The 144,179-nt window shown below is 43.3% G+C and overlaps 1 protein-coding gene across 1 annotated transcript; it reads left to right on the forward strand.

Annotated features, from left to right (window-relative positions):
• The first annotated feature begins 15,965 nt into the window (after window positions 1-15,965).
• ADGRA3 (adhesion G protein-coupled receptor A3) lies at window positions 15,966-119,050 on the forward strand. Its single transcript, XM_084800087.1, has 19 exons — window positions 15,966-16,323; window positions 49,951-50,022; window positions 57,652-57,723; window positions 61,076-61,147; window positions 62,871-62,942; window positions 64,888-65,048; window positions 67,225-67,438; window positions 71,825-71,989; window positions 74,309-74,510; window positions 75,285-75,440; window positions 83,836-83,997; window positions 86,563-86,766; window positions 95,083-95,296; window positions 95,507-95,715; window positions 104,358-104,482; window positions 105,692-105,815; window positions 114,880-115,025; window positions 117,233-117,328; window positions 117,471-119,050. Exons 1-19 carry the CDS (start codon window positions 16,112-16,114, stop codon window positions 118,711-118,713), a joined length of 3,921 nt encoding a protein of 1,306 aa, XP_084656213.1. The 5' UTR covers window positions 15,966-16,111; the 3' UTR covers window positions 118,714-119,050.
• Window positions 119,051-144,179: the final 25,129 nt, after the last annotated feature.

Raw genomic sequence — 144,179 nt, forward strand, 5'->3', positions numbered from 1 at the left:
GTTAAAAAAAAAAAAGTTGCACTGGAATCAGGCTGACTAGATAATGTTAGTCCAAGGTCATTTCAGGCTAAGGGCTCCCGAATTTTCAATATGCAATTCAAAAATTCATATTGATTTTGCAGGCTGATACCAAAAGAAGAACTTCATGTGTTAAATTCCCACTCAAAATGGCTCTAAGTGCTTATAATTACATTTCAAACATCTGCTGCAACAATCACGGCTCTGTGCTAGTTTTTGCAACACAGATTGACTGACAGCATCTCTACTGACAACAATTCCGATTCAGCTTCAGCTTGAGTTGTGAGAATTTGTAGTTGGGAGCCTTATCTGAACTGTCACCATTATGTCTTATCGCCTGCAAGCAAATGGCCATTCCTGAATGGTACTCACCACAATGATTGCCTCAGGTTGGAAGGTTGGTGGGACCAGACTCCAATATTGACCAGGATTTTTGCCCCATAACGTTTAACTTTTTCATTTTGAACAATTGGAATTTAATTTTTTCAAATTAGTTACTGGGGTAGTCTAGCAGGTGGTGATGGCTCAGGTGAAATCCGGCCTTGATGGTCACCGTACTATCCATTTGTGCAGAACTCACTAATTCTGCAGTCTTTTACCCATTTACATGGTACTGGGTGTTCCTGGTTCATTGGGCTAAAACCCGTTCTCTTACAAACCTGAAGACTTGAGTTTCATCCCTCAATATCAAAGTAGAAGGAGAATACACACACACACACACACACACACACACACACACACACACACACACACACACACACACATGCATACATATGGGTTAGAGAATGGATACAATTTAAAGACAAAGCTGCAGTGCAGTTTAAGAGGCTTCAGAATCCCGTAGAGAAAAAGTCTGGGAAGGTTGAGAGCCACTGTTCTACCTAGTGTGCCTGAAAAATTCTTGGACTGTTTTCCCTGATGTGATTACAATATGCCCACGTACACCCCAAAATTTTGTTTGTTTGTTTGTTTTTCAAGACAGGGCTTCTCTGTGTAGCTTTGGCTGTCCTGGATTCATTTTGTAAACCAGGCTGGCCTCGAACTCACAGAGATCCACCTGCCTCAAAGTCTTCATTCAATCCAATAAGCTCATTAGGGTGGCTCCTGTTCAATGTCCAGGAATAAGCTGTTTATCAGACTGTGCTGGATAGGTGGTGCCTGACATGTGGTGAAGACTCTGGGCGCACCCACAGCCCAGTCATTCTTTTCTCTGGAAATGGAGCCCTAATCTGCTTGTCAGCATGCTCTCCTAGCAGTGCACAGTCTGAAAACCCACTCCGTTTTGCAGAACGCAGGAGTAACCCAGAGAAGAGAGCAGCCTGATCGCAACAGCCCCTTTGCAGTTTAAACTGGAGTTTGGCTCCTCCTAAAGGCACTCGAAGAATGGCTAATTTAAAACACATTTTTTTTTTGTTCCCGATAAACAAAAAGTATTTTTTAAAAAAATCTTATTTGTCTTTAAGGGATCTTTTTAATTCTGTAAAGTCAGCAAAAACTAGATGATTATAGGGATCAATCTCCTACTGTCACATAATCACTTGTGAAATGTGATATTTGGGCTTTATTTTACATTTTTCCTCCTCTCTTTGTGACCAAAAATCCTTCTCTGCTTCATCCTTCTCCTCTTCCAATAGTTCAGAGTCCAGGCTAGAAACAAGCACTCCATTTTGCTTTCTCTTTTAATTTTTCTGCTTAGAGATCTCGTCTATACCCGTGGCTTCAAATACAAATTTTGGACTCTGCTTCAAAAGAACCAACAATTATTCAGCTTGCGCTGAAAGCCTCAGACTGCTCATAATGCTGCCTAGCAAGTGTAGTCACTGACTTGACAATGAGTTTGAGGCTCAGCATGTCCCGACATGACCCTCCTATGACAACTGGTCTTCCTCTAGGGGTCTTTCCTCAGAGAATGGTGTCATCAGTCGCTCAGGGAAATCCAGACACTAAGGGTCTTTTTCTCCCTCATTCTCTCCACTCAACCCCCAAAAGGAGCCTTGTGGTTTTCTGAAATGCTACAGGGGTCAGCCCACTTTTTCTCATCACCCCCCACGCCCACATCCTACTTTATATCATCTAAATTTCTGATCTGCAGCTACAAGCTCCTAATCACTCCTAGAAGCCACTTTTGTACATTTCCCTTTCCCTCACTCCTGGGTCCAAAGAAGCATATACCATGTAACTTTTACTGCTTTACAGCCTTCAATGGTTTCCAAGTGTTATTAAGATATATGCATGCCTGTGGATGTGTAGTGTATGTGTGCATGTGTGTACACTGTACTTGTGTGTATGTATGAGCATGCATGTATTAATATGTACACATGTGCATGTGTATGTATAGTATATATGTATGTAAATGGTACATGTGTATACACAGTGTATTTCTGTGTGTTGTGTATATTCATATGTGCACATATATATGTGTGTAGTGTGTGGATCAAATATGTGCACAGGTGTTGGTGTAGGTGTCCATGAGTGTACATGGTACATGTGTGTATGTAGTATATTCATGTGCACATGTGTTTGTTGTATACTCATTTACATATGCACATGTGTGTTAATGTATGTGTGCATGTGCATATGTGTATATGTAGGGTATGTGTGTGCATTCCTATGTGCAGATGTGTGTATGTGTGTATGTGTGTGTGTGTTGGAAAAGGAATCCAAGGCTGTGTGCATGGCATTCTTTTTTTCAAAAACAGAATAATAATAGTAATTAGTAATAAAATAATAATAATAATAATAATAATAATAATAATAATTCCCAGTAACAATAAATAAATAAAATTAGTCACAATAATAATAAAAATAAAACAAACCAAGAGTACTGTCCCTGCAGGGTCTCACCTATGTCCACATCATGGATCTCTTAGATGGTTCTGTTTTCATGTTTGTTTCAGTGTTCTGGTCTTCTCTGGTGTTCTTGTGTGTTCTAGTTTCTTTTCAGCTTCAGGAACCTTCCCCTAGCTGTTTCTTCTTCTTGGGTTTCATTTAAAATGTCTTTTACTCCCAATAGAAGTAAACCTGATGCCTGAAGAAGTCCACTAGAGATATAAAGCCACTGAGGCCTCAGAGGGGTGTTGGCCTTCAGAGTGGCCCTTTACTTTTGAGAGTTTTCTATGAATTATGCAAACGTTTCTACCTGTAAAGGGATTAAACCAAAAACAAAACAATGACACGAAGCACTTATAGTCAACCTATTTAAACAAGGCTCCTGTAAGGCCATGGTTAAGTTTGTTGTTTGTTGTTGGTTATTTCTAACTCCTGCACATGAAGAGGCTCCAGCTTCCGGAACAGAACATACTCTGTGATCATTTGCTGTCACTGACGCCAGAAAGTTGAAAAATATACTCACAATTGTTTGTGCTTTGCCATTTTAAAATCAATATGCCTTCTGATTAAAAAGTAAAATCAATCTTTCTTTTAAAAAGTAAGAACATAGATTTTTAAGAGAATCAAATAATTTAATACAAGAGTGCGTAATACAATGTAAGTCATTCCCAGGTCTTTGACCTTTTTCCCAGACATAAAGGATTCATTATCAACATTGACTTCCTTCATGCACACACAGTACAAATACATACAGATGCACAGATGCTCACTTACAGCAATGGAACCAATTGCGAATACACAGATCCTCCAATTCTCCTTCCTTGGGTCTTCATTGCTCTCCACGTTTGCTCCATCAGAACGTATTAAACTCATTTTCTGGTTTTAATTATTAATGACTGTGGTGGTTGGAATGAGAATGGCTCCCACAGGATCATATGTTTGAATACTTACTCCACAGTTGGGAAGGATTAAGAGGTGTGGCCTTGCTGGAGGAGGTGTGTCACTGCGGGAGGTGGGCTTGGAGGGTTCAAAAGCCCACTCCATTTCCAGTCTCTCTGCCTTATAGTTATTGTCTCAACATGTAAGATCTCAGCTACTGCTCCAGCAACATGCCTACCTGCCCACTGCCGTGCTTCCACCATGATGGCCACTGAACACTACTCAGTGTCTGAAACTATAAGCAAGCCCCCCAGTTAATATCAGTTGCCTCGCTCATGGTGTCTCTTCATAGCAATAGAAAAGTAACTAAGATAATGATCATTGATACTCTTTCTTCTTTTTTTTTAATAATTTGTTTATATGTTTTTATTTTATGTACATTGGTATTTTGCCTGCATTTGTGAGAGAGTTGGATCCCATGGAACTGGGGTTATAGACAGTTGTGAGCTGCCACGTGGGCACTGGGAATTGAACGCAGGTCCTCTGGAAGAGCAGTCAGTGCTCTTAACCACTGAGCCATCTCTCCAGCCCCATGGATGCTCTTTCAAGATTTTATTATAACAACAACCAAAAAATGTACCAAATCAATGTTAATTTTTCCTCTGTCCACATATAGGTATTGTCCTGGAGGAAAAATCCTAGTAACAGCATTTCTATATCAAAGGTATTTTCTGTATCATTTTGGAAGAGCATACCAAATTATCCTAGAGAAATAGTTTCATTTCTTCGTGTGGTATCCAAGCACACAGGAGGATGTCTACTTCCTTACAACTGGAAACCATCAAGTATTGTATGGCCCACTTCTTTCCAGTTTTCTGGGTAAAACCTTTGTCTCAGTTTTTGATGGAGGGTTGACGTGCTTGTTTATAATCATTTATTTATTTAGTAGGGCTAAGAATTTTTCATATTATAAAACCTATTCCTTTCCTTTTTTTTTTATTTTTTATTTTTCTTTTCAAGGCAGGGTTTCTCTGTGTAGCGTTGGCTGTCCTAGACCTGCTTTGTAGACCAGGCTATCCCTGAACTCACAAAGATCCACCTGCCTCTACTTCTTGAGTGCTGGGATTACAGGCATATGCCATTGCACCCAGCATAAAACCAGTTTTTACTGCTCTCTGAGATGAATACTAATATTTCATGTTGTTCAATAGATAATAAGATAATTTCTTATTTAAAAAAGTGTTTTGTTTTCCCTTAATGTGTATGGGTGTTTTGCCTGCATGTGTATCTAGGCACCATCTGTGTGCCAGGTGCCTTCAGAGGCCAGAAGAGGGCATTGGACTCCATGGAGCTAGAATTCGAGACAGGTGTGAGCTGTGATGTGGGTGCTCAGACTTGAACCTGGGTCTTCTGGCAGAGCAGCCAGTGCTCTTAATCCCTAACCCATCTTTCTTACGTACTAGAAAACAACTATTGTGTATATTGAAAAATTTAAAATTCAATTTATCTTTTGATTGCCTATGGCTGATTTTAAAGTTTCAAACGCTGAAATTTATCAATTTGTGTCTTACTGTGGTATCATGTATACACGCACATAAATGTATATAATTATATAGTTATGTGTAGATGTGTTTAGCATGTTAAACCTAGAGTTTTACATTTTAAAAGTTTTGGTCTTCCTTTGAAGGAGAGGAACTGAGGCGGAAGATGTCATCAGTGATAACCGGTGACTTTTAGATGACTACAATCCACGGCTGAAGGACTTTACACCTTCACGGCAGCAGCTAAGGTAATGCTTCTCTATGCTGCCTGGTGACATCACATCACAAAGCAGCACCCGAGCTTTTAAATTTTTTTCCACTTAATTTCTTCTCCATACTCTGTTTTTCTGATGCTGAGGATTGAACTGAGGGCCTTGCACATGCTAGGCAAATGCTGTGCCCCTGAGCTATATGCCAGCCTTCTTAGCACTCTTTGAAAACATGATTTGCTCACGGTAGGCTCCAGTGAAAGAAATGATGTTAAACATAATACTTAAGACAATATTCATAGTTTACGTACATTTTAAAAAGCAAATGACCATTTTTTAAAAAACATAAACTAAAAGTCACCTCTATCTTTGCCAACCAGGCTTAAACATTTTGTTTTTGTTTTTGTTTTTTTTTTCCCCCTTTCTATTGTTTTGACTAGGTCAATTGCTAACAGGAGTGAGAGTAAGATGGCAGTCAGTATTGTTTTGGTTTTCTTTTACCATTAGTGATCTATCTGGAGAACTCCTTCTTCTTTTAGCCTGCCCCTGTTTCAGGACTTGTATATTCAACCCCATCTCCACCTCCTGTCCTCAGGTATGTATGTATGCCTCAAGCCAGATCAATCACAATTCTTATCAGAGTGCTGAAACGCGGCTTCACTGCTTTGTTTTTATTTCACCCTGGGAGGTGGCTTTACAATTGGGGACACTGTGTGGGGAAATGGTTGGCCCTTTACAGGTGAGTAATTCTTACTTGAGATCAAAGGCAACAGTGAACAAAGAAATAGAAGAAAGCATTGTTCAGGCTACTCTGCACTCAGCTGTGAAGCAACAGTCTGTTGACATGGACCAGTGTCTTCCTTTTCGAGTTTGAACTAGCGTGGGTTATGTTTGTGTTCCTTTTATTGAAGCCGCTTTGGTTCATACTGGAAGAGTTTTGGTAATCTCTGGAGTTGTTACTGCTGGGACTTTGACCTCACTTCTCTTCCTTTCAGGGTTCTGTTACAGTGGCGTAGGGAGAGTTTTGGATATGCAAAGAAAACAACTATAAAAATGCAGCAGTTATTCCTAATTGATTAAAGGAGCAGGCTAAGGTATAGATAGATGAGTCAGAGTGCTGGACATGGCCCTAGGCAGAGTCTTCTGCTCAGGACTTAACACATTGCCAGATGAGTTGCCAGAGAGGTTGTTTTTATTACATATTTCCATCAAAGTGGACTGAGCTTTATTTAATGAAGATTAGAGAAGTTAATTAAGTGGATTTAGAATTTAATATACAGGGCTTTTACTGCCAAACAGCTTTCAAATACATGAGTAATTTCCCTGATTGGGGCTGGCTATGGATTTAGACTACTGGGGATTTTATCATTTTATCTAATGGCAACAGCATCAGACACTCAAAGCATTTAAAAAGGTGTGACAAGTTTCAATGCACACTCAACCGAGCTTCGAGTCCAGTTCATTAAACAAAAGTTTTGTATAAATTATCTGCTAGGTATTTAATTGTGGCTATTTGGTAGTCATGAAATGACATGTTAATGAGTTGAGAAATATTATTCATTCTCTTGTTTATTCATTAATCTATTCATCATTCGGTAATTCTTTATGGACCACTGCTGTGGTTTGAGTGAGAAATGTCCCCCAGAGGCTCACGTGCTTGGATATTTACTGTCCAGTTGGTGGAGCTGTTTGCCAAGGTTATGGACGCTCAAGAAGACCAAGCCTTGTTGAGGGCAGTACATTATAGGGGGTGGGCTTTAAGAGCTTATAGTCGTCCTTCACCTCTTGTTTCCTTTTTCTGCTTCCCCTTTGTGGATGAAGATGTGATCAGCCTGTTCCTGCTACTGTCGCCATGCTTTCCCTGAACACTGCCATGGCTCTTCTACCAAGGTGGACTCTTTCTTTGTAACTGTGAATCAGAAAGCACTGACTTCTTCCATAGGTTGTTTTTGTCACGGTATTTTAGCACAGCAGCACAAAAATAATAAAACCATGTGTGGAAAGGCTGCCACCATTCAGACCCAATAATAAATTAACAAATGGCATAGACTTTTCCCCACATGCACTGTATATTCAAAGCCTCTCAGTTATAGGAAACCAAACTCAGAGTGAATGCATATTAATCCAATGTAGTGATGGCTATTTCCTTCAAAAGTGAGGACGGGAACCAAGCACTCATAGAACTATAAATGTGGAGAACAGGGGCTTGCTTTCTGTAAAATCTTCCTTTTGATTGCCTCAATTGTCTGCTTTGCTTTGTTAGTGAAAAAAAAAAAACAGTCTAATACTGTTTGGAGGTAATTATTTCATAGGAATTAAGAGAGTGAGTGATGAAAAGAGCTGATACGTGTAATTATAGTGTTATTAAAGATAAAATATTTTCATAATTTGTAATGATGAAATACTGTCGCTACATAAAAGTTTTTCCCAATGATTTCATGCATGTATTACTTAACCTTTCTAATGTGACCAGAAGGCGAGGTGTTATCACCATCCTTCAGTGTTGTAGACATTGAGCAAGCAAGCTTTGTAAGTCAGTGCTTGACCAGGCATATAAGAAAGTCTGGGGACTGGAGAGATGGCTCAGTGGTTAAGAGCACTGACTTCTCTTCCAGAGGTCCTGAGTTCAATTCCCAGCAACCACATGGTGGCTCACAACCATCTATAATGTGATCTGATCATACTGTATACATAATAAATAAAATCATTTTTTTAAAAAAAAAGTCTGATCATAGGTCTATAAGGGAAAGAAATCACACCTGCAAACTTTCCCCACATATTTGCTTCAGGCTTTTCAAGAATCATTTAATTTCTGTAGGCTTCAGCTTCTTCATCTGGAATATGAGGAAAGGGCCAGATTCCAACTCGTGTTTCTAGCCACCCACTGTGGACAAGTCATGTGCTGTGTACTTTCAATGTTAGATTAGCTTATATTTAAAACAACTCCCACGACATATGAAGAAAGTTGTTACTAATGTGCTTATGGTAACTCAGGTAAGGATGTAGTCAATGCAGTAATCTGAGTCCCAACTTCAAAGTCAATGCTCTGTGTACTTTTGCATTTCGTGTGTGTGTTAACGGTTCTTGACTTACATAAAAATACACATGCTTTTAAATGTATTAACATATAGGCTAGTAGAATATTAGTATATGGACTAAAGAAACTCAGGATATTAAAGATGCTTTGTGTCATATTTGAAATAATGTATCCAAATTTTAATGTTTTAAAGAGTTTCTAATTTACACATATTTTTTATGATATAGTAACATTGGTTTGAGGTCTCTAAGTGATAAAAGAACATGAGGAAAAAACAGGACATGGCTATAGCTTATTGATGAAGCACTTGTGTAGCATACACAAAGAAAGCCCTGGGTTTGATCTTTAGCTCAATAGCCAAACCAAAATTCAAATTTAACAACAAATTGTGGTGTATGTTTCAAAAAAAACAAGATGCTTAGTGGTTCCTAACTTGGATCAGAGGCCAAATCAAAGTAGCAATTACTTTGCTGAGAAAAAAAATACTTTCAAACATACTGTCTCATTCTGTTCAACTCAACAAATGGACTTGGATCATACCAACTGACCTGGAGAAAGCTACTATTGAAATAAAAGATTCAGTTGGACATCTCAGGATTGGTAAGTCTGCTCCTGAGCCTTTTATTATCAATTATTAGTCTGCTGATAGATGTCAAACATTAAGATATTGTGTGTAGGACCAAGGCAACATGTAGATAGACAGTCAGGACAGGACAGGTTGTGATAAATATGAGACACAGACACTCAGGAATTACTGTTGGAAGAGACATTACATTTCTGTATAGATTATAGTTCTACATTTCCCCCAAAGCTATTGCACTCTTTGTTATCTATTTTGAGTATTAGTTGAGGATATTTAACTATGTTCTAGAAAAGACAAATGTGAGAGAGATAAGAGAGTAAAACAACATTAAGTCTATGAGCAAAAAGATGTGAAACTTGGCAGACATGGGAAAGCAAAGAGAGTAGATGTAGTAAGCAGATAAGAAGATGGAATGCATGAGAAAAGTATTCATACACAAAAAAGAATGGAAAGGCCCAGGGGACACCCACTCTTCACTGGTTCACTGAACACAATGGGACATTTGAAGCATTCAGCACTTACTGGGCAGAGAATCAGCCTGACCAGTGAATTCTAACACGGCCACACATGTGCTGTGTCTAAAAAGCACATCCAGGGTCCATAGCCTTTCACCGGTTTGTTTGGCTGCTTAAACTATGGTCCACAATCACTGCTTCCATCGGTCCCATAGAACAAGTGGTCCCTAGTGTCTGTGATGTGTCACCCCACTTGCTCTCTAATCTCAGATCTCAGTCTTCAAACCACACCCATCAATGGGGGACACTGATGCCACCAAGTTCAGTGACAGAGGTGCGGACACAGAGTTAATCCACACAGTGCCTATGATATCATGAACCAGTATTGAGATGGAGTAATTCATTATCAATTTGTGTCATAGTTGTTCCCAATTATTTGTTTATTTAAATAAGTTTGTGTGTGTGTGTGTGTGTGTGTGTGTGTGTGTGTACACATGCATGTATATTGTGTATATATGCATGCGCTTTGTGCATGCAGATGCTTGCAGAATCCAGAAGAGGGCGTCACATCTTTTGGAGTAGCGTGCAGGAGGTCCTGCGCTGCCTGACACCAGTGTGCGCAACTTAACTCCAGTCCTTTGGAGGAGTAGCAGCAAGTGCTCTTACTGCTGAACTGTTTCTTCAGCACTGTCTCTCTGTGGTTTCATGTAATATGAGCATACACTGAGTCTTTTTGTTCCATGAGTCTGTGCTGACATCATAAAAACACCTAGTAGCTGCTGTTCTAGCAAGGCCGTTCAGCACAGGGCAGGGCTGGTTGGATTCTGGGTCATATTTCTACTTTGTATTTCTAACCGATAATAATTACACTGGGGCGGGAAAGGAAAATATCGTTTCGGAAAACTATTTGGTCACCTAAAGAGAGCATTTTGCTGCTACAAAGATACATTCCACTAATAGTCTGGCTGCTGTACATAAACAATGAATTCATGGTTCATCAGGACAAAGCTCACACTTTAAGCCCTGGGCCAGGTTAAGGTCTCATTTCAAAAGGTGAAGTACAGCGCCTTGTTGAAGGTCATTGTATCTCCTAGCTAGTGAGCCAGAGCAAGGGCCAAAGCTGCCCAGGAGGCTGGCGGGACATCTGAGATAGCACTGTTGATCCATCTGGGTTCTGGGTCATGACCCAGCCCACATTCTAGCACATGCTATGAACATGCTAAAAATACAAACCACAGCTGTCACAATTAATAGATTCACAGTCAAGGCCACAAAACCAAACTGAGAATGTCTGTTTATTAGTGGGGCTTACTAGACGTGTCACAGAGCCCTTTCAAGTGCTAGCAATTGCTGGTCTTTCCTGCTGTAAATTTAATCATGGCGTTACCCATTTCTATCTGATCCTAGTAGAAGGATGAACTTCAATCACTGCAAGTCAGTTGCCGCTAGCTGAGAATTTATACGCAGCCATCCAAAATGCTTAACTCAACAAAAACTTATTCTCTAGTCAACATGGCTGAGGGATAGCAGCAGATGTTTCAAACATAAAAAAGGAGTCCAATTTAAACGATGTGAATTAACAAATGCTTTTGAGTTCCTTCTGTGTGCCAGCAATGCCCTAGATGGTAGAAAGGTATAACAATGGTGATGCAAATGCAGGGGTACCCACCATTGAGGAAGAGAAGTCCACGGGCTTGATTGACAGTTCAACCACGGTCTCGGTCTCAGGAAGCTGAATGCTTTCTGTCCTTAAAAATCCTTCTAGGATTCTGGAGTTTTCCTTGAGTCTTTTTGCCATCTGATCACAAAGCACATGTTTGTCTGGGTGGAAAACAGAAGTAGTGGGAAAAAGGGATAGATTTTTATCCTCCTTTTCTTGACTTCCCTCCCCCCCCCCCCACTGCTTAACAGAAACACATAGTAGACGTTTTTTAGATCTCTTATTAGCCTTCTAAAGTTTTGTGTTTTCTTTTTAAGCGTTTGTTTCTTTGATTGTTTATTTATCTATCTATTTATTTATTATGTGTATGGGTGTTTGGCCTGCATCTATGTTTACATGCTTGCAGTGCCTGTGGGGGAGGCAGAAGAAGGTATTAAATCTCTTATGATTGGAATTACAGATGGTTGTGAGCCTCCATGTGGGTGATGGGAATTTAACCACAAACCTCTAGACCAGCAGCCAATGAATGCTCTAGTCCTCTGAGCCATCTCTCCAGACTCTAACCTATTTTATTTTTTGTTGTTTTTTCATGACCGGGTTCCTCAGTGTAGACTTGGCTGTCCTAGACTTGCTTTGCAGACCAGAGGCCTGCCTCTGCTCCCAGAGTTCTGGGATTACACCACCACATCCAGAGCTAACCTCTTTTTAAAACAGGTAACACGTAGCCATTTCTGGAACTACTGCAAAATCTGTGTTGTCAAAAATGATATCCATCAGATATAAACAGCTTGGAAGCACTAACCATAGTGACGAACAAATAGAATTTTTGGCTAAAACCTTACTAAACTTTTAGTTTAAATTTATACAAACTTAAATTTATATACTATGTTGAACAGCATAATTGGTGATTCCTTTTGGTAAGTCATATGCCACCAATAGCTGCAAGGATGGCTGGATAAGGAATTCTCCTAAGGAAAGTTTAAGAATGGCTTTCTGGCAGCAAACTACAGTAACAGCCACTGGAAGTAGCTAGGGAGCATCCTTGAGCCGAAGTTGTAGAAGGAGAGGGCTAACATATACAGATGTGATTTTAATACAAAAGGAAACTATGTTCTAAGTTTAGATACCGTCCAGTCTGGATCAAAACACTCTAGGTTCTAGAGGCACATAATTGAAGGAACAGAAATGGGAGAGAGCGATTTGAAAAGGGGATCAAAAAGAGCTTCTAGAAGCTCACAGTGTGTAGAGAAGGAGAGACAGATATGCAAAGGAAATTGTTAACAGTACATTAGGACAGATACATTCATTATCTGTGAACATATGTATTAAAACATATACTTTCACCATACATATTCATGCAGACATACACAATTAATATAGCCTTCTAAATCAAGAAAAAGAAGACATCTTTGATATCTCTTACAAAACTCTAGGCCAGCGGCCCTCAATGTTTCCTCATTTTGGGGGTCCTCACATCAGATATTTATAATTGAAATAGTAGGAAAAATACAGTTATGTTGGGGGTCACCACAACATGAGGAACTGTATTAAAGGTCACAGCATCAGGAAGGTTAAGATCCACTGTGCTAGATAAAGTGTTAGAATGTTGTCCTTACATCGACCTTAGAGCAACAGTTGATGTGATACTGGGCCGTGTGTATATGTGCATGGTTAACAAGTAATAGCTCAAGTTTCTATAGGGCTTTCTACAATGGGGCAGCCACAAACACAGTGAGAACTCTGGAAGGACCTATGACGAAGCCCTACAAATTCAAATGTTGCCATCTGCTTGAGGCCTGAGGGAGGATTAGCAGCCACTAACTAGACCTGTCCGGCAAGAAGGTGTCAAGGTGAGAGCAGCTTAATTCAAGCTTAGGTTTTGGTGTGACTGAGTGGCAGGAGACTGGGAAATTCAGACAGCATCATCGTGTGAGATCTACACAGCTATAGAGAATGGCTCTCAAGGCCTTGGTGTTTGTATAGGACCACAGAGCTCTGTACACTTTGAGGCCTCCTGGGCTATGAATTTCCAAAGACTATCCAGATGACTTCCTTGCAAGAAGGCTAAACTTGTCCTAGAAACCTACAAGAAGAACTTTATGATGGGTGGATCTGGGCCCAGAGGTCCTGCTCAAACTATGGCACCAACCAAGAATAATACGTACAGTAAACTTCAAACCCCTACCTGGATCTAGCCAATGGACAGGACATTTTCCACAGTTGAGTGGGAGAGGGGACTGACTTTCACACGAACTTTGGTACCCCATATTTGACCACGTCCCCTGGATAGGGAGGTCTGGTGGCACTCAGAGGAAGGATAGCAGGCTACCAAGAAGAGACTTGATACCCTATGAGCATATACAGGGGGAGGAGGTCCCCCCTCAGTCACAGTCATAGGGTAGGGGAGTAAGGGGTAAGGAGGAGGGAGGGAGGAATGGGAGGATACAAGGGAGGGGATAACAATTGAGACGTAATATGAATAAATTAATAAAATATATTTTAAAAAATTAAAAAAGAAGGGTAAACTTATCCACATGATTAAAAGCATTACCTCAATTAGTGTAAATTCTTGTCTTTGGGTTCATGGTCTCATGAGTGACCTCCCCTTTACTGGTTATTTCATACTTTAATGTTCTCAACTGTAGCGAAGTATGAAGATGACGCAAGAAACTTAAGGCTTATGTTAAGTATGTCCCAGGACAGTCAAATATGTTTACCTACATGATAGGTATCAAATGTTTCATACAGGCCAGTCTATGGCTGTATCAACAGCAAACGTGGTAATTAAAAGCTTTCAAAGTATTGTGGTAAGATTTTTATCTTTATGGGGAGAACAGGTGATGATGACATACATTGTTGATGCTATTTTTGTTAGGGAATAATCATCTTCAGATAAGTTCTACAGAAATGTTTTTTGTTTTTATTTTTTGAGACAGGGTTTCTCTGTGTGGCCTTGGCTGTCCTGGACTCATGTTGTAGACCAGGCTGGCCTCAAACTCAGAGATCCGCCTGCCTCTGCCTTCCAAGTGCTGGGATTAAAGGCGTGTGCCACCCAACCTCACTTTAACAGAAAATACCATGCAACGTTAGTTATAAATTTTGTTTGTTTGGTTGGTTGGTTTGTTGGTTTTTCGAGACATGGTCTCTCTGCGTCAGCTTTGGTTGTGCTGGACTCTGTAGTCCAGGCTGGCCTCGAACTTACAGCAATCCACCTGCCTCTGCCTCCCAAGTGCTGGGATTAAAGGTGTGCGCCACCATACCCGGCTTAGCTATAAATTTAAAACTTCTTAGTAGTGGCTATACGCTCCTACTTTTCCTAGCAATTGGAGGTGCATACTTGTGTTATTCAACACATATGCAGTAGCATTTAAAGTTGAATTTAATAAAAATGAAACAGTTTAAAAGCCTGTTTCCTACAGAACTGTAGATAAATTTCAAGCTCTATAGAGCCACACTTTGACTACCATTGGTATTATTGGTTCTGCGACCCTCTCTCCCTATCACATGCCAAATTCTGGATCCAGAATAATTCTTTCGCCATTGAGTGTATTAGTAGATGCTAGGAACCATTTGGCATAGATATTAGTTCAATCTCAAGAAGTGTCGAATGATGCACTATTCACATGTATCTAAGTTATGGTAAATAGACGTCACTTATTTACTATTGAGAAAGCTAAAAGAAATATATCCGGGACATGATCTTGGAAATTATTTTTGGGGGGAGCCTTTTAAAGTGCCACTCCAATTCTCTCAATGTAGGAAAAAGCGGCTGGATATGACAGCCTAAGAGTGGCTGCTGGAAGGGACAGATAGACTGAGCTGGACCAGGTGGCCTCACATGTGCCACGCCCCTCCTGTTGTTGAGTGGAGGTGGCACAGGAAGCAAAGTCAGCAGGGGATGGACAGCCCAGAGCATGCTCTGTTACCTGCTATGTTACAGGGTGGAACTCCAAAGTACGAGAGATTTCAGTACAGCAAGCTGCTCTTCCCGGTTGTTAAGGAAGTCTGTTTCTCAGGGAGACTACAACTCATTTTGTTGGCTTGTATAGCCTCTATAAAATTTAAACATAGGGTAGGTGAGCCCTGGTCTTGCAAATGTTAGGGTGGGGTCTGCGGTCTTAAGCATGAATAATGAATTCAGCTGGGGCTTCTAGGCTGCTTCATCGCTATTGCTCCAACTGGTCAACATCTGAGCTACCTGTGGACTCAGAAATTTCTGTCTAAAGGTTCCTATGCATCCTCAGCCACCCCATAACTGTTGCCCCTGCAGGCTAGGGACAGCTTCCGAGTTCAGTTTATTGGAAAGAAACCTGTTTCCTGCTCTGGCGGATAATGAGGCCGATGAAACTTTCCAACAACGTCTTTCTTCGGAATGATTGGTTTCAGGCTCTTTCTCCTCCTCAGGTTAGAGGAAGGAACTTCACCCTCTCGGGCCAGGGCTCTTAGGGGCGTGCAGGGAGGGCTTTGTCTGCGAGGTGGCGGCGCGCGCAAACGTGGAGCAGGGCCTCGGAGTTGGGACTAATCTAGAACTTTCCTCCGCCCCGTCCACGAGTAGCCGAGTTCCGGCCAAGGACCTGGGGGCGTGCCCGGGTCGGGGTCGGGTCGCTCGGCGGCCCAGGGGCGCGCGCGGGGCTGGTGTGGGAGGAGCAGTCGCGCGGGGAGGGGCCGGCGGGAGGAGGCGGTGCTCCCGCGGGCCGAGCTACAAGCTGCGACCCGGCGGCCCTGACCCCGGGGGGGCTCCGCCGAGGCCGAGCGCCGCCGCGGACAAAGGAGCATGTCGTTGCGAAGCAGGACCGATCCTCCGGCCGCCGAGAGGCTCGGGCCACCGCCGGATCCACCCCGCCCCGCCGCCGCCCGCTAGGCCGGTGCCGCCGCTCGGCCCGCAGGCCCGGCCAGCGGCATGGAGCCGCCGCTACTGCTGCCGCTGGCGCTGCTCGCCCTGCTGTGGGGAGGGGAGCGCGGGGCCGTGGCGCTGCCCGCGGGCTGCAAGCACGACGGTCGGGCCCGGGGTACCGGCAGGGCGACCGGCGCCGAGGGCAAGGTGGTATGCAGCAGCTTGGAGCTCGCGCAGGTCCTGCCTCCGGACACACTGCCCAACCGCACGGTCACCCTGTGAGTACACCCAGGACGCCCAGTCGCCCCTTTCTGGGATCCCCTGGCTCTTTCGGAGGCGCCTAATGGGCGCGGGGGTCTCCCGGGCATCCACGCTCCTTTGTGTGCGCGCAGAGGCGGGCAGGGGGTGGTGCTGTGGAAGCCCCAGGGCTTGGTGTAGGACCTGGGTGGCTGAAATGCCCTCTCGACCGCCTTTGCTCCTCTGCTAGTTTGTAAAGAAAAGTTTTCGGGGTTCCCAGGCGAGTCCCATGCCATCCCTGCTTTTGAGCGGCTCTGGCTGCCGAGTACCGCGTGAAAATGTTAATGAACCCTCCTCAGTCGATGCAGTTAAAGCTCATCTAGAAAACACCATGCGTGCTCAGAAGTGTTCGTCTCATCTGTGGAAATGAAGTTGTAACTGAGTTGTTTGCAGGACACCGAGCCTTTGGATGGCTCTGTGTGGTCTCCAAACCCATACAAAGCCATTGATATTTTCTGCCTTAGTTTTAGAGCTCTTTCAGAATAACTTTTAAAGTTGAGTTACTAGTGAGATAAAGTTGATCAAGTCCATTTCAGCCCCATTACTGAAGCCTACGAGCTCGCACTGGAAAGCGAGGAACTTTGGGATTGAAAGCTGGTTGTTGAGTGAGCCCTCCAGAAGCGGGAAGGACTTTGGGGTTTTGCGGTGGGTTTCCACCTGGAAGGGAAAGTTTGGTAACTGAACCGTGCTATAGGATCCAGGGTTCAGTCTTGAAAACATAGTTCTTTGTGCCAGCTGGACTGAACCGTTGGCCCAGCGACTTTGGATTCTGTTTTCTGTGAAAGATGAATTGGTTTGGAAAAGTTTAAGTCAGGGTATTTTTAATGGATATTTTGTCAGGTCAGGCTGAAATATAAGTCTCTGGGCTTTGAGTTCCTCTATGTTGTTTTGGTTGGTTTCTTAAAAGAGAATCAAGTCTGCCACTATCCACACTTAAAGCAAAGGCAAGTGTGACCTATGAAACCACTTAAAGTAGGATTTTAACTTAGCACAACTCCACAGAAGGATATATGGTTGGGTATAGAGTTGTTAGCATCTTTGTGGCCTCCCTCCCTCCCTCCCCCACCCTCCCTCCCTCCCTCCCTCCCTCCCTCCCTCCCTTCTCTACCTCCTTCCTTTCTTCCTTCTCTACCTCCTTCCTTCCTTCTTTCCTTTCTTCCTTCCTTCCCTCCCTCTCTCCCCCTCCCTCCTTCCTTCCTTCCTTTAGACATTTAACACAAGAAACTTGTGTTTCTGTTCACTCAGGTTGATGAAGATGGCTAACATAGTTTTTGTTTTGTTGGGCTGTTACTGGCACAACGTATTATTGCTGTCTTTGCCATTTGGTGGTGTCAGACATTGTATTTATTTAGTTTTTGGCCAGATGCTTTGAAGTGAAAAGTGTGGGTACCTTAATTACAGTCTGAGTCTGGTGGAGAAAGGCCCAGTGTTGGAGAGGACCCTTGTGATTGTAAAAAAATTAGTCACGCAAGTGGCTTGACTTGATTAAAACTCAGATAAATCCTGGCCCAGAGAGTGGTGCTTACCTTGATTCCTGTTTATGTTCAGTGTTTCTGAAATAGTCCAATTACATGTAAATTGCTGGAAAAAAAATGGTGACATTGTATACAATCACTTTTTGGCCTATTATCAATTATTGCACTAGATTCTGCATGAGTGTAGCCACTCATGAAAGGTCATTTTGATCCTCTTCTATGTCTGAAGGCTGTTTAGGTAAAAAATAAAAGTAATAGAATTAAGGGAGGAAGAAGAAGTAATTGATTTAATCATCAGTTAAGCTGCTGCTGAAGCATGGTGGGGTATTGCGGGCCTGCTAGAAGGGAGGCCTTCTCGGCTCCTTACTTTGTTTGCCAGGCAAGCTATCAAAAGAACTGTAAGTGGCAGATCCAAGTAGTCCCCATGGTGATTTGATGTCTGCCTCCCTGGTCCCAGAGTCTTTCCCCACCAGTGAGATGCTTCTCAGCTGACAGCCACATCTGCCTTCATCGTTGTTCAGTGCCCTTTGCTTTGAGAAGCTCCTGGGTGGAAGACGCTGCGTGGAATGTTGGACTACCCGTTAGTTCCCTAAGGCTGCTGTAGATTGCTGCACACTTGGCTATATTGAAATAATACATTTATTCCCCCCCCCCCCCCCCCCCCCCAGTTCAGGAGACCAGAGTCCAAAATCAAGATGTCGGCCTCACAGACTTTGGGATAGATTCCTTACTCAACTGTTTTGGCCTCTGATGCCCTTCATTCATGATTGGAGCGCTCTACGCCTGGGTTTATCTGGCTCTCTCTTCCCTTGTGTCTTTGCGCCTTAGGTGACCCTCCCTCCCTTCTTCCCTCCTTCCCTCCCTCGCTTTCAAAAGAGGAACAGTCAAGGATTGAATGTGGGTTCCATTCTAACATCAGGATCCTCTCATGTCAGGGTCACTTACCTCATGATACCCACAAAGATCTGTTTTTCAAATAAAATGACAAAGGTAGCAGTAGTTAATTATAGCATAGAAATAAAAACAAGATCCAGGGCAGAGTGTGTGTGTGTGTGTGTGTATAGAGTTCATTGCTTGACCATGATGGGCCTAGTCTGTACAGTGTTTTGAGTTCTTGAGGGATACACAGCTATTTGGAGAACAGTTTGTGAATAAATCTTAGAGCAGTACTGTAAATGTTTTATTATTGGGATGCACGTGGAGCAAAAAGGACCCAGAGGAAGGCGACAAGCCTAGGCACTTGGTGTGATCCAGGGTCTGAAAATCCTGAGCCAATTCTGGGAAAATGAAGACAACTAAAGAAAATAGTTGACACAGAGAGGCAAAGAGGGAGTTAAAGTTGGGGGTACTCCATCATGCCAAGACTCACAGAGGGCAGTACTCAGTTAGGATGCTGTTCAGCTGGTGGCATTGGAAAGTAAGGGACAAATGTCCGTGTCCTGCATACTCACAGAAGAGAAAGACATTTGAAGATGGCTGGCTCCCTGGTGTTAGTTTTTAGGCCTCAAGTGTGTGTTGCCAAGGGTTTTCAGTGAGCTGTCATATTGCTGCAGAGAGAACAGTGTAATTGGTTGGGGTTGTGAGGATGACGAGGACAGGGTACTTTTATGTCTGGTGAGGAAGTTGCCATTGCTGCAGCTGGACAGGGTGACACCTTTCAACTGTGAGAGTACACAGCTCTCACGTCCCGAGCTATGCTTATCTAAAGAGATTGAGCAGAAGTCTTTGGCCTGAATACTATTGTTCCCAGGTTTTCTTGTAGATTTTGTTAAGGAATTAAGTTGCGCTTATCGGGCCTGGAGAGATGGTTCAGCAGTTCAAAGCACTGTCTGTTCAATTCCCAGCAACCACATGGTGGCTCACAAGTATCTATACTGGGATCTGATGCCGCCTTCTATCATGCAGGTGTACATGAAAATAGAGCGCTCCTATACATTAAATAAATAAATAAATCTTTTTAAAAAGTTGCATGTATGAATTTTACATATAAATTGAACAAAAAAATAACCTACATTTAATAGTTTTGCAGGAAACATTATTTGTTACACTTCAGTGTTTTATATGAACTGTTACTCAGCATGTTGTTTTAAAAGTTTTGAGAACTTCATTAGTTGAAAGCTTTGCAGGTTTAGCCATGCTTTTCCACAGGTGTTGTCTTCACGGTGATTCTAGGAAGAGAAATAGATTGTGACTTGTTACTTAGGAGTTCAGTCTAGTTTTCCTTTAGACTGTTTGATAAATAAGAATAGTGTGAGAGTTTGGGTTTTTATTATATAAAAACGTTAAGTTTGTTTTTTTTGGCAATTAGTAACTTTTTAGACATCGCTGGTGTGGCCCAGTACTAGGTACAAGAAAAGGAACTCGTGTAGTATTCTGAAACTTAAACATTGTAGGACAGGCTAGTAGGATGGGCGACATTAAGGTACAATTAAAGATTGCCTATAATTATGTAATAAGTCCGGCACTGCAGACTTTTCCCATGTTGTTGGAAGTTTTTGGTTTTTGTTTTTTCTTTCCTAGAAGAAGTAAGGACTTGAATAGCTCCTCAAGAAAGGGGAAGATTGGATTGCAGGACAGAGAATATGCTAGGCATAAGGGGATGGACTGGTTGCCCGTCAGCTGGACTGGGATTTTGTGTTGGGCCACTAGTGTAGAGATAGCTTACAGACATTGACTTGGGCATAACTGGTATTTCACATACCTGCCTTGGTGAGGTAGTTGGGAAAGAGATGATAAGGAGGAGGCGTTCCCAGGAGACACCAGGGGATGGTGGAATGTAGAGAGAATATCTTGCATATTGTATGGATGCATTACCTGTCCATTAAAAAACCTATGGCATATAGGAAAGAATAGAAGGTGGGGGGAGGTAGACCAAGGAAGATGTGAGGGGGACAGGTGCGTGGTACCTAATCACAGGTAACCAGCCACATGGCGGAACAGAGATGAACATAAATGGGTGGTTTTAAGTTATGGGCAAGTCAGAGAAGAGCCTTGTTGACTCTGGTTTTTTTTTTTTTTTTTTTTTTTAACAATTAGACTTTATTGTACAATCTAACAATCCTATACAAGAAGGAAAAAGGGTTCAAGGGAAACGAGTAAACCTTCCGGTATCTGTTCCAGGGGACGGATCCCCAGGTGTCTCTGGCCTGCACTCTGGTCGGCCTTGTAAGCTGGTCTCTCCTCAAATCCATGTGCGCGGTGGTCCTGCTCCAAAAGATGCAGCTTTCTCCTCTCTCCTCCACCTGCATCTCTCTGGTCTCTCTCAGGCGAGCAATAGCCAGTCTGGGTCAGGATCCCTGCCCCAATGGATGTTCGATTAGAAACACAACAGCCCGGCTGGAGGGCCCCCCCCCCCCCATCAGCTTCCTGAATTTCAGACCCAGGTTAGCTCTATTCAGTCTATCCGTGGAGTTTCCAAGGGGTAAACCCCACCAAGACTGCTTTCACCTGGGACAAAGCTTACATTCCTTCCCACAGAGCCTAGCTATATGGCCTAGGTGTTTGTAAATATATTTTGAGCCTCACGAGTCATTCTGCTGGGAGCTTGGTGCCGGGGAGAACTAGAGGAGGCTGTAAAAGAGATCACTGTCCTGGAGGAGCCACTGAGGCTGATGAAGCAAAGACCCAAAGTTCATAGTTCAAGGTGGGAGAAGCTGCCTGGTGGTGAGGTGCCCAGAGATCATGCGCAGACACACCAGGACTGGTCTTTGAAAGCTAAAGGTTTGAAGGATCTTCTGGAGTAGTGTCCATACAACAAAAGGGAAAGAGACCAGGCTGGGTGGATTGAAGAGAGAAGGGGACTGGGGAAAGTAGACACAGAATATGGATGTGGCAGGAGTTTGAGGTGGAAGAAAGCGGGAGTGTGTGGTGTTCTTGCAGGACGTGGGTTTCCTGGGGAATATGGGAGTACATTAACTACAACTGGAGTCAGTTGCCAAGAGGAGGAGAAATGATGGTGGGAGGTGAGATAGAGCTGAGCATAAGTAGAGGGTGTGGCTTTTGTTGGCTGCGGGGACTCCCCCCCCCCACTCCCCAGGGTGTTAGGAGGCAAGGTGTAACCAGGCTTAAAGGAGCAAGAGGGCAGGTGGCTGTAGGTGCAGGGAGAGGGGCTTCTAAGTTCCCAACGAACACAGGTGAAAGAGGAAGGTTGAAGGAGGAGGGTGGGAAGAGGAGGGGAAAAGGATGTCCTTTTGGAGAGTGCAGGCGCTGGGAATTATATAATAGTCAGTGGGGTGGAGTCCTGTGATGGGACTCACATCCAGCCTGTACCTACAGCTTCCTGTGGGCAGCAGTTGCTCCCTAGCCAGGGAAGTATAGGAGAGGGAGGGAGGGAGAGAGAGAGAGAGAGAGAGAGAGAGAGAGAGAGAGAGAGAGAGAGAGAGAGAGAGAGAGAACGAGAACACACACGAACCAACAGTGATTTTTATGGAACACCCCCTCCCCCTTTAATTACCGTATGATGATCCCAGGTAGCCACTGGGTAAGGTTGCTATCTTTGAATTCAGGATCTTGCCTCTGTAGTAGCCTGATTGCCCTGTATTCCGCACAGGTTAGTTTTTCTTTCTGTTGGTGTCTTCTTGTAGTTCATGGTGCCTAGTGCTCGTGGCTCTGATCCACTAAGATGCACAGCTTTCCTACAGAGTCTGTCCCAATGTAAAGTCAGAGGGGTCAGCAGGCGGGAGCCCTATCCGGCCCCTCTCCACTTTCACTCTGTGCTTTCCATTTAGCCCACCGTGCCTCTCACTGTCCCTTGAATAGAGTTTGCACTTAGCTTTCTATAGCACGTGGAGTCTGTTCTCTAGCAAATTCTGCATCCTTCACTGTCTGGCTCACTGTCTGTGCATACCTCTCTGATGGTCCTCATGGTTTGGTCTTAGGTCAGGTTGCTTTTGCCCTCACCACCTATTTCCCTTTCTTTCTTCCTCCTCTCCTCTCTCTATCCCTAAGGTCTCCTGTGGGCTAACCCCACCCCAGGGCACCAAGAAACATTCTATCCTGTACCCCTGGGTCACTTTCCATGATACTAGATGGCCATGCATGTTGCCCCCAAGGGAAGGATTCGGAGACCTGTCTGATACAGCAAGGCATTCTTTATTGCAAGCGTATTGTCAACAAAGATTGAAGAGCAGATGGTGGAAAGTCAGAGTGTAGGGTGAAAGAAGGATGTGAATTCAGACTTTCAAACTGTTACAGCAAATGAGAGCATTTATTTATTTTACTCTGGTTCGGTAGTGCAGAGCTGTGGGATCGGTGATTCAGAAATGGATGTAGTTGGTGTAGCTATGGTTACATTTGACCTACTTGATCTTGTATAGCAACCTAAACTCTTACAAGGGGTGCTGCTCAGAAATAATGCAGAATGTGGGCATTTTTGGTCCTTGAATGCCTATCTCTTACCTTCAGTTTTTTTCTGATGTGATGGCAAGGTTTTGCATAACCCCACCCCCAAATCCTGTTGCTTCTTGCCTGCTTGGAGTTCTTTAGCTTCAGGAATACAAGAGAGCAGTTGGTAGGTTTGGCATTATGCCAGTTCAAGACACAAAGGACCCTTGGAAAATTTGGAGATGTTTGTTCCAATGCTGTCCCTGCTTCTGTCCCCAGGAGTCTATAAAGATGGGTTTAGAAAACAAATAAGAGATAGAAGAGGTGTACACACACACACACGCGCGCGCGCGCGCGCGCGCGCGCGCGAAAGTAATCAAAGTGACCTAGGATAGAGACTCTCTTTTTACTTATTTATTTGGTGTTCTTAGTGGCCTCTATTCCTGGCAGTCCTCCTGTCTCTGCCTTTCAATGCCCGGTGCTGAGCTTTGATGCCAGGCATTATGGGCTTGCAGCACCATGCATGGTAACTTAGTTTCTTATAGTGCCTTTGATTTAGCTGCTCCTTGGGCATGCTGCTTTCTGTTCTGCCTTGATTCTGGAAATCTTATGTCTAGAGACTACAACGAGTGCACTATTAACATTTTTTTCCTGTAAATAGGAATATTTCAGATATAGCGTACTGTGGGTTTAAGTGGTCTGTTAGCCTTCACCAAGATTAGAAAGTGGTAGATGCAAACTTGGTCTTTCAGGTTGTGACTGTTGGCTAGCAACTCGGTGTGATTGTAATGTCCTTTGTATGGTTCATCTTGCATGCATGTTTAAAGTTAGTTTAACACAGAAGAAGGCAAGAAGGTCCTCCCCAGGTTGGGTTTCCCCATCAATTTTTTGTGTGTCCAGTAAGGGAACTCCTGTGTGCCAGGTTGACCTGCATAGGCTCTCCTGGGTCTCCGGAGTCCTTAGCACAGAGGCGCTGTTGAGTAGAGAGCAGACATTGGCTTTGCTCTTGCACTCTGTTTTGTAAAGCATTTCTTGTCCTCTAGTTCTTCCTGTTTAGAGCCTGAGGGGGTCAAGTACACGGTCAGACCCCAGCCCATGCAGGACTTTCAAGCCACAGCCTCTTCCCCCACTTTTTGCTTGCGTGGAGTCTACAAGCCTGAGTTTTAATTCTTTTGCCTGTTAGATCAGATCTGCCCCGGTCTTACTTTGCCGTTCTGGAGCTCTGTGTCTTGCCTTCTAGGTGCGCAGTACCTCTCAGGCCTCTCTACTTGAGTGGCTATGACCGTCAGTCCAGCTCCTCAGCATGTAGTGGAACGCACGCTCTCCCACATTGTCCCCATTCTGCTGAGACAGAGCAGAGCAAGGAGGCTCTTTGTGGGCTTTTGATATGTTAGAGAGAGTAAGAGCGTCTAAGGGGAGGTTTGAAAAGCAGGCTTAGGCAGGATGTTGCCAAGGGGACCCAGTGATGAGTCCTCTCGTTCCACTGACCACAGTTGTGTTGTTTTCTCCCTCTGGTCCATCTCCTGGGCCGGAAGCCTCCCTGCAGCTCTGAGTGTTTACTACTTGCAGCACACAATCGACTCATTATTCATGGTAGGCTCTCCAAGATTTTCACGCCAGCGCATGACACACACAGACGGTGGTGAAGTAAGGCGATGAAGGATGCTCCAGGCCTGTGTCCAAAAGTAAGGTGATGAAGGATGGATGCTCCAAGCCTTTCTCTATCCCATCCCTAGGGTAGAAGGGACCAGCTAGCTCCACTTTCCTGAAGCTTGGCTTGGGAGTGTGCTGGTAGAGCATTAAATACTCCCAAACCAGACCTGTGTTCTGCTGCAATTGATCAGGCATGGGGGGGGGTCCCAGACATTAGTGATTTTCAGCGATTCCAATGTCACCTGGGATTATAAACTCATTGTAAGGCATCCTGGTAACCTTAAGGGTTAATTGTAGTTACCATCTGTCCTCTGCTGCAACAAAGGACTATGGCAGAAAGAGCCCAGAAACAAATTGAGGGCAGCTGACTCCGGCTGGGCGAAGGAGCTATTCTAAAGGCAGAAAAGAGAGATAAAATTGAAGAGACATTCTTGGGACAGTTAGCCAAGAGCTGTGGGCTGGAGCCTTGTTCACAGGAAACTAGAAGAGTAGCTCACAGAGCCAGGAGTGGTACCTAACGCTGGATTTAATGTTAGGTTGGTGGGTGGGGGCAGGCTGGTGGTAAAGATGTGCAGCAGAGATGAATGGATGAACTTGAAAGGGCCTGACAACTGCCACCATTTGTCCCGCTGGTATTTGAGAGCCTGCTGTGTGTTTGCTTTGGGATGGGCAACCACACTGAAAGAGTCCCCTGCTCAGGGTCCCTTTAATCCTCTCTCTCTTAGATTTAAAAACCAGTTGCCATGCATGAACTTCTCTGAGAGCAGAGGCCGTCACGTTGAGGTGGCGAAGTCACCAGAATCTTCTTCGTAAAACTACCAGTGTGAACAGCTTGCTGCTGAATGGATTTCAGCAGTTTCAAATCTAGGATCCCTACTGCGGAGAACAGTGCAGGAGAAGAATAGATGTCACACACCAGTTCTGAGGTGGGGTATGGACAGTCCTCACTGTGGGAAGAGACTGAGGCAGGTGGGCTTGCAGTTTGCAGCTTGCTGGCCGGTAGGAGAAGGAAAATGAAGGCGCTGAGGTTCTGCACGGGGGCTGAGGGCTGCTCTTGCGTTTTCTTCGGACTCTAAAAGAGAAACAAAGTTAAATGACTGGTCTGAAAAAAGAAAACAGAGAAATGATTTAGTTCTCACTGAGGGTAAATATAATTAATTTAATGTACGGAGGAGCCGTTTGTGTTTAAGCAGCTTCTCTGAACATTTTAAATTTCTAATAGGTTTTTGGTTGCTGTGGTTCCCATCGACACTTGAGGTTTCTGTGAGATAATTCACCATCCAATGTTTATTTCCTCATTTCCTTGCTGTTTGGGCTGCACCTGAAGGAGGCAGTGCTGCAGACTTCCTTGTGCTGTTGACTTCGCAGCTGGCTGGTGTGCTGGAAACGTGGCTCGTGAGCTTGGAGCACAGAACTCTCAGGTTTGCCAGACTGAGTCAACTTGGCTCTCAGGCGTGTGCCAGCAGCCTTCACTTGACTGGCCTTCTTCGCTCTTAATTTGAATAAAACACAACTCTTACATCTGTTGTCCTTTGTATTCGTCCGCATATTTTGCCTTCTTAAGTTTAAAACCCATAATATTGGTATATTTGTCATATTTTTCCAAAATGGCCTGCACGGGTGTGGGGGCAGGTCAAGGCAGGTGTGTAGAATTTTGTATTCTGCACAAAGAGGGCTGAGTTACTACCTTGGCACTGGTAAGAACTTTTATTGATCACATTTAGGATCTTGCCCAGTGACAATGTCACCATAGAAAGAGAAAACTCTTTATAAGGCTTGGTGGCTCTGTGTGTGAAAGTGCCTCCCCACCCACCTGTTGAAGGCTGTACTTGCAGACTCCTGGTTTTCCAAGGTGGCTAAGCCGGCTTCCTTCCAGGAGTGCAGGGAATGGAGGGCCCCTGGGCATAGTTCCTCTCTGGGGACAGCGCCTCCCTCCCCAAGGACATGTGTCGAACGGGACTGGTAAATATGAATCGCATCAGCGTCTGATATGGGAGGTGTGGTTCCGCTGTGTGACTGCCCCCATCTAAACTGCTGACCAGGGCTGGGCTGCTCTGTCTGTCAGGAAGCACAGAGTTTCTGCAGGGACTGACGCTTAACAGGGATTCCTGTGCTGGCTTTGCATCTCAGTTTAAATACCAGTGGATTTAATTGGAGGAAACTTTTAGCAGCCTTTCCGCGGAATGGCAATGAAGGTTCCTTAACACCCGGTGTTAATGTTTTCTTTCTTTAGGCCTGCTTGATTCTGAGTCTAATTAAATTGATTCCCTCCTCGTCAAGATAAGACTTAAGAAAGCCTTCTCGACTGTGCGGTTTTTCCTGACTTCTCATGAAAAAGATGAAGAGAGATTGCAGGGCAGTGTTTTAGATGTCCTTTCTGTTAGTCTTATCGGTTTTTTCCCCCCAATGATTTGTTATTAAGTATTAAAGAGAAAAATATAGTGATGCACATAGCAAATGCTGGCTCAGCCAGCTTGGGTGGCGTGCCCTTTGGGTTAGGAAACAGAGCTTTGAGGGCCTCCCAAGTCATCTGTTCTCCTTACACTGCCAGGTACCCTGAGTTTTCGATGCATCATGTTCTAGCTTTTCTTTATAACCTTGTCTTATATTTGCATTCTGAAACATTGTGCCACTGTTCTTGCACATTCCTTAGTGTGACTGACAGGATGATGCTCTTTATATCCTTAAAGATGATGCTCTTTATATTCTTAAACAATAGCCATAATGTATGAACATAATGTTCATTGTTAATGTTCATATGTCCCATAACTTATTTATGTTATTATATAAGATGATATATATCTATAAAATACATATGCATGTATTATTATGCAGCAGCCTCTTGCTAACATGTGTATAAGTGCATGTGAATGCAAAGCTATCTGTCTAGGTCTCTCTCTATATATTAAAATCTTTCAGTCAGGCGTATATAGGTTGTTTTCTTTTTTAACGTCGTTTTCTGTTTGTCATTCTCTAAGCCCAAGTGTAAACCCACCCTTCATGCCCAGCCTAAGAACTCTAATGTGGTTGCCATGGGAGCTGGGGTTCTGCATTGTACCCTGTTTGAGAAGGCTAGCTCATCTCGCCTGGTGTTTGCTTGTGGTTTTGTGGGGTCCCCACTGTGTGACCAGGCTGATGGTCACCTTGAGCTCTGTAGCTTTCAGTATTTCTCTGTTCGGGGAGGTCCCATTTCCCTGTTGTTCTCACGCTGGGCCAGGGAGGCACGTCTCCTTACTCTTCAATGAGATGGGATGGAGGTGTACAGCTCACCCGGCCTTAGAATACTCAAAGCAGACTAAGGAGAGAGTGAGTCCAACTCTACCTCCCACGCTCTTCGTCTGGTGGTGCAGTGCCTCTCTGTCTTAGCCACACCGTTCTCTTCCTTATGCCTGTGGAGAGCATGCCTTATCTTTGCTCTCAGAGCTTCTGACGTAGTTTGTGAAGGCGTCCTTGGCATCCTCTGGCATCCTCTTGCTCCTCCGTTCCAAGCTCCCCAAGTGTCCCGTGTAGCACCGTGCCGCATGCCCACTCCGTTCCGTAGCTGAGCTCCTTCCACTCCGGCAGCCCCACTGCATTTTTCTTCTTATTCTGTCCTTTCAGTTTGATGACTGCATTTGATACCACACTCCCAGGTTATTGAATTTCAGCAGCTGAATCCACCTTTTCATCTCATGTGGTTTGGTTGAAAGCTCCTGAAAACAGTCTGCACGGTTTCCCCTGCCTAGATGAATAGGCCCCGGAAGGACAAGGGCTCCAGGGGCAAAGGGTTAGGTGTCATACAGTGTGAACCTCAGAAATATAAAGTGTTTAAATCTTTTAAATTATTTCTTGCTTCAACAACTCTAGTTAACTTTCCTATTAGAGTTTATTTTTCAGGGCTCTTTGGAGGAAAATTTATTTGGCTTTCCCTCTCTTTTGTGGTAATGGAGTGTATTAATTCCATTGTTTTGTTGACAAAATACCTGACAAAGCAACATACTGGATGAAAGGTTTGTCTTGGCTCACAGTTTTCCAGGATAATCCATCCTAGCAGGGAAGGCGTGTCGGCAGCAGCTTGAGGCAGCTGGTCACACTGCATCCAGTCAGGAACCGGATGAACACGGGGCCCAGTTCACTTTCTCCTGTATTTTCAGTCTTGGACCTTACTCAGAGGTCCTTACTCAGAGGGTCTGCCCTCCTGCAGCGCGGCTCTTCACACCTCAGTTAATCCAGCCTATAAGCCCCCATATACACAAGCCCAGAGGTTTGTCCTGTAAGCAATTCTAGATTCTGCCAAGTTGTCAATCAGTATTCCTAACTCCACTGTGACTGAACTCAGGGCCTTGCAATAGGTATCTGAAATATGTAAAAAGCTTGCCCATTGGCTCACTCGTGGCTGTTAAGAACTTTAGTGCTTAAATTTATGCATTTAAAAAAATGTATGATTCTGGGTGGATCGGGGCCCAGGGGGTTGTGCTCAAACTATTGCACTAACCAAGGACAATACAATAGTAAGCATCGAACCCCTCCTTTGATCTACCCAATGGACAGGACATTCTCCACAGTTATGTGGAGAGTGAGGACTGACTTTGACCTGAACTCTGGTGCCCCATATTTGACCACCTCCTCTTGGTAGGTGGCGGCACTCAAAGAAAGAATAAGCAGGCTACCAAGATGAGACTTGATAGTCTATGACCATATAGAGAGGGAGGAGGTCCCCCTCAGTCATAGACCTAGGGGAGGGGAATAGGGTGAAAGCGGGAGGGAGGGAGGAATAGGAGGATACAAGTGATGGGATAACAAGTGAGTTGTAATCTGAATAAATTAATAAAATCAAAATTAAAAATTAAAAAAGTATGATTCTATTTCTCTGTGTTCACTTTTGCATCTGTTACCATTGTAGTGATTATAAAATCTTTTAGGCTGGCCCATTCTTCTGTTGATGTGTGCAGCAACTGTGGAAGAAGAAACAGGGAGATTTTCTATTCTCAGTTGTAGTACCTAGAGAGAGGGGGAGCAGGGGTGGCAGCTGAAGAGAGTGGGGGGCATCCGCAGGTCCTGTCCTAGGCTAAAAGGGGTTCCTCACTTCCTGGCTTGGAGACGGGATAACAAGGCTGGCTAGGAGGTTTGCATGCTCTGGCGGGTCCGGTTTACCCTGAGCGTGCGTGTTATGGAAGCCCTGCCCCCTCGGCTGACAACTATCTTGTTCACCAGCGCAGGTGTGACTTGTTCAAGAGGTCTGTTCACTGCTGGCTTTCGCTCAGAGAAAGCAGGCCTTGGGGAAAGGGTCCTGCCACTCTCACCTGAGATTTTGATAGCTTTGTCCTGCACCTCCCTGCTATTTGCATATTGTTCTGCCCTCTGCGTCCGGAGGTGCTACTGTGTGGTATATAGGGTGGGGAGTTAGATGAAGAGGTCATCATCTATCACGGGGTGTGACTTTTAGGTGGTATGGCTTTTTGGGGGTCACTTGTGCTTCTGTAAGTAACCCTTCAGTTATACTTTGTAAATAAGCCTGATACACTCATTGATCCCCCAAAGTGGACTCTGATGGACTAATACTTCGGTTTGTGCCCTATCAGCAGAGGGTAGACTTTGGTTTACAGTTCCCCAGAGAGTTTCTGCGACAGCATGTATGCCTTATTTTTGTGTTCTGTAATGCCACAGCTTATTTTCTGGTGGTGAGTTTTAGTTTTCGTTGAGATGTTGCAGGGAAGGACAGTAAAATGAAAGCTCCTGTCCTCACCATTTTTCCCCCCTTAGGGATAGGAATTCAGAAAACACCCTCTTAACCTTCTGATGAGTTCATTTTGAGATCTGTACCTTTTATTTTTGGAGTGCCCACAGCTGAGTTGCCACATCTGCGGGGGCATCCACAGGTGCATCCACAGGTGCACTACAGCTCTTTAGGGCGTTAGCAGCGATGGGATGAAGATGGAGGAAGGTAGGGAGAGGGGAGTGAGACTGATGGTGCAGGAACTGGCTCATTTGGTTGTAGGTCTAAGGAGTACCCGAGTGTGCAGCCTGGAGAAGCCGGAGACTCTTGTGATGTGGTTCGGTCCGGACTCAAGTCTCTCTAGAATCTGAGCATGACATAGTGCAGTGGGCAGTGATGGTGCAATCCCCAGCTTGGTTCTAAGAGTGTTGGGCATACGAAGTGATGTTTACCGCCTAGCTGGGCACCCTTACCCCTGTCAGGTGGACACAGAATACTCGTCACCTGAATGGGTTGAAAGTGTTTTTTTTTTTTCCTCCATCTTCTCAGACTAGTTTGGTAGTTTACCTTGAAGAGCCAGGGACTGGGGAGCAGAAGGTGTGTGTGGAGCTCGTCCTTGGCTTTAGAACCTCAGCACGCTTAGTTGATTGCCAGGTTCTAGAGACGGCAGACGTATTGATGCTAGCCACCTAGGGGCTGCTGTGTTAAGCACTCCACAAACTCCAAATTCCTGCCCCTGTCCCATGTACACGAGAGGTAGTGTCCGTGTTTTCACAGGTGCTTTAGCTGAAGCGCAGACTGTAAAGGCATCTTCTCCAGTTAACGTAGGTGGCGGGGTGCAGAGCTTGGCTTTTGGGCTGCCTAGGTGACCCCAGACCTGCAGTTCTCACTACAAAAGCACCCATTTGGCAGTAGGGTTGGGTGTAACCTTTTGTTAAGTAGTTGACCTGGGAGACTGGTGTAAGCTGAACAGCTGCCTTTGAGATGGCCGAGTGGTAGGGAAACAGGGAAACAGAAGTCACACTGAGCGCTTCGGTCCCAGTGGCTAGTTGGTGAAGGGAAGCCATTTATCATCCCACTTTGCTCTCATGCAGTAATTGTGGGAGTGAGCAGGCCAGTCCTGCTTGGGTTTGTAACATAGCCTTGGGTGTTAACTCGGTCTGCCTTGCTCATCTGCATTCTTGAGATTGACTGCTTCTTCCTGGAGTCACAGATGGCCTTACCGCGGACACAGCTACCCTGCCCACCTCGAAGGACTGAGACCAATGGCCTTACCTCTGACACGGCTGCCCGGAAGGACAGAGACCATGGTGGAGCGTGGAGGGCGGTAACTGCCTTATGTCTTCATCAGAAATGAAACCAGGTTTTGCCACTCTGCCTAACTTTTGGGGAAGGCTCAAGCTCCCTGTGGCTCTGTGCTCCAAGACCCCTGTTTAGTAATGACACGCAAAATGGCCCACTGGGTGGGGGTGGGGTGGGGCAGGGAGAGACGACACAGGAAATAGCAGCAGTGTGAGTGGGTTCAGGGACATGACACTGGCTTTGCCAAGTGTGCTCTTAACTCGTCACAGCTACTCTGGCCTGTGAGATTTTGAGCCAGCTTGGCCTTAAGGGCTCTTTAAAGGCCAGAATTCTATGAATTTACATAGCTCACCAAACCCAAATCAAACCTGACAAGATCACTAAGGTGTTTTTTTTTTTTTTAAGAGGCATAGATGTTAATGAAGCCCCAGTAGTTTTACTGCAGGGATCCATGGCGTCATTCTATGGCGTTTGCAGGGACTGTCTTGGCAGTGGCAGCCAAGGAGGGCTGGAGAAGGTGGGGGCTGCTCTGATTAGCATCTGGCCTGCCTCCTTTCCCAGTCTTTATTCACTGCTCTCAGCCGCCCTAATTGCCCCTTGCTTGCCAGTTGAGACCTGCCCATCTTCCCCAGGGCTAACCCCGACATTAGGATCTTGAGCTCTGCTTGTGTTAACCGGATTTCTTTCTTGTCTCACAGTTCCTGTCGTTAAGACTTGAGCAGTTGAGGAGCCCGGTTAGCGCGTGGGCCCTGATACATCCCCGTTTCTTCCTTCACCACAGGGATACAGATTTTTAAGTTCCAGCTCCATGAGTCGCCCAGGCTGCTTTTCTAAATTTCTGAACACTGAGTGAATGAAAGGGCGTCTGTCAATATAGGAACCACAGGCATTTTTGTTAGATAGTAAGAATTCCTCAATGGACAGGACACACACACACACACACACACACACATATACACACTCACACACACTCACACACATCACACGGATTAATTATGTTCCGCCACACCTCTCAGGCTTGACTTGCAAGTGAGCATTTTACCAACTGAGCTATCCCTCAAAACCCCTCAAAAGATGGGTTTTTCCTTCCTTCCCTTCCTTGCTTCCTTTCATTTTTGGTAATGACTTAGGTTCCACACAGCGTAATGAGCCTTGTCATTTTTCCCATGCTGAGCCCAGGCTGGGTGGTTCAGTTGGTGGCCTGCTTGCCCCGCATGCAGAGCATCCTTGGTACAGTCTCCAGTGGTTTGTCTGTGCACAGCCAGATGTGGCTGTGCCTGCCTGGAATCTCAGCACTTGGGAAGTAGAGACAAGAGATCATAAATTCAAGGTTATTCTCAGCTTCATGGTAGCACTGAGTTCTCTTCCAGCCCTGGATGCATGAAACCTTATCTCAAACAACAACAACAAAACAAAAGGCAAACCAAACCCCCAAAGCTCCCATGCCCCTCAAAACCCAAAACTCCAACCAGGTTGAATCAGTCATCTTTTCTCCTATATTCTCTCCTACGTACGTTCTGACAGGGAGTGGCTCCCATCAGCAACCACAGATCCTTGGGGACTGTGTTGGGGGAAACTAAATGAGAAAGAAAAGACCAAGAAGCTATTAAAAAAAAAAAAAGGTCAGTCATAACATAATTTTGTTGAATGTGCCAGGTCCTGAGGTACATGTGGGAGTGTTGGAGTTGCCTTCACAGTTCCCTAATGGGATCGTTATTATGATGAGCCTCAGTTCATGCTTGAGGAAGTACGAAAGAGAAAGCAGCCCATTAAGGCTCTAAGGTCACGGAGCCGCTCGCTAAGTGATGGAACCTGATTTGAGCCCAGGCAGTTGGCATCTAGAGCCTGTTTTACTAGTGGAAAGACAGACTACCAGTCAGCAGTCTAAGCTGAGATTCTAAGGTGACCCTTCAGCTCTCAGTCCGGCGTGAGTCTGGCAAGCGGTGATCTGTGTACCTCCACTGAGGAGCACATAATCGCTTGGATTTTATTTTAATGCTGGTTAGCGGTTTTTGGCCTTATCATCCAAGTTAATCATATGTTAGCACTTGGAAAATGCCTATAGCTTCTTTCATTTTATCATTCCTATGAAGTTCCTAGCTCATCTATATTTATGAAAGAAGCTTCTCCTTGATCAGTCAGTTGGTTCTTCTAAAATGTATCTTTATTATTTTTAATTGCATATACTGGCTTTGTGTCTGGAGTATGGGTTTGTGACCATGGAGGGTGTTGCATCCCCTGGAGCCAGGCTCAGGCTGTTGTGAGCTGAGTGGTGTGGGTACTAGGAACTGTACTTACTCTCTCCTCTCTAAGAACAGTAGGCATTCTTAACTGCTGAGCTGCCCTTCCTTCCTTGAAGGTACTTTATCCAGGACAAACAAGATGAATTATTTGTTTTTTTCCTTATATGTTTTAAAAAATAATGAATTGGCCCTATTTATAGTTTTTAATGTTTTAATCATATAAACGTCTTCTAGTTAATAATGAAAAATAATCCTTTAAGTTGAAACTGAAATTAGTATTTGCTTAGAATTAAGTATTTGATTATACAGCCTCTGTATGTACGTGTATGCGCATGCCGTGTGTGTATGTGTGTGTGATGTTTGTGTGTGTGAATGCAGGAGCTCATGGCATGGCATATATGTGGAGGTCATGGGCAGCCTTTGGGTCTTTGCTTTTCTTCTTGTTTGAGAGAGAATTTCTCTGTTGTTCACCCCTGCATGTGCCAGGCTAGCAAGAATGTGAGCTTCTGGGATTTCCCTGTCTCTTCCTTGCTATATGAGGGCTGGGGTTATAGATAGATTGCCACTATGCCTGGCTTTATGCAGAGATTGGGGACTTGACCTCAGGACCCCAGGCTTACATAGTAAGTACTTTACCTACCAAGTCTCTTCCCAGACTTGTCTTTAGTCTTCTAACAAAACAAGTCAAAGTAGGCATTGCTTAATGCTGGTGGTAATTCCTGGTAGCGTCATCGTCATTCAGTGCAGTATGTATAAGTAGTCTCTTTTGCAACAGGATGGAACACACGCTTTTTGACAAGTTCCCAGACTTGAGCACACATAAAAATCCCAGAGAGGCTCGGTCAACAGATTGAAAGTCTCTGCCTTTTCTTCTGATGCTTCTTCATCCCACTACTGAAGGACTCAAGGTACAAAAGGATCCGGGACCTTTATCTTTGATAGAGACAGTCTCAGTAAATCTGGATGTAGTATTTGGGACTGTCAAAACAGTACCACAGAGGACCTCCCATACTGTCTGTAGTGATGGTGATGATGGTGGCTGTAGAGCATGCCAGCCTGGAACCTACTGTGTACCTCAGGCTGACTTCACCATCCTATCATCTGAGCCATGAGCTGTCACTCCTTTATTCATTCATTCACTTATTTCTTGCTCATCAACTGGAATAAAGTTAGGTTGTGTTATGTTGCTAGTGACATACTCAAAATATAGGTGTGGTCTTAGATACTGGTTTAGACAAAGATCTGTAAAAGCTCTTTCTGAGATAACTTAAGAGATTTGATCATGGCCTGGATATGAAAATACACAGAACTGGAAAGTTTGAGTTGGTAGCTGAAAAACAAAAACAAACAAACAAACAAAAAACTGGCATCCCCGGTGCCTGTGATGGGATCTGTGTTTACAGAATCTAAGCCTGTCTATGTGTGTGGTTGACAGCGTCAGGAGTCTAGTTTTATGAAGAAGTGCACCTAGTTGTCTGTACATTAAGAACTGTAGTTCGTTTTCTTATTTTTATTCATGTTTAAGTACTCAGCCACTGCTACTGGAATAAACCCAGCCATCTTTTTTAGTGAGAATTGTCATTTCTCACTCTAGCTGTCCTCTTCACCTTCACTAGGCCTCAATATCTGTTTCTTATATTATTTTTCTCAATAGATTTTTTTTTTCAGCTGACACACTACACATTTTGCTGTTTTGGTTGTGTACCTCTGCCCACCAGTATATAAACTTTGTGAAGACTGGGAGTTTTATTTTGATCTGTTTCCCCCAACATCTCTAATGCTCTCAAGCATGTAGTCATCAGTCAATAAATCTTCATCTCCAAGTACCTGACTGAATAAAAATCGATGTGCATGTATATTGAGCTCTGTGAGGAACTGTGGCTTTCAGTCAGATTTAAAAACCATTGTATTAAACTATATTTTGTAACAAACCAAAAAGCCCTTGAGATGAATTAGCTTTAAAAAAAGTGTATTTCTATAAAGTTACTTATGTAAGGAAGTTTCTAGAACTGGATGGTCAGCACCAAGGGCTGAGAGTGATTTTAGTGCAGGCCGCTCTAGCATGTGTACAGTTTCCCTCTATAGCCAGTGGTGAGGAAATGACCACAGAAACCGCCCGCTTTGCTTATTGTGGCATCTGTCTTACGTGTTTGCAGCTTTCAGCCTCCTCATTGGTAGGCAGTGCATCTGCTATGATCGGCCATGCAGTTGCTTGGTCAGTGGTATAATTTTAAGTTTTGTTTTGTTTTGTTTTTTCAGATCAAGCAAGGTTCAATATATACCTGGGCTGTTTTGGACCAAACTTTAAGACTCCAGGAGAGAGATGGTGTAATTTAACATCTTTCCTGAAACTTCTGGCTGTGCTTAGGGATGTGCACCTGGCTCTGATTCTGTGGCTTAAATCTGCTTGTATCCTTTATTCACTCACATTAATTCCTTTGTCCCCACCTTCCACCTCTCCCCTACCTCTGCTCTCCCTCTTTTTCCTCTCTTTTTATTTTTGTTTGTTTTGTTTTAGTTTTTCAACACTGGGTTTCTCTGTGTAGCCCTGGCTGTCCTGGACTTGCTTTGTAGACCAGGCTGACCTCGAACTCACAGAGATCCGCCTGCCTGCCTCCGCCTCCCTGAGTGCTGGGGTTATAGGTGTGCACAACCATGCCTGGCTTCTCTCTCCCTTCCTCTTAATAGAACTAGGCTCAAGAAAAAGGGCTGTGGATGTATTTACCGTTTTCTTTCTAGTATGCCACTCCACGGGAAACTAAGTCTTTGTCCCTGTATTTTCTCCCCACATCCCAATCCTTTTCCTTAGGTACTATAAAACTGTGGCGTGGGACTTGCCTTGGAGGGAATTTGTGTAGTAAGGTTTCTTGGCAACTTTTATTTCCTGTAAGCTATGCATGCCCAAGAACAAGGGTAATCACACTCTTGTCCTGCCTGTTTTTATGTGGCCTGGGAGCTAAGAATGGGCTTTTGCATTTGAAATGGATTTGATGATCAGAACCCAGGAGATCTGTTCTCCTCCAGAAAGGAAGTGCTTCCTTTTCACTCACTGTGATGTTAAAGAAAAAGTGATTATGACCCTAGTTAAAACGAGAGAACGGCTTTATTCATGACCGTTTTGATGGATATTAGTTGGGCCGGAGACACTGGGCTCAACTCCAAATAGAATACAAGCACATGGAGGTGGATTGCCAAGGACGGTTGTGGCAGAGGTCATAGGATGGAAAATTACTAAGTGGAGACTTTAAGGTAGAGAGACCTTTGCAAACTTGACATGATGTCATTCTTGCTGAAGGCAGCGGTCAATCTGCTGTCCGAAGGGTTGTCAGCGAAGTGAGGAGTTTGATCAGTTATTAAGAGAGGATTTTTGCTTCTTCCCTAATTTAACAAAATCCTTTTTAAACTAGCCTCCATGCTACAAATGCAGAGGCCCAAGGTTGAAGCCTTCCAAAGCGGAGGGTCCTGGGTCACCTGACAGAAACCTGGTTGAGGAGAGCATGCGTGCAGGGGTATAATAGAAAATATTGCTCTGTTATTATATTTTGAGCTTTGCCATTCAAAACTTGTGAAACTAAAATATATATATATATATATTGTAAAAAATTGTTCTCTATCTTGTTAAAGAGCCTACCTTCCACCTTGCATCTTGTATCTTTGTTTATTAAACTTTAGGGACCTGAGCCATCTGACCATTGTTTGACGTCTGCTGTAGTTTCAGAACTGCTCTTGTGGGTCTGAACAGTGCCCCAGTGAACAGGAAGCGGAAGGTCGTGTGTGGCTCTTGTGCATTTGTGCTGAGAGTGGGGACTCTAGGCAAGTGCACTGATCTAGCCTCTGCAGCCGTTGCCTGAGGTACAGTTGCCTGTGCCACTTCAGTGCCCGCCCCCTTCCCTCCACCCTTGGTGTGAACCCAGAATCTTCTAGTTTTTGATGCCCCAGCCTTCCATGGCCAGTTCTACCTAGTCGAGAACCCATCCACTCTCTACCAGGACTTCTGACCTTCAGAGTTGAGAACTGTTTGTGGAACCCTTCGCAAGATTGCAAGGTGTCTGTCCCGAACTTCCTTCCCAATGGAGTTGGGGAGGGGGTGACCTGCTATAGTTCAGAAGTGTGTTCTCCTAATCAATTCATTTTCAGCCACTCTTAACGTCTGCATTCCCGTCGAATCAGCTATGCATTCTTCTCATAGCACTCAATAATACCTGGACTGTGTCTATATTAGTCCTTGAGGCCTACTTTTGTATTCTCGATGTCACTCCCAGCCCAGAATAACATTCTGAGATGTAGTCTAAGTCAATGAGTAATTGATATGTTATCAAAAATTCCAGCTGAAAAAAAATCAAAACTCTGAATCCTCAAGAACCTCACTGTAGTCCCAATAGAAAGAGTTTTGTTTGATTAAAATGCCAAATAAACTCGCTTTTATTGTATTCATAAATATTAAGTGTCCAACGTTCTCGTAGATGTTCCGACACCTTGAAGAATGGGCTTCTTTTTCTCAAGGAGCTAATGTGTTTGTATGACATGATGGAGTGTTGTTTCACAAACAGTTTTTTATTTTTAGACATTGTTGAAAGATATCTAGCGTGGTGTTAAAAACCTTTTAGATTTTCTTAATCATCTAAATGCTATTTAACTTTATGTAAACTCACTGTGTTTAATGTTTAGGCTGAAAAATAGGTTATTTACTTTTTATTTATGAAACTGCTAAGTAAAGCATTGAAAACAAATGAGGGAAAAATCAGGCCTTCATGTATTATTTTAAGTGTCAGATCTTTGAGAAAAATGCCTGGGAACTTGGGACGTTATTTAATGAGCCATTTGGAGAGTCAAGGTTGACTGTGTACCGAGGCAATGTTTGTTGCCTTCATGTGGTTATTAACAGCACCTTTTAATCTTAAGACTCTAATCATGTGTTACATGCCGATGCCTTTGACTTGCTGTCTCATTTTATGTGATGGTTCACTTTGTGGGGATTGAAGTTGGGCACTGTGTGCAGCTCTGAGAACATAGCTAAGTTGTGCAGGCTGAACCCTGTAGAAAAGATTTCTTGGATGAATAAATCTGAGATGTCAGACTAAAGAAATTCAGGCGTCTTCTGTTTTGGATGATAGTGTTTCCTGAGTGTGTTTGGTCAGAGAGCTCATTGGTAAGGCTGCTGATCTGAAGTGCTGTTCTAGGTCTGGCATCTTGTCAGTGACAGTGTACCTACCTTTTTGGGCCCGTGTGTGTAGCCCATCCCGTCATCCTTAGTTGTTGTAAGGTACCACTATTCTGTATAAGATGACTGTGCAATTGGGAAAGATGCACATGAACCTCCCAACAATGCAACAGCTGGTGAAGACTGGTGTGGCCGGCCGAGCAGGTGCTGCAGACCTCGTGGAAGGCAGCATGGTAGCCTTGTCCAGTTGGCAGTTACCAGTGGGCACTGCTGAATAGAACCTCCTCCTGCCAGGCTGGCTGTTGTCTAGCTGTTGTGATTTGCTTGGATCCTATGAAGTGGTACCAAAGGCCTGCTTCAAGAACCTCCTACTACCTCCTGCACATCTGCTTATATGTTCATTAACGACTTCCATTTTTTTCTTATAAGTACCTAGAATAATTTATATACGAGATGTTCAGTAACAGAGGTTAAGAACCTTGTGCAAAATGATGAAGCTAGATCTTGGTATTAAGGTCCGAACCCAGGTAGTCTGTGTGCCAGAGTCTACCCTCTGTCTTGGTGGTGTTACCTGCTTAGTAACTACTGGGGGAAGGCAGTGAGGGACTGGAAGAGTGACCCTGAACAACAGATTGTTTACCTAGTCAGGGAACAGTGCCACATCTTTCTCCTCAGCTGGTCATGTGACCCACTCTAGTGATGGAGTGACCCCCAGTAGCATGCCCATGGCGTAGAGCGAATGGATGCTTATGCTCAGGCACACCGTATTGTTATATATGGCGCCTGGACTTCAGCCTTGGTCCACAAGGCACTTCTTGTGATTAAAGTAACATTCTGTTAAGGAAAAGATGTTTGAAATCTTCCTCTCTCTTCCCCCCCATATTTCTCTCTCACTTTTGTCCTGTCTAGAATCATGTTGAAAATGATAGCAGAAAACCAAGCAGAGCTGAAAAATGAGAGAGGTGCTCCCGTGGCCCCGAAGCGCTAGGGACCCTGGAGTAAATACAGCAGATGGGGAAGATTGATGGCGAGACCCCACAGCAGGGGAACTTAGGACCCAAGAGAGACAGTGCCGACTCACTAGAAAAATGAAGTTTCTGAACAGCACCCTGGAAGAGCCCCCAAAACTCAAACAGTCGGGAATGGCAGCAGAAGTGGGTAATGAGAGTGCCCAGCCAGCAGCTAATGACCTTGGAACAGATGCTCTGTTCGGCTGAGCCGCTGGGCCGAGAGGAGGAGCTGGTGATCGGAGTTTGCCTCAGCTACAAAACCATTTTGCTCGGCTTCCGACTAACTAACTGGTGATCTGCGGGGGGCTGTATGGAGTGGGAGATAGTAGCAGGAAGCTGTTGGGACCCCCTCCCCCCGCCTAAGCTTTTGTATCTCCGTCCTCTAAGGTTGTAAGACTGCTCAGCCTTGGCCTAAAGGGTGTTTCCGCTGTATCTGTGCATCTTCGTTCTCACGTATACTAACGAAACCCTCTGCTGCCCCCTGCCCCACTCAATATTGATCAGTCCAGGGAACAACCAGAAAGGGTCATTAGACACTTGAGAAGAATTCAACACCGGGCGTCAGCAACGGAGCAGTGTTTTGGAAGCGTTGGCGGAATGCTAACACAGGAGAATTCTAGTCTGTGTTTCAGATCCGAAAGAGTAGCCGATCCATAGGGCGAGAGCAGTTCGTGGGAAAGGGCGAGGAGGGAGTTCTGAGGAGTTAGCGGTGGGATTGAGATGTGAAGGCGCCTGTCCCGGGGTCAGCGCTGGGCGGAAGGGCAGAAGGGGAGCGACTCGGGATGTAGGAAATTAGTGGTCTGGAAAATTGAGCAGGGGATTTATTTGTAAAGTCAAAGCAGAAGGATTAAGGTGGAAGTTGTGAGGCAGCATTAAGAACCATGGAGGGCCGGTGTTAGCTAAGGCGCAGGTAGAAGCTCAGATGCTCTTGGCGCTGGGGAGCTGATTTATTTCTCTCAGGAGCAGGCTTCTCTAAACACGGAGGTTTTGATCCCCACACCACAACAATGTGCCATGCCTTCCCTACCTCTGCCACCAGCCCCCTTCCAAGTCACTTAACCATTGAAGGTCTGCATAGGATCTGAGGGTCTGTGAACAGGATGTCTTGCTAGCTGGGATTTGAAAATAACTTAGATGAAGTTAAGGAGCTCAGATTGTGGGTGGAAACTACTTAAAAATTTGAATCCAGCATTGCCTGGCCTTTTTATTATTCACATTTTACTATTTTTATGTTTTCTTACTTTTTTAATAAGTGCCTGATACTTTAATTATTGTAGCATGTGGTGCACATGAGGAGCTTAAAGTCACAGTTTGCTTTGCTTTTTGAGTGTGCTTGTGGATATGCAGTGGTGTATACTGGCGTACCATGGTTGAATTGTGGAGGTCAGAAGAAAACCACTTTTCTCCTGTGTGTGTGTGTGTGTGTGTGTGTGTGTGTGTGTGTAAGCTCGTGTATGTGCATGTGTGTGCCATGGACTTGTGAGACTTGGTAGCAAAATGATTTTGGAGAAAAAAATCTTTAGTCATGAAAATATAATTAGGTTAGCTCTGAAGCATTTTTTAAAAAAACTTGTTTAATTTACCAAATCTCCTTCTTATTCCTCCTCCTCCTCCTCAGTTGATTATTGTTTTCAGATGCTTCAGTCTGTCTTTTATAGATGGATTATATAACAGCTTAGGAGAGATGTGTCGCCACAGTTTTCTGTGGCATTAAAATGCATTCACCCAGCCTCTCTGAAATGTTAAATTCAGAGAATGGTATCAGTGTTCTTATTCACATCGACTGTCCTGTCTTCTGTTTGCAGCTTTTCATTTCAGTTTTGCATCATAGTGAAGCCTTGAAGTATAAACATTGAACCATAATTAAAGATTCAGACTTAAAATCCAGCCACAGATTGCATGTGGGCCAACAACAGATTACTGGTCCAGCAGTGGTTTCCTCCTTCCCTGGTGGCTGGAGGTCTCTTTCCACATCAGTTTTGATGGTCCTGCCGTTAGAAGGGCAGAAGCGTGGGCACACGTCTTAGGAGTCTGGAATAGCAGAAGAAAGACGGCAGCTAAATAATATCTGGTAGTTTTTCAGAAAGCTCCCTGGAGCCTCAGAGAGGAAGGAGCCAGTGGGCAAGATTTATACTTCTCGGTACCACTAGAGGCCAGTAAATTACCTACTCTGTTTTCTGCGGTCCTCAGGGAAGGATCCTTGAACAGAGAAGCTTAAACCCAGCCATATTTTTATTCCATTCATTTATTCATTGAACAGATGTTGTGAGCACCTTGTCATGAAGGGCCTCTGGAGACCAGGGCAGGATGGAGGTTGAAGTACAAGATAATTGACTGGGGAAAAAAACGAAGGGAGGCAGGAGGTGGGAATGGTCCAGGTTGAGTGTCTGTGAACGCTGAGGACAGAAGGACATGGGGTAAGAGAGACCTTTGTCTTCCCTGTAGCTATGAGGGAGGACTAGCCTGGACTGGCCCAGCAGGAAATGGCAGGGTGGACACTGCCCAAAGGGCAGTCTGTGTTGGGTAGACAGCAGGAATCTATACTGTGGTTCTCAGCCCACTGCCTGGGCACTGCTTAGAGTCAGCACCTTCAGAAAAGTAAAGGCAGAAAGATTCTCTCCACAGCTGCAGCTGGAGCCTTTCAGTCAGTCAGCTGTTGTCCTGCTGCACGGCTTTGGGGAAAGAGACCTGTGCCACCACAGCGGCTGCAGACGACACAATTCTGTACTGGTGGTGTTAGAATCTGAACTCTGCTAGTGAGTGTGACTGTCAACCTGATCTAACTAATGATGCTGTTGGAAGATGTGGTATGCCCGTTGTCCTGAGGGTCTCGAGCAGAGTGAGGAAGTCCACTGGAGGAGGAGAGGCTGCACAGCACGTCTTTCGGAAATTCTCCAGCATGGTTGTCTTTCTGTCTGTGAGATCCATCAATGCTCAAACAAGAAACAATATGTGCACTTTATAGATCTTACCGTGTCTGCACTTTTTGAGTTGGGTGTTAAGTGAGTGGAGTAATGGCACAACAGTTTGATCCTTGCAAACTAAAGCGTACCACCCTGAATGCCTTTGTGCAAAAAGTGAATGAATGGATTCATCTAATCAAGAGTGCAGCCGTTGATGAGCAAAGGGCTGCTGGATATTATGGGCCGCTGTAGTGGAAGATTTGGTGTCTATAAAAACTCAGTTATGTTATGGGAACAGGTTTTTGTTTTAATCCCAGGCGTGTGGGATATGGGGCTGCTCCAGACTGTCCACAGCAGCGGCTGCCCCCCTCTTCCTTGGAGCCCCCTGTTTCTCCCCTGGCTATGGATTTTTTTCCCCTCGCTCAGAGTCCCCAGAATTAAGCTATCCACTGCTGGAAAAGATCATGCCCCTCTCAGAGCCTGCACGAACAAATAGTCTGCTGCTGTTGACAGTCTGGAGCAGCCCCATATCCCACACCTGGGATTAAAACAAAAACATGTTTATATAAGATAACTGAGTTTTTATAGACACCAAAGCTTCCACTATAATGGCCATGCACTAGACCATTGAGCACTGCTTGGCATATGGTTCCATTTGCAGAAGAACAAAAACCAAACCAAATAACAACAATGGAAACCCAGAGCACGACCATTCATTTCTATAGAGTTCTATTCCTGACTTTAGCTGAGGGCAAGTGGCTGTAAGGGTTTAGGGTGTATGCCAAGAGAGGCTAATGATTCACCTGGCTCTAACCCTGGGCTGCTTTTCTGCTTTTACACTACTCTGCTCAATAAACCGAACGTGTATCAATTTGTACTGCAGCTTGTATTACAAGAGTAAGCTATAGACTAGACCTGTCAACACTTGGAAACATTGTGTGAATATATGCCTCATTCTTTTTTCCTTTTTCTTTACTCCCCCCCCCCCTCCTTGTTTTGAGACTAGGTCACATGTAGCCGCCTGCTGTCTTGAAACTCTGTATAGCTTCAGGTGGCCATGCATGTATGCTCCTTTTGTCTGTACCTCCCCAGTGCTTGGATTACAGGCATGCACCGCCATATCTAGTTTATGTGGTAGCAGGTGAACTTAGAGCTTTGTGAATGGCAGTAATGCTCTCTGTCAGGCAAACTGCATTCTAGATGCTGGACCTTGACCCACGTGACTCTGCAGTACTTGTTTGCTTAATATTCATTTGGTAGACAGGGGGAAAAAGTTATTAACCCAGAGTAATAGTCGTTAGCTTCTGCTAGCTGCATGAAAATGATATTGTATTCATATACTTACATGATGTGTAGCATGTAATATGGTTTATCTAAGTGCAGGTATGTATCTGTGCTGGGTGGCTTTTCAAAGATGCAATCAAAGTGTTTTCCTGCTACAGTGGTTGTGTTGATTCATGGTAAAAATGTGAGTGGTTGTTTCCCCATATGGATTCTATTTCCCAGTGTGGTAAGCGCCTTACAGTGTCTCGTCTGTACTTACGTCTACATTCCCTTCTGATTGGGGATGCACATTCATCCATTATCATGATCCTTTGTTGCTTTCTTATTTATTTTTAAGGAGGAAAGTAAATAAAGGGACACGGTTGTCACTTTGTCCTTGAGCTCCTGGCCTCAAATGATCCAATATCCTGTCTCAGGTGCCCTCATGCCCTGGGCTACAGGCCCTGTTGTATTACGTTCAGCCTTGCTGTTACATGTATTCAGGTATCACTCCAGTCTTTGCCAGTTTTTCTGTTAGGGGTTCTCAGTGTTGCCCTCTGATCTCATCTTCCTGTGGCCTTCTCTGAATTTTCTTGTCTAATGACACCTCTCACTAGACTTGACCTGTTGTAACCCAGAATGACTTTATGTCTAGATCCTTAATTATATCTGTATAAATCTACTAGTAGCCTGGTCCTAGGTGGGATTCCTTCGGGCTACTGGGTAGACATTGTCTGTCCATTCCACCTGTCCTAGTTTCATTTCTGGTACTGTGATGACACACCCTGGGAAAAAGCAACTTGTCAGAGAAAGGGGCTTACTGTAGTGTGCACTTTGAGGGTACATTACATCATTAGAGGGAAGGCAAGGCAGGAACTTCAAACAACTAGCCCTAGCACATCCATAGCCAAGAACAGAGAAACGTGTATACATGCTTGCCTGTGTTCAGCTTGATCTATCCACTCACTCAGGTAAGGATGCTCAGCCTAGGGAATTGGTACAGCCCACAGTGGGCTGCGTTTTTTCACATCAGTCAACTAAGACACACCCCTCCAGACATGGGACAGACCAACCTAACTGTAGATGATCTCTGTGGTGGTTTGAAAGAAAAATGCAGGCTTATAGGGAGTGCCACTCTCAGGAGGTGAGGTATTGGTGGAGTAGGTGTGGCCTTATCGGAGGAAGTATGTTTCACTTTACTCCTGCTATCTGCCTGACTGAGTGAAGAACTCTCAGCTCCTTCTCCAGCACCATGTCTGCCTGCACACTGCCATGCTTCCCACCATGACAAAAAGGGACTAGCCTTTGACACTGTAAGCTAGCCCCAGTGACTGTTTTCCTGTTACACGGTGTCTCTTCACAACAATAGAAACCCTAACTAGGACCCTCACTGAGGCTCTCTCAGGTGATTGTAGGCTGGGTCAAGTGACAGTTGAAACCAAGCATCACAACCCCCACACAGTGTGCTTCCCTAACCTCATTGGATTGCTCACGTCGATTCCTCCTCCAGCAGTCAGCACCCGAAATTACATTCCTGAGGCTGAGCCGAGTACACAGTGCTCTCCAAGTATATGTTCAAGTCCTTTCAGAAAGGAAGCCGCTGAGGGGGGAGTGCTTTCTGTTGTCAGCTCTTGGCTTCTGAGCCATTCGGTAGCAAGCAGCTGAGGACATCCAATCCACATCAGTCCATTTGCTCCGGATTTTTAAAAACCTGTCTGCGTTTTAGCCTTGTTCTTTTTTTATACTTGAGTGTAGATGATACATCACACTAACTTGGTCCTGGGTGAAATGATAGTATGTTATCAGGCTCTTCCAATTGAAGAGGTGGGAGCCCAAAATAGCGTTCTACGAGTTGCCTATAGATCCTGTCCTGTTCAGATCATTAGTACAGGACAGAAATGGGTCTACACAAGCTCGATAACTCTGGCCAAGTTTGAAATTTCAAAGGTGTCAGCAAAAATATTGATTATGAATGGGTTTTAGGTTCATCATGATATATGATGTTAAGTACCTGCTGGTTCCACAGCCCCCTGTTTCAAAATTGAGCATAAAAGCTGTCTGTGGAATAGATTTATTCTTTCCGATCCTGTTTTCCTGCACAAAAATCTTTAAACACATCCAGTAATGTGTAGACGGAATATATTAACTTGAGGTTGTAAACTATATTTTAAGGTTACAGTTATAACTTTTTAAGTGTGATGGAATGTCTTCCTTTTTACTTTCCTCAATAAAACCTATCATTTATTGCAGTAAAGCCTTTATGACTGAGGAAATGACAGTCCCATTGCTGAAGCTATACCAAAATCACAGGCAGAGCCGTTCAGTCAGTGCCCACCAGTTGTGCGCGAGTTTCTTCCATATCTGAGTTTCATTCTTCACTCAGAAATGGCATGTTAAATCACTGAGCTGGGGAGGGTGTGTATTACCCCCCCCCTGCCCCCCCCCCCCCCCCGATTTCTGGTTTAATGCTTTCATGTTCTTAGCCATTGTCAAACTTAGCAACTTTGCCTATTAGAACATGAATCAGTGTGGAAAATTAAAACTGGGAGGGGTCTTGGGAATCATTCTGATATGAATATGCTTCCTTTTAGACTTAAGGATGCCAAAGGCTATTCTATGAAGTGACTGACAGAGCCCTGGTAATACCTGGGCTCTAAACATGTCTGTTCTCTCTACTTCTTTTGGTGCATGTTAAAAGTGACATGAGTCGCTGTATGAGCATTCTTTCATCTAAACTAACTGGGCTCTGGAATCCCACATCAGTAAGCATTTTTAGCTTTTACCTCTGCCTGTATACATGTACTCAAAGTTAACTGAATTTAAAGCAAAAAAAAAAAAATCTTAAGATTCACATGTTTCCTACCAGGGGCACCCCAAAAGTAAGATGTTTTAGGACTTACAACCTGAGTTATAAATAGTCAGAGAAGGGAACGCCATCACCAAGGTAAACATTCATGCCTTCCAGGACTGCCGTTTTTTTGTCCGTTGTTTTTCTGTGTACAGATTCTTTTCTGTCTGTGGTAGTGATTTTGTAGTTTGCTCTTTAATTGATGTGATCATATCCTTTCCCCGCAGGGAGCAGCTTTACTCTACATGTAAACTTGCATTTGTTGGCTTGTGTTTGTGCTCAGATCTTGGCCCTTTGGTGTTGCCGAGCATTTGTCCGCTAAGCATCGAGTTGAGATCATGGTGTCAGGATCAGGACTCACTTTGTATGGTGTTGTGTTTGGTGAGTGTGAGCTCAGGACCTGGCTGTTCAGGGTGATGAGGCCCGGGCTCTTGCTCTGTACTTCCTGGCTGCTGGAGAAGCTGCTGGGCCGGATGCATGATCAGTTTCCCTGTGCCTGAACCAAATACCTTTCTTTTTAAGAGCGTTGTCATTTTCATCGAAGAAAACACTATTGTGTTTTAATCAGAATTGTTTTGCACCTTGTCTTCTCCTTCCTGTTGTTTTGGGCTTTACCTTTGCTTCAGCGATACCTTGGAGCAGGACAGAATTCTACCTACTGAGATACTTTGATTGCAAGGTACACTTTGGCTGCACAGATACTGAACCGAGGGAGGACGTTTCCTTCAGAATCTGGAAAACAAATCCTGTATCTTAATGGCTGCTCCCTGGGTGTGACATGCCTTTTAAAATTTCCTGTTTGTGTTTATGAGGCGGTTCTTATTCTTCACATCTTATGAGTAAGGGAAGTCTTGCAGGAGTTGGCCTGACTTGGAGATCAGAGTAACTTAAAAGTGGCTGAGCTGGGGCCTGAGGGGGCCAGGGTTGACTCTTAAGCACATCGTAGTAGCTACTCTGCTAGATTTAGCAAGAGGGGGTGTCTCCTTTCTCTCTCCCTACCCCCTTCCTTCCTTCTCTTCTTTCCTTTCTTTTACAAATCTGACTTATACCAAATGACAGCGGGATGGCAGCTGGCTTTTTTTTTTTTTTACTTGTTTTATTAAGAAGTTATGTTACACACACAGGTGTGCACCTACAATCTTGCCTTGCAGTGTTGCCCTGTTATTCTTTGTGTCTCCGTGTAATGACCGTTTAGCCTGTTGCAAAGGCTGCTCCCAAGAGGCAACATCAGGTGTGATGCAGTTTTCTGTCCTAAATGGCGGTTGCGTGGCTCTTGATTAACTTGATTGCATGTTGAGGAATGAGGGTGGAGCAGACATCCTCTGGGTTCCAAATCTGGCTGACGGAGCTGATCTCTGGCTCCACAGTTCGGAGGGCCTGGGCTTGGTTCCCAGCACCAGCGTGGCTTACATGTGCCTGTAAACTCCGTGATAGCTGAGTCCCTCTGCTGACCTCTGAGGGCCCCTGCACATATATGGTGCATACCCATAGACACAGAAAAACAAGCAAAAATGAAGTCTTCAAAATCTGGCTGCTGTTTGCTCATGTTACCTGGCTGTTCGCTTTGCTCTTGCCTCAGATTTCTGATTTTCCGTCCCCTTGATGTTCCCATGCTCATGAGTCAGGTCCTTTAGCATTTTCTCCTTGTTTCTGGAAACTGTTGACATTCAGGTGTTTAACACCATGGAAAATTTTAGTCTGTAGCAAGGAAGGAACATAAAACACATGCAGTCTCTGTGTGTGTGTGTGTGTGTGTGTGTGTGTGTGTGTGTGTGTGTGTATGTGTGTAGGGTGGAGTTCTGTCTGGGGGCACCATCCCACCTATGGCTCTTGGAAAGCAGATTTTTGGTTTTGGTTTGTTCTTTAGTGAACATTCTCCTTACATGAGATAGACCATGATCACGGACGGAGCCACAGTGCCTGTTGGTGAATGCTACAGGCAATCAGGCATGCACACACACACACAGTATATATTTGCATATTGTTAAACTGCAGGTAAGGTCCAGCATTGTCAACTGTGCCTGTCGGTGAGTGCTAAGGCAGAGCAGGCATACACACACACACACACACACACACACACACACACACACACACACATACACACACACACACACACACACACACACACACACACACACACAGAGTACATTTGCATATTGTTAAACTTAGGTAAGGTCCAGCATTATCAACGTGGTATCTATAATGTGTTTCTTCATTGGGTCATTAGGTTTTTGATTCAGATGTCATGTCTTCTATTAAGTTTCTAGTTGTCACGTGAGTATTTAAGTTTCTAAGTTGGCTGAGTGAATTCACATGGTGACCAATTTTACCCTATATTACCCTATCAATAGCTCTGATGTGTTTGTTTTTGTTTTCATTTTTCTTTTGAGGTAGGGTTTCTCTTGTAGCCTTGCCTGTCCTAGACTTGTTTTGTAGGGTCACGCTGGCCTTGAACTCAAAGTGATCCACTTGCCTATGCCTCCCTGAGTGCTGAGATTAAAAGTGTGTGCCACCACACCCAGCTTTTTCTCATTTGTTTTTTACATTTTCATTTAAATATGACAAAAATGATTTAAGATAGGACAAGATGTGGTCGCTATTTTGGGAAAGAAACTACACTATTCTAAACTGCCTAAAAATTCTGGGTTATGATTTCTGAGAATCCCTCTTACTTTGATACTGATGGTGTATGCTAGACAAGTTATATATAATTTTTTTTCTTGTTGTTTTTAGGATTCTGAGCAACAACAAGATATCGGAGCTAAAGAATGGTTCATTTTCTGGGCTAAGTCTCCTCGAAAGATTGTGAGTATTCTCTCATTTGTTTCCTTATTTTATATAATGAAAGTAAACCTGACAGTGGACCTCCCAAAAAAAAAACAAAAAAAAACTCCCCCCCAACATTGTATTATGCAAAAGTTCAGGAAGTGCCCTTTGAAAGAGAAGCTGATATGTAATCAGAGGTCAGACTCCTTTCTGGGAAGAGTCAGGTAGTTATCCCAGCTCAACCTTGTGGGTTTCACGTGTGGTCACATGACCGTGCTCTGTGTGAATCGCTCAGGAAGCTAGATGGTAAGGAGCCAGTGTGTACTGATGATTTGTACATCATGGCGGCCCAATGGTAATGAAGGAATTCGTGCGCATCACCTACAAAAAAAGTTCTTTACTAAACAAGCCATGGACCACAGTCTGCTGACCACTCACTGGCTTAATGTAGATGATGGTTTGAAGATGTGTGTTCTAAAATGATATGTTTTATAAGTAAAACAGAATGTAACTATATGCGGGGGGGGGGGGCTGCTTAGGTAAACTGGTGCTTTCTTGGAGTATAGTCATATGTTTTACTTGGAGTTTTCTCACGAGCTGATGTATTACAGACATTAATTTTGGCTGGATATTAGGGAATGAATAGGCCATTTACTCATGTTCTGAATGCTGTGTCAATGTTCCTGTTTAAAATTGACCTGGTATATGTACATTTACAGTAGAACTTCAAAGTCTTAAGGGATCCACATCATATATGCACAGTTCTGTGAAGTACAATCTAACCTGAGTTTTCTTGGTTTTCTTTTCTCCTCTTGGCGTCTGACCTTCTCCACGCAGCTTCTCCCTTCAGCATCCATCCAGGGGCTTCTGTGGTCACACTTCCTCAGCACTTGATAGCCTAGGGTTCTGGAGTGTTGCTTAAGCGTATACCGCCTGAGTTCTGTGTCTTTGTACATTTAACTGCATGCCTTTAAGTTAGGTTATATGTATATATACTTTTGATATCCACATACTATATAACAGTGCATTTATATAAGTGAAGGCATGCTTTCTGCATACATGTACAAAGCATGTGAATATTCAGGAACACACTACACAGAAACATATGATGCATAAAGGCCTTCTTGGCACTTCAGGACTTAGTATGTACGTTTTTTTCTTTCTTTCTGTTTCTAATGACATATTACTGCCATAGTCCTCACAGTCTGAGTCTAGAGGACGCTGCTTACATCCTCAACCCCATGCCTGTCTGTGCTGAAACTACTGTTTCAGGAATGGGTATTTGGATCAGTTTGGTTGAGTAGAGACGTGCCTGCCACTTAAGCGAAGGAATTCCTCCTCACTGTCAGGAGGAAGGAAGTAACCTGTCCTGCTGAGTGGGACCAGGTCACCAGAGAATGGGATTAGGAGTGACTCTAAACTGTAGAGAGACACTGTTAAACCCACAGCACTGGGTATTAGGACGGAGAAGGGAACATCTTCCCATCAGGCATTCTTCTTTGCAAAACAGTGTTATTGGCCGATACCCTGGCCTGCAGCACCGTGCTGGGCATCTAGTATATGCTGAGCAGGTAACTGAAGTGATGCATGCAGTCAGAGGAAAGGATGCAGGCACTGTGCTTTATCAGTGGTGTCTGTTGTATAGAGATGCTAGGCTTCATGTGATTGCTTATGTCCACCATAAACAATGTGGCCAGAGTGGCTGATACTCTGTGCTGTGCTGTGAGTTATCCTTTCATCCATGTAGTTTTTAACTTGCCTTTTCTTTGCTCATATTTCATGCCTTTTGTTGATAGTAAATCCCTATACATAGTTGAAATAAATTAAGTTGCCACTGTGGGCGATGTTAAGATACGCTAAATGTTTTTGGCCTTTTATACCTGAATTCCAAAATGCCACCAGGCTTTTGTGAGGAAAAAAAAAAAAGGCTTATTCACAAGATAGACGCTTGGGTTTCCTGCTGACCGGTGTGCTTCTCCTCCAGTTGTTAAATCAGCCTCCTGTGCTGTGCTGGGTCCACTCGGGTAACTACCTCGGCATCTCTTTTCAGCTGATGACAGAGTCTCTTCGGCTCCTAACAGATGAAGACCTTTGGAGAAAGAGTTCTTAGTTTCTAAGGAGAGATACAAAAGCATAGTATCTTATCCTTTGCTCTTCTTCTCTTGGTTGCGCCCAGAGGGATTTGGGCACCTGGGATACCGCATCATGGGTGAGGACTGTGTTACTTCCATTGCAGAGAATGGTAGCTCTGAGAGGTGTGTGGAGCCAGCCACATCTGTTCTGCTTCTCCATTTCTTTTAATGTGAGATGCTGGTTATTTATTTATTTACTATTTTATTATTACTATGCCTGTTACTATGTTGGCTGTTATTTGAGACAGCGACTCAGTATGTAGTCCTGGCCTTGAACTTAAAAAGAACCTCTTGCCTCCTGAGTGCTGGGATGACAGGTGAGCACTGCCACACCCAGCTGAGGTGACAGTTGTGATGCTTGCATGTAAAGACATCTCATCCCTTTCCTAAAGAAGTCAGTGCTTTCCCCAAGCACACTGGTAACTTTTCTGTTGCCGCGATAAAACACTATGACCACGGCCACCTACAGAAGAGCTTATTTAGGTTTATGCTTCCCTATGGATAAGAGTCCATCATGGCTGAGAATCTTGGCAGCAAGAAGCAGGTTTAGCAGCTGAAGCAGGAAACTGAAGCTCCCATCTGCAACCATGAGCATGAAACAGAGAAAACAATCTGGCAGGCGGTGGGGCTTTCGCTCTCAAAGCACTCCTTTGGTGTCATGCTTCCTCAGCAAGGCCGTACCGCCTAGACCTTCCCAAATAATACTACCTCCTGGCGAGCGAGTGTTCAAATGCCCAGGACTGAGTCACACCACCACAGTGACTTTTCTGGTGCTTCCTGGAAGATGATGGGGAGGTTTGTTTTTGATTACAGTTCCAGGGGATAGAGTTCACTAAGGCAGGGCAGTCATGGAAGCCTGGGCAGGCTGGGAGTCTGGAGCAGCTGCTGGGATCTCTGTGAGCCCATCCTTGGTTGGTCACATGGTGATGACGACAGGAAGTGGAGTGTTCCCACCTGAAGTAGGCTGGCTATAACTTTAAAAGGCCAGCCCTAAATAACACATCTTTCCCAGCCATGCCTCCCACCCTAGGGGTTCTATAACCTCCCAGAACAGTGCCACTAGCTGGAAACCAAGTGTCCGAGGTGAGGACGTTCCACGTTAAGACCAGGCTCTGAAAACAGGCCTTCAGTTTTGTGTTAACAGGTCCTGTGCTGCTTTTCAGGTAGATTTTTATGACATAATGCGTTCTGATTTAGCACTACATCCTAAAGTTGGATGGCTGTGTACTAGACATGCTTTGCATTGTTGGGGAGAGAAATATTAAACGAGGGAGTCTGACTATAAATATCCTATGGCAGTATCTGATTAATATGGCTATTATTAAATACTATATAATATGTCAAGAATTCTTTATTATTAAAGAAAACATGTATCTTTAAATCAGATTACAGTGCTCAGTTATTCATGAGAGGTATTTTGTAGAAACACACACAGTTTATCACTGACCACAGATTTATGAACTGCTATAGTGAAATCAGTTTCTCTTGTTGAAGCTGTTTAGAATCTGAGAGAGGAAGCTTATGCTTAAAAAAAAAATAGGGCTGACATGATATATTTCTATTTGCAGAGTTTTTTGCTTTGTTTTTTAGTTTATTCAAAATAAATGAAAAACAGCACTTGTTTACTCTCAAACTTTTTGAGGCAGACATTGGTGGTCATTTAGAGAGTGAGGTGACAGGCTCTAGAAAGTTAAGGCTGCTGACTTAGGTACCTCCTGTTAGGAAAGTTAGGACAAACATCACTTAATTCTGAAAGCTTGCATATCCTGAAAAATCAGGAGGACCATGCTATCTCCTGTCAACAGTTTACTCACCTTCAGCAGTCTCATAACGATTAACAGTTGAGTACCTCTCCATGGTGGAATATGCCTGTGCATCGTGTATGCATTGGAAATGCCACTTGGTTGTCAGTGACAGACATCACGACACTGTTGTCGCTGAGAAGTATTAATAGCATTATGTGAGATGCTGTGTTCTTTAAACTGTCTGGCTTGCTGAAGGACTGGGTGGTTTTGTGGCTTCCCACAGTTGACTGATACTGCTGCAATGAAAGGTGATTAATGCAGCTTTGTCTCTCAGCTTTGGTCCATTGTCCCATCCACGTGTCTGCGTGTGCACCTACCCTCTGTAGATGGAGAATGTCATTTCCCTACAGCTCAGTAGACCATGCTCTTACGGGACTTGATTTTGAGGATAGAAACCAGTGGCTTTCTGCCACTGACGACATGCCAAGCATGAAAATGGTCCTTTCTAGACACAGCACAAGATATGACCGCAGTAAATGAGGATGGCGGAGGACTTGAATGTGGGAAAGTGAAGGAAGTGGTCATGGGAAAGGTCAACCAGGCCAGGAGTCCTTGCGGTTTCTTTTAAGACTTCTTTCTCTCTCTCTCTCTCTCTCTCTCTCTCTCTCTCTCTCTCTCTCTCTCTCTCTCTCTCGCTCTCTCTCTCTCTCTCTCTCTCTCTTGCTCTCTCTCTCTCTCGCTCTCTCTCTCTCTCTCTCTCTTGCTCTCTCGCTCTCTTGCTCTCTCGCTCTCTCGCTCTCGCTCTCTCTCACTGTTGGGAACTTTTGGAGGTTTTAACAGAGCCATGATCAAGATTCCGCTCAGGAAGATCACTTGCAGTAGGGAATAGCTGAAGAGATAGGGCACATGTGCAAACTGTGTTAAAGTCTGCTCGGAAATAACACCGTGGCCTTGAACAAGACCTGGGTGACCCGAGACATCATTACCATATACAATAATTTATTTTTCAACTTCATTTTCAAACATCCAGTCAGGTTGAAAGAATATTACCTCCAGCACCTTGATTTAATGATGACCAGCTTCATGGCATGTTCGGTTAGCAATATTTCAATTGCTCTAGGTGGAAATTTATTTAGTTCTTTTAATAAATTCCTACTGCACGGAAACATGTGCTTAAATGCTGACGTCAAGAGCTGGACCACATTTTCTCCGTCTTTGTGCATGAGGGCTTACGAAGAGGAAAGACTGACTTTGCCCCCTTTTCAGTCCAAGTGAAAGTTGGGTGGGTATACAGAAGCAGCCTACATCATGGCACATGGGAAGCAGAGGAGGAGGAAGAGGAGGAGGAGGAAGGGCTGGTGTTGAGCTATTCACAGTCGAAAGACCCTTTCCTAGTGAGCTACTTCCACCAGTGAGCCTTCACTTCCCAGAGTTTTTACCACCCCTCAAAAGTAGCACTACCAACTAGATACAAAGAGGTTGATACATGAGCCTGTTGGGGGCGGGGGCAGGGGGAGAAGGGGAGGGACATGTCATTTTCAAACCATAACACTCAAGGAAGTGTGCCAAAACTCAGAGGAGACCATGGCGCAGACAGGATTCATAACAGTGAAGCTGGAATGGTCGGGGGGTGTTTCTGGTTCATCTTATTAGCTGCATGGGCAGAGTGGGAGGAAGTCACACTGACAGGGACACATCAGGAATGTTGGCTCGCAGTTAAGTGAATGACTTCTGCCGCAGGTAAGTGGAGACCCCGCCTCACCAGAACGTGAGTTTGCATTTTCCCAGGAAACCTTTCCAGAAAGCCACCCCTGTAGTGTATCTTCGCTGAGCTGGTGTTAGAATAAGCTTTTAGAGGGAAAATTAGGAAGATTGAAAAGCATGCATGAGTCAGACTGTGCCGCAGTTAGGTTTCATTAGCTGGGATGGCAGTCTCGTCTCAGATGGGATGGGAGATAACCCCAGACTCTGCTCAGCTCTGTGAGACTCGTTCTTTGGAGTCTCTTTTGAAGGAAAGTAGACGGGGATTGCTGTGATTTCTGAGCTGCATCGGGTTTGAGAAGGCTGCCGGGGGACTGTGTCTAAGCCTTAAAGATAGAGTTCATGAGAATGGGGTCGACTGTCCTTGGTAGAGCCACAGTTCTTCGGTACCCATGATGCAGGCCACCTCCCTGTTGTAGGAACAGGTATTGTCAAAGGCCAGGATCTGCTTCCAGGATAGCCTTTCAAATCCCAGCTGGACTGCTGGGTTACCTGACGTTCCGGCTTGGTGAGCATTCCCCTGCCTGTCTACATTGTTTGGCCTTTGGAACATAATATTGCCAAGCTGTGTGTGAAGAGGAGAAATGGCACGGGAGACCAAAGAGTGACTGTGTAGGGACAAGATCGCCACCATTAGAGACAGACTTGGAGAGGAGAAGCTTAAAGGTTTCAGTTTGTTTGTTGGCATCTGTCCAGCGTGCAGAGGGCATTGGCTCAGTGGACAAGGCTTAGAGGACAGTGGCTCAGTGGACAAGGCTTAGAGGACAGTGGCTCAGTGGACAAGGCTTAGAGGACACTGGCTCAGTGGACAAGGCTTTGAGGTTGGTCCTGACACACGTGCTTGCTTAGAGCATCTGGCTGGGCCACCTCCTGGAAGGAATGTACTACTAGGAGATTGAAGGAAGAGCCGGTCTTTCTGCAGAAGTCTAGTTCGCACTTGAATGGGCTGTCTTCAGAGGCCTGACCCTCTCGTGGGTAGCGGGAAGTGATTGTGACCCTCACTGCTGTCCTGCTGTGCTTGAACACTGGTTCGGAAATGTCTGAGTGCTTGAGAAGGAGAATAACCTGACAGGAGATCCAGGCCTCCTGTGCTGTTGCTCTGGGCTACGTGTTGTGATTTATGGCGTGTTTATTTATAGCCTCACTTTATGGAGAACATCATTATAGAATCCTGGGGAGGGAAAATATATATAAAAAAACAAATCACATGAATTTCAGAGTACATATTTTGAAGATACTTTTTTTTTTGAAGAATTCAATTTAATATTTGTTTATGGTAAGCACAACCACTAGTATTCTTAAGAACCAAAGTATAAGATGATAAGGAAGAAATTAATAGACATAATGGGTGTGTGTTCCTGGAAAGCTGGATACTGGCTAAAGTGCTAGCTTTGCCAGAGTGAGGACCAGAGTGTGCATCACCTAGAACACAGTCCATATAAATGCCTGGTAGACATGGCAACGTGCCTGTCATTCCAGTCTGGGGAGGCTGAGACAGGAGATCCCCATAGTAAGCCGACTAGCAAGACCATCAGCAAGCTCCGGGTTTGATTGAGAGAGCCTTCCTTAATGAGTAAAGGGGAAGTGTTATTGAGGATGCTTCCTGACACCAACCTTGAGCTCATACATGCATGCACACATGCACTTGCACAGGCAACAACATGCACATGTACCCTCTGTATGCAAACATGCTTATAAACAATGCATACCACAAATACATAAAAATGGCAAAAGGAGAGAATAAAAGAAATGATACAGCTGTTTGGAATTGGCTGAACTTTGAGTACTATTCGGATCTTGTATCGTTCATGATACCTGCTTTTGTATATGAAGCAAAAAGTTTTGAGGTCAGGTTTCTGAAATTTGAATTCACACTTTGTCACTCACTGCTGGGGAGCTCTTGACCTAGCCTTCTTTGGTGTGGTTTTTCTCTCATACTGGTGGTTCTGCCTGTGGTAGGTAAGTGTAGTATGCTGAAGTATTTGATGAAGCAGTAACCATTTAACTAACTCTTACTTTACCTTTCACAGGGACCTCCGGAACAACCTTATCAGCAGGATAGCCCCAGGTGCCTTTTGGGGACTGTCTTCGCTGAAGAGACTGTGAGTTTTGAATTGCTTGCTTGTGTGTCTGAACCATTCCTTTTGTAGATAACCAGTGAATTCCAACTTGATTAAAGAGGCCCATTTGGCCAGGTCCCTGACAGAACAGACAGAGTCAAGTGCTCCATCAGTATGCTTGGGGTGCCTCTCTTACACTAACAAACTTCATTATCATGTCAGCTCCGTAGCCATAACTACTGTGGAGATAATCCGCAAGCCAGGACGCCAGTCAAACTGTACTTCTTTTGAATTACAGGAATTCATGCTTTCTATTAATGATGTAACGGCCTGCCATTTCCTTGTGTGTTTTTACTTCAAAGCCTAAAGAATTGGCTTTATTACCGCGAACACTAATCTCCCGCCACAGTTTCTCACATTTGAAAAGTGACTGAACTGAAACCCCGTAGACAGCCCCACACACTGGCCTTTGTAAAAGCATTTGCTGAGTGCTTGCTCCTTACTCACTCCTGGTTCTCCAGACTCATTGCCGTGTGCGCGAGGGTGTAAAGGGGGCAGACAGGCCTCCCAGTTTCTTGGTCTGGACTTACATGGAAAAAGACAGACCGTCAAGAGAATATTAAATCTCTTCCTACGCATGTGCTATCCAGTGGGCAAAGAGTCAGGAGCGAATGGCTGTCAGACAGTGACTTGGGACGCTGGCTTACTGAGCCTCTTCAGGAGGGAGGGACAATATTTGGAGAGAAGCAGCGGGAAGCAGGGGGACTGAGTCTTCGCACAGTGAGGGAAATGAAGAATTAATGATATAGCCCCGCCGTGCCAGAAACTCAGGGGCTGGGGCCAAGTTGGTTTTAATGGTCCCTCGCAGTAAGTGATGCTTACGTTCCGTGCTTTGCTCTCCAACTTCTTCCTCCTACTGTCATCACAAGATATCTGTCCCCTCTGTGGGCCGCCGCTGTCTGTCTTCACAGCTGCTTGGGTAGGCGAGACGTTAATAACACCTCCACGCTGAGAGCATCTTAACTGTCGGGCAAGACAGTTTCCTGACAGTGTTTTGAAGGCGCCTCAGAAAACTTTAGGTTTTTTGCTTTAGTTCCTTATCCTAAATAATGTCTCAAGTACTGTCGTCTAAAAGTTTAATAATCCTGTTCAGTAGTGTTTAACTTAATTACTGGTAATTGGGCTAGGCTGTGCCTTAGCCTGTTTGCATTGCATTGCGCTGCACAGTAAGTGCTCTTCTGATGCTCCCGCCTTGGAAGGTAATTGCCATTTACAGTGTTCTTCCTGCCAGAAAATACATTCTTAATTCCAAACAGCTGACTTGTAATTGAGCTTATGGCGTACAGCTTGCAAGCTGAAGGGTTCCTACATGGAGACTCAGTGGGATGGAAAGATAGCCGCTTAGTCAGTAGTTAATGCTTGCTCGTTTTTATAGACCCGGACTCGATTTCCTGCAAGGCTTTAAGCCATTCATCTCAAAGGCCACACAAAGTGTTTTGTCAGTGTCCACGGTTTTGTCTGTAGTTATAGATAATTGGAGTCGGGAAGATTAAGTAGCTTTTGAAAGATAAACTACTAGGAGTAGTTGAAACTCAAACCCATTCACTTTCTTTTTTGCTTTATCAACGAGTTTAAGCTGATTCTCAATCCAAATGAAAACTCATTATCAATACCTAAGTCCCATTTAAGTAGGTATAGCTATAATGAAGTTCTTTCCCAAAGAGTCAGTGGTAATTACATCACCGAAAGCTCAGAAGTGAGGTAGGATAATGAATAGGAGCAAGGCACACTTGTTCAAGCAACAGCCCACAAGATGATACCTCATTTTCTTAAACAGTAAAACCTAGAAATAAAAGGAAAATCGACTTTTAAAAAAAATCTCACACGATTAAATGCTTGGCTTTAATATTCTAAGGAGCTTGAGTAATACAAGCGCAAGAGCAAGCTTTGTGTGGCTTAAGGTTACTTTAGCCGTAACAGAGGGAAACCAGAGCTGAAACATCCTGTTCTGCCCAGATAACTCAGGGTGGCTTTTGAAATACATAAGGGGAAAAACTCACTGAGGAGGTGCCCAGGTCAAATGCTCTGTTCTTAGAACTTACAGTCTGCGTATGTGTTTTCTGCTGGGACCAGGCACACAGTTTGGGATTCAGCAGCTTCCATTTGGTAATGGGCACTGTAAGTCCCCTCCTCCCAGTCTGCAGTGTACCTCCAAGTGTGACAAAGGTCTGCTTCTCTCTGTCAGAAGTAATGTGGACATTGACAGAAATGCAGAAGTAATTTTAAGATTTTAGTTTAGAGATGTTTATGCAAAGTGACATAAATAAATATATTAAAAAAATTCTCCACTAATATTCAACCTAACAACTGATAAAAAAGAATGTCTCATGGTAGGGTATCCTGTCAATCCCCTGTCCCCCTCTACTACCCCCCCCCCCCCCCCCGCCTCTCCCAGTTAGTCAATTCCACTGAATAACAAAGATGAAAGACATGCCATTCCAGGTGAAGGTTTGAGGTTGCCTTCCTACGTAGTCTGGTTAAAAGTAAGCCTTAGTGCATCCCTTGTTCCAAGGTTGAAGTAAGGGAGGAAGGAGGCCATAATGTACCAGCTAGAATTCCACCAGTGAGAGGCCTCCACAGGCAAAAGCACCTGTCTCTCAAGCCTTATTGACCTCAGTGACTGGAACACAGGGTGGAAGGAGAGAACTGACTCTGAAAAGCTGCTTGTCAGCCTTCACGTGCGTGCCGTGACACTTGAGCTCATGCGTATTCCCATCCAATAATAATAATTAATAGTAATAGTTAATATTTATGCATAAATAAAAAGGACATCACTTTATAGATCAATGAGAAGAAAATATTTAGGAGGTGGCAGGGGCTAGGAGTTGTTAGACATTAAGGTGGACTGGCAGAATAATTGGGCTGTTACTCAGATGTTGCTAAATGTCATTTGACTTGAGAGGAAAGGACAGACTTGTAAAGAAAAAGCTAATTTAGTGTTTCCCCCTCTTTATTATAGTCAGTACACCTGAGTCTCTAAAGGACAGAGTTACAAGAGTCATGTTGCTAATGGGATTTGATGATTGGGCTGAGTTCTCCAGCCCCCCACCTTGACTGACTGCAGGGCGTCTCAGAAGTTCTAGCTCCTAGTAAGATAGAACAAGTCTTGTTTTACTACTCTGGTTTGATCTTGAATAGTTTCGTCGAGTAAATGGTTGAAATATAATTAGGTAGCATCTTGTCTCTGTGTGCCAGAAGTAAGGTAAAGCAAGAACCATGTCCTGGAGCGCTGTTTGTATGTCACTTGAGGGAGGATGCAGAAAGGAAGGGGCTTAATGTGCTTGACTACTGAGTCTGTCAGACCAAATAAAAAGATTCCACCTCTTTCCCTTAGGGACCTGACAAACAACCGAATAGGATGCCTGAATGCAGACATATTTCGAGGACTCACCAATCTGGTTCGGCTGTAAGTACCTTTTCTACCCCCATTAAAATGTAAGATATTTGAACCAGTAGGTACCAAAGAGTTTCTGAATGTCAGTGGCATATTTAATAGTGAAGTAGTAACTGTAGGCCTTGCAGAGGCCACGGGGACAGGAAGCCTCCAAGTGGGTCATGAGATGTAGCGTCCTCAGAATAGAATCTCTTCCTACACATGCTTAGGGCCAGAGTGTGTCAGACTGGAGGAGATCTCATATGTCCAAGGAGGTACTTAGCAAGTGCGACCCAAATGTAAATGTGAAATCCTTTTTTTCATTCATAGTCACCCCGTACTCAGAGCCTGGAGAGAATCTGACAACATTTTAAACCCTCTGTTTCATGAAACACAAGTCTCACGGTACACAATTTTCAATGCTCTAGTCATGGTATCTCAGAGCATTCTGGATTTCAGATTTTTCACGCCAGTCCTCTGCTCTCACTGGGGGTCATTGTGAGTGTGTGATAGCAGGAACCCCTTGCTGCAGGTGTGGCAGGAGCTGACCCCGCCCCCCGCCATCCTCTCTCTACAGTTGGCATTCCCTCCCACACTGAAGGGTTCAGCCCATACCTCAGAGGAGAGCTAGGCCCATTCACAACCCTCAGGCCTGTGTCTTTCTGTGTTCTGGTCTGCCTCCCCTTCTTGGAGGTCCTTGCTGGGCAGAACAGATCTTGGTGGTGATTGAGGTCCTGAAACCTCTATACTAGTTAATGTTAGAAACCCTCTGAGGGTGAGCTGTCTCTCCTGAACACTTCACCGCCATTATATACTGAGTACCTATTTTCTTTTTTTCTTCTTTAATAATGATAAAATGATATTTAATGTTGTCGATTACAGCACTACAAGTCAATGCCATATTGTGCTTTTTATCTGTGTGCTATATCCTTAACTTGTCAAAACTTTAAATAAGATCTTTTTCTGTGTATGGCAATGCTCACACACAGAGACACACACACATATATATGTGTATGTATAACAAAGGTTAAACAAACATTTTCTACCCCTACCCCTTTACCTGCCAGAAGTACTCCTCCAGACAAGGCGCATCCCCTCTTCATTCTAGCTCCTGAGCGTGTGATAAGGCATGGAAGATGCTTTAGTCCAGTCCTCCTGCTGTATCACCTGGCCCACTTGACACAACAGCACTGTTGAGTTTAACCATACAACATGCTGAAGGGCTTACGCAGTATTGCGCTCGGATGGGGGTGGGGCAAGAGAGGTTACAGAACTTGTCGGAGGCCAGAGTTACCTTGTTGGCCCTGAGCCCTCCCACTTGCAGGGCTTATTACTGCGCACATTTTCACTCCACTTTGCTAGGTGATTTGTTGTTGTTGTTGTTGTTTTCCTGAAAGATCCCAAGTGAACATGTGAGCAGCCATTCTAATGGGTCAATCCACGAGGAATCTCTTAGGTTTTCCCAATACGGCTGGAGACTCTTACCTCGCACTAAGGTGTTTTAAGCCTTTTGCCTAGTGCATTGTGTAAGATGGAGATTGCTGCTCTCTCGGCTCATGGAGGTATTTGCACATCCCTCTTTACACACCCCCTCTTTAAGAATTCAAGCAGCTTTCGTTAATTCTTTTGTTACATTTTTTTTGTTACGTACATTTTGTTACGTCGATCTTAAGACGTTTGGAATGGTATCAGATAATTAAAGTGATGTGGAGCTAAGTATTTTTAAAAAGTGACCCTGTCTCCTATTTCCCCCTAGAAACCTTTCAGGGAATCTGTTTACTTCGCTGTCTCAAGGAACGTTTGATTATCTTGGCTCATTGAGGTCTTTGTAAGTAAGAATTCTTCTTTTGTATTTAATTTATATTTGAAAATTGGAAGACAAGCACACAGTGGCTATGGAGAGTAAAAGAGTTCATGAGAAATGTGTTGCAAATATGCAAAAATCAGGCTTTTCCAGGAGCCAGTGTCTGGCCTGAAGCTCACGAGGGAACTCTAAGGGAGACGTTTCGGACTGAGATGGCCGTCTCCTCAGAATGTGTTTCTCCCGATTGTAGTCAGAGTGAAGAAATCAGTGGCAGTTGTTTCTCATGGCTTCATTTTCAGATCCAGAAATTTTTGCTGCTGCCTAATTAAATGCCCATAGTATAGCCCAATACTCCTTTTGGGAAATTCATTCTAAAACTACTTTATACTTTAAGGATTTAATTCTGTCCCATGATTTCTGCTCGACATTAAATTCCAAGCTTGTTCCTGGTAGTGCTCATGGTGTTTATTGAGAAGTCCTCAGCGTGAGGTCATGTTCACACAGTTCTCTGTAGTATATGGGTTACTTTGCTCCTCATGAGCATAGGTTGCAAAGGAGTCGTGTTTGAAACAATATTCCCAGATAATCATCACTCTTTTTCAACCTAGAAGCACAGTTAAATTGTCCATCACATCTTCATTGTGTGTAGCATCCTGGGTTGTGCCATTTTCTAGGGAGCACTTCTTTACCAGATGCCTCTGTTCAGTGTATGTTGACCGCCCCCGCCCATGCTGGGAATTAGGCCTAGGCCCTTGCATGTGCCAGGCGAGTGCTCGGCACCAAGCCCCACCCCCACCCAGCCTTTCCTTGACTTGGAATAAGATGGCAAAGGATAAGCTGACCTTGGAACCGCAGTTGGAGGAATCTGAGAAAGAATTTCATCAAGGAAATGGAAGATACTGGCAGTGTTTTTACTTATGAATTAGAAATACATAGAATCATGCTTTTGATAATGTTTTAAACTTTATTATCTTCTTTGCTGTATTTTATCTTTCCTCTCTCCTACTTTTGTTTTTATTTTTGCCTAAAACTATGAGATGACCCCATGTGCTAACAAATTGAATTAGAAGCATGTGTATCTATGTTTTTTGTTGATATATTTTGAGGCTTATGTTCCATAGTGTTCAGTTAATACTGATGCTTTTTCACTTCAGTTAGATATGCCATGCTGGTAGGGGCAGTTTCCCCAGTTAGTTTTATGAGGTAGACTTATCATACTGTGCATCCCAGGGACAGTCACTGCTTAGTGAGAGGAGTGATCACATTAATGGGCTGATAACCCAGTCTTTCTTTTTTATAAGAATACAGGCAAAATTAAAGTTTTCTGTTAATTCACAGCCTCTGTTCTTGCTCATATTGACTCTAAAGTATTTTTATTCTTACGTTCTGTTTAGAGTCACCCATTGCATAGAAGAGTGTCACAAAATGGTCCCCACCTTGGAAGAGTTACAATCTGGCGAAGTGTCCAGAATATAAACACAGAGTAGTCCTATGTTCCTTTATGTTGCTATTTTATTGCCAAAATCAACAGTAGAAGTGGCAGCATTTAGGCCAAGAACATAGCAGTAACGCTGTAAAATCTGGGAAGGCGTCAAGATTCCAAATCATTATCATGTGCTTCATAGTAAAAGGTAAAGGCTTGCCAGGGTGGCGTACGTCTTCCAGGGCCCCAGGGTCTGGAGGTTTGCACAGAAGAGGGAGACGAAAGATACCCGCCAAACCGTGTTTCATTTTGTTACTTTCATGTCAGCTTTGATCAGAAGCTGATCAGCCCCAGGATGATGGGAGGCATTGGTGGGATCCAGCACTGTGACAGACAGGGCACCACAAAGAGGCTGTAACCGACCGGTTCACCATCTGCACCTTGTGCTTTACAACATAAAGGTCCACTGTTAGATCAGAGAGGACCCAGTACAGAGCCCGTGGCTCCAGGGTTCCGTTCACTGCCGTCCTAACCTGTGTGTTGCAGAGAATTTCAGACCGAGTACCTTCTGTGTGACTGTAACATACTGTGGATGCACCGCTGGGTAAAGGAGAGGAACGTCACTGTGCGGGACACCAGGTGTGTTTATCCTAAGTCCCTGCAGGCCCAGCCAGTCACGGGGGTGAAGCAGGAGCTCTTGACTTGCGGTAAGGGCAACACGGGACTGACAAGTATTTCCCGTGGTTTGAGTTGCTACCATGTTTTCCTTGACAGACTCTAAAGTTCTTTTGACAGAATCTCTGCAACACAATTCGTCTTGAAGAATTCAGTAATACTCTATGTAAACCATTGGTTAGGCTAGCCAAATTAGAAAACAGTTCTTCCTTTGGCCTCTAGGGTTGCTGCTTGCTGGATCTGAGCAGCTTGCTTCATGAAAAACAGTTCAGAGCCCTGCAGTGTCCCTGTGGTCTTCAGTAGGCAGATGGGGAACTCACTGAGAATAGAACAGTCTCAAGATGCTCTCACACTGTTTACTGATAGGAGTGAACTACATTAATAGCCTTTGGTTGCTGGTTGTAGTCTATGTTTTGCTGTGTTGGGCATCGAGCTCAGCCTTCCACAAGCTAGGCAAGTGTCCCGCCACTAAGTCACTCACTCTCCTGGCGGCGCACTGTGGACTGTGAACTATACTTCAGCAGTATGTGTCAGTACATAAAAGGCTGATACAGTTATATCTACGTATTCTATAGCTTAGAGTCCATTCAGGAGAATTGATCACTTTATGTATAAACACATGCTGAAGCTCGTAATTATAGGCAAATAGTTTAATGACTTTCGGCATTTCCATTCACTAATGTAGCATGCAGATGTTGAAAATCATGACTTTTTGGAAGTTCCTGCAGACGTGAGGGAAATAGTATGATTGCCGTGTACAGAGTGACAAACGCGCACCACAGAGACTGAAAGTGACACATGGTGAACATGAAATGAATGATCTTGCCTTTCTCCCTTTCTCTTTATTACTAGTAATATTGTTGCTTTACAAGCCAGCTATGTTCTCGGAATGGAAATTAAGACTTTGACTAAGAAGAAAAAACTCAAAGAGAACAAACTGCATGCATGCTTGCTCCATGTTACTCAGGGACTGAGAGTGTTGAGAGCCTAATGCTTAACTTCTGCACTTTTTCCTGTATTCTGTTTTGAAAAAATGCCATCATGTTCCTAAAGATAACTTTCTGAAAGTTGACCTAATGCAAGCTTACTTCTCTGTGTAACATAGAGCCCGCTGGTGCATCGTGTAGCTGTGGCTGTAATGTAACAGTTTTCTTCTTGCTGCATTCTTAGCTTGTTAATAATTTCTCACTCCATAAATAGCAGTAACTAATTTTCTTATATATATATATATATTTGCATATATTTGATTTTGATTTCTATATACTATTGCTGACAACAGAATTGTTGTGTTAGATAAATGAAGTAAATATTTTAAGGTATTTAATGAACCAGTGGTATTGGTATATACTTTTTTGCATGTATATGTTTTACTTTCCTGACACAGGAAGGAATTATAATCATTTAAACAGTGATTGAAATGAAGGGACTTATTTTTTAAAATAACCCTTTTCTTTAAATGTTTTAAAATTTCTACAATATGCATGCTTTTGTCACTAGAAGAAAGCATTTTAATCCAAGGAAATACAATCTTCAAAATGTATCTTAAAAGAATACCCACCAGCATTTACTCTTCCGCAGCTCCAGTCTCTAGATCTCAGCACTTTATGATTTGGCCTCTGGCTTTGCTTCTGTTTTTTGTCTGATGCATCCCTGCAAAGGACAGGCTCTGAATATCAGGAATGAACGTCAGGTGATTTCATTTCCAACTTAGTTAAAAATCTGTGACCTATTTGTTTTACTCTGCTTCTGCTAAAACAAAATATGCAAAGCTGAGTAACACTAGATATAAAAGAGATATATTTAGTAGTTCACAGTTTTGATTTTGTCTTAAGATCATGCTTCTATGTTATTTTGGCCTCTGATGAAGGCCTTGTGGCAATGGCACCGCGTTACGAGTGTGTGTGGAAGTAGAAGATGACATTTCAAGACAGGAAGCCACATGCTAGGAGTGAGGCTGTGGCTGCTGTACCAACTCACACTCATAGGCTGGAAACACCAAGTTTCCAGGACACGACCCTGAGAAATTGGGAGCACATAGCTACAAGTTGACTCAGCAGCCACATTGGCACTGGCGTTGGAATGCCGGTTACTGAGGCCTGCCCGGATGTTCTGTTTTCCTCAGTTTCCACAGAATACCATCGCTTCTAAGTGTCGTGCATGACGTGCTTTGGCTTCTGTTCACTCCGCCCTGTGTTTTTCTGTGTCTAGATCCTCCCCTTGAACTGCCATCCTTCTACATGACGCCATCTCATCGCCAGGTCGTGTTTGAAGGGGACAGCCTTCCCTTCCAGTGCATGGCTTCCTATATAGACCAGGACATGCAAGTGCTGTGGTATCAGGATGGGCGCATCGTTGAGACCGATGAGTCTCAAGGGATCTTTGTGGAGAAAAACATGATTCACAACTGCTCCTTGATTGCGAGGTACAGTGTCCCTGGGTTTTGCTGTCCTGTGGGAGTGGCAGTGCTTAGCTGGAATTTGTTGGTAGTTTCATTTTCCCCATTTAAAAAATGCCCTAAAGGACTAGAGAGATGGCTCTTTGATTAAGAGCACTGTCCACTCTTCTGGAGGTCCTGAGTTCAGTTCCTGGCAACCATCTATAACGTGATCTGATGCCTTCTTCTGGCCTGCAGGTGTACATGCAGATAGAGTACTCATATACATAAAATAACTAAATCTTAAAAAAAAAATGCCCTAAATAAGACATTCCTTTCTTCTGATTATTATTATCATCCTTTTAAATTACTATCTATCTCCTCATCCAGTTTTGGAAGAAAAAGCTGAATATAAAAGGGGGACGCTTAAAGTTAAAATCTTTTTCTTTAAAGTTTTAAGAGGAAAATGTTAACTTTTAGTGCCAAACTTAATTGCTAACCATCTCTGCTACTAAACTTTTATTTCTCTTTCAGGAATCACCACACTTTCACTTTTTTGTCTTCTGATTAATGCTATGTTTTTAAGATAGTTTTATCTCCCCACCTACTTGCTGCTGGTGAACTGTGTAACACTACGCCATCAACCCCATGGCTGGTTAGTCTGAAAGAACACTCTAAAGTATAAAAACAGCTTAAACTATGTGTGCTGTCGCTCGGGATATTGGTGTCTATCGAGTCTCCTCTTTGTTCTCTCTCCTCACCTTGTTCACTGCCCACTCGCCTGCCTAGAGCTTGGCTGCAATTTTGCTAGAGTAAAGCGGCAGCTTCCACATTGCCAAGGCAGGATGCTGTGAGAACGTCAGGACTTTTCGAGCTGAAACCAACTCTAGGAACTTTAGGATTGAATTCTCTATTTTATGGTTTCTTTCTTAAAAATCCTTAAGTCTTTGCTAGAAGCGTACTTTCCTTGTGTGTCTTCTGATGTTTAGGATAGATGCATTGAAACCCTTGGTCCAAGTCCAGCACACCTGACTACTTTAGAATATGATTTTTAAAAATTTTGGATTAAATCCCTGACTTTATTATAAATGTACAAAGAAGCACTCAAATGGTGGGCAAACTCTGGCCCACTGAGTACTGACATTTTTAAGCAGTCAAATTCCAAGTGGTTATATAAGCATTCACGCAATAGCTTTCATGTTTGTGTTGCTGCTTAGCTTGCAGAATCTAAAATATTTACAGTCTTGCCATGGAAAATACTTTATAACTCCATTCTTTTGGGTTCTGTGTTCCTCTTAGGAGAACTAAGTTTTCTTTGACAGGGCAGTTAGCTCAGCTAACCTCCCACTCATAGCTCTGTGTGGTAAGTAGGTGGCAGCTGAAATACATCTGTATTTAGTGAGGGCATCACTGGAGTTTAAATACATGACTTCACACATGCTAGGGATATGCTCTGCACTGAGCTACATCCATAGCCCCTGAATGGATGCCTTGTGTTAGATGTCTGAGCTTTTACTTTGCTACCCCCATGTCTGCTAACTTTTCAGATTGTATATTTCTGGTGTTCCAGGAGCCTTGGGTCAAAGTCATTTAAAAGTGTCCAACTTAATTCCCAGTGCCAATCACTTCTTCCTACATCAGGTCCTTTTTCATTTGTGTCTGTTTTATGTACGCCAGTCTCTACATACTTACACTTAATTAATGTGCTCAGTGCTGCTGACTGGTCTCTGCAGGGAGGATGGTTTGGTGGCCATGGTCTCTGCAGCCGAGCTCCTTATTACGGTTGATGGTAATTGTAAGAAATGATGTATTCATTGTTACACTATCTTTACAGTGGTGAAAATTACATAGGCATATACATATGTCAAAGCTCATCAAATTATTCACTCTTAAGGAGTTTATGGTATAAATAGGCAATAATTGACATGATACAGCAACAAACTTTAAAAATAACAGACTCTTCTATCTACAAAGAACTTTGGTTAATTAAAGAAATCTAAGTTGTTTGACTAAAGTGGATTTACTTTACAAATTTGTCTCTGAAGTCATGCTTAAAATATACTCAATTTTTTACAGCAGCACAAAAAAAAAACCCACTTAATTCTAGGGAAAAAAAAAACTTGGCCTAACATTTTTCTTGGTAGAAACACTGGACTGACATGACAGTCTTTAATATGAAGATGGAGTGTCCTTTACCTAAGTTCACCTCAGAATGTGTAGAGAAAGGAAGCAAATGGCTGCTGAAGTGGGCAAGGCTGGAGCTTATTGATAGCTGATAGGTCTCCTGATGCCTTCCATCTCCATATGTAAGAGTCTGTGCTTGGAGTTTGCTTAGAAGATGAAACTCAGGCTGCTTCTTTCTTCTTGAGTTTCCTTAAGTCCTGACCTGCCGTCTGCAAGATTCCATGGACTGCCATCCCAGTGGATGCTTTTAGACCACAGAAATGTTGGCACAGTGTATGTGGAGCCAAGGTTCCCAGAAGGTGCCATCTGTACTGGGGCCCAGATAGAATCCCCACAACCACTGGCATTGGTCAGGCACCACATGGCTGCTGGCGACTAGTACTGTACAGTGTCCCCATCAAAATATGCCACATCTCTTTTGATGGCACCATACTTGGAGATGTGGGACTTTTGGCAGTTGTGGTGGTCCAAATGGGTACTGTATCAAAGTATTATGGAAGAAGAAAGGGTCATTTGTCTGAATTGATTCTGAGCTGTGATTACTATGAGGCAGTCACATCCCATGTGGAATCATTGTGTTTATTTAAATGTAAGGTTAACATTTTATTGTTTTGTAATTTTTAATTATATTTTTTAACTGTATCTTTCCAATGGCTAGGCTAGTGATTTATTAGAATATAGACACAGGTTATTTTTGCTTTTATTTTTTGAGTTTAGGCTGGCCTTGCTCTTCCTGCCTCAGCCTCCTCCATGCTGGGATTACAGGTGTGTACCACTACTATGGTTGGCTAGATTCTCTGTTTTGACCTCTGTCTTACTAGTTGGAACTAGCATAGACATTTTTCTTTTTGAGGATTAGGCACATATGAAGGCGTTACATAGTAAAGGCTCTTGAGCTGAGCGTGCAACCTAGACTATGTGACGTTTTCATCACCACAATTTCTGGGTATTTTGTCCTAGCTCAGTATAGCCATGCAGCAGGAAATCTTTAGATTTTAATGGTTATTGAATAAAGAATCTTGCTTTTTATGTCATTCATCATTAAAATATTTATTACAGCTGTTGGCTTCTTTCTTAACTTAGGAAAGCTAATATTCATTTTCTTTGATGATTCAAACTGTGACAGTGCCTCAGAGTCTTTATTAGGATGCTAGCCCTTGGTGATTTAGGAGAGCAGACAACTGTGTATTCACTTGGAGACATAATTTGATAAGTTAATTAAGATGATACATGCTTTATGTCTAATTATTTCTTATCATTTGTGTCTACATAACAATAGAGCATGGTGGATCATATAGAGGGATAGAGGTTAATTGAAGGTTTTGACACTTGCTCTTTAATTAATAGATTTTATATTAAAGCCTCATGGTTTCATTTTGAGAATGAGATTTATTGACTGTTAAGTAGAGATACAGGTTTAAGGGGAAACATAGTTTCACATAGAAACTTCTTTAGGCATCATTAACTGGCCCTTTACTAATCTTTTTCGAGATTTACTTTTATTTAGTGTGTGCATGTATATTTGTGCATGCATGCCACACTGTGCTGGGGGAGGTCACAGGGCTTTGCAGCAATTGGTTCTCTCTTGCCAAGTGTGGGTTCTGGAAATCAAGCTAAAGTCATCCAGCATGGCGGCAAGCGTCTTTATCTACTGACTACCCACCCAGTACCCGGCATGGCGGCAAGTGTCTTTACCTACTGACTGCCCACCCAGCACCCAGCATGGCAGCAAGCACCTTGACCCACTGACTCCCCACCAGTGTTGCTAGTATAACTTTTCTCCACACATATCTCCCTGTAAGGAATTTATTTATTTTTACCTATGTAAGTGCTTTGCTTACCTGTGTGTATGCGCCTCATGTGCATGTAGTACTCTTGGTGGCCAGAAGAGGTTACTAGATCCCCTGAAACCAGGAGGTACAGATGGTTCGCGAACTCTTTCGAGGGCAGCTGAGAGCAAGTGCTCTTCACACTGAGCCATTTCTCCAGCCTTGTCTCCTTAAATGTATAATGTCATAATTGCCCTTTCTTCATGAATATTTTGTTCAGAATCTTTGAAAAGGTTTTGCTTGCAAAATTGTTTCCCACCTCTGGGTTGGCTGATCTGTGTTTTACCATGCTTCCGAAATTCCTGTGTGTTATTTGTTCTATTGTGTATCTTCAGGATCCTAATCATGTTTCTCTCTTTGTAAATTAATTTTTCTTTCTTTCTTTCTCTCTTTCCTTTCTTTTCTTTTTTCTTTTTTTCAGCGCCCTAACCATTTCCAATATTCAGGCTGGATCCACTGGGAATTGGGGCTGTCATGTTCAGACCAAACGTGGGAATAATACAAGAACCGTTGATATTGTGGTATTAGAAAGCTCCGCCCAGTACTGTCCACCAGAGAGGGTTGTGAACAACAAAGGTGATTTCAGGTCAGTGACATGAAAAGGACTGGAAAAGGCTCTGTTGTCCCAAAGCTTTGCATTCTCAAAGACATGTGCTTGGTCTCTCATCCTCAGGAACAAAACGTGAGGGTGTGTGTGTGTGTGTGTGTGTGTGTGTGTGTGTGTGTGTGTGTGTGTACACGCGCGCTCGCGTGGATAGCCTTTGGCTGTCCTAGAATATACTGTACTCACTATATAGACCAGGCTGGCCTTGAACTTACAAAGATCTGCCAGCCTCTGCTTCTGGCCAGTGCACGGCCACCACCTGGGTAGGTTTTCTAGTCTTAAAAGTCACTTAGCTATAGAGATCATTGAGAAGAGAGACACAGGCCTACTTTTGTCTCCCCGTTAAGTAGTTCTCTAAATTGAGCCAGAAGGAGTTTGTGAAAGGAACATCATTTCCTAGGCTGAAACAGCTTTTGGGATCCGGTGGGTTCCAGGGCACTTGTAGCAGCTGCTGAGTCAGCTGTGATCCTTTTGGAAGGATTAGGACCTGTGAGAGTTGACAATGTTCCCTTAGACTTTCTTTACTTTGAAAGTTGCCGTAACACATCTTTCCTTTGTGTTTAGAGGCTTTTAATAATGAATTCTTAGTATAAACAAAAGAAGTACATTGCTTTTAAAATTTAGTACAAGATTATTTAGTAGTAGGATTGTATTGTTTCTGATGGGGGCTGGGGTATTGCTACCTCTTGGCTGTAGTCCCTGCAGTTACAGAGTAAGAAAGACTTTTAGTGTTTATCTTCCCAGTCTATGGCATACTGTAGCAGTGACATCTTTCAGTCACTGTGTTCTGCATTTCTGTTTTTACTGCTGTTTTAAAACAATTTGTGTGTGTGTAATTCAGCATTCCTCATTGCCGCTGGGTCTTTCATGTGCATTGAACACCGTGCTTATATGAGTACTTAAAAGTGTAATGTGCAACATTTGTTAATTTTGTGACATTCAGCATCTTTAATGGAGTAATCATAATATGTTTTCCATTTATGTTTGATTTTTGTCTTTTGTTCAGTTTTTGAGTGGCTTGTGTGTCTAATTGGTTAATGAATTATTTATCTTCTGACACTCCTTAAGGTATCAAAACATTAAAGCCCTGCTACATTAGTGACGTTCGTATTGTGTTGCTTGATTTGTTTATGCAGTTTTTGATTATGGTTCCTGTTTTGATATGATTGATCTGTCTCAGCAGCTCCACTGCTGTGCATCGGGTATAATTTGTATTAAGGATGCACAGCTTCATTTTCGATTTTAGAAAATAGAGTTCAAATACCAAAGGGTTCTCTCAGCTCTGAGTGGGGACGTGCAGCAGCAGCAGCATGTTTGAGCGGCTCAGGGTAGAACAACTTCTCCTGGAGAAATTCTGTGGACACCGATGAGGTGTTCAGGGATTCCCTGCACGGTCTCCCCTGTGAGGCTTCGTATAGACATAGCCGGATCTTAAAGGCAAATGACGCAGGCAGGTTCTAGAAGAATCCCTGGGTGAGCTTCACATAAGTGTTTCTGCCAAGGAACACTCTATGGGGACTAAGCACTCAGGGCTGCTCTTGCGGCCTAGCCTTTTAGGTTCTCCCTGTTTAGCACAGCCCAAACCTTGCAGACTACAGGGGGAAGCAGCTCTTTAGCTAAGCCTGCAGTGTAGGCACAGCCAGTTACAGTCGCAGGAACCAACCCCACCCCCACCCCACCCCCAGTTCCCACCCAGCCACTGGGCGGGTCAGTTGTGCAAACAGGGTTTTCTCAGGATGGCACTAAAAGACCTGCCGTGGCATCTTTACACTTCATGGTTCCTGGCCCTACTTGTAAAAAGGCCAAATTCTGCTTTTATCGAGCAAGAATCTTCTCTCATGTTATATTTGTTATTTAATGCCAAAAAGATAAAATAACACTTATTAAACAAACGTAAGCTGAAAGTGCCAATTTCAATATTTTGGGGCTTTGATATAATTAATTTCCTTGAACATTTGTAGCATTTAGATTTTAGATTTTCATTTTAGAAAAATTATCTTGTTGTCTTATGCTGTCAGAATATTCTCAGATAATAGACTGGATAAATGCATCCATAGTAACTTTTAAAACAGTATTGTGATCTCTACTCTCCGTGTGTGTGTGTGTGTGTGTGTGTGTGTGTGTGTGTGTGTGTGTGTGTGTGTGTGTGTGTGTGTATGTATGTGTGTGTGTGTGTGTGAGAGAGAGAGGGGGGGTTTCTTTGTTACCGTATTAACCCTTGCTTTTTTCTGTTCCATCACTGTGTTTATTAGCCTCGGCCATTCTAGGTTTTTTTAGACTGTCTTGTTTCTACCTGTGTAGATGGCCCAGGACTCTGGCGGGCATCACAGCGTATCTTCAGTGTACCCGGAACACGCACGGCAGTGGGATCTACCCTGGAAACTCACAGGACGAAAGGAAGGCTTGGCGCAGATGTGACAGAGGTGGCTTTTGGGCAGATGATGATTATTCTCGCTGCCAGTATGCAAATGATGTCACTAGAGTTCTGTATATGTTTAACCAGGTAACTATAGGACATTCTCATTCACCTGGGTTATGAATGAAATAGGGCATTTTAAATGTCAGACAAAGGGTAAGTAGTGTTGGGTGTAAATTCTTTCATATTTTTGGGACCAGGTGCTCCTGATCCCATCTTTTCCCAGTACGGCTTGACCAGCCAGAGTCCCAGACTTCCTAGGATTCTGATTCTATATTTCCATAATCCTTTAGTCAGAAAGGATCCCTGAGAGTTCTCGACTGACTCTCACTGTTGCTGTTTCGTCATTAACCATGTCTCACCAGATGTGGGATCTGCGTTAGGTGTTTTTCTGCTCCCCAGTACCATCTTAGTTCAATGCAGCAGTCGTTGCTGTCAGTGTCAGGTTAGCAAGTGCAAAACACCCCTGGCAGTGCATGGTCACAGAGATATATAGGAGGTGTGTCCACCGCTCCCGGCTGCAGAGCTGGGAGCCCCTTTCCTGAGCAAGTGGGAGACAGGTTTATGTAGAATCTGGACAGAGAGTAGATAGAGCCATGTTTTCACCCATAATGTCTTTAGATATTACTTTATTTCTTTCTGAGATTAATTTATCTCCCCCCCCCTCCAATAGAGGTTTTTTTTTTTTTTTTTTTTTTTTTTTTTTGTTTTGTTTTGTTTTGTTTTTTTTAATCAAAGTCCAACTTTCTTGAGTTTGAAAAACCATTTGATAAGTTTTGATTCCTCGGTAAATTTTGAAGGCAGTTAACGATGTCAGTGTCCTTAGTCCTTTTGTAAAGCGCTGTTTGCCTTTTTCCATAGATGCCCCTCAATCTCACAAATGCCGTCGCTACAGCCCGTCAGCTTCTGGCTTACACTGTGGAGGCAGCCAACTTTTCTGACAAAATGGATGTTATATTTGTGGCTGAAATGATAGAAAAGTTTGGAAGATTTACCAAAGAGGAAAAATCCAAAGAGGTAACGTTCGTTCAGACTTGCAAAACTTGCGGCATAAATTTCAGCCAACGGTAACCCCTAGTGGGATAGAGCAGAGTGCTTATATTTAAAGCTGATTTCTGTGAACTCCATGCACCTTGTGATTTCTAAACTTACCACTGAGAAACTTGTGCTCCAGTAGTGATGGAAGCCTTTGTATCTGGGAGATGGAGGTGAGCGCTTAGTTCTTGAACCCCTGGACGCCATGAGTAGCAGAGGTAGGTGCAGTGAGAAAGCAGCCTCTGCCATCTTGTGTGTGAGCCATCTGCTTCCTGTAGCCTCTGGGATACTCATTGTCTACACAGACAGGTGCTGCTCTTGTTTTAGTCACCTGCACCTTGTTGCAAACTGCCCCGTTACTTTCAGTATATAACGGAAATGAGAGGCTTCTGCAGAGCTTTGTATACATACATGAAACGCCACAGCACCTCTATGCACAACTTACATGTGTCAGTTAAAGAAGTTAGTGATTGTTGAGGTGTGTATTTAAGTAGGGCGTGTTAAAACTATGCTATATTTGCCAACATGGTATTCCTTAAGTGGCAAAAAACCACCGACAACCCCAGGTTTCATAGCAGCAAATAAAAGAAAATTATTTAAGTCTTGAGGCAAAGGCAACGTGTGCTTAAGCTGTGGTTTTGGGCTCTTTAAGAACTTTGTATACTGTTTCTAATGCGATGTAACCACTTGACTGAGATGGATTTAAAGATGAGCAGAAAGATCTTAGGTCAAGTGTGAACTGACGCCTGTTAAGTGAAGTGACATATCAGTGTACATAGTTAGGCTAGGGTTGAGCTGAACACAGGCAGTGGGTGTCCTCACAAAGGACTGTATTCTGCAGTGCCACAGTCACTTTCAGCCTTGTTCTAGTTTGGACAACAGGGAACCTTCTAGCTACACGGCGTCAGTATATTTCTTTGTGTGGGACATCACAGATTCATCGCTGGTAGTGTTTTAGGTAACTAATATACCCTCTTTCTCTACATCATTTAACCGAGGATTTTCTTTCCATTTTTAGACTATTCCAGTCTTGCATGTTGCTAGTAAGTTAGTAACTACAGCCCTTTTGGCGTTTACTTGATAGGGAGTAGTTAATGAGGGAGGGAAAATGGTTTGTGTATATAAATGGAACTCGGGTAATGGGCGACTTCACTGGGGAGCGAGACTGATTCAGCGCTGTTGTGTGAACTCATGGACCCTGGCTTGCAGACAAACCGCCCTATGCTTTTGACAACAGCCACTTCCCCGGGGGCAGTTTTGTTAGCCCTGGCAGAAGCTGCTTGGACTCTGACTGGCGCTGTTCCCCTCCGCTGTTGCTGATAATGACAGGGTAGCTGCCCGCAGCATTGCTATTGCATTCTGAAAGTGGAGTGCTTCAAGTCAGCAGAATAATTACAGTGACATTTGGAATGTGAGCTCCGAAACATTATAGCATGTGTATTCCTCCTGTGCTGGAGTGGAATGGGAGAACTGCTTTTCAGTTCTCAACTTGTAAAGAGCAGCTTGGAGGTCAGTGGATGGCTCAACAGGTTAAAATGCTTGCAGTGCAAGCCTGGCTGATAACAGGAACCTCTGTAAAGGTAGAAGGAGAGAGAAACAGTGTCCTCTGCGCGCGCGCGCGCGCGCGCGTACACACACACACACACACACACACACACACACACACACACACACACGGGCATGCATGCACCTATACTCACACATAGTGTACACAAACAACAACAGTAACAAATATAACCTTTATTCTTTTAAATAAGAGCAGTGTGGAACTGTTGCCTAGTGCTTGTGATACCTCCGTGTCTTGGCATCTTGTTGGCTTACTACTTAGTGGTTACCATGGGCTCTTTTCATTTCTAAAATTAGGATGATATTAGTCTTGTTTTAGCTTACTGAGTTTCTATACACAAGTAAAATTTTCAGGGAATTGATGTTCCATAGTAGTTTTGAAGCCTGGGTCTGCGTTTATGGGTTATGAAATTCTCTCATCTCCGAAGGTATTTATTTACTGTACAGTATTGTGGGTCTGTCCCATGGCCTTGTGTGTTGTACCTCTGCGATCCATCTCGGTCTAAGGAGGCCCTTTACAAACACTTGAAGGAGTGTCAGCTGCTTCTCTGAACATTAGTTGGAGGATATTATTTGTTACTTTCTGCTTAATACAGTAAAGTTTACAGCTTTCATCAAAAAGACGTGATGCCAACTTATTAAAAATCAAAAGAAAAACAGGCTTTATGCTTGAATCCTGAAAGTACAAATGTACTCCCTCTGATGCGGTGACTGTCATCCTGTGTGATCCTTTGGGAACAGCAGGCTTTGCTTTTTACTGGTTATTAGTGTAATAAATAGAAATCGTGGGGTTTAAGGACTGTATTTTAAGTTAATCACCACTGCATTAGATTATGCTAACATATCCTGAGATGCACATCCAGAAGATAGACAAGTAGTTTAATGAATTTCTCAATTATGCTTAGCAAGGTCTTCGCAGTGGGTGTGCCACGGGCTTCTGTGCATGGCTAGCATAGTCTGAGGCGATTGCTTTTTAAACCATGGTTGATTTCAGCCAGTGCAAGCCAGGAGCATTGTGCCAGGATAGCTACTGAAAGACGCTGCCCTAACAGACCTAAATGGTATATTTAGTGCCAAAGAGAGGCAGCTAAAGGTGTCCGTCTGGGTGTAACTGTGTACTCTGTATTTACTAGAGGAATCTTTTCTTAAGAAGCCAATACTTAATGTGTGTTTGGTGATGAGAAGGCTCATGAAGAGCAGGTTTGCTTTTGCCTCAGAGTCCTCTTGCTATGCTCCAGTGGCCTGTGTATGAGCAGAAAGCTCCCGTGAGTACACTCAGCACATTTGTATTTACACATTTATATTTGTGCCCATACACTTGTGTTAGTGTGATCACCTCCATTCTGTTTGTTTCAAATCTTCTCCACTTTTTTTTCCCCTTAGTTTTACCTGCCAGACTTTGTTCATGAAGGTTTTCAAAGACCCAGTGCCGGGTAGTGTGAGCCTCCTGGAGAAGTCACCTGCTGGGTTTGCCAGCACAGATTGCTCTCCTTGTCGCTGCCCTGGCCTAGGGTGGGTTCTGGGAATCTGCTGCAAGACTTCTTCTTCAGCAGAGCCTCTGAGAACTGTCGCCGAGTTTTCATCTTTTATATTATTACTGTTCATTTGAATATTTTCCCTTTGGGATTAGGCTCCTGTGAACATTTTATTAGAAAATTTCAGGAGTGTTGAGAATATTACCGTTAAGTCCTGTCTTATCTTCTCAGCTAACTGGGACAGTTTTCTTTCATCCATCTTATTTATATATCCTGTGAATCTAGTTTTCTCTCCCACTTCTTTCTTCCTAGCCTCCTCCCCTCCCTCAGTGATGGAATATTTCAAAGCTGACTTTACTTGTTTTGTTTACACATCATTTTTCTGAAGTAAAAAGAACTTTAGGACTGTTTTAGTGGGTGATGGAACCATGGTAGCATGGTCATTCCCTCCCCCCCCCCATTAAGAATAAACTGTAATGAAAATAAAAGAACTTTAAAGTGAGTATTAAAGCGCTGGGGATGTCACTCAGTCAGAAAGATGCTTGCCGTCGTAAGCACGAGGACCTGACTTCTGTCCCTAGAAACCATGGTCTCTTTTGGTTTGGTTTTTGTTTTTTAGCCTAATGGGTGCTTATAATCCTAGTATTTTGGAGGCTGAGGCACATGAGGTCCCTGGGGTTTGCTTGTTGGTCGACCTTAGCCTGCTTGGTTAGAGATCCTGTCTCTAAACGACAGCAACAGGATTGATAAGCAACAGAAAAGTTGGTCAGCTGTTCCTAAGGGACAGCACCTGTGGCTGAGCCCTGGCTTCCATCTCTGGTGTGCGCATGCACACACACACACACACACACACACACACACACACGCATGCACGTGTGTGTGTGTACACACACACACAGTGTCACCAGAGAGTCCTCACTGCCACCAGACATGTGGTCTATGTTCTGTCATGCATGTGCCTGGTTGGTTCAGGTATGTGTGTGTGTGTGTGTGTGTGTGTGTGTGTGTGTGTGTGTGTCTGTCTGTCTGTCTGTCTGTCTGTCTGAACAGGACCTGATTCTTCTGACCCTTTCATGACTGGAGCGGCCTACAGGGAAGGAGGCCAAGGAGAAACTATGCTTCTTAAACACAGGCTGTAGTTTTGTTTGGCTTTTTGTTTTTTGCTACCTGCATGTGAGATTTCAGGAATACTTCCTGATCTACTGTAACTTTCCCTACCACTATGACAGATTGTGACTTCTTTCCATAACTGAGTGGCAGAAGCATGTGACACTCTGTGATTATCTGCTGTAGGGACCATTTGGACCCCCCCTTTTTTTTTTCTTTTTTCTTTTTCTTTTTTTTTTTTTGAGTTCTTAGCCATTTGGTATAGAATAATGAGAACAGTGGCTCGTTCTCCACTAAAGCTGTCACTCTCTCCTTGTAGGGAACTCTCTCTTTTACAGTGCTTAGCGTGGGTTCTTTATGATCCTGGCGTTATCTGGAGGGCCAGAGCAGTTTGCTCACTTCATAATCACAGGTTTCAGAAGGAGTAACAAGTCTGTTAGGCTTCATGGTCAGATCTTCACAAAGTTCATGTGTTTAATTCTGCGAAAAATACAAAACACATTACGTTGTAACCGTGCTATTCTGTAGTGGCTCATGTTTGTGCATTAGCCTTCCATGCAATCAGTGCTTCTCCGTGTCATCTCTGAAGTTTTCATAACCAAAAGCAGTTCAGTTCTGGTGGGCACTGAGCGTGTCTGAGAACTTGATCACACTGCCTGTTACGTCTTTGTATACAGTCCTGAAGTGACAGCAAGCCCGAGTAGGAGACTAATCAAAAGCATCGTTCCAGATATTTGGAATCTGCATTTAAGTTCATTAGTCCATCCGTGTAAAAGTCTGATTTGATCTGATTGGCACATGCAGAATACGGTGTAGCCAGAGTCAGGAGCCATCTTCATATACTGGGAAGTAAGGGTCCTCTCCATCACAGCACCTGTTGTCAGAAGGGAAGGGGAGGGTGTGGGTATATTCTCCTGTTGCACATGAAATCAAATGAGTGAAATTCTACAGATTCACGGTGGCTGCCGTTGCTCCTTCTCCTGTCCCTTATTTTCCTCCTCCCTTCCTCCTTTTCTTCTTTCTCCTGCTTCCCTCCCCCTCCTTCCTTGTTTCCTGTTCCTCATCTCCCTCTTGTTCTTATTCCTCTTCCTCTTGTTCCCCCCCTCCTCCCTCCTTCTCCTCTTCCCTCCGCCACGTCCCCCCGTCCTTACTCTTCATTTTCATTTTGACATGCAGTCTCACCCTCTTCCCAGGTTGGTCTTCCCACCTCTCAGACGCAAGAGTCCTCCACCTCAGCCTTCCACGTGCTTGTCAGCTTGGAGCTGTACACCGCCATGCCTGCCTAGTTCCTCCTAATTATTCTGTCAGTTGATCCTGCTACTGCCTCGTGTTTGGGAGAACTAGTCCCCGAGGACGTGGGAGTCCGGCGAAATGGAATGTTTTGATTGTATTTCATTACTCTCTGTCACATTTTTACTCTGCGTAGTCCGTCATTGTAGTGATCTCAATGGGAATCACATTTTAAGATGAGAATTGCATGCTTGTTTTCTGTCTGTGCTATAAGCTTGGAAATAGAGCGTGTGTACTTCTTCTAGTGCTCAGGGCAGTGAGTCATGGTCAGTCAATGTTTATTCAGTGATACTGTAAGTGGACATCACTGATGGACATTGAACCATGGAGTAAAGGACCACTAATGGCCATTGGCAGGTCTACTGAGTCTTGCCTGGGTCCTAAGGTATGTATGTGAGCTACACACATTGCAGTGCCCTGACTGCAGGGAATTAAAGCTGAGATGCAGCTCTGATGTCCTGTAGTACGTGTAGGTCAGAGCTAGGGAATTTTTAATCATTAGAGCAAGGTGTATAGTTGAGGCACTAAGTCTTTCGGTCTGAAGTAGATACACAAAGCTCATCCAACCTTCTTTTTTATCAGTTGAAGAAAAGCATTTGTTGTGCATGAGGAGACACTCATGCAAAAGGCACACAGAGAAAAAGAAGGGGACTCAGAGGCTGAAGACTCCAGTCTCTTCTGGAGGGCTAAGAGTTTTATGGCCTCTGAGGAGTTTTCTCCCCTAATTTAGGATTGGTCAGTTCGAAGAAAGGTGAGATGGTTGATTGGCCCAGAACTGTTTTATGACATAACCTGAGTAGTCCTCGAATTTGTTGAGCCAGTCCTTCAGCAGGGGGCTCTTGGTGGGAGGCAGAAGCATACGAAGACAGCTCTTCTCTGAATTCAGGAGGGTGAGGAAGAAGCTGGCCATCTTGGAAGCTTGCCCCCTCTGTTACCTAGCCATGGCCCCTCTCCCTATCTGTCTGCCTAACGGGGAGTCTGTCTAGCTCCTTGTCTCTCATTCTCCCCTCTCAGAGATCACCCTAACTGGTGCTCAGGCCTTGGGGCTGGAGGTGGGTGGGTGAAGATAGCTCTTAGCTGCTTCAAGCTGGCAAAGGGTCAAAGATGGATGGGCAGCGGTCAAGTGCCTCAGAGGAGGATCTGTTAAAGGGGTCATGGTAAAACTTCACCAGTGTCGATGGTCCAGAGTGCATGGCAGCCATTGCTGATGGAGTGGGTCTGTAGGGAACTTGTTGTGTAAGTCAAGAAGTATCTTACTGAGTTGGTGCTTCCCCAAAAGCAATCTGAGATGAGCCCCCACACTGACTCAGCCCAGGGGTCTTGATTGGGTTTGTTTTCTCTTCCAGTTAAAGATTAAAAGGCAGGAAAAATCTGAAGTGCAAAGTCCCCTCTTTGGGCCCCATCTAGTACAAAGATTTCTGTTTTAGAAAACAGGTCTACCCTAGGGATTGAAATGGTTATTAAGTTTCCCATTTATTTATTTATTTATTTATTTATTTATTTATTTTTAAGGACCAGTAAAATAATGGAAGAAGCCAGCATGGTTTGTGTGCTTGTCATAGGCCAGGATTGGTTTCAAGAGCCTGGTATTTGTTATGTGCTAATCACCGACAAGGCACAGGGCTGTACTTGCCTCATTTCCAATAAAAGGAACTCAGGGTCAGAGAGGCGCCTGTCTGAGCTAGGCATTGAGAGTGCTGTGGTCACCTGTGCACTTCCGGAGATTGCTTTGCCCCTTGGTTATAGAGCGGCTGTCTGGTAGATTTCCATTGACCTATTTTCTTTGTCAAATGGACCATGGTAGGGTGGGCTGGACTTTTTCCTAAACCTCTACAGCCTTCTTATTTACACTTCTTGTGCAGAGTATTGGATGCAGAGCAGGGTTGAGGGCCTTAGCTGGGATCTTCTGGGATGATCAAAAGCCATCTGCTAAAACAGCCCTGGCTTTCTGGCTTGGCATTGCAGCTTAACGCCTTTGATGCTTGCTTTGTGGTATGAGGACCAGCCGGCTTGCAAAGCCCTGCTCCAGTTTCTGGAATGTGGAATGTTTTTGTTTTTGTTTTTTTTTTTTTTTCTTTTCCTATCCTCTGCCAAGACCTCTCCCTCATGAACATTTGATGCTGTTGCTCTTGAGAACTCCCTTGACTTGGGTGGGTCTTTGTAGTCAGCAGGCTGCCCAGTGCATTATGCTGTGGTAACTTGACTGCAGTAACTAGGTTCAAGTGACTGGTCCCTGCTGTTGTCTTCTGCTGATACCTACAAGGTACAAATGAACAGGTAACAGCAGAGTAAATGAAGTGAGCAACAGAGAAGTGAGTGCCTCCTAGGATCATTTGTTACGTGGCATTGGGTTTCCCAGTGCCCTTTGAGTTGAGATCTGTGAGTTCATTCACAATGAGAGGGCACGGGGGTCATGCATATACATGTTTGAGAGTGAGCACACAGTACTTTGGGTGCTCCGAGTGGTGAGTGTGACTGTATTTTGAACATGCCAGGAGATGGAGGAGCTATTGCACACACTGTATATAATTAACAAGAGTTTAAGCTAATACACAAGAAGTGATCATAATGGCTTTCTAGATGATGAGCTGAAGTCTGTCTGTGACAATGTGTCACATTCTCATCCTTAATTAATCTAATTGCCTTTCTTTTCCTCTGAGATGCTGCACAGCAGTCTTGTCACTAGTGATGTAGTGGCTACTTAAGTACTGTTTTGAGCTAAATATTACCAAGTGACCATAATTGAACGTCCCGTTCGTATCTTAAGAGCTTTAATGAGGAACAAGTATGCTCTTCCTACAGGAGATTTAGACAGAGGCTAATGTCATCCTTTAAAGTTTTTTTTTTTTTTTTTTTTTTTTTTTTTTATGCTTTTGGGTCTATCCAACAACTCGTCCTGGCTGTTAACATCTTTCTCTTCTCTCCGGTCTGCTCAACAGCTCGGTGATGTGATGGTTGATGTGGCCAGCAACATCATGTTGGCTGATGAGCGGGTCCTGTGGCTGGCGCAGAGGGAAGCCAAGGCGTGTAGTCGGATTGTCCAGTGCCTGCAGCGCATTGCTACACATCGCCTGGCCAGCGGGGCTCACGTGTACTCCACAGTAAGTGCCGCATTATCATAGGCCCGCGGGAGGGTTTGAGACTGGCCACTCCAACCTCATGAGAAGGGGCCTCATACCCTGTCATGGTGCCGCTGACTCTTGTTACTACATACAGATAAGCACAGAATGTCCTTCTCTGACACAATTTGAGAAGTTAATTTTGCGTCTGAGTAATTTATTTTCTCGGTTAACTAGAAGATACTTCTGCATTACCTAAATCTGAATGGCTGTCACTGTCTAATCCACTGAAATAAATTCTACTACAAAAATAAGAAATGATTGTATGGCTCTGCTGGCATGCCACCCGCTGCCCATCCAAGGTGGTACTCAGTTCTGAGACCTGAAGGGTGTTTTGGGAGAATCTCTGATATCTCGCCCAGGGCTTGGTCTTAAATAAAGGGCTGGGCCGCCTTCCAGCACTTGGAAATCTGTTGGTACAATACAATAATCTCTCAGTTAAACAGTGTTAAATTATGTCCATGCTAAGTCGAACTCTTACATTTCTTTGTGTACTGCTAATGTGTGGTCTAAAAATGTAATAATAGATGTATTGTCCTTCGGCTGTCATATTCAGATTGGATTAGTGGTTTTCAGCTCCTGGCTGTCACTGTGAAGCTGGTGCTCTACAGCTTGACCTGTGATTCTATGTAAATACAGAGGAACTGCTTTCTTTTTATTTTCCTGAGGCTATTTTGGTCATTTGTGCATTATTGTATCATTAGCTTGTTTAAGATTAGGATTTCTTCTTTCCCAAATAATTATTAAATTAGAGGCCTAATGTAGCTGCTGTCTCGTAGCCAAGTTCATGATAGCTTTGCTCGTAGATGCATGGCCTGACTTGAGACTGACTTGTCATTCAGTAGTCTCCCCAACTTTTTACACCCAGTCCCATCTTACAGCCCGACTTACCACTCAGCTGCACCCCACAGGTCCGTCTCCCAGGGAAGGGCACCATGAAAGTGGCGGTGCATGAAGTGAAGGCCATTTCAGCATGTAAGACTGGCTCCAGGAGTTACACATCTGCTTGCACAGCTGCCCCCCCCCCCCATCTCTAGAACGTATTCTAAGACCCCAGTGCTTGCCTGAAGCCATGGATAGTCGGGAGCTCTGCATTTGCCACTTGGTCTTCTGTGTTCATCCCTGCCATGCCAAGCTCAGCTTCTAAATCAGGCCCAGGAAGAGGTTGATAATAGTAGTTCCACCTAATAGTAAAGTGAGTCAATTACAACAGTGACGAAAGTTAGTTAGAACTTAGGAGTTGCGCTCATTTCTGGAAATTTTCATTTAGTACTATAGGATCGTGGTTGATCACCGGTGTCTGAACCTGGAGGAAGTAAACTAGGAATCAAGAGTGGGGTGAGAGGGGGTTGGGGGGGTGGGAGGGGGTGGGGTGGGGTCGCTGTGATAAGTAAAGACGGCAGGTGAAGAAGGATGTGAAGACGGGCTCTTCTCCAGAAGGACAGCTTTGTTTCCCCCAGGGATGTCTCATGCTCCAGCTGTGGTTGGTGTGACGTTTCCGAAGCCCTGCTGAACTTCGTGCGCTGTGATCTGGCAATAATTTGGAGTGTGTGTTGTTAGTTTACGTATCTAGTGAATGCTGATCTCACAGGGCTAGTGTGTGAAGTGAAAGCCAACACACACGTGACCGTCCTAACTGCAGTTTAGTCACCACGGTGTCCTTGGATGTACAGTGAATCCTGCCCCCTTGGCAGGTTGGAAAGTGAAACTTGTCACCTGTTCTCTTCCCGTGTCTTCCTTGGTATGGGTGGTGACTGGGAGAGATGCTTGCTGGGGGTCCTCCAGGCTACAAGCATGGTGGCTCATGGATTGACAGGTTCTACATCTTAGTGATCCCCTGAGTTCAGGTCACTTTTGAATTCCTTTAAAGCTGGAGAGTCGGCAGGTGCCATCTGTTTCTGGCAATTATCCTGACCTAATTTACTTAACTCTGTTTATCTCCTACCATTTAAATCAGCATCTGCCTTACTTTTCTAGGGGAAAAAAGCTCAGCTGTAGAGTGAGTCTGCAGATTTTCCCCCCCTGGAAGTCCTGTTCAGACAGCCTGCTTGTTCTCCACATGACAAGACAGTGTGGGTGGTCTGAGTGTCACTAGTGTTCCCTCCACTTAATCCTGTAGTCACAGCTCATTATCTTAAAACTTGAATTTTTAGTTTATTTGTACTTTATAAGCTATTTTTCAAATTATTTTTACTATTTCATTTTTACCTATGTAATGCTGAGATTTAAGCCCAGGGCTTTGTATGTGCTAGGCAAACACTCAGTATTGAGCTGCAGTGCCTGTTCTCAGGTTATTAGCTTTAAAAAAAAATTATTATATAATTAAATATTACATCATTACATCATTCATCCCTTCCCCTGTACTCCTTCCATGCCTGCTTTCTCAAATCTTCTTTCAGAGTCGCAGCCCTTTCCACTTTGTGTGTGTGTGTGTGTGTGTGTGTGTGTGTGTGTGTGTGTGTGTGTGTGTGTGTGTTCCTAAACACTCCCTTCCTTTACCCTGACATTCTAAGTCTCTCACAACCCCTGTTTGGTTTACTTTTGCAGTATTCGCCCAATATTGCTCTGGAAGCTTACGTCATCAAGGCTGCTGGCTTCACAGGGATGACCTGCTCCGTGTTCCAGAAAGTGGCCGCCTCCGACCGCACAGGCCTTCCTGACGCTGGGCGAAGGGACCCAGATGGGAACCTGGACAAGCAGCTAAGCTTCAAGTGCAACGTGTCCAGCACCTTCTCAAGCCTGGCCCTGAAGGTGTGCTGTGCTCTCTGTTCCTTTAAGAGTATCTGTGCTTAGATTTGCACACTCAGCCTTTGGTTTTGTACAGAAGCCATGCTTGGGGTGGGGTTTTTTTGGTTGTTGTTGTTTTGTTTTGTTTTTGTTTTTGTTTTTTAAAAAAAAAGGTGAGAGGCCTTGGAAGATTGTGCCACTGTTAGAAAGAAAGAAAGAAAGAAAGAAAGAAAGAAAGAAAGAAAGAAAGAAAGAAAGAAAGACAAAAAAAGCCAAAACAACTCTGACCAGGGTAGAACTAGACGGCTTCACAGGCCACACACTTTTTTGCCTTCATACTGCCTTTCTCCACCTAGAAATATCAAAAAGTACTGTTTGTGTGATTGCTATGGAATAAAGGCAGATATATTAATATTATTTACCAAAATGTTTTCTTCCTTGTAAAAGTTTTCTTCTTTTACTTAAGATAGTAAAGCATTTCTATGGAGTAATAGCACTATTGTGGGGGTTTCGGCAGTATGCCTACTGTGGGTACAGAAGCCAGGCTTGAGCTCTGAATCCAGTCATGATGTATGTCAGCATTTTTGGAAAACAGTGCAAATATGTGACATGTGTTTTTTAAAAAAATCCAAATTTGCAGTACATATATATTTTAATAGCATTTTCTTTTTGTCTGTTGTTTTTGCTTTTTGAGCAATGAAAAGAAAAGCTTATTTACTGACTTTCAGAGCTTGCCTCAGCCACACAGAACCAAAGAGCTCTAGAGGAGTAGCTGCGTCCGAGGGACCCACAGGCCTCTCACTTAACCCTGCTCTCTGTGGCCTCTGGTTGCAAGGAGCCTTGTTCTGTCCTTCCCTAATTGGCGTGGGAAACAGTTTTTTTTAATGCCTGTGAAATAATTGATCACAGAGGTTCTGGTACCCTGAAGGCTGCTGGGTACGCGTCCAATCAGAGAATGGATAATTAGTGTACATCCTCATAGTTCACTCTGATGCTTGCTGTTCATACGGAGAGCTACTGTGCTGAATATAGAAATAGTGTAGCCACCCAGGACAATCCAGAGTGGGCGAGGACGTCCGATGAGACTGTCTGGCTACTCCATACAGAGTGCTCAGAGGCCAGTTGGCCAGACTGGTGTCATCTTGGTGCGACGAAGGCGCATGATACCCCAGCGCCCCACCTATCCTCCAGCGCGTCTTAACCTTCCTGCACCTTTTACTGTAAAAAGCCACTGAGACAGCAGCACGCAGAGCCCATGTGAGACGGGCATGTGTTTGTGAGGAGGGCTTAAAATTGTTGTTGATGGCTTATATGATCATAGTTCGTAGGAAGGGATGGTTTTGTTTTTCTTTGGTTTTTCGAGATAGAGTTTCTCGGTGTAGCCTTGGCTATTCTGGACTCACTTTGTAGACCAGGCTGCCTGTTGTAGAAAATTGGTTACTAATATCTGCTGTTAATCCACAATTATTTTGGCAGTTATTACTCAGCTGCTAACATATCAATAAAAGACACAGACGCCTGATAGATTTTTAATAAGCCTTATTTCACCTGGGGCTGGGCAAATATTAACCCTAAACCACTTCATCATCTCCCAATCCCACATCCCATGCCATTTGCTCTAATCAGTCTTATTTGGGCCACTTCCCATCCAGAATAATATATAGTTGCACATGGGCCGCTTCTCTCCCGCCACGCCAATCCTCAGAGTAAATTCTTCCCGGCCACATGGTTCTTCTTTACACTAACTCATGGTGGTCTCAATCCCTTTTCTCTCATACATGTTTCTTTCCTTCCCATGATCCTTCATTCCTTCAAGTTCTGGCACCTTAGCTCTGCCTACCTCATTTCTGCCCTGCCCAGGTTTGTAAGCCATTTTATTTAGCCAACCAGGGATAATTTTGGAGGCAAGATTACACAGCATCATTTTGGGCACATGATAGTCTGCTTGTAAAAGACAGCAAGCAGACCTTGGGGAGCAAAATAAGTGAACAATCAAGTACAAAGCACCAGACCATGCTGTAGCAGCTGGCCTCCGTATCATAGAGATCTGCCTGCTTCTGTCTTCCTGAGTGCTGGGATTATAGGTGTGTGCCACTGTACCTGGCTGGAAGCAATGCCACCCTACATTTCATCAGTTTCACAGTCATGGCCCTGTGTCAAGAAGAATGTTTCTAGCTAACAGTGAGTGTGTCGAGTGAAGACTCAGGGATCTGCACATTACAGACTGGTCTCCTTTTAAGATCATCCTGTGACTAGAGAACATGGCACTGTTTGTGTTTGTGTCATTATTCTAATTTCATGGGTGGTTTTGGTGAAACAGGGTAGGGAAAAACATGCTCTTCATGATGTATGGTTGAATGTCAATAGTGAAAAATGCACTTCAGCTTTATCACTGTAACAGGGTACTTTCCTTACACCCCCACTTCAAATGTATGCTGGGCTGCCCCAGCCCTTGAGTGCCACCTGGCCCTCTTGCGTTTCTGTTTGGAGCACCATGCAGATCTTTCCATAGTGAGTGGCTGGTGTTGATGTCTTCTATGTCTACGTGATGTCCTCAAATCTACCATAGTACAAAGGTAACCTTATATGAAAGCAAGTCTCTGATGGTGTCTGTTTTTGTCCTCGGCTCTCTGGTCCCACATCCTCTGTTACTGCTTCTCCGCTGTCTAGTGAGAGCAAACTTCCCTTTGTTCATCTCCCACACTTGACCGCTGTGAGGCCAGGCACCTGCTATTTAATTCTCTTCTACTGGAATTTCCTGCTCCTCCCTACCTTTCCAGCTCCTTGATTACATGTTATATGACCCAGCCCAAGTGTCACCTCCAGCAAGTCTCAGCTAAAATTCTCTGGCCAGTCTTCCCATACCCTACCCTTGGATCCTTGGTTTCTTCCCATCATGTTCTGGTGACAGTGCCCTTTGTTTGTTGTCATGGTTATGTGTGTGGTGGGAGGGGGACCACCACAGGAGTCATATCAGGCGGGTCAGCTTCTGTAGATGTAATCTGAAGCCTGGCTGCAGGTCAAGAGTTCTAGGTGCTAGGAATTCACTCCTGTTACGGCACCCAAAGCTTTTCTAGTATCTAACTCCCACAGGGATTTGTTTTGCTGTCGATAGCATAATCTAGATATGTTCATATGATAGAACAAGTCTATTACCCGAAAACCACAGAGCAGTGTTAGCAGTCAGCCAGAGTTTTGAGTGAAGTACTAAGGGTCGATTCTTTTTTTTTCTTTTTAATTTATTCAGATTACATCTCAATTGTTATCCCATCCTTTGTATCCCCCCCACCCCATTCCTCCCTCCCTCCCACTTTAACCCTGTTCCCTGCCTATGTCTGTTACCAAGGGGGACCTCCTCCCCCACTAAATGGTCATAGGCTATCAAGATGAGACTTGATTCTTATTCTTTCTCTGAGTGCCACCAGGCCTCCCCAACATGAGGAAGTGGTCAAATATGGGGCACCAGAGTTCACGTCCCACTCAGTCCCTACTCTCCACTCCGTTGTGGAGAATGTCTTATCTATTGGCTGGATCTGAGAAGGGGTTCTATGTTTACTGCAAGTGTTGTCCTTGGTTGGTATGGTAGTTTGAACAGAACCCCTGGGTCCAGATCTGCCCATCATGATGTTCTTCTTGTAGGTTTCTAGGACCCTCTGGGTCCTTCTGTTTCCCCATTCTCCCATACTTCTTTCACTTAAGAGTCTAAGGGTTGAGTCTTTATGATTGACTCGAAGCCAGTTATCCTTGGGCATCCCACATGTCTCTCGTCACAGCACCCAGGGCTTCATCCTAGCTCAAGACCCATGCTGGTCATTATGCGCCTTCACACTTCCTGCCTTTTCTCAAGTGCTCAGTTCTTCCCTGCTTGGAAGACATTTTGCTGCTGTCCCACTGGGGCTCTGTGCAGACTGCTCCTTCATTTCCTTCTCCAGACAGAATTAGCAACTGTTAATCCCAAGGTGCTTTGTTTATTTGCTGGAATAGCTGTGAGCCCTCTGATGGTGAGTTGGTTCTCACAGGTCGCATGATGTGACTAAGAATGCACTCTCACCTGCTTGAGTGTCCTTCTTCCCTATAAACCAGCTGTGTGAATGGAGACCAGTGTCTTAGCTTCTCCGACAGTCAGTTCCGCGCTGTTGATAGGGGCTTGTGAAATGGTACCTCACTCAGAAGGTTTTGAAAAGATGAAAGGAGGTAAATCTGTTGACATTCACAGCAGTACTTTCTCAGTGTTAGCTTTATCATTACTACATTGTGGCGGTGGATGTGACCTCTAAATTATGAGTATTTGATAGCAAGGACCTGATGTCTTTGGGTACCACACAGGGCCACGTGCAAAGTAACCTATTCCCTAACAAATGTTGAACGAAGTTAGCAGTTAAACTTAACAAAGAAAGTGAGTTGTAAATGAATCCTAAAGCACCCTCCCCCACATTATCTTGAGCAAGGAGATAAGCCAGAGACGACTAGTTACAGACAAGGAAATGTGTTAGGTTAGGATGTACCACCTTTTTACAGTTACATGAGTACATAAATTGGTATTTTGTTGTTTTGAATTCAATGGTTTTTCACTCATCTCCTGATTTTAACGTTAAAACTTTATGAATGTTAAAAAAATATTACTTAAAAATTGAATATTAGTTATGGAGGAAGCCTGTATTATTTCATAAGATGCTAACGTAGATCTTTTCAGGTTTGAGTTACCGTCTGTCTTGCCTCTTAGTAGTTTGCCGTGTTTGGGACTGAAAAACACATGATAACATGCCTTTATGTGCTCACATTTTATCCCTTTGTATTAAAATTAATAGTGGAACAGAACTGTAGATGTCAGAACATGAGGTTCTGCCAGCACCTTTTCTCCCTGCTCGCTGACCGCTGTCCTCTCCCTGCCTAAGGACTAATCATCGCAACAGCCACAGCTCTGTAGGCTTTGGTTCCCCTCCTGGCTACGCCTCTCTCCATCCTCTGTCACGGAGGTCATTAGGAGTGTTTTGAGGTTGAGACACAGCGTCAAGGAAGACTGAGCAGTGTTACCCTGTGTCTCTTAAGACGTGACTGCTTGCAGTCTTCTTTGCAAGGCCCACCGTCTTCCAATAGTGATCACCAGAAGCCAAAATCATGCATTTCTCAAGGCTTCTTAAGAGACGTTTCCAGTTTATTAGCTGCAATTTGTATGTGTTTGTATCATCCTCATTGCTGTAATCCACACATTTAAAAAACTTACATATGATTAATTGAAATTATAAACTCGGCTTCCTGCCTCCAGGCCAGCAGATAAAGTTCTAGTCTCGAAGAATGTAACAAACTAAATGTTCTTCAGTGATTTCTAAAATTAGATTTACAACCTTCCCATCAATAGTGAACAACACTTCTTTTAAGGAAAGGAAGCGTGCATTTTTATATTCTTACTACAAATTTTGGGCATTATTGATACAGCTGGAACTCATCTTGTCAGCACCCCAGTGCTCTCTTTCTCTCTTATCCCATGGAACCTATAATTATTATTTGGTAATATTCTTTATTGGGCTTTGAAGGAAGTTTAGAAGCCCAGAGAAGGTTCTGTAGCTCTTGCTATGAGCTTTTTGTTTATTGCTTATGATTAGTTTTATAAGCTTAAGATTGGACTTAAAAAAAAAAATCTCAAAGTATGACATTTCTTTTTCTCAACTCTCCTTTAGACAATATTAGTCCTGACATTTAAAAAAATCAATTTGTCATCTAACCCTGAGTTACAACAGCTGTAGGTTCTATTCTTCTGTCCCCACCCGCTGTCTTTCTCTCTGACTTCCAGCAGGCCAGAAAGTTCAGGCCTACAGCAGGCCACCACGTGTTCTTGGACCACAAAAATCAATTTGGCTTATCATTACTAAATCTCTCCTAGAGGACTCCTTTTACTTCCAAATAATTTTGTGTTCTTTACGAAGCTGTTTTATGAATTTTATAGTTCTTAAGTTTGAATAGATATCCATTATGTAGGATTATGAACTATTATAATTGAATTATGTTTTGATTTTTATCTTTAGGTACCGTCTTATACACGTAAAAGAAATTTGTGTATTTTAGGGAAATTTACTAGGTTAGTAAATACGTATCTTTATAGTAAACTTTTTATATCATGTTATGTTTGTTTGTTTGTTTCATTTTTTTTTCTTTTATTGAAAGCATATTCTCTTCTCATATAATATATTCTGGTTACGATTTCCCCTCTCTGTACTCATCCCCGTTCCTCCTCACTTCCCTTCTCCAGATTCCCCCTCACTTTCTGTCTTTCGTTACAAAACAGGCTCCTAAGAGAAATAACCACCACACATGACAAAATACAATACCGCCAGTTGAAGCAAACACTTTTCCTATCAGAGCTGGACATGGCAATCCAAGAGGAAGAAAAGAGTCCTAAGAGCAGGCAGAAGATCCGTCTGTTCTCACACTCAGGACTCCCATAAAGCACAAGCTGATAAGCATGGTGTGCATGTAGAGGACCCGGGGCAGACCTGTGTAGGCCCTGTGCTGCTGCTGGTCCAGGCTCTGTGAGTGCACACGAGCTTTGCTCAGTTGGTGTAGAGGGCCTTGTTCTCCCAGGGAGAGTCCTCCATTGCCTCTGGCTCTGGCACTCTTTCTGCCTCTTCTTGGTGAGCCGCCCAAAGCTCTGAGTGGAGGCATTCGTGTCACTGGACATTTGTAAGAATACTGCAAACCTTTGTATGGTTTTCTTAGACAGTAGTTCTGACAGATATTTTCGTGACATCTTTAATTTAAGAGTAATATGTAAATTTCTCAAATAACACCCAACAGATTATTGCCAGATATCTGCCGTGCCAGCATTGTAAGCAGAGCACTTTTGTAATTATAAAGTCAATCATTTGCTTCAGTAGAACCTTTCAATTTTTTTTTCAGTAAGCATGCCATGTCGACTTGGTTAAATTTATTAACAGTGAGCTATTTTCAGTAAATGTAAGTGACAGGAAGTAGTACATGAGAGATTGAAAAAAAAAAAAAAGAAAGAATAATGCTATCTGCAGCCCGAACTCTTTTCTGTCTAGTTAATAAGCAGAAAGTGGTGCACGCGTCGAAGCTGCAGGCCTTGGTAGCGGGACACAGGCATGCACACTATTTAGAGTCCAGGGAAGGGGACAGCCACCTAAGGAAGTCACTGGAATGACTCTTCCACTAAAGAGCATGATCTTCAGACTTGTATAAAGTCTTTTTCTTGGCTGCCAGCCACATGTTCTGATCTGTCTCTTCTGTTGTCAACAAATTATCTTGTTCAGCAGCAAGTCAAATAGATGGATTCAGGAGTTTGTCAGACAGCACAATAGCGGGGTGCCGCTGTCAGGGACCCTCTGCCTAGCATGCCAGGCCTGTGGAGAGCGGAGGGCTCAAGCTGTGCAGCTCCTGTTGCCACAGACGTTGTAGAACATGGCTGTAAGCAAGAGACTTTAGTCAGATTATATGGTGGCTTAGGATTTGGCGTAGTATTCCATATGTCTCAGAACCCAAGCATTATTAAAGTGAAAGTCACCTTTGTCTTTCAAGAGGGAATTCTTTTGTTACCTTTCATGAAGATTGCTTTTGAGGGAGAAGTGGGGTCGAAGCCAAGAAAATGGCTTCATGATAAATTCTTCTCTTAGTGAATATTTTTAAGTAAGTTGGTTGTTAGCTTCTGAGTGTATAGACTTTTTTTTTTAAAGTTGAATGCTGTGTAACATAAAATCCACAGTAAATACAGATGACGTTGCTGTTTGACTCTTTGACAGAGATCAAGTGTGAATAAGTAAGGACACATTCTATGGCCAGCAAGCACTTTCAGTTTCTTCTGTTACCTTTTCCCAAGCACCCATTTCATTGTCTCCATGAAATGGATGCTGGGAAAAGAGTATGTTCAATTTAAATGTCTGTTTTCTCTGTAAAATTCTGTTCTTTTATTATGTGAACCTGGCTGTGTTCATTCTTGCTGATTGTTCTTGCTCATTGTAAAACTGATGAGTGACCACTGAAATACTTCGTCTGTTTAATGCTGTCTGCTGCAGCTGTGTGTGTGTTGTCTTGGGAAAATTAACAATACCCCTTTTCCTAAACTCTTGGAAAAAGAACTTGCATTTCTCTCTGTTCTATACATTTGGTATATGCTATAATGTACGCCTCAGACATTTTTTCCTGAACTTGTCAATTGTTTTAAATGTTAATTTTTTTGCACATACTCTTTGAAAACATGTTTAGCATACAATTTGAACATTTTTCATGACTGACATTGTTCAGATTTTTATGTTAGTTTGATGAACTTTATAATATATGTATGTGTGTATGTGTATGTATATATATATATATATTTTTTTTTTTCAGAATACTGTCATGGAGGCTTCTATTCAGCTTCCTTCCTCCCTTTTTTCACCAAAACAAAAACGAGAAGTCCGAGCAACCGATGACTCGCTCTATAAGCTTCAACTCATTGCATTCCGCAATGGAAAGCTTTTTCCGGCCACTGGAAATTCAACAAAGTTGGCAGATGATGGCAAGCGGCGGACAGTGGTGACCCCCGTGATCCTCACGAAAATAGGTTTGTGTGGCAGATGTTACCCGGCAGTTGGTGGGCACCGTGGCTTTATTGGTTGCTCTTCCTAAAACGTGCTTATTTCTGTTCTTTGTTGTTTTAATGAGTCACTAGTGAAAAAAGATCTCGCAGAGTGCCCATCAGTGTACAAGTCGGCATTTAATTGTTTATGAAGTTTGTTTGAGAAATAACGTTTTTCCCCCCCATTTTCTCCAGATGGTGTGACCGTAGATACCCACCACATCCCTGTTAATGTGACGCTGCGACGGATCGCGCACGGAGCAGATGCTGTGGCAGCGCAGTGGGACTTTGATTTGCTGAGTGGGCAAGGAGGCTGGAAGTCAGACGGGTGCTGTATACTCTCCTCGGATGAGAACGTCACCACCATTCAGTGCGGCTCCCTGGGCAACTACGCTGTGCTAATGGTGTGGCCCGTTGTTAGCTTGATGTATAAATGCTGAATATTCGAATGGCTCGCTATGCGTAACTGAGCTCAAACAAACAAACAAAAAAATTTTTTTTGCTTTTTAACTTAACGTAAACGGCTCCGTTTAATTATGTAAGAGGTGATTCTGGGTTCCAAGGGAAATTGAGTTACTTCGAAGTGAAGTGAGTGAGATCGTATCTTGTAGAGGATGCTCAGTGAACCGTACAGGAATCAGAGCAGCTAGGCTCTGACCTGTTTAACACATGGATATACCTTGGGCTTATGCAGTTGGACTCTGTCAGTGTAGGGCAGTTGGTTCTCCAGAGAGCGCACGGTGTGTGACAGAAGGTTTTCCTGACTGCTTTGCCTTCTCCTGCCTTTCTGACCACACACCCACGACAGTGTTAACCTTTTGAGTTGAAGACAAACACGAGGATGAGTGGGGATGACTGAGGCTCTTGACTGCATGAACAATACTGAAGCGGTGTCTTCACTGTGATTGGCTCCATTCTGCCCACTGTTATTCAACGTTGTTGTTGCCGTTAACCATTTTGTAAAGTAGCTTCTATTAATAGGTGGGACCAGGTCTCTTAAACACTGACACTTGCTTCAGTCTTACTTTTGAGCACATTAGGGCGAAATGATCCATCTTAGCTAACAGTGGTTACGATTTGGCTGTTAATGTTGTGATTGTTAGAAGGTGTTACCACCTTGGTTGTGTGTGTAGAGAACAGACAGAGGAATCACTGCAGGTCTGGAGACATTGCCCAGAAATAGCCAAGGCTTCCCTGTTTCTTTAACTCCCACTGTGAGTCTGGTGTCTAGGCAGTATTTTATCCAAGTATAAGTAATCTTGAAACATGGTTTATTATATACTTGACTTTCTTTCTTTCTTTTTTTTTTTTTTAAATGTGATGGCATTTACTGCTAGAAATGATCTTAAGGCAAGCCCAGATATAATTTTCCATAATGTTTGCTTCATTTTCCTTGCTTCTATCTTTTAAGGCCTTTCCTGGTCACTTGGCAGTTGAGTCAGCAAAGTGGATATTTTGCAGGTGACATGATCAGTGACGCCATGAATCCTTAGGCGCACACAGCTGTAAGCAGCGCACTGAGCCGTACCCAATATACGTGTACTTCCACACGCATACTCTTGGGTCTCTGATGGTTGGCGGAGAACGTATCACCAAAACCGATTTATTGTTGTTAATATTATTATTATTCATTATTATTATTTTATATTTATCCTTTTGTGCTTTAAATTAGTGTTGATAACTAATGATTTTCTTCACAAGGTGTCTGGTTTCTGTAAATTTACATTTCACCACTTTGTCTTTTAATTAAAGCACTAATGGGCCTGTGAGGGGGCCTCCTTGCTGCCAAGTCTGAAGGTCTGTGCTCCATCCCTAGAACCCACACATGGCGGAAGAAGAAAACCGACTCCCTGAAGTTACCCTCTGACCTCTGCCCTTGTCACATGTCATTCACCCCTGCCCCACATACACACACCACACACACACACACACACACACACACACACACACACACCACACACAAGATACACAAGTGAAAAGTAGTTTTTCCTTCCAGAGTTGACATTAGTTAAAGTTTGAGACAATTTCTCTTAAGCTATTTATTTATTTATTTACTTATTTATTTTTATTTTAATACTCATTCCTTCTTCCCCTTGCTCTTCTTTCAAATTCATGACTTTTTTTCCTTAATTATTATTGTTGTTGGGAGTAATAGTGGTGGTGATGGTGGTGGTGTGTGTGTGCGCATATGTGTGTTTGTGTGTGTGCACGTGTGCATACATACAACCTGCTCAGTCTATAGTGTTCCTTGTGCGTATGCTTTAAGGGCTGACCACGTGGTCTCGAATAACCTATTGGTGTGCTCTTCCCTGGAGAAGAAGAGACTATTTCTCCAGCTGTCAGCATCCTGAGTTGCCTGGGGTTACTTCCGTGTACTGTTGGAGCCTTGTGAGTTCCTGTCACCCTTCCACGTTAGTACATCTGTTGGTGTCTGTCCACTTTGTTCTGCTTACGTTTGGGCAGGCATGTTGGTGACACTTCATGGGTGGTGGTGTCTGACGTACCTAACAGTCTCACAGCAAATTCCCTGGTCCGTTGGCTCTTACTGTCTTCCCACCTTCTCTTCCTCCTCGGGGGGTCCCCGAGCTCTAGTGGAGAGAGTTGTGCAGTAGACGTAGCAACGGAGACTTGGTTCCACAGTTCTGCATTTTGATTGATTGTGGCTTAAAAATGTTTCCCGTTCACATTTTGAGGATAAAATAATTGGAAACTGTGTAGCGTTTGAAGGAGAAACAATAGAAAATACAAGATTGCCTGACGTGTATATAATACTAATCAGACGTTGAACAGGGCGAATGAAACACAAATACTGCATTTTAAGCTTCACTGTGATACTGACTGCACTATATGAAACTTTTTGTTTTTGTTTAATCTAATACTAGTTGAAAGGTTCTATTTTTGAACTTCCTAACTGTTCTTCTAAACTATTTAAATTAGTATAATCCTTTTCTAGAAGGAATAAGCTATTCTTTTATCTTTCAGACTTTTAATCTTTTTAAAAAAATGTGGAACATAGTTTTTCAAAGCAGGAAGACTGCTGAGATCTTTCCACTCTGTTTTCAGTCTCTTGTTTTCTGAGATGTAACTGCCACCTAGAGGAAGAAGATGGAAACACATCTGGGATTGTTGAAAAAGTTGTAGAGTACATGGAAAATTCAGTGTCGCTTCTTCATCATACAGGCTTGTAATGGAATGAAGCCCAGTTAAGGCTGTAGATATATCTCTGAAAGCTTATATAGCATGTATAAACCTTGTGGTCCGCCATCAGGACTACAAGAGAAAAGCAGAGCTGTCCTACAGAACTTAATAACAGGTTAAGACAGAAGTAATGCCCTTTTAAAATAAAAAACCATTGTCTTTGTTTTCTTCTAAATTTTTTATTGAGTCATCAGTGTAATCCTGATTTTCTTGCGTGCGGTCTTCTTATGTCTTTGTGTAAAGTCTAAGTACTCGTCTCTCTTGGGCGATAAGCCACGTGCTTCTGTCTTGTGATTCCATTTGAGAACTGCTCTTTAAAGAATGAGATACAAATACTGTTTTGCTGCTAAGTCCAGAGTAATGATATCCTGCTTGGTTCTTCTGATCGCTCTGCTGTACTGAGTTACAGAGAAGCTGTCCAGCACCTGAGGGGGTGAAAACACTCAGCAGAAGTTGGAATTACTGGATTGATGTCAGAAGTTATGTGTGTGTGTGTGTGTGTGGGGGGGGGTCAGAAGAAGCAAAGGAGCTCTGGGCAATAGAAACGATGTAGGACCTTAACACCTGTTCAGTAACAGCTGGGAGGGCGAAGCGCTCACTGTGCCTGCTTTGCCTTTGTTACTAGCATCCAGCGGCCACTTCCTTGATGCTCTAGCAGTGCTTGCACGTCTGTTATATAAAGTGTGCTGAGTAAAAGCAAACCAAGTCCAGTTAATACACGTAGGCTTCCCCAGGAATGCGAGCAAGGTTTTTGCCTAAACAATTTTTAAACAGCACGCTCATCTGCCTCAGTATGTTTTAATTACTTCTGCATGTGACTGTACAGTGGGAATCCCTCAGCTATCAGTTGTACATAACTACAGTTGATGGCTTCTTGCATATTCAAGATATGTTCAGTGTGAATATGTATTCCTGTGTTCACCCATTTCACGCATGCTTGCTTGCTGTATACATTGTCCTAAACCGTACTTCCTGGGTGGAGAATGGCCTAGTAGGTAAAGTGCTCACTGTGAAAGATTGGAGACCTGTAGTGAAAAGCCATATGTCGTTGTGGGTGCCTGTAAGGACAGCACTGAGGAGGCCTAGACTGGGCCGTCCATGGTGTTCTCTCCAGCCAGTCTACTTGAATTGGTGAGTTCAAGTTCAGTGAGAGAAACTGCCTCAAAATATAAGATGGACCTACCTGAGTTTGAGGCCAGCCTGGTCTATAGAGCGAGTTCTAGGATAGCCTGGGCTACATAGAGAAACCTAGCCTTGAAAAACCCAAACAAACAAACAGAAGCAAGAACAAAACAACCCCCCCCCCCCCGAAATAAAAATAGAGGTCGGAAAGTGATTTAAGAAGACACCTGATACCCCTGGACACTCTGTGGTGCTGATGCTGCGTGCTAAGGCAGTAGAGATGGCGTGGTGGCAGCTGATCGGCAGTAGGCACTCATGTCTCATGCCCCTGCCTTGTCTTTATGGTAAAGGCAATTGTCATTGCTTCTTGTCCACAGGCCTGGAACTGAGGTGGCTTAGATTTGGAACATAGATTTGCAATGATGAGAATCCAGGCAGTCTGATCCAGAACTGCTGATCTAACCACTCTGCACCACCTCATCTCTCACATCTCACGTGTCACAGGGAGAAAAGCACACTGCCGTATTCTGTCTCTCTGTCTCTATCTCTCTCTGTGTCTGTCTGCCTCTCTCCTTCTCCCTCTCCCTCTCTTTCTCTTCCCCTTCCCTCCCTCCCTCTTTCCCTACCTCCCTTCTTTCTTCTCCCTCTTCCCCTCCCCGTCTCTCCCTTCCCCTCACCTCTGAGGAGTTATCTTCCAGCCCTCCCCTAGTCATCTTAGGTTTTCTCTGTTGGGTCTGTTTCCAGCAGTTTAAAGTGACATAGTGTCACTTTACACATTTTGTGATGTCTCTGCTGGCCGCATTTCTGCAAGATGAAACTAATGATGAACAGGACCAGCTCTTTTTACTCTTTCATTAGCTTTTAGTACAGTTTGGATTACTGTGATTTCCACATGTGCTATGCCCACCACTAGCCCCCATGGCTGATGCCCAAGCACTTACAAGCCCCGTGTTTCTTCCTCCCAGCGTTCTAACATAGTGTGCCCTAGGTCAGTTGTGATTGTGCTCACACTCTGTACCTAGCACGCATAGTGTGGCTTTGTGTGTCTTCTCTCTTCCCTGTCGTTACATCCGGGGATTCCTTTTGCTCTTTGATCCTGCATTTAAATATGATTTTCTTTTCCTTAAGGGAAGTTTAAAAGTTTCATAGAAGTCATCATTTCTTTTCTTTATTCCTGACTTTTTTTTCATTTCTGATTTCAGATATATTTTCTGTTTTCTTTTTTCTTTCTTTCTTTTTTTTTTTCTTTCTGTAAGTTTTGAGCATGTCTGTATTGTGACATACAGGGGCTTCCCTGAGCTATCCTTTCTAGAGCAGATCCTGGAACACGTGGGCAGTTCCTGCTTTGTTGCTGTTTCTATTTTTCTTGTTCATGGTATGGTAGTGATGGAAAATTTAAAACTTCTACTCATTTCCTATTCACTCTTCTTGGCCTTGAAGTACCTCTGGTGCTCTGTCAGGTGGACAGTACATCAGAACCTGAATGGTGCCTGTTCTTTGCACTTCCGGTTGTCTCTGTGTCCCATGCAACATAGCACCCTGCTTGGATTCTGTTCACCTCGCTGGGAAGAATAGTAACTGAGGTCACCATTAGTGCTGGGCTACAGTGGTGTGAGTGTCTGCGATAGGGACCTTCTCTGTCTCAGTAATAGAGTTACTAACAGTGTTACTTTCTCTCCTCCTAGTGCTGTATTTATACAATGTTTTATTCTAGTTTTCTCTGACAGTCTGTCTTAGTATAAGGTAATTCACAATAACTAGACTCAAGTGTTTTTTAGAACCATCCTACCATCCTAAGCTTTTTAGTGGCCTCCAATTCTTACACTATCTTGTATTGCTCAAACCAGCAAGGATCCCCCTTCTCCTCCTAAATGCTGAACATCTAAGGGAGATTTCTATGACTTTGATGGTTCTGTGTTGAATAATTACTAAGTATCTGCAGAAAAGCTTTGGTTTCTTCTTACCCTTCAAGTCTTAAAGCGTTTACTGTATGCCCTTTGCACATTCTTCTAGGTCTCTTATCATGTAGGATTTTTTTTTCTTTTCCTCCTCCTCCTCTTTCTCCTCCCCCTCTCTTCCCCACTCCCCCCTCCTCTTCCTCGTCATCTTCTTCTTTGCATTTGGGCAGGTCACTGTTCCTGTGGAGACAGTGTCTACTCTGATGGAGCAGAGTTTCTTTAGTCTTCATTGGAATTATTTGTGACCTAAATTTGGTGCATTGAGCTTCTCTTCCTGTTATCTTGCTCTTGTGACAGAGTTATGCTCTGCCCAGGACTATAGGAGGTATCTTTGCATCCTCCTTCGGTCCATCCTACTTCCTGTGAGATGTTGGTATCTCTCTGTCTTATAGGGGATAACAGCCCCAATTCCTGTGGTTAGTCAGTGGACTCTGAAGCAAGCAGTGCCAGAGTGTGCTGGCTCTGATACTTTCTGTGTCCAGGATACTGAAAGTTTATCTCTAGCTCTTGTGTCTGTGCTGGTATGACTGCTCCTCATAGAAATAATGGATGCTCATTACCCAAAGGTTTAAAAGTGTCCCTGATATTCTAAACGTGTCATCAGACGTGTTTCTTGGGGCCCTGTGTTGTAGACCCATATTGTGTGCACATTACAACGGCAGACTCTAGGGTCATCAGTGAGGTCTTTGTCCATTTCCTTCTGTGTACTAAGTTCACCTTGAGCCCTCTGAGGCCTATGACTGTCTACCTATGGCTGCACATCTGCTGCCCAGGACTGTGCCTGTCTGGTGGGCACCTAGTTTATGGCTGTTGAGTAAATGGAGGACCCACAGGCTGCAGCTGGTCATGATGCAGGAGAGCACCAAGCTTGGAATTCATTTTTCCATCCAGCTGTTATTCCTTCAGACCTTGTGAAGAGCTTTCTGGTTATAGATGCATCACTGTGAGCTTCTTCCTGCATCCAGCCACCCTTTTGTACCCTTAGCTGTGGCCAACTGTGCAGGTGTCTTTGTGATGTGCCTCAGTCCTGTCTGAGGAAGGCAGGGTTAAGGTGGCTGCTCTCTGTGAGCAAGAGAGTGTCCATTTTGAGGTTGGGAATCCACACTTGTCAGTGAAGTTCCTTTGGATCTGATCCTCACAGGACTTAGTTTTTACATCCCTCAGTTTTGTGATCTGTAAAATGGAACTAATCATGTACCAGCTTCATAGAACTTTTCTAAATAAAGTGCTGGATGGTTAGCAACTGGGCCACGTTCTGTTAAGTGGCTTGCTGCCATTGATGCCTGAGTTTTGTCTCTTACAAGGCTTTTTGTAGTTCTAGCTTCAGCAAATGCAGTCAGGCTCAGTTGTCAGTCTCTCTCCCCCTGCAGCTGTGACCTGCAAGGATAGGAACCACATCTTGCATGGTATTTGCTGTGTTCAGGTTTTTGGAACTTGAGTTTACTTCCTGATGGCTTTGTTGCCTTGGGGACAGTGTCATCTGCCATGTTGTCTCAGCTGGTGACTATGAGGGTGTTAAGTGTTGAAAGGTATTAGGGACGGTGGAGTCTGCATCGTCACTCATGTGGGTTGCTACTCTCTCTTTTTTTTCCCTTCGTTGTGGATAGACATGGAAGTAAGGATGTGGTCCAGTTCTGAACATGACTGTTGGACTCAACAGGCATTCTTTTAAAAAGACATAAACTTTGGAAAGAGCTGTGTTGGTGGTGACTGGGAGGAGTTGCTTAATTAGGGATTGAGCATGGATATGATCAATATATTGTATACATGATGAAAAATTGAAAGAATAAAGTTTAAAAGTACAGCAGAGGTAAGTGTCCTGTAAAAGTCTACCTGTTTGAAGTTGGGTCAGCAGCTTGTGCTGCCCTAGACGACAGGGTGATAAGGGTGTTGTGGGAGGATATTAGGTGACTGAAGTACCGCCACAGAGGGGTTTAGAATCCTTGTCTCATCTTTGTAGCCTAGCCACACTAGGCAAGCACCTTTATCTACTATCCTTGCTACAGACCGAACAGACTACCAAGAGTTTATGGGCTGACATCAAAGTCAACCTTTTCTGTTTTTAAGGAGATTTATCTTAGATTATTTTGGTCACCATTTCAGTAATTTGTCTAATGTTACATAATAGTAGATTTATTAAAATCTTATGGGATTACCATTGTGTATGCAGTCTGTTAGCGAGGCAAAGATTGACTTCCATATGTGGTATAACTTCTGTTCCTTAAACATGGGTATGAGACTTAGGTTCTAGGATTGATCGGCCAAACATGTTTTGCATGTGGTACAAACCATAAACAGGGTGATGGTCTGAATAATAAGTATCTTTCCTAGGCTTATGTACTTGAACACTGGGCTCATTGTTGATGGTGCTGTTTGGAGATTCCTATGGGATCTTTAGGAGGTAGAGCCTTGAAGGAGGACGTGCATTGCTCAGGCATTAAGCATTTGTAGCCTTACTTTACTTCCTACTATCTTCCTGTTTCCTGTGTGTGGAGGAAATGAGGTCAGCCAGATTCCTGCTCCTGTAGCCACTTCTATGCCTTCCCAACCATGCTTGACTCTTATCCCTCTAAAACTGCGAGCTGAAATAAACTCTCCCTTTCTTCAAAAACCAAACCAAACTACCAAGACAAAGAGCAAGGGACATAGTCGGAATAGAACACAGAGATGTCAGTCTGGGCCAGAGTTTTTGGTCAACAGCATTCAAGAAACTTCCGGTAGCTACATGTCTGTAACAGCCCATGACCATTTTTTTTTGTCCCCTTTAGGATCTGACTGGGTCAGAGTTGTACACGCCAGCAGCCAGTCTCCTGCATCCTGTGATTTATACCACCGCCATCATTCTCCTCTTGTGTCTCTTGGCCGTTATCATCAGTTACATATACCACCACAGGTAGGAGCGTGCATCCGACCACTGTAGACCTGTGCACACGGACGGAAGGACTGTATTTCATATTCAGTTGGCTGAGCTTAGGAGTGACAGCAGGGGTGCCCGTGCAGAATGAGGATGCTTACTCTAGACTGCACATCGCCCTCACTCCATGCCACCCGGGGTGGGAAGAGTCGTCCTCTGAGGCTCCAGAGCTAACTTCAGCCCTGAGGAGTTTTCTCTCCTCTATTGAGGACATCGTCCCATTTCCACTTTGCTGGGTTGTACCTGGAAGAGATTGTGGGAGTGAGTGCTGGGCGCCTGAAGGAGAGTGGGGTTTCGTCGTGTATCGGGGTCCCTGCAGAGCCCTCTCACGGTGAGAGACAGTCCACGCTTGTATTTTATGGCTTTTACACTGTTTTAGTATCTGTAAAGATGGCACTTGTAAGAAAGTTGGTGACATTTGAACAGAGGATTTGGTTTCTGTTCATTGGAGACATCGCTATGGAAACTTTTATTTTCTGATTTAGTAATGGACTAAAAGGGTTCGCTAAGCAAAAGACTTACTTACAAAGATTCTGCTAGGAAGTATTCTCCTATTTAAGTCAGACATGTATGGCATTTGTTGACATTTGCTTTGGGGACAAAAGGTGATTTTGATGTATTAAAAAAAAAAAAGGAAAGGAAAAGAAAAAAGAGAGACTTCAACATTTCATTGTAAAAGGGCAGGAGGAAATGCATTGGGCATTTAGGCTATGTGTGCTTTGCAGCTTGGGCAGGACAGAATTCGTTGGTGCTCTGCCAGCATTTCTGTATAGCTAAGTGTGTAATCCAGTATTCCTAGACATCATTAGTGACTGTTGTCTGTGTTGAGACGACGGAGAATTTGTATAACATTAGTGGGTGCTATGGTTCGTGAGTGCCTTAAAAATATATAAAGCTAAATGTTTAGAAACAATGTTAGGTCAAATGGTCCCTCAAATTATGTGTGTGTGTGAGAGTGAGTGTGTTTGTGTGAGAGAGAGTGTGTGTATGTTTGTGTGTGTGTGTGTGTGTGTGTGTGTGTGTGTGTGTGTGTGTTGTATTTATAGTATATGCTCAGTTAGTAAGATTTTAAAACTTAAAGCATTTAAATGCACCCTCTTGTGCAGCCAGACTTAACCTGTAGCTGCTCATCAGAGCCCTGCTGCCAGTGTGCCGACCCAGTGGTCACGTTCCTCTTTTTTCCAACAGCTTGATTCGGATCAGTCTCAAGAGCTGGCACATGCTCGTGAACTTGTGCTTTCATATTTTCCTGACCTGCGTGGTGTTCGTGGGAGGAATAACCCAGACCAGAAATGCCAGCGTCTGTCAAGCAGTAAGTCAAACTTGAAAGGTTTTAGGGTGGAAAAAAAATTATGGTACTAGAAAATAACTTTGTGTTTCATTAACTGTAAAACAAACGAACTGTTTCTCTGTAGTTTTCGCTTTACTTGCAGCCCAGTCTAATACCGCCCACTAAGCAATCTGGCAGTGTTCTTGAAGTTTTGAATACTTATTTGCAGGCTAATGGCTAGTTCTAAAAACTTGTCTCTGTCCTTAGTACTTGCCTATTATCTGTCAAGCCCTTTACAGGGCTGAACAGTTCATTTCAATGTTTATAAAGTCCCAACTTCGAGTGAAAAAGAAATGACATTTTTCTGACAGATTTTAAAGAAGGACTTAATCCATTGATGAAAACCAGAGGAATTGATCAACACTAAGAACCCATTAGGATTGCTAAACATTAATAATTAAATAGTTAACTCTTGCTTTTAAACTATAACCATTGCTCTTCATGTATACCTTATTCTTTTCCACCTACCAAGATGAGACTTGATAGATGGCCTATGACCATATAGTGGGCCAGGAGGTCCCCCTCGGTCACAGACCTAGGGGAGGAGAATAGGTTGAAAGTGGGAGGGAGGGAGGAACAGGTGGATACAAGTGAGGGGAAACAGTTGAGATGTAATCTGGATAAATTAATTAAAAAAAAAAAGAATAGGATATTTCTCTCCATGTAAGAATAGAAGATAGTTTTCTTTCCTTATTTGTGTATTGCTTACATAAGGATAAGCAGTGTAATACAACAGTAAATAATCAGACTACTTGGATTTGCACCTCAGTTCTAACACTTACAGGTGTGCAGTGTTGCCTATGCATCTCACCTTGGAAAGTCCCTGTTTCATGTAACTTGGGGAGTGTCCACGCTGTCCCCACCAAACAGCCGCTCTCCTGTTCTCATCTCTCTGACAAATAGCAGTTTCTCTCCTCTTGCTGGTCTGACTTTGACTACTGGGGCTGTGTGACCTTCTACCATTGTACAGTGTCCTTGAAGGTTATCTGTGTGCCTGAATATGGTATAATTTTCTTCTTTATAATGATCAAATAATATTCCATTCTGATGCCTTTTTGTATTCATGATAAGCAGGAATCGTTTCATCCCTTGGCTAGCGTAAAGCGACAGTGAGCATAGACTATAAATATCAGTTTGAAATCATGATTCCAGTTGCCAGTGTGTCTATCTCAGTTTCTGACCTGCAAATTGAGGTGATAATTGAATTGTTGGCTGTTATGATTGTATACATTAAAAAGCAAAACTAATTCACACATGCATCACCAGAAATGACATGAAAGTTTAGAAAAGATTAAATATGACATTAATGTACAAAAGTCTCCTTCCAGTATGCAGATATGATGTCTTGGCTACTTTCTGATTATTGTGGTAAGACACCATGACCAGCTGGGCACTGCAGCTCACATTTTTAATGCTAGCTCATGGGAGGCAGAGCCAGGTGGATCTCTGTGAGTTCAAGGCCAGCCTTAAAAAAAAAAAAAGATGCCATGATCAAGGCAACATAAGATAGGAAGCATTTCCTATGGGGCCCACTGTTCCAGAAGGTAGTAGGGTCTGTAACCACCATGACAAGAGCATGGCAGCTATGCAGGCATGTCGAGAGCTGCGATGTTGCCACGCCTAAAGATGGCACTGGCTTCCGCCTTCCACCCTCCCGACGGTGAGTGCTCTCCCTAATAAACAAGTCCTTATATGGCTATCAGCACGGGCATCAAGCCTTACGTCTCCATGACTCATTTCAGACCTATGGGGAGGCTACACGTGGCTCTCCCTGATTGGCTCTTGCTGAGGGTATAAGCCTTTGCCTGCCTGGGGGCGGGGCCATTCTCTGCCAAGGGAAGCTGTTGAAGATTCATTCCTGAGTAAACCGTCTTGAGAAGGAACCCGGTTGTCTTGAGTCTTATTCCTGCTGGTCAGGAAGGGCACGGACACAGGCATGGCGCTGGAGACGAGTGGGTTAGATCTCAGGATGTGCATATGTCCAGAAATCAGCTCAAGCTGGACTAGAAGGAGCTCTGGTATCTAGATATATGCCAGCCTAACTCAGGAACTTGTGACACAGGTACCTGGCTGCCAAAGGAAGTCATTTCCCTTGCCTCAGGCAGAAGGGACATAAGCCAGCAGTGACATATACCTGTGGTGGCACATCTAAGCCCATGCTGGGCTCCCTCAGTCCCTATTCACAGATGCCCATTATACATTTCAAAGCTCCCCAGGTAGCCCTCTGGCACTGCTCACCTCCCCCCATCTTTGTTAGCCCCCTTACCCCCCTTTATAATGGCTAAGTTCTCCCTCTTTCCCCACCCCACTATTCTGTTTCTCTCCAGTTAGCTCTTGCCATGTCCCAGTCTTGCTTCTCTCTCTGTTCTAAAACCTTTCAGATGCATCTGGATGCTCTCGCTCTTACTCGCAATACCCCCACCCCCATCACGGAGCCACCATCTCAGTGGTTTCTCTACTGTGCCCCTCATATGTAGAGAGCTTACAGCTGCGCACAAGTATGACCCGGTGAACAAGTGGATCCCAGGATCCCGAGTACTCTGTTGATGGGAATGTGAGTGGGTGTATCCTGTGAGGCTTTAAAAGTGTGCAAACCATGGAGCCTGCAGCTTCACTCAGGCTTAATGATCTTGCACTTGTGGGTCTGAATTTTCATGTTGTGTTGTACGCAGTGGCAGAAACCTGGAAGCAACCAAGTGCGTGCCTGTCACAGAGAGTGAGAAAACTTGGGCATGGAGTGAATAGTGAGGAACATGACCAGTGAGGTTTAGGCAAAAATAGGCTGAGAAATCATATTCACACTGACCTGCCTTTTCCTGGGATAAACGTGAGTAACATAACCCGCTTTCCATAAAGATGGGTAGTTGCAAGAAAACTGAAGGGTAAGAATAGGGAAGATAGTTACCTTGAATCGGGCTTCTGTGGTGAGATGCAGGTTGTTGTCAAGGTCCGAATTTCATCTCGCTGGTAGATTCCCAGATGCTTATTACGTCATGAACAATCAGTGTATTAACAGAGACTCTGGCCGTGCCTGGCCCAATCACGCTGGATTATGGCCTGTTTGTGGTCAGACCACCCCTGCATTCTTAAGAACTAATTTAAAATGGTTGTGTGTTTGTAGCAATCACTGAGAGGGTTCAGTAACTGCATTTTAATAGTAGCAGGCTTACACTAACTTCTCAGTAAGTGATACCGAGGAGTACTGCCTGCATCGACGCAGTGATATCTCAGCTGTGTGATGTGTTTGCGTCAGCCATTCTTCTGCCCTGGAAAGCATACTCCCAGGTAATGAGTCTCGGATCAGCACAATACACAGACAGAAGACAACTTCTTTGTTCTTGGTCCCTCACCAGTCACATCCTTGCTTCTGGCCTACACTGCAGGTACTGTCAGTAACAGTTTTAGAGATACTGTCCCTCGTGCCCCACTGTCCAGGCTTGCTATAATTTCATGGTGCCTAATTACTTTTCCTTGTCTCCAGACTCTAAGCCACCACAGGTTAAATGAACCAACACAGAATCTGACCCATAGTAGACACTCCATAGTTACTGAGAAAAAGAAGCCCGTGTTTGTCGATAGAAATCAAGCCCCAGGCATTATTTAGCCTCGGTCCTGTTATTAAAGCCTGCGGTGCGCTTTGGTACAACTCTCCTCAGTTTCATCCCAGAGAGCACCTTGCCTTCCTGAAGCAGACATGCCAATTCATTCATTAAGGACATGAATAGGAAGAGACTATTGTAAAGATGACCAAATGGTGGGTTATAGCCTCTCTACGATGAACAGGAGAGGGAGATGATGGGCTTCCTAGGAGCTCAGAACAAATGCTCCAGTCAAAGGTTTACAAAGGACATTCAGTGAGTGACAGACATAGTAGCCCTGTTCTCGTGTTCATGACTCAAGGCTCCTTGCTTTCACACTGCAAGAGGATTCTGTTGGTCGGGCTGGGAGAGGCATGTGGAGGACGGAAACCTGGGTGAGGATGTCAGGCCCTTGTGGGTAACAGTTAGTCTGTGCCTGCCTCATCCTCTTGTTCTACTAGTCTACCCAGCTGAGGCTTCTGTATTTCTCCTGTAAAATACGGGTCAGGGTGGCTAAATGGCTAAATAGAACAATCTTCTATCTCTAAAACTGAGCCCTGCAGGCCTTTAATTGAAACCTTTGGGAGCAGAGGGTGGATCTCTGTAGGTTCAAAGTCAGCCTGGTCTACAAAGAGAGTACCATGTCAGTACAGTGAGACCCCGTCTCTCTATAAAATGAGGGTTTCAGCACCAGCTGTGTAAACTGAGAACATGACTGCTCCAAGGTGATTGACTGAAAGGTTTTTGTTGTAGATATGAAGGAGAGTGTAGCCAGAGACACCTGGAAGAGCCCAGAGCAGGGAGAGAGTAGTACCCTAAACGTGGCCATGAGACTGGGCTTGGCCATGAGAGGAGAGAGATAAGGGGAGGGCAAGAGAGAAGAGAGTGTTAAGCAAAGGAGATGAAGAGAGGTGTGTAGGCTCGATCTTCTTAGCAAACATATTTTATTATGAACTTATTAACCAAGAGTACCTCACTTATAACCCGCCTAACCTAAACAATAGGAAAAGGAGATTAAAGAATACAATAATGAAACCATAAGGATATCAGTTCAGAGGAACAATTCTCCTGGTGTAATCAGCAGGCTTTCTTCTGCTGGAACCTGGAGCCTCAGCCAGAGCCTGGAGCCCCGAAGCCTTCCCTCGAGTGGTTCTCTTTAGGAGTGTCTCGAAGTGGAGCGATGAACAGCCAAAACTATGCCAAGTCTCCAAAGGCCGCGCCTCCTGTTTTTTGGTTCACATTTATACCGCCTCTCAGAATTTGTTCAAGGACTTTCTCAGCTGCTTAACAAGCAATCTCCCCCACACGGTGGTTCAACTTCTAAGGGGATAAACATCACCTGCTCTCTCACAAGTCTTGTTCTCATCCCACACTTGTGATCTAAACAAAAAACACGTTTATCTCTCCTTCAGAGGTGACTAAAGAGAGGACCGAGAGGCCACTTGGCTGAAATGGGCCGTGTTATATAGGAGTGAAAAGCTGAGGAAGGGAAGTCCATGGGCTGGAGATGGTTAGGGTGGGGGGCAGGATGAGACGAGCCACAGGTGGTTGTGATGCCGAGAAAGCCACCAGGCCAGCATGTGTTTTCGTATGTTATAGGCACCACAGTTAGCTGGTTTCTTTTGGACCAACCACCTCATCACTGAGCCGTAACGTGCTCACTTTTAGGTGCCATTTTGCATAGGCATGTCATCTGGGTAGCTGTGTGTGCCTTCCCTCTGTCAGGAGTCTCCTACTTTACAAACAGGATAGGAGTGCTGCATGTCCTATCGCACACTGATCGGTTGAGAGTGTTAGAGGTGCCAGCTGCCAGGTTCCTAAAATCAGTTCCAGTTTTCTGCTGCCTCTAACTGTTTTGTGGAAGGAGCAGAAGGAAGCAAAGAGGCAGAGCTGGGAGGTTGCAGGGGATTTGTGTCCCAGTTCACCGTGGACCATTGAGTAATTGCTTGGTTGTTCATTTTCTGCCCTGGGTTTTCTTAGCCAATCATAAAGGGACTTGGCTGGACCTTGTTTAACTCTCCTTGTTGGTCTGCTGTTCCGTGATTTAATCTACAAATAAAGTGCCAGCCGCCCTTCTCCAGTGTCCTTTTTTATCTGTTATCTAGAGAATTGCTGTGCTGGTACGGGAGAGCCAGTGGGGAAAATCGAATCAGGAAACAGGAAGAGCTGTCTACTTGCGGCTGTGTCTTTAACTTGCATGTTAACCCTAAGAGGTACTTTTCCCTGTTATATAAGTATGTAAACCCAATCGTGTAGAAGTCAAGGGCCCCAAGTCACTAGTGGTGGGACACAGCAGAGGCATGATCACGATGCTGAACAGTTTGGTCAGATCTCCCACTGCCATCACTGTGCTTGGCTGAGGACTGGGGCCTTATAGACCATCAATCACACTTGAGTGTGAAGAGCCTGTTGGCGTGGCTGCGGACCTCTGTTCTGTAGCTCTGAGTTAGCAATGCTGACCTCGTGGTGAGGCCAGGAGCGTTATTAGTAACTTATAGAAATATATTTGTGGGCATGTGACAGTCACTTACTGCTAGGAGGTGTTTCTCATAACTTTTGCCTGTTCACATATGATTATGATATTCATCATACAGGTAGGATTTTTTGTTGTTTTGCTTTTGGTATAGTTATGCCTACCACAGTGTATACAATAGTGACTTAGTTAAAGAAAAGCAAAGGAAGTATACTTAAGTGACATATACTATGTAAGTGACATATAAGTGAGACTTACTCCTTTTATATAAGATTTAATTTTATTTTAAATTGTGTGTGTGCGCGTGGTACGTGTGTGTGTGTGTGTGAGAGAGAGAGAGAGTGTGTGTGTGTGTGTGTATGCTGGTGCCCACAGAGGCTAAATTCACTGGATCCCCTGGAGCTAGAGTTACAGAGAGTGTGAACTACCCAACATGAGCCCTGGCAACAGAGACTGGTTCCTCTGCGAGAACAGTACACCCTCTTAAGTGTTGCTCTGTCTTCCAACCCTGAGGCCCATTCTTTTATAACTTTCATGTAGTGTGGAAATAATTGTCCTTTTCCCCCTCCCTTCGTGTGTGTGTGTGTGTGTGTGTGTACACATGTATACACGTATTAGACATGTGTCCCCGTTCCCTTTGTGTAGAGACCCAATGTTGACACTGTCTTCCTGGATTACTTCCCACTTTATTCAGACTCTCTCAGAGCCTGAAGCTGGCTGACACAGCCGTGCAGTCTAACTAGCTTGCTCCAGGGACCTGAGCGCTGGGGTTGCAGATGGCCGCCGTGCTTACCCAGCTTTCCTAGCTTGCCTTTGTGTTCTGAACTCCGGTCCTCAAACTTGCACGGCAGAGGCAGAGTAGAGTGCTTCTCTCTGGCTCAGGGTACCTTTCATAGGGAATGCTGTATTACACTTAATGTGCTCTTTACATGTCCCATGCATTACTTATTTCTAAATCGTTGAGCACATTGCCAGGCTCAGCTTTATTTGAATGTGTGGCCACCAGATTGTCTTTTACGCATCATCCAATGCTTGTGGAAAGTACCACAGGACCAGGGAGCGCCTCCTGGATCTCACCTCCATCTTCCTGCCTCTTGTGGGTTGGTGAATTGCTCCCACAACTGGGAAAAGTCTCCATTTTCATGATCATTTTAGTGGCAAGCGTTCTGAAGAACGAACACTTTTCTGGAAATTTAGAAATGCCAATAGAAAACACATCTGGCCAACTGTTGAGCTCTTCTCCTCAGAAAGGTGCTTACCTTGCCCTCTGCTCTGAAGTGTCTGTAACGTACAGTATTTAATGTGCATCCATCGCCAGCAATAGAATTTTGAGTAAAAACTCAGTGATGCCGTTTGAATTTATTGGTTTCTATGCAATAAATTTGCTACCTTTCCTTCAGGAGCTTAGTATGACTTTAGATGGCAGAAAGGGTTGTGACATTTTTCTCTGTGAACCTATCTTAGGAAGTCAGTAAAGCTGATGCAAACCAAGGAGCCACTTCCGTCCTAAGGGATGATGTCTAACTTTTCTAGTTTAGCTCAGCGGGACCACTGTCCTGGCTCTCCTCAAGTCTGCAAGCTTTATTCTAAGTAGCAACTATCCTGGTGAAGAGCTACTCTGATTTCTATGCCTCTCGGCTTTAGCAACAGCAGGTTAACTCATGCTGACCTGGGTTTGGCAGTGTGCACATGAGTTTTCTGAAGGTGGGGGAGCTACCCATTAAAAGAGAAGAGTTTTCTTGAAAGTTTTCACTTCTAGAGCGTTACCTGTAATAATCGTGTGAAGAAAAAGTGTGATCCAGGATTCGATCCTCAGCACCACATAAAACCATGTGTGGTGGAGCACCCTGTACTTCCGTACCCAGGCGTTAGAGGGAGGACAAGGGGTTTATAGACATCCTCCACTACATAGTGGCGACATTAACGTTAGCCTGGAGAACTTGACGTCCGTTTCCAAAGTAAGCAAAGAATCAAGAACAACAGCAGATGGAAAAGATAGAAAGTTTAGTTGGGAAAGCATGATATGTCATGCTTATAAGTCTTTTCACTTTGGAAGATGAGACAGGGGGCTTGCTGCAAGTTCAGGGCCAATCGGGCTACATAGTGAGTTAGTGAGTTACAGGCCACCCTTGCCTACAGATTGAAACTTAGTCTGACTTTCTGCCCCCTTCTATAAAATAAAACAAGATTCTAGATGGTGCCCGCGATCTGGCAGTGTACAGTGCTTATTCTCTCAAATTAAGTTCCGAGTCGTTTATGTTTCCTTTCATCATCATCTACAATTTCATCCTCAGTCAGAGGTGCTGTGACAGGCGTGTGATCAGCATACTTCCTGCCGTCACTAACAAACGGCTATATGTGTCATGTCGTGCACTGCCGTTACACTGTCGGTACCTGATGTGCCCTTGCTTCTGTACCCATCCGGGCTCCACAGAACTGCAGTGCTCTCTGTTGGTAAAGTCCCCACTGTTAAAATTGAAGAGACTCAAGTTGTGACTTCACGTGATTCCTTCAACATGACTTTTCTAATAATAATCACATTAACTATTTTTAGGAAGTAAAGTACCATAGCTAAGCGTTGGCGTAGACAGCCTGTTTAACCTCACTGCACTTTCACAGCACCCTAAGCACCCCAGCATGGACGCTGGTGCTCGGGATGGTGTGGGACCTTGCTGAAATCACAGCCAGGTAGGAAAAGGGATACAGTGTAAAGCGGAGGCTAAGTTTTGTTTCTGAGTTTACCTGCTCAACAGCGTCTTTCTCCAGAACTTACTATGTGCTGTCGTGTTCTCATTATCTTTGGCTTCTCTGTCCCTCCTGTCTGTGGCAGTTAGAAGGTGAGCTGCCTGACAAGTTGCACCTTCTGGTAAGAACCTCGATTTCTTCATGAGCGTTTGAGGGAGCCGGTCACAATACGCCTTCCTTCTGCATTTTTTGTCAGGCTCAGGAAACATTTCTTCTTAAATTTTCATACATTGTCCAAACTTCCTTGTAGGTTGGGATCATTCTTCATTATTCTACGCTTGCCACAGTACTGTGGGTCGGAGTCACCGCTAGAAATATCTACAAACAAGTCACTAAGAAAGCTAAGAGATGCCAGGACCCCGATGAGCCACCCGCTCCACCACGGCCGATGCTGAGGTACCCGGCAGCTTTGTTCTACCACACGTGCTCATTAAGTATTGTGTTTGCTTCAGTTGAAGCACAGTTGTTAAGTTACACCAACAGGGGCCGTGGGTGTGGATTTTGAGAGGCAAAGGGAAGGACTTGTAAGCTGACGGACTGGCTCAGAGTTATCGGCTTCCGCATCTCAGGAGGAAGCAGGTACAGAGAGCATGGGGGTGGTATCGCTTTTCTGTGAAATACTAGCTTTTTGAGTTCGTGGAGGTCACATATCACTGACCTTAATCTCAAGAATTAATTTAGTCCCTCTGTACAAGACAGAATGAGTTTGGAGTTACATATCTTTCCTGCCCATTCATAAGAAAAAGAATTGTGAATGGATTGATTGTGCTAGGTGAGTGGTGAGTGGGTTCCCCGAAGGCCTGATGTGCGCCTGGCTGAACGCACCCCCTGCCCTTGAGTTTGCAGGCCTGGCTGTGGGCTGTGGACTGCCTACTGTTCAGATCTCTTCAAAGTGCAGAATTGCAGAATTGTATGTATAAAAAAAAGAGCCACTCACATGGGAGGAGCAGGCATATGCTAAGCTGCTGCATGAGCCTGGCTTTGGGGGTTACTGCTGTAGGGAGAGGGTGCACGCTAAATAAGGAGTGAACAGAGGAAGCTGAGAAGTGCAGGTTGCCGAGCATAGGGTGTGTGTGGCCTGGAGGAGCAGGGGGTTCAGGGAGAGAGTTGGCTGGGGGACTTAGAGGTTAGTTTTCCTTAGGAGTCTATTTCTTATTCACACCAGATAGAGGTCAGTGGGAGACCATATAAATGATTCAGCTCATGCAAGTCCATCTTGGGCAACTGGCGCATTTGTTAGACTTACTTAAACAGGAGAATGGGTGACTTGAACAGCAGTGTCACCAACTAGCCCCACCCAGCGTAGGCAAGCTGCATGGCTGGTGTTTCGTGCCACCTTACTGGAGAGTCTCTTCTCCTTTATAAATCACTTACTGCCTGTAGTACCTCAGGGAAGGGCCTCCTAAGTTATGTTTTGTAAGCTTCGTGAGTTTTGTCAGTTTCCTGAGTTGTAGGCATCTGGTGCCTGCTTCTTCCAAAACGGAGTGTTACAATCCAGAGCTGCACAAGGTAGCTATGGTAAAATGTGTAAAATGTGTGTAGCTGCTGAAGATTTTTAACTCAAGAGAACTGGCCCGACAGTGTCATCTTAGGACAGTGTGGCATTAGCGTGAAGTACAAATTGGAAGGCCTGACTATAAGAAATGCTGATGAGTCACTGGGGTTTTCTCCGAGAGGCCAGAGAAGGTACTCTAGATGTGCAAAGCAGGTTCAGTGGGGTTGACAACTGATTGCCTTGAGGAGTGTGAGGATCAGAAAACTGAAGATGCCTGGATGGCCCCAGCAAGCTGGCCACCTCAGCAGATGGTGTTTCTATCAGCTGAAAATGCTACAGGAGAAAACCAGCTGTGGTGGACAGGCACAGACGGTAAGCCGCAGGGAGGCCTAAGAGTGCTCACCCCACTTGATTTCCACACGCCACTGTCACTGAAGCCCTGATAGTGGACGACATCTAGGGAGCAGGTAGGAGCGTAGCGGATCTCGGGCCTCATCTATTTCCAGAAGCAACGAAAGAGGGCTCCAGATAGAGTAGAGTAACAACAGAGTTCATGGGGGTTTGCTCACCCAGCCTGGATTACGGCAGGTGCCTGCCATTGTGTCAGAGAACTGAAGACTGTTGGCTTTGCTGAGAGTCTTGGAAACCTCATCCTCCACACGTCTTCCTGCCATATTTTATGTGTGTGAATCTCAACAGTTGCTGTGTAACAACACTGGCGTTTTGGGGCTCACTAGCTGAATTTAGTGGAAGCCACTTTCCCTAAAAACCCAACCAGCTATAAAACCTTACCTAGCCCCAAGCGTTCTTCTGCCTGGCCACAGGGTGGCAGCAGCTGACCAGCTTTTCTCAGCTCAGAGACTTTCCCTTTTGAAAGAGAAAGAAACAAACAAATGGAAAAGCAAAGCAGAAACGAAACGAAACAAAGAACCCAAACTCAAAGCATTTGCTGTCGTTTAAAAAAGCAGTCTCTGAATGTTGTCTCAGCGTGGGACTGGAAGGAAGGGAGGACTGATGTTCGGATAATGACCTGTAAAGTGTTCAGCCTTTGTAGTACGCGTACGTACCTGCCACATAGGGAAGGCTAATGAGCTGTTGTCTCCCCTAGGTTCTACCTGATCGGAGGCGGGATCCCCATCATAGTGTGTGGTATCACCGCAGCGGCCAACATCAAGAACTACGGCAGCCGGCCCACTGCACCCTAGTGAGTAGTGCTTGTTCTCTGTAGACCCCGGGCCCGAGCCCACTACTTCCTGAGCGGTTTGTCGGCACGGTCGGTGGCAGTCTCCTGGGTGCTTTATTGAAATATTAAAGTGTCTAAGCTGGTCCCCCATCTTCTCTCCTAGCTGCTGGATGGCCTGGGAGCCATCCTTGGGAGCCTTCTACGGACCTGCCAGCTTCATCACTTTTGTAAACTGTATGTATTTTCTAAGCATATTTATTCAGTTGAAAAGACACCCTGAGCGCAAATATGAGCTCAAGGAGCCGACGGAGGAGCAGCAGAGATTGGCAGCCAATGAGAACGGTGAAGTGAATCATCAGGACTCCATGTCTCTGTCTCTCATCTCCACCTCCACCTTGGAAAATGAGCACAGTTTTCAGTCTCAGCTTTTGGGGGCCAGCCTGACTTTGCTCCTGTATGTCACCCTGTGGCTGTTCGGGGCCATGGCTGTCTCTTTGTATTACCCTTTGGACTTGGTTTTTACCTTCTTTTTTGGAGCCACTTGTTTAAGCTTCAGTGCTTTCATCGTGGTGCACCACTGCGTCAACAGGGAGGATGTGCGGCTTGCGTGGATAATGATGTGCTGCCCGGGGCGGAGCTCCTACTCCGTGCAAGTCAATGTCCAGCCCCCCAACTCGAGCGGGACTAACGGAGAGGCACCAAAGTGCACCAATAGCAGCGCAGAGTCTTCATGCACAAACAAAAGTGCGTCGAGCTTCAAAAACTCTTCCCAGGGCTGCAAGCTGACAAACTTGCAGGCTGCTGCAGCCCAGTACCACAGCAATGCCTTACCTGCGAGTGCCGTACCTCAGCTTGATAACAGTCTGACTGAGCACTCGATGGATAATGATATCAAAATGCACGTGGCTCCTCTAGACGTGCAGTTTCGAACAAACATGCACCCGGCCCGCCATCATAAAAACCGAAGTAAAGGACATCGGGCCAGCAGACTGGCGGTCCTTCGAGAGTATGCCTATGATGTCCCGACGAGTGTGGAAGGCAGCGTGCAGAACGGCTTACCTAAAAGCCGGCCAGGCAGCAATGAAGGACATTCGAGGAGCCGGAGAGCTTATTTAGCCTATAGAGAGAGGCAGTACAACCCACCCCAGCAAGACAGCAGCGATGCCTGCAGCACACTTCCCAAAAGTAGCCGAAATGTTGATAAGCCTGTTTCAACCAGTAGTAAGAAAGACGCACCGAGGAAGCCAGCTGCAGCAGACCTGGAAAGTCAGCAGAAATCTTATGGCCTGAACTTAGCTGTTCAGAATGGACCAGTTAAAAGCGCTGGGCAGGAAGGACCCTTGCTAGCTACTGACCTCACTGGTAATGTTAGGACTGGATTATGGAAACATGAAACAACCGTGTAGTATTGCAGGGGCTTGCTTCCAAGACAGAAGCGATACAAACTGTGATAATCACATTCCTCTAAGCTATGAACTCTTAGAAACAAGCTGTTTACAGCCACCTTAGGGAGTCAGAACAGTTCTGAATATGCTTGTAAGTTCGGGGAGTTAGCTTATTTTATATTCCTAAATTGCACCCCTCCCTCCAAGAGATTAAAAAAAAATGTTTTAAAGCATTGTTTTACTTGTCAAAGCACCAAGAAGATATTTTGGAACTTGAAAATATAATTTCTTAGAACCTGTTATATCTACTTTACATTTCAGGCTTGTATTTAATAAAATAAATAGGAGTTTGTCTCTGTGCTGGTGGTTTATTTTTACACTATAAAAAGCGTTTTAGGAGACGGTGAGACGGCTCCATGAATTAAGGGTGCTTGCCTCCAAGTGTGCTGGTTTGTGAGGTACAAACCAGAACCCGTGGGTGGAAGGAGAAAACTCTCCCATGGGGTCCTCCGGCCTCCATATGTGCTTCCACAGTCATGTATATGGACAGACATATAAAGAAATAAATGTAATGCATTTTAAGAGCATTTTAGCTCTGTTTTAATGTGTACTGGTGTTTTTTTTTCAAGGTGAATCAGGCATAAATAAGTTATCAGATATGCTGTTGGATTAACTGTACTGGTTATAACACTTACGTAAGGCGATTTCTGAGTTGCTGTTTCATAAATACAGTTTCAAACATTACAAGGGTTTAAAAGATGTCACAGAATGGCTTTGAAAAATGGAAATATCATAGAATCCTGTGTGTAAGTTGCATAATTTTACCATATCACTTTGATCCTCCTGATGTTATTTTTCACATTTTCTGGGCTTTTTTTTTTTTTTTTGGTGGCTTCTATTTGAATTAAAGTTTATCTTCTCTTCTTACCCTTTTTCTTCATTTCCTTTTTTTCTACAGGGTCTCAGTCAGGCCACCAACTTGTTATATACCTGAGGAAGGTCTTCAACTCCTCTCTTCACCTCCCAGTTGCAGAAATGACAAATGTATATCACCAGGACCAGTTTATACAGTGCTGAGACTCAAACTTTGTAGCCTTGAGGTTAACTTTCTTAGTGGTTGTTTTTGGTGTGCCTGGGGCTCCTGCCCATGTGCTGTTTTTGAATATGCAGAAACACACATGAGATTCACATTCACTCTGGAGTCTCCCACATTGGCCCTTATGTTGGCTTATGCTTTGTGCTTAAATGAAAGTGGTCCTGGCTTTATGTTAAACTGTCCTTTATATTCTATCTCAATGGGAAACGATTTTGACACAGAGGCCACCATTAGTTAGAACACTGGTTCTTAGCCAGTTGGGTACACAGTCTTACAAGGTCCGTCTCCTGTGAAATACAGTGCTGGGGGAAAAAAATCACACAACTTAGAAATAGAAGTCCCAAAGTTTGAATCAAACCAGACTCAACAGCACATGTTCAAGAAGTACTAAAATGCAAGCAGCTTACCTTAAGTGTCAGACTCGCACAGTGAAGTGCTCACTCAGTGTGGGCATCCTCAGCCACGTTCCAGACCAAGCGCTCAGTGCCACACTATTCTTCATATTCATTGGGGTGCTGCCTGGAAAACTACTGATTTTTCTTTGCAATAATAAAAGGGACACTTAAGTTTAATGTGATGTGAGCTCTTGAGACAGTCGTGCTGGGGAAACAAGGCAAATGGCCAGCGGATGGCCATTTGTACACCCTGTCTACTTTCCAGCCAAGTGTTGGAAAATGAGGGAAGTTGCCGAAGAGCTGTGTGAATGGCTTTTCTTATTACCAGTCTTGTTTTTCATACCCCTCAGTGTGTTAATTTAGTGTTTTAGCCTGGTTTAATTTGCTGTGACCCAGCTCTGCCCCTGAAGAAAACTTCGCTGCTCTCCTTTCCCAGGCACGTGATGAAAACAAAAGGAGATTTACTTCCCAAAAGTGCTCTGATTACTGGGTGTTACCAATTTAAACAACTTTTTTCAAGTACAGGAAGTTGGGGACAGATCATAAAGGATGTTATACAATTGGAGAAAATGAAGCATCTACGTTTAAAAAATGGTTTTATCTTTATCTTGAGCCAGAGTGTCATGTAGTTCAGGCTCACCTTGAGTTCTGCACGTAGCTAAGGATGACCTTGCACGTAGCTAAGGATGACCTTGGACACCTGCTCCTCCTACCTCTATTTCACCAAGTGCTGGGGAAGATTTCAGCATCAAGTGACAGTCTGGGCTCTACTGGGTGCTAAAATACACGGGCCTAAGTGAGGAGGGTCGTAACTACACGGAAAGTGATGAGTGATGGCCTTCTGCATCCTTTATATTTGATGGAATTAAAGTTTGATGTTTGTGTATAGGACATGAATAATGCATTCCGTTTACCCCAATCTTTCTCATTCATGATTTATGGCTTGTTGCTGGCCGAGATTTCTGTATTTCTCATAGAATTGTAACCTGCTAACAGGTATTTCAGTCGTAGAGCTCAGGACTTTGTTTTTCTTATTAAAAAGACTTGGCAACCAAGATTCAGAAATGTTTTAGTTTTGGATTTCTCCTGAGTTATGCCATCTCAGTGACGGGGGCCTCTTTCCTACTGGTAAAGCTGTTGTACTTAGTGCCGCCTTTGCTTATGTTGCTACAGAGGAGCTTTCTATATATAATATCATCCAACTCCACACACATCTTAGTTGCTCTGAGTTTCATAGCAAAACGTAGTTGGTAATATTTAGAGAAATGCAAATTTATTTTATCTTGTAAAGGTAACTCAACCATTGCCATATAACAAGAGTGATGCATATTATATATACATATTACATTTTGTTCTTTATTTTGTGAGGGGATGGCATGAGTGTGGAAGTCAGGGGACAACTTCAGGGGTTGGTTCTTTCCTTCCGTCATGTAGGCCCAGGGTATCAAACTCAGGTTGTTTGGTTTGGTGAGAAGTTCTCTACCATCTTGGGGGCATTGTGCCCATCCCATGTTACTTACTATTTACCTCTACTTATATAATTCAGTGTTATACTGACCTACTTTGTTTTGGTTTATTATTACTATTAATTTTTCTCTCGGATTGTACATCCCAACTTCAATTTCCTCTCCCCCTCCATCTGTCCTCCCTCACCATCCACTTGTTCTGTTTCCCTTTATTAAAGGGCAGGACTCTCAGGAATATCAACCAAAGGTGCCGTATCCAGTTGCAGTAACCCACTTGGAGAACAGAGGTCCCCAAAAGCGAGCAGAAGCATCAAAAACAGCCTCTGTTTGGAGTCCCACCAAAACATGAAGATATACAACTAACTATAACACATATGCACATGCAGAGGGCCTAGGTCAGACCTATGCAGGCTCCCTGATTGGTAGGTCGGGCTCAGTGAGCCCCTCTGAGTCCAGGGTAGTTGATTCTGTGTGTTTTCTTGTGGTGTCCTTGAGCCTGCTGGCTCCTACAATCCTTCCTCCCCATCTTCAGCAGGTTTTCCCAGCTCCACCTAATGTTTGCCTTGGGTCTCTGCATCTGTTTCCATCAGTTGCTGGATCTACATTAAGACGTAGAAACATGAATACTAGAATTAAATGCTAAAGTAAATGTGTAATATTTCATATGATTAATAAGTAATTAACTGATTTCCAAAGTTATGCTATTTTGCATATACATAACAGCATAGCCGTGTTCAGTTTATTTAAATAAATGGTAGATGTAAATGCAAGATATGTCTGGATGCTGATTGGGCTCACGCTTGAGGGATGATGCTTGTTTGATTTCTGTGTTTCATGAATTGAGTTCATAGTGCCCCAGCTGAAGTTGGTTGAGAACGTACAAATGGAAGAAGAAAGTAAACAGCGTAGAACACAGCGTGTACTACACGTCTACAGATTGACCACAGATTGGTCCTCCTACCTCAGTCTAGAAGAACAGAGATTGTACCTGCCTTTATTTTGTTTTAATGCAGTCAGCCAACTATGAATCAGAAATAATATAAAGAAGTATTTGTACTGGGCAGTACTGGCCTCCTCCTCTCATTCCCTAACTAGCACAGTACAACTATTGCAGATAAACTATTGACATATGAGGTAAGAGGGGGTCAAAGTGTGAATTGGTGAGGAGGTTGTATGCAAATACTGTGCCATCATATGTGAGCGATTTGAGCATCTGGGATTTTTCTGTGGGAGGGGTCCTGGGAACAAGCCCCACGATACAGAAGGATGAGCTTTCTAGTTTTTTTACCTGAGATGATGTATTGGAACTACTTATTTTACTATTTCTGCAATTGAACTTTTTCCATCATTGCCTATTTTTTCTGTTATGTTATTAATACCTGTATCGATGTATTCATGTGAATTGACCAAATTATTTTGTCTTTATTGAAATGTAAGTAGTAAGTATATAATATAAGTAGGGTATGATTGTATGCCCAAAGTAAACTCTGAACAAAAAATTGTACTTGTTTTGTGAGTACTACAAACTTAACTGTGATTGTTGTTCCAATTTAAGCAAAAATGAAGCTGCAATCAGAAAATTCTATTCTTTTGATCCTCCCAAGCATCTCCACTCTACAACTTTTATTGGCCATTGGTCTCCTAGGTAACTGGAATATCAGGAGGTAGGAACATCCACTGATGCACATATACATGAACAGTGTGTGCTTATTTAATCCCTATAGGTTACCTCACCCTTTGTGTACTCACCTAAATGGAACGTGAAGGCTCAAGCAGCCTTTTGTGGGGAGTCAAGGAAGCCTTGAGTGAATGTGTCAAGACTGGATGAAGTATACCCAGTGAATGTGGGCACTACCATGTCAAAGACCTCAGTGCCTCAGCACCATAAGAGTGGCAAAGACTTCCGAACCTAGGATAAAGTTCCAGTGAATGGCAAAGCCTTCCTCTGGTCTGAATGGGACTATTGACAGTTGAGAGTAAACCAAAACAAAGCAAACAAACAAAAACCTAGCCTCCGCAGCTTCCTTCCTACTGATTGCAACCTGAGGCTCCTGCCTCATAGAGGGGCATAGAGTTGCTAGCCCCTCCCTCTGTGCTGTACAAAAATAAACTTGCTGAGATTCTAGCCTTTTATAGTTAGTGCTGTTCTAGCAGAGCAAGCAGAGCCTACTGTACGAGCCCATCTTTTCTGTGGGTCTGTGTTTGTCCTTTTTACACTACCTTGTCACTCTAGTCAGGTCAAGTTCCTCCTGAGGGGACTAAGCAGCCTTCGATCAAGTCTCTTCTCCCTGCGGTGGAAGGGAGTGAGAAACAGATACTGAGAACTGACAGGCCTGGGTAGCTTTAAGTAGTTGTCATCATTTCGTAGCCAGTGGCCATCCACTGCCCTTTCATATGGCAGAGTGCTTAGCGTCAAGTCCACAAACTACTTCAGCATCAGGGAAGGAAACTTTGCTTCATGCTGATCAAGACACAGATTGGCCTTCTGGCTGCGTCCTATTTATGGTGATAGAGACTGTGTATGTGTGCGTTCTGCCCATCATCTGCCTCTGCCATCTGGGCTAATCCATTATCTTCTGCTCCCATCTGGTCTGAGAAGATGCTGAAGACCTTTATCAGAGATCCCAGGTATCTTTAAAAAGTATAGAGTATTTTCAGAGGATTTTTCAGCTCTCTAGGCATCGTGTGTCAACAGTGTAAGGAGTCCAACTAATTAAACTTAGTTTTATAACCATTGTTTCTTTCTGGCCTGGCATACAATACTAATGAAGATTTGCTTTTACACACGAGCTTAGACTGTCAAAATGAGGAAGTACATTTGCAAGATCAGTATGTTTTCAGAACTAGTAGTCATGAATACCAACCCAGCTTGAAACACATTGCATAAACTGAACTCTGACACTGAATAGTATTTTCTTAGCAATTTTCATTCCTTTACAAAACAAAGTAAAGATGTTAAGCCAGTTATAAACTATGATTGATATTTTTATAGCTTAATTAAACTATTTATTTATTGATTGATTGATTGATCATTATGGTCATCTTTCACATTGAATCTAATAGCCCTGTAATAACGCAGAATTGCAACCCCTTATAATCTTTCGGTGAATTAATAGTCTGGCATATATGCTATTAACCTGGAAGCTCCCATCACTGCGTTGTGTCTCTCTCCCATTCAGGCCTTCCTCAGAGGACAGACAGTAGTGCATCTGGAGGGCATTATACTTAAGATCTGGGGATAACAGGCCATTTCTACCTACAGTTTCTTAGCTAGCACTTGTAGCCATCCTTAACAGAAATGGAGGTTAGGCAATGTAGTCTGGCTGTTAAGTTCAAGAGGGGAAGGCAGATGGTTTGGTGAATTTAAAAACAGACTGCCAAACGATAATTCCTGCCACACACACCTGAACTTTGGTCCCAGCTTGTCTTCCCTTACACAGTCTTGCTTTAAATACCAGTCCATCATGGGTCCCAAACAGAAATGCTAGTCTTCATGTCAGTTTCATGGTCAACATCATAACCTACCTTGAATTGCTATGGCAAAGAAACCATGGATTGTAAAATTGCTAACAATTTATGGGTTTGATGTCCAAGATGGGGGTGTGAGTATGTTTGGGTTCTGTGGTTAAAGTCCTCTTCCTGAATTGAGACCTTCCATCTTGCTGTGTTCTCTCTTCCTGAATTGAGACCTTCCATCTTGCTGTGTTCTCTCTTCCTGAATTGAGACCTTCCATCTTGCTGCGTTCTTACTTTGTGGGAAGATAATTTCAAGTCTCTTCATTAGGGTTCCAGTCTCATGACCTAATTATTCTCCAGACACAGTATGTCCAAGCAGCAGCCCAGGGAAGCCTAGGATTTCAACAGAGGGATTTTGAGGACAGCACAAACAGTCCAGAGCATTCTCCCACAGCCCGTATCCTTCACAAATGTAAGTTATAGTCGTCCCTCCCCCTAACTGTCGGAATCCTTTATTTTTGCCTTATTTTTAAAGTCTCATATTATATCTGAGTATTATCCAAATTTGAAGTGAGTTGGGATATGTCACAGGTCAAATTTTCACTGAAATCAGTGAGAAACTGAAATAAGAGTAAGTGTACTTTCAAAATACTGTAGTGGAACAAACAACATGAAGCTCTATTCCAAATGGAGACAGAGTGATGGACAAATGACTGTCTTCATAAACCTAGAACCTACCGAGACAAGTCACGTTACATCTTAGGACTGTAAAACGTCTTTAGTTTGTGACTCTGCCCTCCGGATGAGACTGGTACAACTCACATTACCCTGAAGAGGATGTTTGCGGTGTAATAGAATTATGGTTCTCCCTGGGGATAATGGGCTCCTCCTGCCTTGGAATTGATAAGCAAAAAAAGTGTTGCTGTGTTGCCAGCAATGGTTGATCCTGATTACCAAGGGAGTATTAAACTTGATCCTGTGATTATGATCAGTAGCAAACTGGTAGGCAAGTATTCATGGCTCTTCAGAAATGATAGGAGTGGAAAATATCAGCAACTATTAAATGACCAGTTACTGAAATGAAAACCCTAAGTATAATAAGTATAATGGGTATTTCCTCACTTTGTTGTGAATAGACACCTTTATGTCAAATATCTTTGTTTTCTTCTCCTTTATCATAAGACAACTTTATATCACAGTGTAAATGTATTGTTTATTTTATATCAGATTTTAAATGTCAGTATACTGAGATTTAACATAACTCAGAGCCTTTTCCACTCCCTCTGGGGTAGGGGTTAGTGCCTTTCCGGTTCTACACAGGACACCCCGACTTTATTTGAAGATAAAGTGCAATGTGAGGAGATGAGTGTGAGTGCCAAGTTGACATGGGTAGATGTTTGAGGAGGAGATAATGTCCAGATGACATGAACGTTTGATCAGTAGACTCTATAAAGACTTGTCCTCCAAGTGTGTCTTAACCTTGTACATCCACCAAGATCTGAATTGAATCTCCCTGCCTGGTTTGAGGTACATTTGTCTTCTGGCCATGACTGGGACATCATCAACATGGGGCTGCTTAGCCTTCACAATCAATGAACTAGTACCTTTTAATACATTTCTTCTATATCTGTAGTATCTCTGTTTCCTGTTTCTTTGGAGAATTCTTATTAGTATAGTCAACATTCAGATGCATCACAGCAAATAACTCAGCAATGACAAGAAAAATTAGCATTTATTCTAATAATGCATATCTATAAGATATTAAAGTGACTGTGTTATAGAATGCTCATTTCCTGAGGGGTTGACTTGCTCATAGGAATGCTTAAGTATTGAACCTGTAGTTCATTTAGTCTACAAAGTAATTGTGTTGGAGCTGTTTTAAAAATTGTTGCTCCTTATTTTATATGTAACACAGTAAAATGCACCAATGCTAGGCATGCACCTTACCATGACATCACATAGGCAAAGAATCAATTACCACCAAAAGTCCACTATTGTTCCCAGAGCTTAACCAGTTTGTTCTCCCAAAATAACCTTCATCCTAACCCTCATTTCTATCTGCTAGTTTATCCTTGCACTTGTGTATCTTATAGGTAAACCATCTTCTTTGTGTGCCACTTTATGCTCGATTACTTCCTCTCAACTTTGGAGGATTTAATCCATGTCTGGGAATCCATTCTTTTGCTGTGCAGTGTTCCATGAAGTGACTTCCAGAACTTCTGTCCTTCCATTTTGTCTGCTGGTGGATGTAAGAACTCTCTTGTATATATACTGAGACTATTAACATACACTTAATCACTATGGCTAAGACATGCCCACTAGCACTGCAGCAGAGCCCTTGCTGCTCCACGTCCTCACTGCCATCAGCTCTTCTGGTTGGGTGGATTAATCTCTGTCTTAGTCACTATTCTGTTGCTGTGAAAAGAAACCATGACCAAGGCAAATCTTATAAAAGAGAACATTTAATTGGAGCCTTGCTCACCATTATCATCATGGAGGGGAACATGGTGTCATGCAAGCAGGAACAGTAGCTGACAGGTATGTCCTAATCCATAGGCAGAGAAAGACGCACAGAGGCACAGAGACAGAGGCAGTCTGGGCATGGTACAGGCTTTTGAAATCTCAACACCCCTCCCACATACTTCCTCCAACAAGGCTACACCTTCTAATCCTTTCAAATAGTGCCACTCTGTGGCGACCAAACATTCATATTCATGAGCCAATGGGGGCATTCTCATTTAAACCAACATAATCTCTCAATGTTTTCTCAGTTATCCTTGCTGGCTGACATGTTACTGTGCCTCTTCACATTCTTACTTATTGGATGAATACTCTCATTAGTTAGGCACTTGCTCAAGAGCATCTTAAATAACTGGTTGTCAGTCTTTCTTCTTCTACAGGGCCTTTATCAGATATATTCATTTAAATTTTTTCCCAGTCACTGGTTAGCTTCTTTTATTTCTTTATTTTGTTTTTTAAATTTTATTTTATTAATTTATTCTTATTACATCTCAATGGTTATCCCATCCCTTGTATCCTCCCATTTCTCCCTCCCATTTTCCCCTTACTCCCCTCCCCTATGACTGTTCCTGAGGGGGACTTCTCCCGCTTTGTATGCTCATAGGGTATCAAGTCTCTTCTTGGTAGCCTGCTATCCTTCCTCTGAGTGCTTCCAGGTCTCCCCATCCAGGGGACATGGTCAAATATGAGGCACCAGAGTACGTGTGAAAGTCATACCCCACTTACCACTCAACTGTGGAGAATGTCCTGTCTATTGGCTAGATCTGGGTAGGGGTTTAAAGTTTACTGTATGTATTGTCCTTGGCTGGAGCCATAGTTTGAGGAGGACCTCTGGGCCCAAATGTGCCTATCACTTCATATGGAAAAACAAGAAACCCAGAATAGCTAAAACAACCTTGTATAATAAAAGATCCTCTGGAGGAATCTCCATACCTGATCTCAAGCTGTACTATAAACCAACAGTAATTAAAACAGCATGGTACTGGCACAGCAACAGGCTGGTTGATCAGTGGAATTGAATCAAAGATATGAATCCATACACATATGGTCACTTGAGTTTTGACAAAGAAGCCAAATCTATTCAATGGAAAAAGGATAGCATCTTCAACAAATGGTGCTGGTCTAACTGGATGTCTATGTGTATTTTGTTTTGTTAAGTTAGTGTTTTCCTATTTAAAAAATATTTACTTTATTTAATGTGTATGAGTATTTAGCTTACATGAATATCTGTACACCATGTGTGTGCCTGGTGCCCATGAATGTCAGAGAGGGCATCAGAGCCCCAGGAACTGCAGTTACTCAGAGTTGCCATCATGTAGGTTCTAAAAACCAAACCCAGATCCTCTGTAAGAACAACAGATGCCATTAACCACTGAACACTCTTTCCAGCCTCCAGAATTAATTGTTTTTCAAAGCTACATTTGTTTTGCATGCTTGTTTGATGCAAGATCTCGCTACATAACCCAGGTCATTCTAAAACTTAGGATCATTTTTTCCTCATCCTGTCAAGTCCAAGAGCACATGATAGGGTTATTTCCATAAGCTGTGTTTGTTTCTTTCTTAACCCAGCTATCACACAAATAACTGTGATTCTTTTATATTTGTTTAATAATAAGCTTTACAACAATAACTGAACAGTTACTACTCTATTTTAAAAATGTATTTATTAAGTATAATGTATTCATCTTACATCCTGTTAATCCCCTCGCTTGTATCTTCCCATTTCCCCCCTCCCTCCCTCTCTCCCTCCCTCCCTCTCTCCCTCTTCTGCCTTATTCCCCTCCTCTAGACCGCTGATGGAGATGCATCCTCTTCTAAGCTAATTTGGCTTCCTTCCAGTATATATCCCAGAGATACTTTCACTTCGTAACTTTCCTGTTCCATCTCTCTCTCTCTCTTTATGCCTTCTGGAGCTCTCCTACCGCTCCATCCCCCACTTCTAACTCCTCCTCCCCTGGCTGGGAGGAAGTCCAGCCCTATTCTCTCCCCTGCTCAGGGACTGGCTGTAAGCTGCTTTATTGGCTTATTAGGGGACACGAAACAACATTGAGACAGGAGATTCTTCTCGGAACAAGGATTGCAACCAGCTATGGGAGGTAGGATGTACAGAGATCAGCATTTGGATTACACAATAACCTTATGCCTCCAAGCAGCTGCCTACTTTAATATTATTTTTTTGTTAGGTAACAGTTTTTAATTTTAATGAGGCATGTTATAAATTTTTATTTTACAACCAGCACTTTATGTGTCCTGTTTAACAAGTCATTACAAACCATAAAATTATGAATGTGCACTCTTACGGTTTTTCTAGAAGCTCAATCATGTTAGCACATATCAGTATAACCCATCTCAAATTAGTTTTTAATGGATTGAATGGGGTAAGAAACAAGGTGCAGTGTCTTCTTTTGATTCCTGTAGCTCTCTGGTAAGTTTTAAAATTAGGAAATATGAGATCTCCAACCTTGTTCCCTTTATTTATTAAATATTTGTTTATTTGTGTATATCTATGTCCATGTGACTGTGGGTCTATATGAGTGTATGTGCACATGTGTGAGAGTATACTGCCTATGTTCAGAAGCCAGCACAGCAATTGGGGCAGAAGCTTGGTGTGTAAGAGATCCGGCCTATTACATGTGTGTCGAGATCCAAACTCCAGTCCCTGTGATTGCTTAGCAATCTGTGCAGCCTCCCAGTTACTTATTTTGAGACATGTTTTTGTTTTGTAACCCTGGGTAGACTAAAACTCCCTATGTCTCCCAGGTTGGCATCAACCTGTGAGTAATTTTCCTGCTTCTGGGTCCTGAACATTGACATTATAGACATGTTCTGCCTTAGCAGCTCCAGTATTGTTACTCTTAAGATTCTGTATTACTTGGCCATGGCTGCTGGAAAGATACATAGATTAGCTGGGTTAAGCAATAGCCACTTATTTCCTATGGTTCCAGAAGTTGAACCTCCAAGTGTGTTAGCGAGTGTGTTTACTGGAGCCATCCTCTTTGGCTATGGTGGCCATTTTGCATATCCTCATGTGATATTTCCTGTCTACACTCACACGGAGTGCACATTCCTGATACCTCTTTCTGTCCAGATTTTCCCTTTCTTACCAGGGCACCAGTTACATTGCATCAGGGTCCATCATTAAAACATCATTTTAACGTACTCAACGCTTTCTAAAGTGCTTTCAAATATACTTTCTGAGGTATTGGATTTGGCTGAGGTTATTTATTTGGGAGGATTAAAGCCTAATCTGTGATTAGTTTACAGTTACCTTGGTTATTTGGAGTTCTTTGATATTTTGTATGTTCTGCCAAAATAATAGCTACTGGGGTTTTTATATGTATACATTTAAAACTACATTTCATCTATAGATAGCTTTGGCTAAGTCTGACATTTTAGCAATATTACCTGTCAAGACCTATCTTTCCATGTACTGTTGTGTTTAAATCCCTTTCATCAATGCCTTAGAGTTTTCAGGGTACAACATATCTTGCTCCCTTGATGAAATCAACTCTTAAGAATTTTAGTCTTTTTGATGCTGTTGTAAAGGAGATGATTTTTTAAACTTCCTTTCAGATTGTTCATTCCTCATGTACAGACTCAGTTGACTTTACATACAGGTGTATCTTCCCTCAGCTTTGCTGAATTAACCAACTCATTAGTCCCCACTGTGTCCCCACTACTGTCTCCCCCCCCCCCCCCGTTCCTTTCCATCTCTATTTCCGCCTCTCTTTTGTTCTTTCTCTTTGTCCCTCCCCCGTTTTTTCTCACCTTATTGTCTAGAATTTTTCAGCGTGAAATCAGAAAAGACTTGAAATAGATAATTTTGTTTCTTTTGAATTTGGCTGCCATTTTTCTTGCTTTTGTTGATTCACCTTTGCTATGGCTTCCATACTGCACTCTCAGGGTTGATTTTGACCATCAATTTGACTAGAACTAGAGTCAGCTAACAGAAATGGTCAGCCATATGATGGGTTTTGTCCATCAGCTTAGTTAAACTGTGACAACACATCATAAGTGTGGGTGGTGTCTACTAATGGTGGCTCAGATAAATGGAAGTCCAGGAAACAGAAACTTGCTTTTTCCCTGCTTGCCCTCACACCATGATGGCTGGTTCTCCTACATTAGACATCTTCCTGCTTCTGGTACCACTTCTGCCTTTATTTTTCCTTGACCCTAGAACACAGCTTGTTTGACCTTCCAATGTGGACTGAAGACCACTAACCTGCCAAGAATTCTCCAGGCCTTCAGTTCCAGACTAGAACTAGTGAGGTGTTCTGCCCCATGGATAGAGTCTTTGCCTTCTCAGTTGTAAAAGACAAACATTGTTGGATCACGTAGACCATATACTATAACCCAGTCTAATAAAGTTTATATTTGTTCTCCCCTAGATAAATCTAATGTCTGCAAAATGCAAGTAGTAAAAAGCAGGATTCTTTATATTGTTTCTGATATTTAAGAAAGTTTTGATATTCACTGTGACATGTTAGCTGCCTTATCTTATTCAGAGTTCATTAAGACACTTTTCTCCAGGTTTTCCTTTGTTGAAACTTTTGGGTATTGAAATGGTGGTGAACTTTATCAAATGTACTTTCTGCATCAAATGAGACATGTGTTTTTAAAAGTTACCTTCCTAAAGTAATACATTACAATGATTTACATATATAGAACCATGCTTATAACATGAGGCATGATACTTTCAATGTGCCATTGAGCTTTTGGTTTCTTTGGTTCTGTTTATAATCTGTTAAAATTTTTTGCATCAGTAGTCATGCACTGTTTTTCCTTTCTCCTGTCCCCCAGGCAGACATCTATACTCAAAAAGACTTGCAAATGTAGGCAAGCACTCTACCATTGACTGCATCCCAACCCAGTTTATTCTAATATTTGATGAGTGTGTGTGTTTGTGTGTGTGTGTGTGTGTGTGTGTGTGTGTGTGTGAGAGAGAGAGAGAGAGAGAGAGAGAGAGAGAGAGAGAGAGAGAGAGAGAGAGAGAGAGAAAGGAGAAGAGAGGGGGGAGAGATTGGTTGAAATTGTATATTGATATATTTTTGAGTTTTTAATATGAATGAGATTTTATATGCTGATAATCATTAACATTTTATTTTTAACAGTTTGATGTGCTCATACCCTTTACTAAAGACAAAAGAGAACATGCATGTGTTGGAATGGTTTTGCTTGTTTCTTTCCACATAAAGACCCAATCACTTCTGACCATTCAATATTGCAGGACATAGGACGTCTGCACTACTTCAGAGTTGAACAGTATTTTGATTTTGAAGTAGCCATTGCTGAGAATCCTGCTTCATCAAAGTACTAGTACAAAATGGCACAACTATCTTTATGACTATTTCAGAATTTTTTAAAAATCCAAATGAAAAATAATCCATTTACTGATTTTAAAAACATTTACTTTTCTTTTACGTGTATGAATGTATGTATATACACTGCATATACACCAAGTGCCTAAGCGTGCCAGACCCCTTGGAACTGGAGTTACAGACAACAGATGTAACATACCCTGTGTGTTCTTGGAACCAAACTCAGGTCCTTTGCAAGATTAGCATGTGTTCCTTAACTGCAGAGCAATGTCTCCACGCCCCATTTCATAGGTTTTTAAGTGAAACTAGATTCAGCTGGTGCTCAAACAGCAATTTTTCTAAACTAAATATTGTCAAGCAATGCAACTTAAGTCATACTAATCTGATGCATGTTGTTGAATGACAGGAAGAAAATATTAAAGGCATTTACTTCTGTAATTTGAAACTTTGTTCCTGTAAGAGCAGAAAACCTTGTGTGTACACTAAAGACACTGTAGTTCTTAACATGTGCTAACCTCGCATCTTACCAGAGGTGTTTCAGCGGGTGTTTTGGTCTCGGGTAGTGTGGTGACATGCACAGCGCAAAGTGCACATGCTGTGTGTTCAGAAACAAGGCTGAAATTGTATGACGCAATCTGGATGAGCGTTGGGACACCTTGGATTCCTTACATTATTTGGTTTTGGATTCAGTTTCAGTTGTTGTGCACTTAGAAACCTGTTATCCTCTAGTTCATGTGGGATCACAAGCCATAGCAAGAGAATCTAGAGGATGAAGTGTGGCCGATGAAGCCCAATGGCTTTATAGAAGATGGAGAAAAACGAAGATGTGTCCTGACTCTTGCCTCATGTGCCCTGTGCAAAGAGCGTTGCTGACTGCAGCCTTCAGCCTTAGACATCCAGAACTTTATTCCAAATAAACCTCTTTCTTTTGAACTGTCTTAGCAACAGAAGGGGCAGAAAACATAGGTTCCTTGTGTTTCCGCTAAAGAACAATAGGGAATTATTTTTAAGGTGATATTACGCACCTACAAAACATTCCCTAAGTGGCTTGTATTTCAAAACTACCAATTTAGCTATTCCTCCAGTCACATGACTTAGAACTTTTCTGCACACAGAAAAACTCCAGAAATAGTTTAGCTTTATGAGAGGCTGTAGAACTCTCAGTAACTATAGAATTTCAAAATGAACAGTAGGGAAGTATTTAGGAGGAAATGACTTGGTTCAGACAATAAGCTTACCTTTGCATTCTAAACGTGACTTTATTGCTACATGGTTTTTGTATGGGCTTCTTGTATGTTTTACTGAATCAACATTAAGATTTATTTATTTTTATGAGTATGTGGGTGTCTGTTTGTGCCATGTGTATGTGGGTGTGCTTGAAGGCCAGAAGAGGCATTGGATCTTGTGGATTTGGGAGTTACAGACAGTTGTGGGTCACCCAAAGTTATTATGATATGGGTACTGAAAACCAAAATTAAGTCATGGGGAAGAGTAACAAATGCTTTTAACACATGAGCTATCTCTCCAGCCCAGAATTTCAACTGTAAATCACTAACCTGACAGATATCATGAACTGCCTAGATGGTTTTGTTAGGATTTTTGGTTTTGGTTCAGGTTTGAGTTTGTTGGCTTTTTAAACCAAGAGCATTTCTTTCATGATTGAGACTGTCCCTTGACCATTTCATACCTTTGGTTTATGTATTCCACTTATTCTCTCCCCATCCTCTCTCCAACTGCTTCCCACCCCTGCCAGCATTCCCTTCCTCTTACAATTCCCTATGCAGTGCTCCTATCTCTGTGTGTATATGTGTGCATGTCTGTGTGTCCATGGGTATGTGCTATCCTTTGAGTACATAACCATGGATAATACATTCCCGCTTCCCAGAATCTAGCCAATAGTCATGCTCCATTAGTCCTTCTCCCACCCTACAGAACAGGACAGACGCTGATGATACCTAGAGATTTAGGAATTTGCTATGAAGATGCTCAATGAAAGCTGAGACCCTCTGGGGACTACACACAATGGAAGAAGTCCACCCATATTAAGGAGAGGGAACAGTAAGTTTATCACTTCCAATATGGCCTCTGGCTTTTTACCTCTGCCAGGTTATTACTATATAGATACGGGGGTTACTTTTTTTTTTTTTTTTTTTTTACCTTCATCTGTAATTATACCGAACCAGAAATGGCAGTATTAAAAATGTCTTAGTAATGAACCACTTCAGGGATACAATTAAAGAATAAAACTTGAAAATACTTTGAATGACCTGTGGGATTTAGGTGCCCAAATGTGAACAGCCCCTTTGGTTTTGGGCACGGCTCTAACACCTTTAAATGACCTGCTATAATGGTCTTTTATATACCTCCATTTTAGTCTTCATCTGTGTGGATGCAGCCACAGTAACCATGGTAAACTGTGATTATCTGTATGATCAGTTATTGCAGGAAGAAGTGCAGCATCAGCCCTGGCTAGTTTCTGTCTACTTAACAGACGTTAAAGTCATTTGAGAAGAGGAGACCTCAGTTAAGAAAGTACTCCTATCAGATTGGCCTGCTGGCAAGTCCATCGGGTGTTTTCTCGATTGACAATTGATACAGGAGGGCCAGCTCACTGAGGATGGTACCAACCCTGTGCCTGTGGCCCTGAGTGGTGGTATAAGAAAGCAGGCTGAGCAAGCCGCAGGAAGCAAGCCAGTAAGCAGCACTCCTCCATGGCTTCAGCATCAGTTCCTGACTCCAGCTTCCTAGTTCAGTTTCTGTCCTGTCACTTCCCTCAGTGATGGAGTGTGAAGTGTAAGGTAAAATTAACCGTTTCATCTACAAGTTGCTTTTGGCCATGGGTGTTTTATCACAGCAATAGAAACCTCTAACTAAGACAGGGCCCAAGTTAGGGCATGCAGTGTCTTCTCTAGATATTTGAACCTAGAAGTAATTTTCAGTGATTTAATTGTTAATTTAAAGGTGCAGGATCACGTGATGTGTCATTCTACCATGTTACACTGCAGCAAGACCGACTGCTGTGGAAAGCTACTGGGCTCCTTAAAACTCCATCTCAGCAGTTCCCAAAGCCTAGCTGCATTCTCTGCCTGTGGGCCCAGGCTTTGATTTGTATTCTCCAGTCTTACCTTTTTTTTAAAAAATAAATTGGGGCTAATTTTCATTAGTTGATTAAAATATAGCATGAAAATTCTCTCTTGGATTTTGCCATGTTCTTAAAGACTGAATTTTGGTATTGAGAAAGGAATGTTTCATGCCCGACTGTCTCCTGCTGAAAGCCTTTTATGGATAAATACTGTTTAATTTTAGTTTGAAGCCACCAAATACTATGAAATAATTACATAAACTTTTGTGGATTAAAAAATATCTTAATCCTTGAGACTTGATAGGCTGTGACTATATAAATGGGGAGGAGGTCCCCCTCAGTCACAGACCTAGGGGAGGGGAATAGGGTGTAAGCGAGAGGGAGGGAGGAACAGGAGGATACAAGGGACGAGCTAACAAGTGAGATATAATCAAAATTAATTAAATATAAAATTAAAAAAATAAAAAAATGAAAAAAATCTTAATCTTTACTAGAAGAAGGGTTTAAGAAGAAATAACTGGTTTTTGGGGTGGGCAAAATAGAGTATGTCAACCTTAGACCTACATTTAATATCTTGTAGGGAAGGTGGCTCTCCAGCTAAAATTACTCTTTTTCATGTGAACTGGAGATTGGCTGACTGATAGTTCTTAATTCAAGAAGGAGCAGTATAAAAAGGGATTGAAAAGCTATATGAAGTAGCAGTACTATCTTCAAAATATGTTTATGTTCTATAGAAGGACCTTCGTTTATTATTCACCTTTGAGTATTGAAAAATTTCTCAACTCATCAGATACATTCTGTCACAACAGAAGACTCATCTTAAGAATTTAGCAATTCATGAAGATCCATTTATAGTTCTGTATTTCTACTTCAGTGAGAGTTATACAGGGTGCTAGACAGGTATGCGCCCCACTTCTGAGTCAGCTGAGGGTCCCATTCAGTGATCTCCGGGATGTGAGGAGGAATCAAAACACTCCAGGAAAGTTTTAGAGACAAGTAAAGGAAGCTGGTATATACAGTTAAACTGAGGGCAAGTACCTGATCTCTAGAAATATATATTTCTTTGTGTGAAACTGGAAGATGTGTTGCTGGATGAGTTTAGGGGCTGCAGCTGTGATGCAGGCCAACAAGAACAGATGGTGAGAGGACAGGCCTGTGAGGATTTTCCATGGGCCAAAGGTCCTTGCAAAGGGCTGAGCCAGTAATGCCCTCCATGGTATCAAGAGGCTGGAGCCATGACATTGACTTCATCTTAAGGAAAAAAAATCCCAAATGTCTATGATGTCCAGGAAGAGACAGAAGAGGGTGGCCCAGGGAGGTCAAGACAGTTTCTGACTGTTACATTTCAGGTGAAACTTTTGTTCTCGTTGCCATGTTGATCAGTCCCAAGAGAGTCTAAAGCTCTCATTAGGTGCATGCAAGCAGTCAGAAGTGGGCACAGGGCAAGCTGGCTATCCCCAATTCCTGTTGCATGCTACATGATATTGTATTTCCAACAACTCAGAAGAGAATAAAAAGAAGTTGTAAAGTCAATTTACATCATTAACATCTTTGGCTAGTCTTTCTAATAAAAAACCAAGAAGTTTCACTGGTACAAAGGACCACATAGCGTTCCAGAATTTTCTTCTAGAGAGAATCGTTCTCTCATCTTTTACTAAATGAAGTACATCTACAGATAGCAGATGCTACTTAAACATTTTCATTTTATGAATGTTATCAAAAATGTAAAAATATAGATGTAATAGCATAATAACCACTTATAATATGAATCTTATCTCTCTAAAAGTTCACAATCTTCCTTGTGACTGAATTCAGAAAGAGATTTTAGGAGCCAAAATTACATGAGTCTATTGGTGTGGGGTCTTAACGGCCTTAGGAGAGAGACCTTGGTCATGCCAGTGCATTCAGAGGGAAGGCCAGGGTGAGAAGATCACTTTCCAGTCAAGACAAGAGTCATCCCAGGATCTAGGACTCCTGCTTGCAGCTGCCAGAGCTCTGAGAAGGTGAATTTCTGCACTTTCAGAGATCAGTCTATGACATTTTGAAGCACAGTTTGAACATACCCTTTATTCACAGCCTACACTCAACAATTGCATGCTGTGTTCTTCGTCTATGACAGCCTGTCCTTAACTCTCCTTTCCTCTTCCTCTCCCACCTCCCCTTTCTTCTTATAAAATCTATTTTGAGTGAGTTTTCTTTAGATATGTAGTCTCTTGTTGAACCTGCTCCAGTGGATGCCCCATTGTTGTTTTTTGTTTATTGTTTTTAAAATTTCTTTATGAAAGGTGAACAAATCTGATCACACTTATTCTGCCACAGATGGAAATGAAGTCCTGCACTCTGCTGAATTTTAAGACAACTTATGACATGACTTATTACCTACAGAGGTAACCATAAAAATATGGTCAAAACATATTTCTTTTTTTTGATAATTTTAAAATATATTTTATTAATTTATTTATATTACATCTCAATTGTTATCCCATCCTTTGTATCCTCTCATTCCTCCCTCCCTCCCCTTTTCCCCTTACTCCTCTCCCCTATAAGTATGATTGAGGGGGACCTCCTCCACCTGTATATGCTCATAAACCTTGGTATCATCGTGACTTCACTTCTGTTCTGCTTGCACACGTCAAGAGCTAAAACATATTTCTTAATAATACAACGGACATTTATCACTCTTGAAAACTAGGGAGTTGATTGTGAAAATTTTACGCCTGTGAGGGTAGAAATAACAACCTTAGTTGATCTTAAGAATGTTATTAGTTAGCAACAATGACAACAAAACCAATAGAGTTAAGTACCATTCAATTGGTCTATGAAGCATTATTGCTGAGGATCTGTATAACTTCGTCATTTTCTCTATAAAGTTTGGCAGGATGTTTTATTGTACATTTACTTTATGATAGTATCATTTTGTCCTTTCTAAAGCATGAGTTTGATGGACCATTAATTCATAGATTATATGAATTTTAGAAACATTTTGTCTGATTTAATGTAATATGAACTTTTCTCTCCTTATTTCAGCATTATATAGAGTCTAGAGGAAAGATTAATTAGAATTATTCATTTTAGAGGAACCAAAGGCAACTTTCTAGAAATCTGGTTTTCTTCCTTTTATTAGAGAAATTCCATTTTCACAGACTTTTATAATATTTAGGCCCCCACCTAATCAGTAAGTATCTAAAATACCACAGCTGGGGATACGGAGAGAAGATTCTTGGGAGGCTCCCTTATTGTCAATGAGGCAAAAGAGCCACAAATAAAGGGTCTGGAGAGCATAGGAGATCCTGTATCTCCTTTTAAGCCACTTCTGGCACTTTGAGCATAGAAGTTCCTTAGTGAACTGAGCACATCAAAACCTTCCCTTTACACTGCTGTGGCAGTGAGCACACACTCATCTAGGACCAACCAGAAAAAAAAATGAGTAATTCTCATGAATTACCATAGTAATTCAGCCAGGAGTTAGATTAGCACTATCTAGTTCCCCACTTTCATTGCATGTGGACCGAGTCAGAAAAGGTTGGCTGGAAGAATTGTACACTTAAATCTTGGAGTAAGGATTACATGATTTTTTTAAGTGCCTAGTGTAAGTGATATCAGCTTGAACTGAGAAGATCAGACAATTGGAGTGGGAAGGTATCACAACTTACTTTCCATGATGGTAAAGAAAGTTAAGAATCATAGTGGACCGGAGATACCGTTTTCTTTCTTCTTATTTTTTAAATAGAAAATATACTGTAGAAGGCTTAGATGAAGCTAGGCAGTGGTGGTGCACACCTTTAATCACAACACTTGGGAACCAGAGGCAGGTGTGTCTCTGAGTTCCAGAACAGCCTGGTCTACAGAGTGAGTTCCAGGACATCCAGGGCTACACAGAGAAACCTTGCCTTGGAGAGAGGGAGGGATGTGGGGAGGAGAGAGAGAGGAGAGGCAGAGACAGGAGACAGAAGAACGCTCCCAGGGAGCAGAACTGGACTCCAATGGAGGAATAATTTTTGTTTCCCAATGGTACCTAATTGGTTATATTTCAAAATTGGTAGACCAGTAGTACTATTTCTGTTCCCTTTTCCATTTTGAATGGAATTAACCTTTGTAGTTGATCTGTTTGTTTCTTTAAGTGAGAGAGCCTTATCTCAGTTATTCAGGCCTGTGGGTCAGGAAGAGCTACTCCATTTCACCGATCCCAAAGGCTCATTGAACCTGGACCTGATGATTTTAACAAGACAGTACAGACTTTGAGCTTATTCCACCACTAGGTGAGGCTTCTGGGATGCTTGGATGCAAGCTTGCATATTTTCTGTTGTAGACGATTTAAAGTGATAACTAAGAGGTATCCAGCCATAGATTATACAGTCACAATAGTATGAGACCATTCTCATCAAACCTGGAGTCAATTTGTGTACCTCCTGAATTTAAGCATGATACTTGCTTTTATCAATAAGACAATTAGGATAAGTAATTCAGCAGGAGGTTGCTTACTTGTCATTGGTGTCTCTGCATTCTTGCTTTTCTTCAGAACTACAGGCCACCCTGGGGAAGAGCATGGGATAGCATGTGCAGGATAAGAGAGTTTGCCAGTTCCTAGAGATATATGAATGAGAACATGTGGACTGCCTAGGTAGCCCGACTAAGGCTGACAAAAGATAGTGGGTACACCTCTTGTCTTAGTTAGGGTTTCTATTGCTGCAGCGAAATACCATGACCAAAAGCAAGTTGGGGAGGAAAGGTTTGTTGTTGTTGTTTTGTTTGTTTGTTTGTTTTTTTCTTACATTGTAGTCTAAGTCAGGACAGGAAGTGCAACAGGGCATGGCTTGAAGGCAGGGGCTGATGCAGTGGTCATGGAGGAGTGCTGTTTACTGGTTTGGTCAACATGCTTTCTTATAAAACACAGGGCCACCAGCCCAAAAATGGTACTATCCACAATGAAACATGCCCTGCTCCATTCACTGCTTAAGACATTTACCTATAGCTGGATCTTATGGAGAATTTTTCTCAATTGAAATTCTCTCCTTTCAGATAACTCTAGCTTGTGTCAAGTTGACATAAAACTATCCAGCACACCTCTCCAATCAAACTTTGGAAGTTTGTCTTCCATCTACAATAACCATGCCGAATACATCGTTAAGTTTGAATAATAATAAGCTATGAAGTCTTAGAGCCATCTGCTATGCTATGAACCTTAACCACAGCAAGGGACTCTGAGGGACATTGAGTGTGGAGGTAGGTTTCTAACATAAACATTGGGAAGATGGAAGTAGACATTTGATATCTGGGTCTTTTTCCCTCCTAGATGATCAGGAGACTGCTCTAGAATAAAAGCACCTCAAGATTTATAAATGTTCCCTGCAATGGGATGGGTAAAGTGTTAGTTTTTCCAGAATCACGATGAAAGCATTAGATCAAGACTGTTCATCAGCAAGTATTTGCTTAGGTCCTCAGCAACTCCCTACCTGGGCAGAATAACACAAGGAGACACTAATTAGTGTTTGGCTGGAGATTGTTGAATGCTAATTAATAATTTCCATTTCTCTTTCAGTATTCTCCCTTGTTACTTCTTTTAGGGATAAGACCCGATGGAGTTTGCTGAGTCTAGGGCCACTCCTTGAAACTGCATGTTTTTAGCTGCCAGAAAGGAGCACAGTAGAAGAGAAACAGACTTACAGTGAATTTGAGCTTCAAGGTTCCTTCCTTACATGTGCCAATTGCAAGGCTCTGTGTAGGATTTCTCAATGGGTTCACTGACCATAAATACACATTTACTTTTAGTCATACATTTTGAAATTTTCAAGAGTGAGATTCTAGGCACAGTAGGTAAGACTACTTACTGTCTCTTTTCCACCCAACTTTTCTTTTGCCAAATTTCTGGTTGTATTGCTTGTGGTCATGGCTATTTTTCAGGAAGGAAGCAAATGGAAGTAGGGTTGGTGCATATTTACTCTGTGTTCTGCGGGACATGTATGTATGGTGGTACTTGCCTTAGTGTTAAACAATGCAATCACTTCAGGGCAAGAGTGTCTTCTAGGATTCTGCTTCTTCCTGTGCCTCAGCCTACATAAGGACACAAAGGTGCTGGAAAGGAGGTGTTTTCCTGGAGGGAGTGTTCCTTTCGGGGCCTGGCACTGACAGTATGCTGAAGCAGAGGAAGAAATGGTTTCAATTAGACATGACCAGAAGCGAGATCATGGAATGTTCTTTTGAGTAATTACGTTGGAATTGGAGTTTTTAGGTCTTAGATATTGATTTCTCATCAAAATAGAAGTTGTCTTCCATCTACAATAACCATGCCGAATACATCGTTAAGCATGGTACATTATTCTTTTGATGACAGTTGTACAGAGATGATCTTAGTTACTCTGTGTGTGTTTTGTGGGGAGGGAAAACAACTAGTAGTTACTAGTGTTACTTCAAACAATACAGTGGTGTTTTAGGTTGCTTTTTATATACTTCAGAGTGTCATTAAGAGCCTAATAGAGGCATTATCAATTATGGACTATGAAACCTAAAAGACCCCTTTCTAAGCCATTAACAGTAAATTAACTTTGATATCATGTTGACTTTTTAAAAAATGTCATGAAATACCAGAGTCTGGGAATTTAAATAGAAAACGATATAAAATAAATTTATAGCTTTTTAGGCACAATGTCCAAACAGCCTGACACAGACTTTAGTAAGGTCTTTATGACAAATGGAAAGTGTTTACAGGAGAAACCTGTAATGTCTCAAACCAGGAAACAGAGTAAGTTGAGCAATGCAGGCTGTCAGGCTTTTATAGTGATCCTTTCATGAGAGTTATGAAGGAGTCCTGTAGGGTTAGAATTTTCACAACCTATTTTATTTAGGGTTCTTAAACACTTCAACTTTACTTCTAACCCATTGGCTGGAGGAAGGAAAGAAAGAATGATAATAGGAAAAAAGGGTTGTGGACATCATGTTTGTATGTAGTTCCTTGGGGCAATTCCTCTGTGCACTGTCGGGATACCAACAGTCCAGTCCAATATCCAACACCAAACAGCCACAGGAATTTGCAGTGGTGTCACAATTCAGCAGAACCAGCAAGGCTCTGCCGGATCAGCAGGAGACCCTGGAAGTGGCCAGAATCTGCCGCAGTACCACCAGAAGTTCTCTGGAACATTTCTCTCTGAAGCGAAGACCAACAAAGACCAATGAAGTGTTGCACGGGGAAGAAATGTCAACACTCCGACCCACTGTTGTGGTTCTTTTATACTTCTTCCCATGTCCATGCTCTCTCACCTGTCTGCTCCAAGCAAAACATCACATGCTCTCACAAGACGTCTTCCAGAAAAAAAAATCACGTGACCTCTCACAAGACAGCTTTCAGAAAAAACACAATGTGACACAACCGAGTCTTCAAAGAAATCAGAAACTTCCAGTTCAGAGTCTATTTAGAAATACCTTAATTCAGGATTCTCAGCTTTCCTAATGCTGTGAAATTTTAATATAGTTCTTTATGTTGTGGTGACTCCCAAACATAAAATTATGTCCATTGATATTTCATAGCTATGAGTTTTCTACTGTTACAAATTGTAATATAAATATCTGTTTTCTGATGGTCTTAAAAAGTTCCCACTGACCCAAGACACTATTGTTAGCTCTTACCTCTCAAGCACTCACAGTTTCATAAGGATGAACCATTCAGAGAGAGGGAGAGAGAGAGAGAGAGAGAGAGAGAGAGAGAGAGAGAGAGAGAGAGAGAGAGAGGGAGAGAGATCTTGAGAGACAATGGTACTAATGTATAGTAATCAGGGAAGAAAGACAATTTACATTTCTATTCTTAGTATATGGAAATAGGTACAAAGAAGTAAATAAAAAGTATAGAACTAAAAATATGGGGAGCTATATTGAGGCTTGGTGGCTAACTGATGACAATAATTTGTATTTGTTTTTCTACAATGTGAATTTTAAAATATTTGCACATTATACTGTTCTAAGTAGGTATTAACTTTTGTACTTTATTTTTATTTTATTTTTATATATTTATATAATATAAATATATTATTTATATATTATTATTTTATTTATATATTTTATCTATTTATTTATACATTATTTTATTTACATAAAAGTTCATAATTTTTTTAGTATGGCCTATGTAAAATTCTTATCTATATTGTTGTTACAATAGGGAACCCA

The sequence above is a fragment of the Acomys minous genome (assembly GCF_964271855.1).
Source record: "Acomys minous genome assembly, chromosome: 10".
Lineage (NCBI taxonomy): Eukaryota > Metazoa > Chordata > Mammalia > Rodentia > Muridae > Acomys > Acomys minous.

Coding starts and splice junctions, on each gene's coding strand:
- ADGRA3 (XM_084800087.1), top strand. CDS start 16,112: ATGGAGCCGCCGCTACTGCTGCCGCTGGCGCTGCTCGCCCTGCTGTGG. Junction 67,439..71,824: donor AACTGCTCCTTGATTGCGAG/GTACAGTGTCCC, acceptor TCTTTTTTTCAG/CGCCCTAACCATTTCCAATA. Junction 83,998..86,562: donor GGGCTCACGTGTACTCCACA/GTAAGTGCCGCA, acceptor TTACTTTTGCAG/TATTCGCCCAATATTGCTCT.